The sequence below is a fragment of the Juglans regia genome, chromosome 12, assembly GCF_001411555.2.
Source record: "Juglans regia cultivar Chandler chromosome 12, Walnut 2.0, whole genome shotgun sequence".
Classification (NCBI taxonomy): domain Eukaryota; kingdom Viridiplantae; phylum Streptophyta; class Magnoliopsida; order Fagales; family Juglandaceae; genus Juglans; species Juglans regia.
The window spans coordinates 10312786-10456964 of record NC_049912.1 but is presented as its reverse complement, the minus strand read 5'-3'; the positions used below and the strand labels follow the sequence as shown (position 1 = coordinate 10456964).

The window sequence follows — 144179 nt, the reverse complement described above, 5'->3', positions numbered from 1 at the left end:
CCCCCCCCTAAGAGAAGAGATCTAAACGCTCAAAATTGAGAAAGAGAGAGAGAGAGAGAGAGAGTAGCGAAAAGGCTCCTATCTTCTGTCAGCACTGGCGGCGATGGTTGTGGTTGCGGCGCTCGGTCGAGAGAAAGAGAGAGAGAGAGAGAGACAAGTTAGACACAGAAGAGAAGAGAGAAGGCTTCTTCCCTTTATTAAGAGAAAGAGACTGAAGAGAGAGCTAGGGTTTCGGTTTGAACTTTGGGCAAAAGAAGAGAGATCAAGAGCTAGGGTTTCCATTTGACACTTTGGGCGAGAGAGAGAGAGATGGAGGGCTAGGAAGTCGGACAAGGGCTCCAAGCTGGACTTTGAGCGAGAGAGAGAGAGGAAATCGCAAGGAAGAACGAGGGGTTTTTCCCACAAACAGGAATCTCGACTTGGACCTTGAGAACGGCATTTTTTTTATGTAGTGATTAAAGTAGTGTATTTTTAATGAGGTTTTTAAAAAATATATTAAAGTAGTAAAAAGATACATAAAAAAAAAATTTTTAAAAAAAAAACTTTTTTGCACTTGGCGGGATCCCGACTCGGATTCCCTATATGTGGCTGTAGAGCCACTCTTTTCTCAATCATTCACTTTGGTGATTAGTCCATCGTGGAATGCTTTCAGTGTGACCTTTCTTGGCGATAAGACTACTTGGGAATGTATCCCGAGTAGCAATTTAGGCGACTACCGGTGAATGTATCTTGTGTAGTTCAATTAGGCGACTACCGGGAGATGTATCCTGTAAGACACATAATTTAAGCGATAATATACTGAGAAAAATGCCATTGGTTTATTAAATGTGAAAAATTGTTCCAACAATGAATCATACAATGGAAGTACTAAAGCAAATCAATTGGAAATGAAATAGACTAGGCATAAAATTTCCTCAAATGTTCAGCATGCCATTGGTGAGGTAGCTCGTGTTGTAACAGTCCGCTAGAGATTCATTTGTGGAATTTATATTGACTTTAGAAATCTCGTGAAAACTCCATAAGTTTTTACGACCAATCGCTCAAGTTTTAGTCTATCATCAGAATCAGTGTTATCATTCACTACGGTGCTAGATTTATGAGTTTAATTATTGGAGGTAGTTAGAAGTGTCAGAATATGTTATGGTCTACGCCATTAGACTTAGTGGATTATTTAGGATTTTATGGCACAATAGCCTATTTTCATAATTTCGGACAAAACGTCTGTCGGAAATTGTAAAATTATTTTTAGGGGCACTTCAATATTGAATTTCGTTAAACGATTTTCACTATAGATTAATATGAATATTTAGAATTTTTCAGCACTAAGTTTATTATGTATTTTTTTGGAGTGAATAGTAACCTCGATAAGCGCACTCAGTGCAGTGTTTTCAAAATCACAGTGTGAAATGTCCAAATTAGGTTGGAGAAGTTTTATTTGGACACTTGACAAGATTTTAGCCACACATAGTGAATAGTATTAGACACTTGGCACCATGAGGAACCAATAGCTATATTTGTGAAGGAAGTCAAGGTGTGAGATCATGCCATCTAAGCAAAACTCTGTTTCATCTGATCAACTAAATTGTGCCAGACCAAAGAGGGTTTCTACCCTAGCAAAACCCTAAATGGCTAGGGTTGAAACCCTAAATGGTTAGAATCCAATTGAAACCCCAAAAACTTGTTTGAAACCAAAACTCTAAACGGTTTCCCCAAACCCTAAAGTTGGCCGCCAAACTCTTTTTAATCCGATTTCTAGCATTGTGTTTAATCACTTGATTAAATCACTTCCACATGTTATTAATTAATCAAATCCTTGTTATGACATCATTATCCAACCTTTAAAACCTTGGAATTTGATTGGGCTAAGAAAAATTGGTTTTTGGCTTGATAGCATCTCAAACCCTAACCAAACCCCCTTTAAACCCCAAATTGAAGCCCACTTGGTTGGGGCCCAGCAAGGCCCACGAAATTGGCCATCTTGGCAGACCATCCACTGCCATTGGCTGCACCCAATAGTGTCGTGATGTGAAGGAGAAATGCACTTCATCAACCTCCATCTCTCACAGCTGCTGCAGGCAGTCCATTCCTCTCACTATTCTCCATTTTATGTCACATAGGCAACACCAATCAAGGGTCATTCGAGCCCATAACTTCCTCCTCCAGAAGTCTAAAGTCGTGCAAGACACACTTCTCTCCATTTTATCACTTCTTTTCCCCATTCTTAGAGAGAAACCCAAAAGAGCTCTCTCGGGCAGATTTCTGGGTCTTTTTGCGTGGCCATTTTCAAATCTTTGTATGTATTTTCATGATGATTCCTTTAATAAGTTGTTCGTCTTTGCGTTTAGTTTCCATGGATATTTTATTAGTCTCATTCCATGCTCATTTGATTGGTCAAAAGTATTTTTAACCATGGAAAGGTTATTCTGAGCTTGAAACTGGAGAGTATGATATGTTTTGGAATTTTTGACCAAGCTAATGGGCTTATCTTGGTCCGAAAATTTTATGGAGTGTTGTTAGCATGTGTTTGTGAATGTTAATTGAGGTTTTGTTGCATGAATAAAGCTTTTGATGATAGATTTCCTTAGATTTAGAAACTTGAAAATTGGAAGTGGAAAAACATTTTTTGTTTTGTAAAAGTTTGAATATTTCGTGGTTTAATCTTATTTTAAAGACTTTGATATTTTTATATGATGATCCTAAGCCTCCTATATACATTTTAGGATGTTATTTTGAAGATATTTAGTATTAGTTTTAAAGGTATGATTTTTCTATACAAGAGCTTTTGGGTTAGACGTAAGATTTGATGTTTTTAGGTTAGATCCATGTTTTATTGAGTTTTAGCCATGTGATTTTAAGTTTGATGGTTGGATCTTCTTTAGGACACATTTTTAAACCATGAGATGTTTTAGTTTGAAGATCACATGTGTTTAAGCCATGGATCAAGAGATTGATCAAAGTTAGTGGAGAGAAAAGTTTTTGTTGTGGACTAAGTTTGAAACCAAAAACTCCAAGTGTTGTTTTATGGTTTTTGGTGACTTTTGTTTGATAATTTAAAGCATGGCTGATCTTAGGATAATGTTATGAATATGTTAAAAGTAAGATTTGATTTTTTTGGAATTCTTGGAGATGTTTTTATTATGGTCAAAACTTGTGATTTAAGGGTTTACTTTTTGTTAAAAAGTTTGGGTCTTTTTACAAAAAGTTTGGTGTTGATGATTAGCTTTTCTTAATGCATATTTTAAGTGTATTTTTAAACTTAAGATAGGAAGATCCTTGTTACAAAATTTTGGTTTAATCATGGGCTTTGAAGATGGAAGAAATTGCAACCAAAATCAAGAGAAATGGCCTATGAATGTTTCGGCCATTGTGAGTTTTCCATAGTTGTGATTGATTTTAAATTTTTCTGAGTTGTTATGTGAGTCTAGGATAAAATTTACACTAGGAATGTAAATTTTAGTAATTTTTAGAGTTAGGATGTGAAATCCTTAAGTTAGGGGTAAAATAGTCAGTTTCCCACATATAGAGGGTAAAATGGTAATTTTACTCTAAGTTATCTCTTTTCATATTTCTAATTGTTAGTAATTAATTTCTAAATTTTAGAATAATACCCTCTTATAGTTCCTCATGTTTCGCGCTTTACTCTAGTAGGATGCGACGATCGAGGTAAGTTAGCTCTTAACTTACTATCAGTTTATTGTGTATGTGTGATGAGTAAGAAAACTACAATTTTTGTTTGTATGTTTTTATATATGCCATGTCATCACATGTTTATCTATTACACGAATTATTCTGTCATGAAATATTTATCTGTTACACAATATATTTTGTCTCATATTACTATCTATTGCAAATATGTCACGTTATGTATGCTATCTGTTATATGTATATATTCACTGTCACATGTTATGCAATGTTACAAAATATTGTCTGTTACATGTTATGTAATGTTATGAAATATTGTATGTTACATGTATGTCATGTTATTAAATATTATATGTTACATTTTATGTCATGTCTGTCATCTTACGTTCATGTCACGTTACGCTACATCAGGATTTATGTCATTCACGTCACGTCACGTTACTAGCTGTCATGTATGCTTGTTAAGTTATTCATGTCAATCATGACCCTAAGCGCTAGGATGGGGTAATATCCTAGTGGAACTCTTTTGTTCACGTTGGAGTGTCTAAATAAGTGTGAAATTCTCTAGGTTGATGAAGTACAGTCAACAGGTTGCGAATGGGGCCTAACTAGCTGATCACTGGAGCGCACCAGGCACTAACGCCGATGGAGCCACATATTATGTTACGTGTGTCCACAACAAGTGTGGCACAAACAATTTATGGGGCCATAACAACTGTGGCTCAAGGGGATGAAGTAATTGATAGGGACACATGGCTCAAGGGGACCCGTGTAGTACCCGTATGGTCACTTTATGATTAAGTCTATTGAAAAAGATTCCAAGTTCATATATTTCACGTTCAAGTCATGTTTCACGTCATGTTATGTTCAAGTTTACGTTCATGTCAAGTTTCAAGTTCATATCAATTATGGTAACCCCATGAGATAAGATTACTCAATCATGGTGAGCCCATGAGATAAGAATATGTTTTAAGTTCATGTTTATATCATGTTATGTTCAAGTTCACATTCATGTTATGTCATGTTCATGTTCAAGTTATGTTTCAAGTTCACATTTATGTTATGTCATGCTCAGGTTCATGTTATGTTCAAGTTCATGTTCAAATTATGTATGTTCACATTCATGCTATGTTTCAAGTCCATGTTAAGTTTCAAGTTCACGTTCATGCTATGTTGCTAGTCCATGTTATGTTTTAAGTTCACGTACATGCCATGTCACATCAAGCTAAGTTTCAGTTTCAGTTCAAGTTATTTCATTTATGTCATGCTATATGTCAAGTTATTATATGCTTACTTATAACGTTGATTATACATTCATGCTTTTACTGTCATGCATCCATCATTAACCTGTGTGAAAGTTTCCTGTTAACTTGCTGAGATTTGTAATCAAATCTCACCGTGGTAGTCCGAACTACCATCCCCCAAATGATAGGCGATGTGCCAGGATCAGAGCAAGGAGCAGACACTGGCAGACTGGAGGAAGTTGACTAGATGCCGTAGACGCAACACGGAGCTTGCAGCTTCCATAGTTAGGTCTTTGGATAGTATTCTAGCATCGTTAGTCGAGTTACGCTAGTTACTCAACGAACTAGCCCAATAGTGTATTTTGGTAATGTAATTATAGAGCCAAGTCTCCGTTGTTTTGTGATTACAGTCTTCTGAGACCCATGCTGTAATCATGGATGTTTTAGGTATGCATGGTTTACGTTTTAACTATTTGGGATATTATAAGTTTGGTGCATAGTATTGCTAAAAAACAAATTTATCCGCTGTGAATACTGCATAATGCTAGGTGCATGTTAGGAACATTGCATCTTATATGTCATGAACGGGGGCAAGTAACCTTGTGTTGCATGTTTCGACGCTTTAGATGTCCGTCCAATCCCAAACGGAATCTGGGGGCGTCACACTTGTCCTTCAGCATTCTTTAGGCAAAAAGTTCCCTAGCAACTGCTGCCTATGACAACGTACAGTTCTTCCCACTTTGGGTTTTTAAAAAGCACAACTCCATCTCCAAAAGAATAGGGCAAACTAAATCGATGAGACTATAATAAGATTAAATTGACCAATGAATGTCCTAAGTCACAAAATCCTATTGAAGACTTTACTTATGGAAGAAGAAAATCGAGTAAACAACCGGATACGTGGGAATTACATAAAGTCTAAAATCCAAACCCAACTATCAAAATAAATCTAAACCATATTATGAACAACCCAACTTACCAAAATAAAATTAACAATTCCAAACATAAGGCAAACCCCATCTATCTGTATGAATTAGTCCTCGAAAATGTCCCTGGTCAAAGGTATCACCAAAAAACTCCAATGAGCGCCCATGAGCTCCTTCCTTAGCCAAAAAATTAGTTGTCATATTCTCTTCTCTAAACACATGCTTCACTTGAATGTTTAGAACTTGCAACAGCCCTTGAACTTCATCCCAAAAATCCCATAAGTACCATAAAGTACACCTCCCTTAGCAAAGCCAACCCACTACAACACTCGAGTTTGACTCTAACACAATATTGTGCAAATACAAACGGCGGCATAACAACAAACCATCAAGAAACACCCTACACTCCGCAACAGTATTTGTACTTTGTTGTATGCCCATAGTGATGAGAAAAACTTGCAATGACCTTCCCACTAGAACACCGAATTACCCCTCCTCCACCTGATGGGCCCAGATTTCCAAAAGAACCTCCATCTACATTCAACTTCACCCAGTTACATTCAGGCCAAGTCCAACCAACCAACAACGGGGACTTAGAACTCACTGGAACAACGGGGCAGCAAAGTTCTTGCAATACAAACAAGAGATTGTATAGCATAGCTCAAAACGAGAGTACAAAAAAAATATGTTGCCACGTAAGGTGTGTCTTGTCTTTTTCGTCTCCTCGTTTGCATGAGGCATCTTATCAACACCAATGTTGTCAGCCTCCTTATCAGGGATCTCGGTCTAGTCTTTAAACACTATGTTCCCCTCTCCTTGGTTCTCCTTATGATGACCGAAGATGCTAGCCTTCTTGCTTGGTCTTGATCAAATCATGGCAATGAAGGGTCCCTAGGTTAATGGAGGTTTGGGTGTTTAGTGATAGAATCATGTATGATTGTAACACCTCAATCCCGGAGGTCCGAAGAGTTCACTCTTATTACTTAATATCAACTATAATATCACAACTATAAAATCCAGAAAACTCCACAAAATATTAATTCATTTACTCAACCCAAATATCCACGTTCCTTCATAGGGACAACAAATAAATTCTCAATAACATAAATTAAAAACTCCTCAATGACTCGAAAATATCCTTAACTCATCAAATCAAAATAATTGAAAATAAATCAATTTACTAATTACGACTCTCAAATAAGCATTTGTACCCTCTGGAACTTATTCCACTACAATCGTCACACCTTACTAAAACTTTCTATTCGTGTTCTCTAGCTGAACCATCAAAATTATCTGAAAAATATTTTGAGATAAAAGGTGAGTTATCAACAATTCAGTAAGCAGATAACATATATTAGTGTGTAAACATGAGCATTTACAGAGTTCAGAATGCAGAACAAAATACTTTTGATTTTCAGAATGCAGAATCAGAATATTTGTTTTCAAAATGTAGAGTCAGGACATGTTATCAAAATATCAGAGCGAAAGTTTAAAATATTCATAATTAAAATCTCTTTGGCATAGCATAAATTGAAACATCACATCTTATCTTATCATATCAAACAGAGATCATGTTTAACTCCCGTGGTAGGGTTGTCCAAATCCTAGTGGCCAACCTAGTAAAAACAAAATGAGATTCTTCTCCTTATTATTCTAGGAGTCCCGAGTGTGTACACATGAAAGACCATGCAGAAAACCACTTTGCTTCCAAAGTGGGTGAACCGGAAACAGAAAAGTTGGTACCAATATGAACAGAGGCCACAGTTTTACACCCGTGGTAAGGTTAGAACGGAATAGAAACAGAAACAGAATGTCATGCCAAATGTTTTATAAATAACATCATATCATATCACAGTACAGACCATCTTCAAAACAAAACAGAATCAGATCACAAAAATATAATTTATGCACAAAATTTCATATGTGCTCTCATTTGCACAGTTCATAAACAAAATGCCAAAATAGCTCATGTCTACACAGTCATGCTAGAAAATACTTTATTCTTACACAAAATTTCATGAGTAATGTAGAACAATTAATTAAGGTTATTTCAAATTTCTTTTCATAACAAAGCATGCATTTTTTTTCATAAAATCAACCCCAGATAATTTTATTTTATGCAAGTCTAGCATAGGAACCCCGCTTACTGGACTTCTTAACTTTATGAATTTCTCCACAACAGTGTCGAATGAAAATCAATCGTCACCTATAAGATTGTCACGTAATTCTCATAAACATCCGAAATTAACACATTTTTCAATACTTAAACCTTAAATGCTAACTAACCTATTTCCTAAAAATCTAAATTTCTCGTAACCCTAAAATATCTTCAAACCTGGAATACATCGATTCACTCACTTTTTCTGACCAAGCCAAAAACTCTAAATTCCTAAGACCTTAATACCAACTGCAATTTAAAAAGTTCAATTATTTTCTGTCAAACAAGCTTTTTGGACTATTTTAAAGTAAGTTGAAGCCAACTAAAAATTATCCAATAATTTTCTACAAAAAGACTCAACGTAAAAATAAAAAAAAATAAAAAAATAAAAAATAAAAAAAAACCCATTGAAATATAACTTTAAAAGTCCTCTTGTTTTGGTTTAAAAAATCTGAGGGCAAAGTTGTAATTTTATAAACAAAAGCAAGTCATCCCCTGTAAGAAGCTTTATGTAAAAATTGCAAAAGAGACTTTAGTTTGTAACAAGTTCACTAGCGAAAGAGAGAGCCAAGACCTTGATACGTAGACTCTTCGTGAGGGAAGGAGGTCGCGGTGGGTCTGGGTTGCGGTGCGGTGAAGACATCGTCGAGTTGAGCGGGTGAGCACCAGAGAGAAAGAGAGAGTGATGAGCGAGAGAGAGCTCAGCATGAGAGGGAACGTGTAACACTCGGGCCTAGCGCCAAGCTTTTTTGTTTATATTTTTGGGTTACGTAAATGAAAAGGCCGGTTGAAATTTTTTTGAGTACTATTATATGGGCCCAAATTGGTTTTTAATGATTATCAAAATTTTCTAATGGACTTTTCATTGTAGTTAAATTTTTGAAATGGACTCTACCCGATCTCCGCATGGCAATGCCCCTTTTTCTTAAACTGGGAGATACAACGGAAGTTTGTTTTTTTTGAAAGAAAACTCCCCACCTTTACACGTCTCTTTCCACTTGTCATAAGCATGCACATCACCCTCATCCCTCTAGGGTTTGTTTTGATTTTTCTTTGACTATATATACGTACCTAACGCTTCATGCATGAAGAAAACCCAAGAATAGGATTGTCGTCTCCTTCCCTCATCCTCCACCATACAAAACCTCAGCCATCCCAAACTACCGACGAAACCCAGCCCCACGAAGACCCACGCCATAGCACCTGATGAGTCCACGTCCAGCAATCAATCGTAGCCCATCTTCACCATGGAAACTGCTCAAAGCCACCTCCAGCTCCTCCACTGTGATGTACTGCGGTTGCACCACACTAGAACACGTTTAAACCACCATGAAGCCCTCTAGCAACCATTACACACGCACCACTGTAAGCCTATTCCGGAAGCAACCTTGCCACAGCACCCGAAGCAGCCGTAGCCTTCCTCTCCACCCTTGGAATTAGCCCAAACAGTAGCCACCATCACCAACTTTCGTGGGAAGGGCAAACTGCAGTTGCTCTGTTTTGAAGCCTTCGAGACAGAGCATCCTCGTCCAAACCGAGAGCCACTCCAAGAAAGCCAGCCATACCCCTTTCTCTTTTACTCACCTCAACCATCAGTCGCTTAAATCTCCATCCTTCACCTCCGTGCCCAGCCCACGTGAGACCAACAACCACCTACTTAGAGAACTGAAGACCCCTATTTTTACTCCTCCATATTTTTTCCCTCGGTTGCTCTCTCTTTCTCTCTCATTGCTTAGCTGCCTATCACGCTGTCAAGACCACTCCAGCAGCCACGCCCAGCTGCTTGCTGCTGTGTCTCTCTGCTCCACGCCCAACTCCAATTTCGATAGAGTGCTTAGGTCGCACAGTTTTCTTCTCTCGTAAGCCTATTATCCTCTTATTATTTTCTGTCTTCGGTCCTTCCCAATTGCATGCAAGTTTTCATTTAATTACTAAACTACCCCTAAATCCTATCTAAGTTGTGTAGCCTCGGAAAAACCCTTTCGATTAAATTACAGTTTGTTTTTAAAAGAGCCCAAGCTGCCATTGCAAAATTTCTAAAATACCTTTGGTTTTACTTGACCTTTCTTTGCTATATTTATTGAACTCGAGTTTGTTTTTTTTTTTAATTAAAGAGCATAAATGAAGTTTTAATTGTATTTTGTTACTGTTTAAACTTTAGTTTACTTCGTTTGAATGAAATTTTGACCATCGATATTTTTAATGTATTACTCAGAAAGGTTAAGTGGTCATTGATGAGTTTGGAGAGTAACATTTTAAGACACCAGGTTATGAGAATTTTAGAGTTTTGGAACAAAAAAAAAAAAAGGTTATTTTAGTATCCTAGGCTTAAATATCGAAATACCTGGTTGATTGAAAATTTACAAAAGTACGTGATTATTTTTTATAGGTGACGATTGATTTTTTTTCACTATTGCTGTGGAGAAATTTTGTTAAGCTAAGTTCTGGGAAGTGGGGTCCCTATGCTAGATTTTGCATAAAAATAAAATGAGCTGAGGTTGATTTTTGAAAAATATGCATGTTTGGTTATGAAAAGAAATTTGAACTATCTCAGTTATTTTTTCTGCATTACTCGTGAGATTCTGTTTAAGAATAATGTATTTTCTGGCATGATTGGTGTAAACATGAGCTATTTTAGCATTTTGTTTCTGAACTGTGCAAAAGAGAGCGAATATGAAATTTTGTGCATAAATTATGTTTTTGTGATCTAATTCTGTTCTGTTCTGAAAATGTTATGTACTCTGATATGATATGATGTGATTTTTGAAAACCTCTCGCATAACATTCTATTTCTGTTTTTGTTCCGTTCTGACCTTACCACTGGTGTAAAACTGTGGCCTCTATTCAGGTTGGTACCAACTTTTCTGTTTTCGGTGCACCCACTTTGGAAGCAAAGTGGTTTTCTACATGGTCTTTCCTGTGTGCACACTCGGGGCTCTGAGAATAATAAGGGAAAGATTCACAACTCTACCATGGGGGTTAAATATGGTCTCTATTCTAATATGATAAGATAAGATATGATATTTCAGTTTATGTTATGCCAAAGGGATTTTGATTATGAATATTTTTGAACTTTCGCTCTGATATTTTTTATAATATTCTGATTATGCATTCTAAAAGAAAATATTTTATTCTGTATTCTGAAAGAAAATGTTTTGTTATGCATTCTGAAAGAAAGTATTTTGTTCTACATTCTGAATTCTATAAATGCTCACGTTTACACACTAGTATATGTTCTTTGCTTATTGAGTTGTTGATAACTCACCCCTTATCTCCAAATATTTTTCAGATAATTTTGATGGTTCAACTGAAGAACAAGAGTAGGAAGTTTTAGTAAGGTGTGATGATCGTAGAGGAATAAGTGCCCAATGGTACAAGTACTTATTTGAGAGTCATAGTTAGTAAATTGATTATTTTCGAATATTTTGATGTGTTGGGTTAAGCATATTTTCGAGTTTTTGCAGAGTTTCTAATTTATTTTATTGAGAATTTCTTTGTTGTTTCGGTGAAGGAACATAGATATTTGGGTTGAGCAAATGAGTTAGTATTTTATTGAATTTTCTGGATTTTATAGTTGTGGTATTGTAATTGATATTAAGTATTAAGAGCTAACTCTCCGAACCTTCGGGATCAGGGCATTACAGTTGGTATCTGAGCCAGGTTAGAGATCTTGCATACTATAATAAGGAGTTTAATGGAATTTGAGCTTTTAGGTTCGATTGGCTAATTGTTTTGGGCTATAGGACACGACTTGGATATAATTTAAGGTTTATATTTTGAAGTTGACAAGTTTGACCAAAAACCGAGGTTGTGGTTTTGTAGACTATAACATATAAGGTTTTAGATATCTGTGGGTTTAGGAAGTAACTTCGGACTTGAGGTGTAGAAAGTTTAGGACTAAGAGATGATTATGTGGATAATTAAGGTTTGAGATTCTTCAGATTTTATGGACTGAATATTTGGAGATTTGAGGTTTAGAGATGGTACATACTTTAAAATTGATTTTGAGGAGATTTAAGGTCATAGAATTCTGCGGGCTCCAAGATATGATTTTTGCAAGGTTTTAGCACTTGCAGACCTATGGAATGAGTTCTGCGAAATCTGAGGTTTTAGATTTTGCATATTTTAAGGAAACAATTTTTATGACATTTGTGATTTTAATTTTGGTAGGCGTATTATGTGGACTGTAGGAAATAATTACGACAGAGTTTAAGGTTTAGATTTTAGGTTGACTTCGTGCAACGAATTTTGATTAGGAACTGGAAGTTTAGACTTGTGATATTGATGTATTAGAGGCTACATACATGTTGGGAGATTTTGCGAAATTAAATCTGGTGTTTAAAAGAAAAGGAAAAATGTATGGACTGGTTACATGCAGAGTTTAGTTCTTTTTAGATGTACTTGATTGAGATACAATGTGTTTAGGACTACAAGTTGTTAGAGTGCGCAGCGGAAGCATGGTTTTGGTGATATGATAGTTTGACAATTTATTTCGTTATTTATTGAGGTTTTATGTTAGGTGGAGAATTTGAAATTATTATTTGATCTTTAATTGCATTATTGAGGTTTATATTTAGACTTGAAATGGCAGTGTGCGCGAATGTGCATGGCTAGGGAAAATACTAGAGAATATGATCGACAATATTAGAGGGTTAGAATTTGGAATATTAGGTTCGACAAATCTTGGAATATTAATTTGGTTCGACAATATGATTGACGATTGGGGTAGGCATGTAATCTTTGTAGCAGATAAATATTTAGGCTTTGCGTGTGGTACTAGCAAATTTTGAGGACGAAATTTTTTTAAGGGGGGAAGATTGTAACACCCAGGCCAAGTGCGAAGCCTTTTTTTTATATTTTAGGGTTAAGTATAAGAAAAAGGCCAGTTGAAATTTTTTTGAGTACTATTTTATGAGCCCAAATTGGTTTTTAATGATTATCAAATTTTTCTAATGGATTTGTCATTGTAGTTCAATTTTTGAAATGGACTCTACCCGATCTCTCCATGCCATGCCCCTTTTTCTTAAACTGGGAGATTCGACGGAAGTTTGTTTTTTTGAAAGAAAACTCCCCACCTTTACACATCTATTTCCGTTTGTCATAAGCATGCACGTCAGCCTCATCCCTCTAGGGTTTGTTTTGATTTTTCTTTGACTATATATACGTACCTAACCCTTCATGCATGAAGAAAACCCAAGAATAGGGTTGCCATCTCCTTCACTCATCCTCCATCGTACATAACCTCAACCATCCCAAACTACCGATGCAACCCAGCCCCACGAAGACCCACGCCACAACACTTGATGAGTCCACGTCCAGCAATCAATCGTAGCCCATCATCACCATGGAAACTGCTGAAAGCCACCTTCAGCTCCTCCACTGTGATGTACTGTGGTTGCACCACACTAGAACACGTTTAAACCACCATGAAGCCCTCTAGCAACCATTACACATGCACCACTGTAAGCCTATTCCGGAAGCAACCTTGTCACAGCACCTGAAGCAGCCGTAGCCTTCCTCTCCACCCTCAGAATCAGCCCAAATAGTAGCCACCATCACCAACTTTCGTGGGAAGGGCAAACTGCACTTGCTCTGTTTTGAAGCCTTCGAGAAAAAGCATCCTCATCCAAACCGATAGCCATTCCACGAAAGCCAGCCATACCCCTTTCTCTTTTACTCACCTCAACCATCAGCCGCTTAAATCTCCGTCCTTCACCTCCGTGCCCAGCCCACACTAGACCGGCAACCACCTGCTTAGAGAACCGAAAACCCCTATTTTTACTCCTCCATATTTGTTCCCTCGATTGCTCTCTCATTGCTTAGCTCCCTATCATGTTGCTGAGACCGTTCCAGCCGCCACGCCCAGCCGCTTGCCGCTGCTTCTCTCCCCTCAGTGCCCAACATCAATTTTGACGGAGTGCTCAGGTTGCATGGTTTTTTTCTTCTCTCGTAAGCCTATTATCCTTTTATTATTTTCCGTCTTCGGTCCTTCCCAATTGCATGGAAGTTTTCCTTTAATTACTAAACTACCCTTAAATCCTATCTAAGTTGTGTAGCCTCCGAAAAACCCTTTCGATTAAATTACAGTTTGTTTTTAAAGGAGCCCAAGTTGCCATTGAAATATTTCTAAAATACCTTTGGTTTTACTTGACCGGTCTTTGCTATATATTTTGAACTCGAGTTTGTTTTACATACGAGTTTGTTCGTTTGTTTGTATGTTTTTTTTCTTTCTAAAAAGCATAAATGAAGTTTTAATTGTATTTTGTTATCGTTTAAACTTTAGTTTACTTCGTTTGAATGAAATTTTGACCACCGATATTTTTAATGTATTACTCGAAAAGGTTAAGTGGTCATTGATGAGTTTGGAGAGTAACGTTTTAAGACACCAGGTTATTAGAATTTTAGAGTTTTGGAAAAAACAAAAAGGTTATTTTAGTATCATAGGCTTAAAAATTGAAATACCAGGTTGATTGAAAATTTACGGAAGTATGTGACTATTTGTTTTAGGTGACGATTGATTTTTGTTCAGTACTGTTGTGGAGAGATTCTATTAAGCTAAGTTCATGTAAGCGGGGTTCCTATGCTAGACTTTGCATAAAAATAAAATGAGCTAAGGTTGATTTTTGAAAAATATGCATGTTTGGTTATGAAAAGAAATTTGAATTACCTCAGTTATTTGTTCTGCATTACTCATGAGATTGAGTTTAAGAATAAAGTATTCTCTGGCATGACTGGTGTAGACATGAGCAAACAGTGCAAAAGAGAGTGAATATGAAATTTTGTGCATATATTATGTTTTTGTGATCTAATTTTGTTCTGTTCTGAAAAATATTCTGGACTCTGATATCATATGATGTGATTTCTGAAAACCTCTAGCATAACATTTTGTTTCTATTTTTGTTCCGTTCTGACCTTACCTCGGATGTAAAACTGTGGCCTCTGTTCGGGTTGGTACCAACTTTTCTATTTCAGGTGCACCCACTTTGGAAGCAAAGTGGTTTTCTGTGTGGTGTTTCTTGTGTGCATACTCGGGGCTCTGAGAATAATAAGGGGAAGATTCACATTCTGTTTGTACTCGGTTAGCCGCTGGGGTTTGCACAACCATGTCACGGGGGTTGAACATGGTCTCTGTTCTGATATGATGTGATGTTTCAATTTATGCTATGCCAAAGGGAATTTGATTATGAATATTTTGAACCTTCGTTCTAATATTTTTTATAATATTTTGATTACGCATTCTGAAAGAAAATGTTTTGTTCTGTATTTTGAAAGAAAATATTTTATTCTGCATTTTGAAAGAAAGTATTTTGTTCTGCATTCTGAATTCTGTATATGCTCAAGTTTACTGAGTTGTTAATAACTCACCCCTTATCTCCAAATATTTTTCAGATAATTTTGATGAATCAGCTGAAGAACAAGGGTAGGAAGTTTTAGTAAGGCGTGATGATCGTAAAGGAATAAGTGCCCGAGGGTACAAGTACTTATTTGAGAGTCATAGTTAGTAAATTGATTATTTACAAATATTTTGATGTGTTGGATTAATGATATTTTCGAGTCTTTGAAGAGTTTCTAATTTATTTTATTGAGAATTTCGTTGTTGTTTTGGTGAAGGAACGTAGATATTTAGATTGAGCAAAGAAGTTAATATTTTATTGAGTTTTTAGGATTTTATAGTTGTGGTATTGTAATTGATATTAAGTATTAAAAGCTAACTCTTCGAACCTCCGGGATCGGGGCGTTACAGAACGGAAACTTTCCATGAGACGAAGAGGAGGCGTGCGACGGTTTGGGGTGGCTTGAGGGGCCCGGCGGCCCTTTCCTTGCAGGTGGTGACGACGTGGAGGGGCTCTGTGCAGGAGGGAACTTGATAGCGTTGGGTGGTCTGGACGGAGGTGATTTGAGGGAGGAGCAATGACGTGGTTGGCTTGGCCGTGTGTGGGTGCTGCGCGTTCCTGGACAAGGAGGCGTGGAGGCTTGGGAGATGCAGTGGCTAAACTGTGGCAGTTTACAGTGGCTGCACGTGGTTTCAAGGCTAGGCTACTCTATGTGGTTCTCGGTCTGCAGCTCGAAGTGGAACTACCTTAATGTGGTGCGCGACTAGAAGAGCTAGAAACTGCAGCAATTTCCATGCGACGTGGAGGTTGTGCTTCACTGAGCTTTGTGGCTTGGGTAGTTTCTCTATGTGCTGCAACGATGGCTTTATACGTATATATATATAGATGACTGGGAACCCTAGAGAAAAAGAGAGAAAGAGGCGTGGATGCAGTGGAAACAGAAGTGGAGCTGTGCATTCAGTGAATAAAATGGACGACAAACGTGTAGAACATGGAGTCTGAAATAAGATATCATAGACTTGGGCTTTTTAGCCCATTCCCAAGTATTTTGGGCCACGTCTATTCCTTAAAAGAAAAAAAAAATACTTGTTCCATTAATTCCTTGACTCAGACCAAGATTCCATCCATCCAATAAAAAATTCGATATCTGCCAAAATAAAATCTTAGACCCATACTCTCTTCCAAAAAAAAATTTACTCATAATCCCAAACGGGCTTTTCATACCTATAAATCCAAAAATTTTGTAAAGCGGGCTTGGCTGGGCCCTAGTGTTACAATGACGATGATGAAAAGGGTAATCTAACTGATGAACTCAAGGACTTGAGTAGTGAGGCACGGCTAGGAAGGGTTCTCTTGGAGTTGGTGCCACTTGTGGTGTAATTAGGGTTTGGATGATGAGTAAAGCTAGAGTTTAGATGGAAGAGTGTTTCCCAAATAGTAGGAGGCAATTTAGGAGTGATGGGTTTCGGCTATGACAAGATGGAATGGATTGAAATGAAGAGTGAGTAATTCTAGGATGATTCCTAGAAGTAAGGGATCAACTATGGTAAGTATGACCAATCACTAAATATTAAGGGATATGGATGAGGAAGGCAATTAGGGTTCCTAAAGAAAACCCTATATGGAACGTGGAATTTTGGCTAGGTCAAGTGGGGAATGGAAGAAGGGTATTTTGGGATAATGTTAATTATGGAAAGTAGGGTTGCCAATTTGATAGGTGTGTGAAGTGTTTGGGAGATGAGATTATGCAAGAAAATATATGAACACCAAGGAAAATTGATGAACACGCGCATGAACATTCAAAAACATAATGATGAACAACTCAACACCAATTCAATAATTGCACAAAGATGAAAGGAAACTTCTCATATATTGGATAAACTTGAATCACATCTATTCACGAATTGCAAGGTGATGATCCTCTCCTTGGGGTTCACGGATTGCACCCAAGTAGCCCAAGTGCATAAGCACCGAAAAATGATCTCAATAACAATGTAGCCGTCTTCTAGGGAAATTGTCAAAAGATGTGAAAGAAATAACTAAGGGTCCTTTATATAGAGATTACAAAGTGGAGACCCTCAAAAGATCTCTTGGAAAATACTTAAATAAAAATAAATGAAAGCAATTAAATAGTCTTGCAAGTAGGACTGTTCATCCGGGCCAGGTTTTTTCCCGGCCCGGTCTGGAACCAGGAAAACCGGGTTCTTGGTTTCGGCCCGGATCAAACCCTGGCTGAAACTTGGGTTTGAAAACCCTGACCAACCCGGTCCGGATACGGGTTTGAAACCCGGGTACTGGGTTTAAAACTCGGATCTTTATTTTTTTAATAAAAACCGGTATCAAAACGACACCATTTTGATACCGGTTATATTCATCTCCCCCTGTCTCTCTCGCTGTCTCGTTACGCTGCGAAAACACAGAAACCCTAAGCCCCTTGAGCCGTGACCCCATAACCGTCCACTGCTAATCCTCGATGCATCTCGATCGCTGCATCCCTGTCGCCATCGGCCTTTCCCTTTAGGGCATTGTTCACTTGTTTGGGTACTCTCTCTCTCTCTCTCTCTCTCTCTCTCTCTCTCCCTGTAACTATGATTATGTGCATAAGGAATGGATGGGGTAATCACTTGGTTGAGTAGAGTACTGGACCTCCATTGGATTTCTAGGTTTGGTTTTAATTGTTAGGGGAATACCCAACTTGATTTTATTGGGTTTGCTTGTTCTAACTGGCTTGATGTGTGAATGTAAATTTCACGAGAAAACTTGAAATTGAAATTGCAAAAAGAAACTATATAGATATTGTTAACTTATAGCCAAAACTATATATATATTCCTAGACTTAGTTTTATCTGGCGTTGTAGCTGAACAAAGTGAAGATGCATACCCACAGAAATAATGGAACTAGCTGGGTTTCTAATATATCATTAGATTCTCCTCCTTTACCCATTTTAAGGACCAATTATTTATAGCACATGAGAATGTTCGATCTAAAAATAAATTAATAGGACTTAGATACAGATAGTTCAACTTTTGTGAAAACTACATCTTTTGTCTTTCCAAAGATCATCAGCAAGCTGCCGGTGATCATATAGCTAATTATATATATTTATATGTCGAAGATTTACAAGTTTTGACAACGTAAGTACAACAAGATTAGTGCCTATTTCATGTGTAGAAGTTACATCTATAGTTATATATGTTAATTGAAGTAATTGAAGTTAGTCGAAAAGCCATAGAAATCTTATATATTAGAAATTTTTTGTGAAAACTCACACAAACTCCATTGCCATAAACACATTGATATGTCTTTGTTTTCTTGTGAGCACCACCAACTCAAACAGATCATTTAGTCATGTCCCAGCAACTTGAGCCAACTCATATTTATGTAAAATCAACATCAAGTGAGATGAATGGACCCACTTTCTTGCTTTCATTGATGCAATTTGCAAACAGTAGGCCAGCGTTTCTCCTACTAATTGTGTGTACGCATACGGTATATGACTTCAATAACTTGTACAACTCTTTGCATGAATTAATTAACTATCAAAGTAAAACCAGGTCTTGTACACTGAATATCATGCACAATTTGCTTGACATTGCGTCCTTCAATCTTGCGCGCAACAGTAAATTACACATTGCTGATGATCATGTGGCTTTTTATATTTTGACATCCTAACCACAGAAGATTGGTTATCAGGGCTTATGTCATGATTATGATTTGTCAAATGCTTTGTGCTTCTTTTTCTCTTTTTCTTTTTCCCTTTATCCTTTTGGGTGGTGTTCTCCTTTTCTTTTACCAAAATAACAAAGATTGAAACAACCATTTGCCTGGCTTGCAGATTGTGACCAGCTTATAAAATAATAAACAACCATTTACCTAATTCCATTTATAATATTATAAATAAGAATTTTAGCTTTGCAATAAATAAGAATTATATAATATATAATTCTATCTCTCTCTCTCTGTATTATATTTTATTATATTTGATTATTAGTGTTTGATTATTTATTATATTGTGTTTGGTAGTTTTTATTACTCAATAACAGATGGAAGAAGATTCTATGAGTTGTAATGTCAGTACACCCCAAGGGGTTGGTGGTGACTCATTGTCTATTCCAGTGGATGTAGAGGAGCATGGGAGTATTTCAACCCTTCCATCCACATATATACAACAACCTACCCATTCCATCCCACCTTTACCCAAGCAATAAAAAAAAACACCTAGTAACCAATCAGTGGTTTGTGAACACTTTACTAAAGTGCAACCTATTGACCATAATAACCTAAAAGCTTAGCGCAATAAGACCATAATAACCTAAAAGCTTAGTGCAATTATTGCGCTAAGCTATACAATTGCCACTACAAGAATGGCACTTCATCTATGATACACCACCTCCAAAATGCATGTAAAACTTTCCCTCTTAGATTTAAAGGAGTTGGAAAAAGTCAGTCATCTGGTGTTAAGAGGGATGCAGAGGGAAGAGTGTGTAGCCCACAAAGTTTGGTGAAATATGATGTAGAAAAACTTAGGGTGTCAACTGTTAAGTTTTTTATTAGGTGTGAATTGCCTTTTAGGCTTGTGGAGAACCAAGGGTTTGTTGAGTACGTAGCTGATTTAGAGTCTCGATTTACTTTGCCATCCCGAATCACTTTAAAAATGAATTGTATTAAGCTGTATAATGAAGAGAAGATACAGCTAAAAAAAATTGTTGGATGGTCAAAGAATCTCTCTAACCACCGATACCTAGACATTGGTGCAAAATATGAACTACATGTGCATTACTGCACATTCTATTGATTGCAACTGGAAATTGCATAAAAAAAATAAAATTTTGCCAAATTCCCAACCATAGGGGCGAAACTATTGGGAGGGTGTTAGACTTGGGGTTACTTGATTGAGAGATTAAAAATATCTTGACTATTACAGTTGATAATACCTCCTCTAATGATGTTGTTGTTGATTACATGAGGAGGAGAATAAATGATAGTGATTGTACCATATTGGGTGGTGAGTTTCTTCACATGCGGTGTGATGCCCATATATTGAATTTGATTGTTATGGACGGCTTGAGAGATGTTTATGAGTTTGTAACAAGAATTAGAGATGCCGTTAGATATATGAAGTCTTCACCATCGAGGTTTGCCAAGTTCAAGGCTTGTGCGGTGAAGGAAAATATTAGTGGGAGGATGATTTGCTTGGATGCTCCTACTATATGGAACTCCACATATTTGATGTTGAGTACAACTGAAAAACACAAACAAGCCTTTGCACACTATTATATGTGTGTGGATAGAGAATTCGTGAACCCCACTGTTGATGATTGGAAAAAAACACATATTTTTGTAGAGTTGTTGAAAACATTTTATGATGTTACATTAAACATTTCTGGTTCTTTGTATGTGACGGCTAATGTATACTTCCAATAACTCTGCATAATTGAAGATACATTAAATGATATGTGCAATGGTCATGATATTATCACTAGCACCATGGGTATAAATATGAAAAGTAAGTATGAAAAATATTGGGGTAGCACAAATAGGTTCAACTTGATGATATATGTTGCTTTTGTGCTTGATCCACGATATAAAATGATAGCAATGAAGTTTTGGTTGAATCAGTGCAAAGGGGATGAGTTGGCGGATAGGATAGAGGCCAAGGTTAAACTCTTGTTAAGCCACTTGATTGAGCAGTATAACAAATTTCGTGTGGGTAGTGGGGGGAGTTCTAATGTGGTTCAAGGGAGGCCAAGCACTACTTCTACTTCTACTACTATCTCGACTAAATTTGATATCAGGTTAGTGAAATTTCTTCTGGAGCAAGGGTTTATGGAATTTAGATCAGAACTAGATCGGTATTTTTCGGAGGGGTGTGCACAAAAATCACCCAATTTTGATATTTTGGATTGGTGGAAAGTTAATGCCACCAATTATCCTGTCCTTGCTGAGGTAGCACGTGATGTGTTAGCCACTCTCATTTCCACTGTTGCCTCAGAGTCCGCATTTAGTATTAAAGGATGCATCTTGGATCTTTTTAGGAGTTCATTGTCTCCAGAGACCGTCGAAGCCCTCATTTGCACTCAAAATTGGTTAAGGACCAAACTTGTCAACATCCAGGAGTTGGAAGAATACGTATAGTCGATGGATCTTGAAGGTAAGTTTGAAACTTGAAATATTTTTTTTAATATCTATCCATCTCGGTTTATTATCTATCTAACTCATTTTTAATATTTTTTTAGATGATTATGTAGTTTTATCTTCAACAAAGGCTGTTGTGAGTCTCTCTTCCCATTCATACTGAAAAAAATCTAGAGTAAGTGCTTTTTTCTTGCATAATCTTACTTTCTTAAAGTATTATGTAGTTTCTTAAAGGAATCATCCCAATAAACAATGTAATATGTAGTTTCTGATTTTTTGCAAATAGTTTGTTGTGTATTAGAGTTTAATTAAAGCAATAAACATTGCAAACAATGTAATATGTCGCGGAACTCATTTCATAGGTCCGCAAGTGCTAAAACCTTAGATATCATCAAAAATCATATCTTGGAACTCGCAAAAATCAACGATCTTAAATCTCATCAAAATCACTTTTAAAGTATGTGCAATCTCTAAACCTCAAATCTTCAAAGTCTTGAACTCGACGACGAGTAGACATCCTGAGATCTTAAACTCAGTTAAACGTTCTAGGGAAAGAAAACAAAATATAAATACCAGCTAAAATATTTAAAAACAAGTTAGAAATAAATAAATGAATCAATAAAATCTTGAACTTGTTTTAACCATTCTTAGCCATGTCTTAAACCAAATCATATAGTTCTTCCTACCATCTATAATTGTAAACCCGACATCGCTCTAAACTCCCATACATCTTTAGAATCTAAACCTCAAAAAAAATTCTAAACCTTAAATTAATCTTCTAAAGATTATCTCCTATAGTCCCCCAAAGTAGCTTGTCGGATCTAAAATCCCTAAACCTCAAAATCCCGAAACTCAATCATAAAGTCTGCAAAATCTAAAACCTTAAATCTCCATATAATCATCTCTTATTCTTTTAAATTCTACACCTCAAATTTGAAATTTCTTCCTAAACCCACAGATATCTAAACCACCAAGGTTTATAGTGTAATACCCAGCTCCTTCTTCTTACGTACGCTTCTCTCTTTCTGACGTATGTTTCGTCTTGATGACGTAAGCAAATCATGAAGGCAGAGATTATGTGATCATCTGCCTTTCTCACTAGCGACTGCGAGCCGCGTCATGCGTGCCGAACCATGATGGCGTGTCTCGGAAGATATCGTGTGACTTCTAGGGCATGCCAGTGTTTTAAATACGCTGGAAATATTTATAAGGAGTATTTCCATCATTATTGAATTAAGATTTGATCTTAAATACGACAATCATAATATTATTGAAGAGCTCCAAAAATATTATAATTTCCGGAAATCATTTTAATATTATTATTAAAATGATTTCAATTATTTTAAGATATTATGGGATTTAAATTATGTTGAGAACTTTTATTAATTAAATGGTTAAGTAAGACTTCATCATTCTATTAATGATGAAGAATATTATTTTATAAACTAAAGTTAGTTTAAAATAATATTTACCTTAATTCCTCTAAGTGCTTTTGATTAAGTTAATGTTTTACGCATCTTCAAATCAGTATTTTAATTCCTCGTCGTTAGATCGTTGTGTAGATCCCCAGACGAAAGGACTGGGTTAAATACCCAGACCCCTCTCTTTCTCTCTCATTTCCTCGTAACCCTCTCTCTCCTCCCTCTCTCATTCGGCGTACGCTGTACGCAGACCCACCCCACGCCAAACGACTTAAGGCCTCAACCCGGCCCCGCCGTGCGTCGGCCTTCCTCACCGCCGGCACCAATGGCTTGCTCTCCCTCCGGCGAGCTCAACCATACCAGCCTTTCTCTCCCACGCTCTACCTTTCTCCATTTCGGGATTGCACAGCCCGTATGGGCTTAGTGCGCGTAGCGCCGCCCTCCAACGCCACCAATCCCTCGGCAGCTTCCTCTACCACCGACAACCACTCCCCAGTGAGCTTGGCCTCTATTATGCAGCCACCTCCCCTCCGTCGCACACACGCACGCACAAGGAGACCCACGCACTGCTTCACCGTGTGCGGCCCCTAGCGCCGCTGTGCGCAACACCCACGGCCACCTAGCAACACCATGGCTCCTCCCCGAGCTCCTCCATGTGACCCATGGCCAAAAACCCCCTCCTCTACCTCACGGCTTCTCTCCCTCTCATGCACGGGTTGCACGCCGTGCACCACCATGCACCGCCACCCATGGCTGATGACCGCCATGTCCAGCCTCCTCAGGTCGCCACCAAGCCAACCCGATCTCCATTGGCCCCGATCTGCCACCCACGAGAGCACACTCTCTCTCACTCTCCCACGGCTTCTCCTCCACGGTATGGCCAGATCTGCCATCGTGAGCCACCGTGGCACCACCCCGATGCCACCACAAGATTCACCACACCTCCCTTATCAAAGCCCTAGGTCCAAACCACCACTTTGTATGGTGGGTAACCACTGCACGTGATGGACAGTCACTGCGTGTGATTGACCGCCACTGTACATGGCTAGATCCGCCGTGTTATGCCCCTTGCCATCATCACAAGGCCATCACGAGCCTTTCCAAGACCACACCTAGCTATCCAAACACCTAAACAGTCACTGTACGTGAGTTAGCCGTCACGTACGACTCTTCCGACATCATCGGCTATGACGGTTAACGAGCAACACACGGGTTATCCCGTCGATGGTATGACCCTCTATCCATCGTAATTATGTTAGATATTGATCAGTTGACTAGGTTGTGGACTATGCTGTTAGTATGTGTAGAGTTGTGGCATTGTGATGAAGTGTTGGGCATTCTGTGTAGTGAAGTGTTGGGCTTATCTGTGTTGTATGGAGGTGCATTGTGCCATGTAGTGTACTGTGATGTGTTGGGTGTAGGTGGGAAGTGTTGTGGACTGTGCCATGTAGTGTGATGGGGAATATGTGTTGTAATGGTCGCACGGTATATGTGGAATGGATACAATGCACACTGAGTGTACTTTGTGTGCATGTGGCGTGTTGTATATGTAGGGAGTACATGTGGAATGTACTCTATGTGGTGGAGTGATGCACAATATGGCAGGGATGCCATAATGGTGATGTGCTGTAGTGTGTCTGAAGGGAGTACACGATGAGTGTACTCTATGTGGGGTATGGTATATGTGGGGAGTACAAATACAATGTACTCCATGAGATGGTGAGATGCACCATATAGCGTGCATGCCATAGTGGTGATGTGTCGTGGTATGTATGAAGGGAGTATACGGGGAGTGTACTCCATGTGATATGGTGATACACCATGTGGCGGATATGCCATAATGGTGATGTGGCATGTGGAATGGGAATAGAACACGCTGTGTGTACTTTATGTGTGGCGTAATGTGAGATAAGGAGAGTATAAGTAAAATATACCCTCCTGGCGTATTGTGGAACGGGATGAGTACAAGTGGAGTGTACTCAGTGGCATAGTGCGTGTAAGAGGAGTACATGTGGAATGTACTCTATGTGGTGGACGATGCACCATATCGCGTGTATGCCATGATAGTGATGTGGCGTAATGCATGTGGATGGAGTACACAGGGAGTGTACTCTATGTGATATAGTGACGCACCATATGGCGAATATGCCATAGTGGTGATGTGGCGTGTTGTATATGTGGGGAGTACAAATGGAATGTACTCCATGAGATGGTGAGATACACCATATGGTGTGTATGCCATAGTGGTGATGTGTCGTAGTGTGTATGAAAGGAGTATACGAGGAGTGTACTCCATGTAATATAGTGATGTACCATATGGCATGTATGCCATAGTGGTGATGGAGCGTATGTAAAGGGAGTACGAGTGGAATGTACCCCATGTGATACAGTGATGTACTATATGGCGGGTATGCCATAGTGGTGATGTGGTATATATGAAGGGAGTGTACGTGGAGTGTACTCCACGTAGCAGCGACACTCGTGTGGCGTGTCATAGAGATAATGATGGTTATGTGATTGTTGGGCGTGGAACGTGATGGATAGTGTCGGGAATTGTGGAACAGTATCCCAAAGTAGTTATGGCATAGCCTGTAGTCTGAGGTGATAGGTGTCACTGTGATGGACTTATGGCCAGGAGTATGCGCAAAGTAGCAGAACAAGTATAAGAGTGTGCAGCGGAAGCATGACTGGGGAATGTCACGAAGTAACATAACTATTGACAGTCGTGCTTGTGATGGGTGAAGTAGTGGAATAAGTGTAAGAGTACGCAGCGAAAGCATGACTGGGCAACGTCACGAAGTGACGTGATTATTGGAAGTCATGCTTATGATGGGTGAAGTGTTAAAGTGTAGAAATGGCGTAACGGGAACGTGACGAGATGTCACGATGTGACGGGAGTACGTGAGTACATGAGGAACCGTACTCGTGATGAGTTAGGAGTGATGTAGTAGAATGCTAGGTAACATGACAAGGTCACAGTGTAGCCCTGGAGCAATCTCGGGCTATATAACGTGACATGAAACGTAGTTATGAATGGAGTCTTGTCATGTTAAGTGTTGGGATGAACTGTCAAAAGGGACGGGTAGGGTGAAGAGTCATGCTGGCCGGGTTAAGAGAAGATTGGTATCGGAGTATGGCCCTTGTCCCTACGAGCAGGTAATCAACGTGTTATATACGTTGATCTTAGGTGATAAAGGGGTAAGGTACCTGTGTAACATGGTGAGAGACACGTGCCGAATGGATTCACCATATATAATGGGTGATCTGTCATGAGCATAGTTGCACGGTGCTTAAGCCTCAGAGTTGGCTTAGAGCCATGTGTCTTGTATGGATGGGAATGAGAATTTAGTGTGGCCAAGATGCATGAAGGTAGTGACGGATGCATCGTTAGGATTGAGATGTGTGATTCCATCGGTCGGAATCATGCGTCGAATGTGGTTGTAAGAAGAGTAAGACGAATGTCCTAGTGTCTTAATCCTAAGGTGAATAAGGGGTTCACTTTAGTGGATGAGTACTCGAGACAAGACTTTGAGTTGGAAGTTGTGGTGACCGAAAGTGGTCCTCGAAGGGTTTAACATAGGAAAGGGCACGTAAGTGCACGGGATAGAAGGAGAGTGTTTTAAGTATGGCGTAGTTCTATTTATAGTTTAAGTTACTTATGCATTAGATAGAGAATGATGCTAAGGTTATGTGTATGCATGTAGGTTGCCATCTGACAAGCACGTGAATGGACTGAATGACATGCAAGTAGCATGGAGTCCAGGTAAGTGTTACGTTTATACTCTTCTAGAGTTCTCAAAGATACAAGAAACGCTTCTCCTTTAAAATGCTCACGAAAAGACTAAAAATATTTTAAGAAAGAAAATGCTAAATGTTCAAAAGTATAAGTATGTACGGCCCCTCCTTGGCAGCCCCTTTTTAAGCATCCAAAGTATTAATTGTACACATGTGAATGGATGACTATATCCTGTATCTATTGTATGTATTTTCTAAGAAAAATCCATAAACTGATGAAGATGCATGAAAGGCATAAGAGCTGATGCTTTTGTGAATCCTACGAACCGACGCTCTCATGTGCGCCACGAGGTGACGCTCGTGGATGCCATGATTGACGACGTTCAAGGTGACGCTTATAGGATGCCACGGAAGCTGACGCTTAAGCCCATGTATGTTCTTAAACGAAGTTTTCCACGAACGAACTATTAAAGAGAGGATAGAGCTGAAATGAAATTGAAAAACGAAAAGACCATTTTCCGGCTTACGCCCCAAACGATATTTTCTCACGAAAAGAAATGTTTTCTCATAAAAAAAAGGACTGTTAAATGAAAGAACGAACTGAATGAAAGCTTCAGCTCCTTCGAGCTGACATGAACGAATGAATGAAAAGCAAGAAAGAAAGAAATGAAAGCATGAATGTATAAAGACACGGAACGGTCACATGACATGAATAGAAAAAAGGGTACCGATGAATGGGCAGATTGCAATGCCGGGTAAGTAGTGCTGGAAGTGCACCCAGTGCTGCCCCCTATGAAAAGGGGTTCCCAACTCGTGGCCACGAGCGGAATCCGGGTCCAAAGGAAGACCGCTAACCCCAAACACAAGGGGCGTAATTATGTGTACTGGCCTATGAAAGCGATAAGAAAGAATGGATTTATGCACGCACGCACGCACGAACGAACGCACGAATGCACATGTATGCACAAGAGCACAAGAGCACGAACTCTTTAAGAAATGAAGGCACTAACGGGGGAAACGTTTTACGATGAGAAAGCCTTTTTAAAGTACAACCCCGTACAGCAGCTCTTGAAGAAATGAAGGCACTGGCGGGGGACACGTTTTAAATAAAGAAAAGCCTTTCGAAAGAAAAGCCCCGTCCAGTGACGTTTTCAAACAAACACACACAAGACACGTAGGCACGCACATAATAGTATGTACGAATGATGAATGCATGAATGAAAACCTACGTTGTTATATTTTAACCGTATGAAGTAATGCTTACGAGTCTTTGACTCATTTTAGTTTTTATGCATGTCCCTCCCCCACAGGAACTGCACGATCGGGATGGACACGGCTCATGGGGAAGAGCACAGAAGTCTAGGCGCAAGTTTTAAACGTACGAGATGTCTTTTTATTATAAGATTTATGTTTTCCGCTGTAACCCTTTTTTATTATCAAAGCACATTTTATTTATAAACGTGGAGTCTCGCACCCTGGGGATGCAAGTGAAAAGTTTTAAACAGGACGATAATTCCCGTCGTCCTTTTTATAAAAATATTTTAGAAAAAGTCCCACCACAAGGACGGGCGTTACATATAGTATGCAGAATTCAAACTTGGCTCTGATACCAACTGTAATGCCCCGTTCCCGAAGGTCCGGAGAGTTAGCTCTTAATAGTTAACATCAAACTTCAATAACACAACTATAAAATCCAGAAAACTCCATAAAATGTTAATCCATTTAATCAACCCAAATATCTATGTTCCTTCATGGAGACAACCAAGAAATTCTCAATAACATAAATTAAAAACTCTCCAAAATTCCTAAATATCCTTAACTCATCAAATCAAAATAACCCCAAATAAAATAGTTTTCTAACTACGACTCTCAAATAAACACTTGTACCCTCGGTCACTTATCCCATTACGGACATCACACCTTGCTAAAACCTCATACTTTTGTTCTACAGCTGAACCATCAAAATTATCTAAAAAATAATTAGAGATAAGGGGTGAGTTATCAACAACTAAGTAAGCATATGACATATACCAGTGTGTAAACATGAACATTTACAAAGATCAGAATGCAGAACAAAACATTTTCATTTTCAGAGTGAGGAAGCAGAACATGTTATCAAAATATCAGAGCGAAAATTCAGAAATAAATTCATTCAAAAATATCCTTTGGCATAGCATAAATGATCATCATCATCATCAAAACATCATATTAGAACATAGGCCATGTATAACCCCCCTGGTAGGGTTGTGCATCTGCGGATAGCCAACCAGAACATAAATCACTCTGTCATCAAGGTGTGCACTCAAAACAGAGACCACTAATATAACTCGTGGCAGGGCCGTATCCACTATTATAACCAGTGATTAGGCCGTATCCACTATTCTTACTAGTGGTTGGGCTGTATCCACTATTGTAACCCGTGGTTGGGCCGTATGCCACAATTATCACCCGTGGCAGGGCCGTAACTAACCTAAGCGAAAACATAATCAAATTTAGAATCAGAGAGTCATGCCAAAGATTTTTAGAAATCACGTCTTATACAAACAGAGTATTGAACAAAATCTTCAGAACAGAACAAAATCATATCACAACATAATTTATGCACAAATTTCATATTCGCTCTCTTTTACAAAGTTCAGAAACAAAATGTCAAAAATAAGCTCATGTATACACCAGTCATGACAGAAAATACTTTCTTGTTAAACAGAATCTCATGAATAATGCAGAACAAATAACTGAGGTAGTTCAAATTTCTTTTCATAACCAAATATGTATATTTTCCAAAAGAGTCAACCTCAGCTCATTTTATTTTAATGCAAAGTCTAGCATAGGAACCACGTTTACCTGGACTTCTTAACTTTTTCGAAATTTTCCTAAAAAAATGTCAAACAATAATTAATCGTCACCTATAAAATAATCACGTAATTCTCGTAAATTTTCAATTAATCACGTATTTCAATATTTAATCTTAAGCTTCTAAAATAACTTATTTAATTCCTCAAAACCTAAAATTACAAATCATCACTTTCTAAAATCATCAATATTGATTTAATAACCTGACTAAAACATTTAAAAGTCTGACCTATTTATTAATAAAAACAAACTATAAAGTTTAATACTAGATAATATAATTATCCCAAAATATTTTAAAATAAATCATACCTATTTTTAAGTAGACTAAATCATATCTAAAGTGTAAAAACAACATTACACCAATATTGTTTACTCAAATCTATCTCTAAAAAAAAAGAACTTTAATACCATTAGGTATCATTTAAAAAAAAAATGAGTTGCAGTACATTTAAACAAATAACAAAGAGTTTTATAACTGGAATGGCAAAATGTAAAACACTTAAAAATTGGTTTGAGGTGTTTTACGGAAGCAAAATCGATGACCAAAAGCTAGATGGCATTTTCTTAATTCCAAGGGATGTCATGACCATATAATTTAAACTATCTATACGATAATATTTTCACTCCAAAGCTTCTAGAAACAGGAAAATAGAAGACACAACAAAAAGAAAGAAGGAAAGCGAAAGAGAAGGAGGTATGCAATGGGGGCTCACCGTGACTGAAGGAGGTCGGAACACTGAGAGAGAGAGAGAGAGAGAGAGAGAGAGAGAGAGAGAGAGAGATGAGCAGAGACAGAGAGACGGAGAGACGGAGAGGGAGATTACGCACCATGTGGCGTGCATGGAGGCTTCGGACGGTGGCACTAGACATCACTGGGCAGTGGAGGCTTGATTTCTAGCTAGTGATAGCGCCCGGGGCAGAGTTGGCAACGGCTGCACGCCGCAACCCTCCTAGTGGTTGGGCAACACGTAGAGGAGCCTTACGCAGTGGAGATATTGGCTCTGTTTTGATGATCAAAAACAGGGGAATGACTTCTCGTGATTCTCGGTGGTTTACTGTTTCTCATGGGGTTGGGCAATGGCCAGTGGCTTCCATCGTGCAGGGGGAACTCGCACGGGGTGGCTTTCGTTTTGCTAAGTGCACACGGCGTTGGCTTTTCTGATGCAACAACACCACGGAAAATGATGCCAAATTGCGTCTTGGCTGTCTCGTTTGCGGCAGTGGAGTGGTGGTTGAAGAGGGTAGCAGGGGCCGTATGCTATACTTACTTATGACTTTGATTATGCATTCATGCTTTTACTGCCATGCATGGATCATTAACATGTGTGGAAGTTTCCTGTTAACTTGCTGAGATTTGTAATCAAATATCACTATGGTAGTCCCAACTACCATTCCCCCCGAATGGTAGGCGATGTGTCAGGATCAGAGCAGGGAGCAAACACTGGCAGATTGGAGGAGGTTGATTAGACGCCGTAGATGCAACACGGAGCTTGCAACCTCCATAGTTAGGTCTTTGGATAGTATTCCGGCATCGTTAGTCGAGTTACATGAGTTACTCAACGAACTAGCCAATAGTATATTTTGGCAATATAATTATTGAGCTAGGTCTCCATTGTTTTACGATTACAGTCTTTTATGACTCGTGCTGTAATCGTGGGTGTTTTAAGTATGCATGGTTTATGTTTTAACTATTTGGGATATTATAAGTTTGGTGCATAGTATTGCTAAAAAAAAAAATTATCCGCTACGAATATTGCATAATGCTATATGCATGTTAGGAACATTGCATCTTATATGTCATGAACGAGGGCAGGTAACCTTGTGTTGCATGTCCCAACGCTTCGGATGTCTTTCCGATCCCAAGCGGAATCTGGGGGCGTCACATCTCACGGGGTTGGGCAATGGCCAGTGGCTTCCGTCGTGCAAGGGGAACTCGCACGGGGTGGCTTTTGTTCGGCTGAGTGCACACTGCGTTGGCTTTTCTGATGCAGCAACACCATGGAAAATGACGCCAAATTGCATCTTGGTTGTCTTATTTGCAGCAGTGGAGTGGTGGTTGAAGAGGGTAGCAGGGGCTGGAACATGGTGGAGGGATGGGACTAGGAGAGGCTGATTCATGCGATAGGAAGGTGAGGAAACAAATATGGTTGGCGGCAGTGAACATAATAGAGCAGTTTCTCTAAGCATGGCTAATGAGTGCTTATAAATATGATGCGAAAACCCTAGAGATATGAGGGAGATGTGCGTGCGGATGGAAATTGAGTCATGTGTGTGCATGGAGTGGATAAAAATACACTAGAGACGTGTATGAATGCATGTCGTGGACGAGAGGAAAGACTTAGGGGTGAAAAATAGACGGAAAAAAATAAAACGTGCGGGGAAGTTAACGTGTGAAAAAAAAAATTAATACAAAATAAATAAATAAATAAATAAAATTGAGCTTGATTGGGTCCAGGTGTTACATTTCCCATCAGTGATTTAATCTCACAACAAATAACTATCCATTATCATTTCATGCAGCCAAGAAATCAAAAAGCTCAAATAGAATATTAAAAAAGAGTATAGAAAAAGAGTATAAAAATTGAAGGTTTTATATATAAAGATTGCAGCACCTCAAAATGGTTTTGAAATTAATGACGATACATCAAAATAATGTCAAAAAATGCACCCAAACAGTCCTAGCTAGCTAAAGGGCAGTCATAGAAAATATGCATATCAGATTCAATAACACCGAAAGAGTCCATTGTATGCTTGCAAATGCATGTGCTATTGTTTGGCAATAATGTTTTATAAGTACAATTGATTAGGTGCAGCAATAATGTTTGGCAAGAATCAAACATTTTATACGAGTTGAACTCAATAGTTTTCAATGAATAAAAGTATGTAACCAGATTTAAAAAATAAAAAACTTCAACTAACAAAAGCATAATTCAAGCAAATGCATATAATAATAAAATTTATTCTTTATTTCAACATAGAACTTCTCAAGACTGTAGTTTTTCTTCTTATATTTATTTAATTTTCCAATTTAGAAGGCAATTAATTATGATTATCCACCATTGCTCTTCAATTATGGCTATGAGATCTGACACTGTTTTAAAAGCTTCTACAACTACAATTATACAGTCATAGATCCAAATCATATTCAATCTTGCAATAACAAGACATAGGACCCCTACTATATTTCCATAAATTTTAATTTGATGATACAACTCGCTTTGACATATTTGCTTTGTCCATCTAAATGCAGATTTTGATTATACAGTTTCTTTTATGAACTTCATTGTGAAACCCTATTCAAGAAACAATTGAACCAGTCATTTTGAAAGATTGAATTTGTTTGCCATTTTCTAGTCAACTTGCAGAAACTCTTAGCATATCATTCACAAGAAAAACCGCAGTATCTCAACAAATGCCCACAAATGTGCCCTCAAGTCTTCCTCTTTACAACGAAGTTATCAAAATAGAAAACCCTATTCACCACCAATCACAACTAACAAAATAATAACAACAGAGAATCTAAGCTAAACAAAAATCTAACTAATACCACCACACACCAATGTCCCAAACAATCCATGAGTTATAAAAGCTCAACACAGAGAGAGAGAGAGAGAGAGAGAGAGAGAGAGAGAGAGAGAGAGAGAGAGAGAGAGAGAGAGAGAGAGAGAGAGAGAGAGAGAGAGTGAGTGAGTGAGTGAGTGAGTGAGGGTTTCGAGTAACTGGTAGATCTGGCCAACCAAAACACTACTCACGCACTACCACAACATAACAGAGCATATCTAGCCAAATGGCAGCTCTACTAGTCACCAGAGACGATGGCTAGGGTTTCGGCTTCCCCAACATACTCTAGAAACGAAAGAAACCCCCCCTCTCTAAGAGAAGAGATCTAAACACTCAAAACAGAGAGAGAGAGAGAGAGAGAGAGAGAGAGAGAGAGAGAGAGAGGAACAAACCGAGAGTAGCGAAAAGGCTTCTGTCTTCTGTCAACACCGGCGGCGATGGTTATGGTTGCGGTGCAAGAGAGAGAGAGAGAGAGAGAGAAGTTAAACAGAGAAGAGAAGAGAGAAGGCTTCTTCCCTTTATTACAAGCAAGAGATTGAAGAGAGAGAGCTAGGGTTTCAGTTTGGACTTTGGGCAAGAGAAGAGAGATCGAGAGCTAGGGTTTCATTTGACACTTTGGGCGAGAGAGAGAGAGATGGAGAGCCAAGGAGTCGGACTAGGATTTGGAGCTGGACTTTGAGCGAGAGAGTGTAACAAGTCTGGAGATGAGCCTCCGCAGGTGGTGGAGCAGAGAGGCTGGTGGAAGGAGACAGCGGAAAGGGTTAGGGATGAAACCCTAGCCCACACGTATTGATATTCGAGAAGGTGAACTGCCGAGGAAAGGAGGACGCGTTGCACTTCCGTGTACTCGGCTTCAGACTTATGAGTTCCTAAGTGAAGTGGCATGGGCCGGGCTTAGGCCAACTTGGGCTTATTTGATTTCTTTTTGTTTTATTTATGTTTATGCAGTGTGTTGGACCTCAACGTAATTGGGCCGTTTATTTGTATTCAGTTTATTCGATTTCCGTTAGTTGGGTCTGTATCAAGGCTGAGGCCTTTTATTGAAAACCCTAGTATTTAAGTTACTGTAGCTACGTATGCAGGTATCCAAAATCTGAATGAAAACCTAATTTTTTTATTTCTCTTCTCTGTTTCTCACCCCTTTTCTAGAGGTACTCCCCTCGAAGTGAGTTTTCCTTTCCTTGTGTGTGTGCTTATTTCCGTTTGGGTGTGTTATAGAGAGAGAGAGAGAGAGAGAGAGAGAGGACATCGCACGGAAGAATCCGGGCAGGGAAAGAACAGTCTTATAGTTCAACATCAAACCTTAGTATCAGACTAAAGCATTACTATTCATACAAAAATTTATGTTTTCTCAGTAAACTGAGTTAAAGAGAGAGAAATTCAATCGACTAGTATTGAAAGAAAATAATAAAAGCGTCAATTGTTTTAGACAAAGTAATAAATTTCATTGAAAAACGCAGCACAGTTCAATAGAAGTGATAAAAGCCCGTGTTAAGTTTTACAATATCCAGAACAATAACTGAAAACACATTAGCTTTCTTAAAATAATATCCCAAAAACTATTAAGAAAATCGAAGCGCATATCAATAACTTTTTTTTATAAGTAAGCCCATAACAATAAAATTCCACCATACACAAACAAGAATGCAAGAAAAAAAATATCATCACTACAAAAAAAACTGTACCTTTTTTGGCAGACTTAGACGGTGGGACTATAGTAGGAGCTGCGTCGTCCTACAAAAAAAAAAGTCAAAACCAATTACAGATAAACTAATACGAGCAAAACAAACTCACATACAGACTATAGAAAACGAAAAACAAAAGCAGAGAAACATACCTTGGGGATCGATTTCTTGCTTGACTTGCCTATTTTAGGGATGAAAAGGAAGAGAAAGCTAGTTGCTGCAAGAGAAAGAGATGGAGTGGAGAGAAGAAACCAATATGGCTTTTCCAAAACCTTAGTTGTGGTGGAAGGTGGAGTTAAAGTGAACAAAATGCACTTATATAGGTCGGGGGATTCGGTTCACGGTTGTTTGAGGAGGCCGGGTTAGGGTTTTAGCATGAACGCGTGTGTACACTAGTTTTTCGAGTCGCGGCACTTCCATCCGCACCGTCCACTTGCACGTTCATCGTAGGGTTAGGATATTTTTTTGCGAAGAGACCTAAATTAGCAAAAACTCAAAAGAGATAAGAAGATTGTCTAGCGGACGACATCATTTTTTTTGCGAGAAATGTTATTTATTATTTTCAGATCATATATTAATATATAATTTATATTTTTGTTATTTTATTTAAACACATATTTATATATTAATATGTATATATTTAAATAAAAATATAAAAATAATAAATTAAATGTTTATTGGTTTTTTGAGTTTAATTATTTTTTATTTATTTCTCATTTAGAATTAAGTAATTGCCAATTTGCCAGTACAATTTCTAAGTAAAAAACATAAAATAATAATCAACTTACAACAAAATTAAAAAAAAAATGCAAAAGATAAATATACAATATACTCCTACAAATCTCGATTTTAAATGCAATCAAATTAGGGCTCCATGTTTCATGTACAACAACAGTCAAAGCAACTGATCATTATACATATAGAAAAATGATAACCTTACAACTATCTTATAATTAGTTTACACCTCTACTTAAAAATAAAAGGTAGTTTTATAATATTAAAATTTATTTTTCAAAGAGCAGCATGATTTCATTATTTATTTGAAAATAAATTGTAAAGTAATTATAAAAGAGTTGTAAGTATATTATTACTCATGCATGTATACAGAAAAATTTTAGAATTGCGAGTGTTTCCCCACCCACCCAAATTTTGCTAATTTTGATATTTTCAAACAACTCTTTTAAAATACACAGACTTGGAAAGTAGGTTCACACACTTTTATTAGAAATAGAATTACAGAATATATATAAGTTTGAAAGCAAGATAATTGCTCCTAAACTTAGGGTGCATTTGGATGTTGAATTGAATTGAATTAAATTGAGTTGAAATGATAAAATATTGTTAAAATATTATTATTTATTATTATTATTATTATTATTTTAGAATTTAAAAAAATTAAATTATTTATTATATTTTATGTTGGAATTTGAAAAAGTTGTCATTAGGAGTTGAGATGAATGTAACTTCCAAACGAAATCTTAAGCTACCATATATCACTATTGAGCTGTATAAATCAACAAATAAGGAATGAATTAAATAACAGCTACTGTTTTGGCAGTGCAGGATTTGTGCATAACAGTTACAATCCTAAGGATGATTTTGTGCAAGATTTGTAGCTGTCTCTTTAGGAAAAGTCTAGACATTTCTCTTGTGCCCAAAGATAAGAAAAAGAAACATTATTTGCTCCGTTTTGGAAACAACAAAAACATCCTGGGTGTTTCTTGTTTTATTATTACAATATTTCCTTTTTTTTTTTAGATAATGCAATAAATTTTTTAAATCATAAAATTTTTAATTTTTTATGAAGAAGAATTTACCTGAACAATTAAATAAAATAAAAAATATCTATAGCATAAATAAGATTATTGTAGCACGATCTTGGGTATAGATCACAATCTCCCCAATCAAATTACAACTGAAATTCCATTGAACCATTCAAAGCCCAATTCCAAGTACTATACAACCAATGTGGGGCTTAGCAAATACAGGCATATTGCCTTCTATGTCTAACCACGGGATCTAAATCTACCCACAGGATTTTCTTGAAAATATTACATATAGATAGTTTTTTAGAGATTTTTTTTAATGCAATAGGTCCCTGTATTGGATAGTATGTTTGAATTTACAAATTAAGTTTTTAAAATGTATTTTCAATGGTATTTAAAGTGGTTTTGTAGAATCTGTTTTTTAAGGTAGTTTTTGTTAAGGTTATTTTATCATGGAAAATGGAAACATTTAATCTAACAATGCAATCTCAATATAACACCAAAATACACTTTGCATGCACAAGAACACAAAGAAAACATGAACATATGCACATTTTAGTTTAACATGCATCCGACACATCATAAATAGATGCAAATTTAACTGCAAACAAATTTTATCACTTCACATTACATTTGACACTAGTGGCTATGCAATTGAACCAGTCCATCGAAATGCGCACCATATGAAAGGACACTGTATATTAATACGCATAGGGGCTGAAAGATCAAATTTATGGTGCTTATCCATGAATGGTATATGCAATTGTTTGCAGTTAAATTTGCATCTATTTATGATGTGTCGGATGCATGTTAAACTAAAGATTAATACTACTCATCATCTTAATTTTCATCATTCTTCTATCATCCTATGATGTAGCAGTAGGTAATTGAAAATTATTTATTACATTTCACTTATAAATCTATCATTTAATGCCACATCATAAGATGATAAGAAGATAATAAGAGTTGAGATGTTGAATAGAATTTTTCTTTAATTAAATTATGGATGACCCTCCAAGCTTGAGTGTCTCGAGGGCACATTCTTGGTGTGGGCAATGTCGAAGGATCAGACAATGGGATCTCAATCTCGTCATCGTCAAAGGTCTTATTGGAGTGAGATCTCGCCTTCTCATCATGGTGGTGGTGGTCTTGGTGTACTGAGAAGGTGGAGATTGGCGGCAGCAGGCTATTGGTGGAAGAATTGGAGGCAAACGAGGCCATTGAAATCACCTCAACAACTCCAGCATGGGGTTCTCTTTTGCAAAAGAGATGGCACAACCCTCATCATAGAAATCTTTTACGGCTGTTTCGGGCCATATTACCAAAAATGGAAAAAGAGTTTTTTTCGGAATCAGCAGAAGCAAAGAAAACCACGAATCAGAGCAAAAATGATAGAAAGGCAGAGGATTCCGTCACCATTTGGTGGTTGCGACAAAAACGGGATTCGTTTCTTGTTAATATATATATATATATATATATATATATATATATATATATATATATATATGAATCTATGATTTTTAATTTTTTGCGGTGGGTAACGTGAATCGGAGAATTGATAAGAAATCAAGTACCGCAAGAGATGCATCAAACAAAACAGAGAGCACGAAAAGATAGGAAGAACGATATTTGCAATTTGAGGTAATGAGAGATAATGGCAAATTTGAAATTTCTAGTTAAAACTAATTCAGTACATAAAATATAAAAAAATAAAAGAATAAAATGATGTAAAAAAATATCATCCAATACGGTAGAATGGCTGCAATCGAAAACTGAACTTTATTTTTGAAAGGCTGCAATTTTTTTAATGCTCTCTGATTCACGCTACCAACTGGAAAAAAATTAAAAATCATATATATATGTGATTTTTAAAAATCATATATATATTAAAAATCATAGATTCATATATATATATATATATATATATATATATGTGTGTGTGTATTAACAAAATACGCCGTTTTTGTCGCAACCACCAAATGAACTCTTTTTTCATTTTTGGTAGTATGGCCCGAAACAGCCGTAATAGATTTCTGTTCTGAGGGTTGTGCCATCTCTCTTGCCAAAGTTTCTTCCCCATGCTGGAGTTGTTGAGGTGATTTCAATGGCTTCGAGTGGCTCCAATTCTTCCACCAATAGCCTGCTGCCGCCACTCACCACCGCCTCTATACGCCACCACCATGACGAGGAGGCAGGCCCTCGCTCCAACAAGATCTTTGACGCTGATGACATTGAAATTTCGCCGTCTGATCCTTTCGACATTGCCCACACCAAGAATGCACCCCTCGAGACGCTCAAGCGATGGAGGGTAAGTAATCCATAACTCAATTTAATTAGAAAAAAATCTTTATCACCTCACGCTACATTTGACATTATGAATACATTCATACATAAATACATCATATCTACACACATACACTAGTGGCTATGCAATTGAATCAGTCCATTGAAAAGCGCGTCATATGAATGGACATTGTCTATTAATACGCATAGGGGTTGAAAGATCAAATTTATTGTGTTTATCAATGAATGGTATGTGCAATCGTTTGCAGTTAAATTTGCATCTATTTATGGTGTGTCAGATGCATGTTTACCTAAAATATACGTGTGTTCTTGTGCATGCAAAGTGTATTTTGGTGTTATATTGAGATTGCATTGTTAGATTAAATGTTTCCATCTAATCATTTGCATCGATTTCCATGATTGAATAACTTTAACAAAAACCTTAAAAAACAGATTCTACAAAACCACTTTCATAAATACCATTGAAAATACAAACATACTATCCAATACAGGCCGGACCTATTGCATTAAAAAAAAAATCTATAAAAAACTATCTATATATTATATTTTCAAGAAAATCCTGTGGGTAGATTTAGATCCGGCCGTGGTTAGACATAGAAGGCATGTATTTGCTAAGCCCCACATGCATTGGTTGATAGTACTACGTGGAATTGGGCTTTTTGAATGGTTCAATGGAATTTCATGAGTTGTAATTTGATAGGGGAGATTGTGATACCCTAGTTGTGCTCAGGTGCATGCTTAGTGTACATTAATAGTTATTACTGTGACGTACGTCGGATGGAAAAATGATAGAGGTAAGAGATACAAGTGTATTAAGGTGTATGGAAAAAGTTAACAGAGCACGTGTAACGAAGTCGCAGCGGAAAGAAAAGACAGAAGTCACCAATCCATGGCTTAATTTCCAGTATCATAGGAAATCTATAAACTCCAAATTCGGCATCAAGTGCCATGCATAAGTCACCAAAGTCGGAAATCCACAACTTCGACGTTATTACAACCCGCCCATAATGTTTCAAATAGATTACAAAGGCACCCCTCAGGGGTTAAACCGATACATAAAAAGAAAACTAAAGTAACAGATCATGGCCGATGCAGGGCCAGTCCCTTTTTAATATTCTTCCGGTGGCGCCAGGTCCTCTTGCTCGTACCCACCTTGAACTGCGACATAATCTACCGTTTCAAGTCGTAAAACTATATATATATATATATATATTTGAACCCTCATTTTAGATTTGACTATTATGATCGATGAAAACTAGACGTGGCACAATCTTGGTGATTGAATTGTGATCAAAGGTTCAAATTTCCAAAGGATGGTAGTTGGAGTGCAAAATGTTGTTTCTTAAGTATTATTCTTAACATGGTGCATGGTAAGATCCTGGAAATGAATATCGGATGTTTAAATTAATGTTCAAGTAAATTGCCCTTCACCTAAGCACTGTATTCTAGTAAGTACGAAGTTCTCATTACCAGCAGGCATTGGGCTAGCTCGTGGCTCAGAACCCCGTTCCATTTTAATCGTCCAATCCGTTTTCCTACAGTTTCTTGGTTTACCGTTGTCTTTCTTTTTGCTTATAGTAAGATTTTTTTTTTTTGGTTATGATGCTTGCTCATTCTAGTGGTCTATCTTGAGATTTTGTGTGTACTACATGAAGGCATGAGTAAATCATGAACTCTGCCACTCAAACTCTTAAAATTTCTGATATGTTTTTATAGGTAAGATGAGATGAGTTGTGAGATGAGTTGAGTTGAAGTTATAAAATTAAAAATTAAATAAAATATTGTTAAAATATATTTTTTTAATATTATTTTTGTTTTGAGATTTGAAATAGTTGAATTGTTTATTTTATTTTATGTGTAAATTTGAAAAAACTGTAATAATTAAATAAGATAAAATGAGTTGAGAGGAATTGTGAAAATAAACGAAGCTTATAAGTTTCGACAAACATTATGAGTTTTTGCTCGTTTTCAGTTCCTGTTTTACCCATTCATAGTGTACATATAATTATGTTTTGGTTTATATTTCCCTGCACACTATACCAAAGTTATAGTTTGTTACATGTTTTTCGTTTGTTAAAGTACTCTAGTTTGAGGTGATAAAAAAAAAAAAGTACCGTCTTTTGCTTGGGATCTAACTGAAAGAACTTTTATTCTTAACAGAAAGCAACTCTGGTACTAAATGCTTCCCGTAGATTTCGGTACACTTTGGACTTAGTAAAGGAAGAAGATAAAGAGCAAAGAAGAAGGATGATTAGATCCCATGCACAAGTCATAAGAGTAATGTTCTTAATGCTAACACATGTTTCTGTATGGTGTTTTAGATTGGTTTCTTATTTAAACTAATTAATGATTACTTCTTGTATTAGGCAGCATTACTTTTCAGACTGGCTGGAGAAAGGGAAATTGGTATACTCTCTGAATTGAATTTATATTCTTGTGACCCCCTTCCCGTTAGGAATAGATACTACATATCATTCATATCATAGCTTAAAGAACGAAAAATTCTGTAAACCAAGAGCCTAATGTCTCGTTTGTTTTCATAACTCATCTCAATTCATCTCATTTAATCATTACAATTTTTTCAAATTCTCACATAAAATAAAATTATAAACAATTCAACCTTTTCATATCTAAAATAAAAATAATATTAAAAAAATATATTCTAATAATATTTTATTTAACTTTTAACTTTAATATCAACTTATTTCATCTCATTTGTAAAAACAAACGAGACGTTATACAAGTATATTGATAAACTTCAACAATGATGTTTTTAAAACTCATTGTAAAAACAAAAAGGGTCAAATACCAGTAAATAGATATATCATACTGTAAAAAGAGTTGTGAAAAATAGTAGATTTTTGAAAAACATCAGTAAAATATTTTACACATAATAAAACATTTGAAGGGTGGCAAACCAAGATATTAGTTGCAGTGAAAAAGTAAAAGTATTAGTCGGAAACTAATATTAATAGTACAGGCTAGATTTGTGTATTAGTCGCTCATTAAAAAGTGATATCCATAAGTCACTACCACTTCATCCATAAAGTAATGACGGTCCAATATCTGTTCATCACCCACTCAAATAATATTACACCTCATCTCCCAAATACAATAAAAATCCTAAATTTACAAAGATTATAAATTTAATGGGGACAGACCCCGACTGTAATCCTCGTGCTGCACCAGTCACTCTTCCTTGAAGTAACCCTCTTGAACTATATTTGCATCAAAGTCTATTGTTCTAAGGGGCAAAACCGTAGTGAAACTACCGCGATGATATTTTAATGAAACATCATTCAGTTAAAACTCAAGACGACAACTATCAATGTAAGAAAATGGCATGAATATGAATGCATAAGCTTTATGTAAATAAAAGCTGAAATCACATATATCGTAAGTATACCGAGGAACTAATCCAGCAAATAAAACAACATAATCATGAATCATCGTAAACATTACCGAGCACCCACTCTAATATCCACTCTATCCACTCTAATATGTGTTTGAGAGCAATATAGGTATTTTTTTTTTTATAGTTTTTATAGGTTTTATTGAAAGCTAAAGATGGTATATATTTTGGTTGTAATAAGTTAGTCACAAGCAGGGTACTATGCGTATTTATGAACATTAAATTCCTCTCCAGTTAATGAAATATAAACACATTTTTACATAGTTTACTAAGATCAGAACTTGTGGACTATTTCCATTCATATTCCTTTATTTAGTTTTTCATTAATTTATAGAATGAATTTTGAAATATAAAATTTCTAAGAATTTTCTCAGACAATCATATTAGTTGTCTTGCATATGATGGTTTTTAAAATTTATATTATATTATCTTTTCATATTCTCTTTATTATGGAGCTCTTGGCATTAATCAATGATCAAGTCGTACTTTCTTGTTACACAAATTTGATCTTTATGGTATGTTGTAACAGTATTTTTATCATTTTAATAATGAGATGAGATAATTTTAGATAAATTGAATAAAATATTTTTATAATATTATTATTATTTTGAGATTTGAAAATTTTGAATTGTTTATTATATTTTATGTAAAATTTTATAAAAATTATAATGATAAGATGAGATGAAGTGAGGTGAGACGATTTCGATATTTATTTTTGTTGATCATATATATCATCCAATTAAGTTGCATGCTCGCTCATTGTTTTTGAATTATCTATTGTTAGGTCCCACAGCAACACCCTCAACTCCAGCTGGAAATTATGCAATTGGTCTGGAAGAACTTGCTTCAATGACCAGAGATCATAATATTTCTGCTTTACAACATTATGGAGGGGCAAGTCATCTATGAATTGAATTTTCTTCGATGATATGATTTTCTTATGCATTCTTCTAAGGTTAACTGATCATGGCAATGATCACATTCTCCATCAGGTTAAAGGCTTATCAGAATTACTGAAAACAAATATAGACAAAGGGATTAATGGGGATGAAACTGAGTTGTTAAAACGGAGGAGCTCATTTGGATCAAATACATATCCTCGGAAGAAAGGGCGCAGTTTCCTGGTATGGTATCGTACTGAAGACTGCTTTTCTTTCTTAATTTTGTTTTTCATGATCACTTCATTCCGGTGCTGTTTTCTGCAGAGGTTCCTTTGGGAAGCCTGGCAAGATTTAACCCTTATCATCTTGATCGTAGCTGCAGTGGTTTCATTGGCTCTCGGAATAAAAACAGAGGTGCGCTTGGCCTTTATAGTGGTTTTTTTTTTTTTTTTTTATCATTAGCATATTATTTTTTCTTTTGATTTTGTGGAGTACGCATTTCTCTCCTACATGCAAGGAAGCTCCTAAATTTTGGGTGAATTTGTCAGGCTCTATTTAATGAAAAGTTGATGATACTAGCCATAGTGTATAAAAATTGAGAAGGGAACTAGGAATTTAAGTATGGGGGGAACCACACATTGCAGTAATATCTTGCAGTAATATCATCTGTGCTGAACAAAGAGTACATAGAATCTTGAAGGTGTGAAAGGTCACCAAAGGTGTGTTCACAAGTTTACCTTAATGATATAAGACCTTTCACTAGTGGGCGTGACCACTAATTCGGCTGTGTTTGGAGGTTGAAATAAGTTGAGTTGAATTAAGTTGAGTTGAATTGAATTGTGAATAACAATATTTTGTGGGTCTCATTAAGATGGGTTAACTTTTTAAGTTAAAATGTATGAAGTAGGTTGAGATGATTTTAACTTTTTTTATGAGAAATTGAAAAGGCAGTGGGTCCCATCAATGATTGGTTTGAGATGAGTTGAGATGGGTTGAGTTTGGTACCAGCTTTTCGAGAGTCATAAGGATATTTACAACTATAAGCCAAGCTGCTCAATCTATCATATCTCAAGATACAAGTTATTTGACAACAAAGTAAATAGTTAACAGTTAATACCAGTAGTATAGATATTACTCTCTCAAGAAGCAATAGTTCAATATTACAAAGCATTTCTTCAACATAGTTCAAAAGCATGTACATCAACAAAGCAATTAAAATCATTTAAACATGACACAATTATATCTAGGATTATGTGCACTTTCAACAAGTAAATTTAATATTGTCACACAGTACGTGTTATGTACAAATAACATGGTAACTTTATAAAACTACTTAGCATGAAATAAAATTGTTTGATTAAATACACAAGCATTTTTTGTAAATGCAAGTACAGTACCTTAGCTTTCCTTTTTCAACAACTAGGTCTAAAGCATCCAGGACTTCATCACTTTGAATGAAAAGGATTTCATTTTGGTGGTTATTGAATGGCAAAGGTGATATGAAATCTCAAGAACTCGTGTTACGAAGTTTGGGTTACTCTAAAATGCCAATATATATGTATATGTATATGTATATATGAGAGAGTAAAAATATGATTGATGAAGTGAATGTATCTTTCACTATTTGAAACTTGATGAACAAAAATATTCTTAAGTCTCATTAGAAGAAAGGAGAGAAAAAATGAGACAGATATAAATATAAATATAAATATGATGCAGTTCATGATAATATGCTAAGTATAATGATAGTTAAATACTACATGAAATCGAATTAGTACTGCAACTCAAACACTGTAGCACACGAGTTATTGAGATTTCATATATATCACCTTTGCCATTCCATAACCACCAAAACGAAATCCTTTTCATTCAAAGTGAGGAAGTCTTGGATACCTTAGAACTCTATTGTTTTTGTAGATGAGATGAGATGAGTTGTGATGAAAGTTGAAAATTAAATAAAATATTGTTAGAATATTATTTGTTAATATTATTTTTATTTGGAGATTTGAAAATGTGAGAAAGTTATAATGATTAGTTTGAAAATGTTTATGTTTGAATGATGTTTGGGAAGGAGATGAGATGGGATGAAATGAAAAATGTTTCCAAAGATTCCCTAAGGGTAGCAAGAGTTTATCAAGAGTACTTTCTTGTCATCTAAAATGTATCTCTTTTTTTCGCCTCTCTCTAGAATACCTCTATTGATACTTAGAAATTTTGAATTTAGGGTGAAAATGAAGACTGGGAAAGAGCTTTATTTATTGAAAAATTAAGGAACTAAAAACATTTAGTATCTCACTCCTTGATAGAAGTTGTCAAGCTTAATTGTCCAAAATTACTAAAATCTCATAATCTTCAAATACGCTTCCAAGGAAAATGAGGACTATTTTGAAAAGTCAACGGCTTATAATAAGATCAAACAGTACACCCCATGGACTTCCATAACATCATATTCCCCATCATTACCATCAAGCCTCAAAGAGTATAAAAAGCAACTTCATCAATTTTCCAATTATGAACAACTCTAGTGAAGCAAACAAGTAGATCAGATACAAAAGCATACCAATTAGAAACCAACCGAAAATAGCTAGAAACACCCTTTGAGGGCTCGATCACCACACCAAATGTCAAATAAAAAATGGATCCTACATCCTCTTCAACAACATAACTGACATGGCTAACAAAACTCTCTCAGCCCTTTCTAATGAACTTCCAAAGACCCACACATAAGCCTCCCATACTTCATTAGTGCACCAACCCCCCAAGCACTTTCATATTTCAGATCAATAAACTCCCTCCAAAGCGATTCTTCTTCCTATTAATATCTCCATAACCACTTTCCCAATAAAGCTTTATTAAAGACCCTCTAATTACGAACCCCCAAGCTTCCACCTGAAATAAGAGAACAAACTTTATTTCAACTAACTAGATAATTTAGTTTTCTCTCCCAATATTCCACCCCACAAGAAAGCACGAAACAACTTCTGAATCCGGTTGGCCACCCATGCAGGCAATGGAAACAACGAAGGAAAGTAAGTGTGGAGATTGGAAGGAGTTCTCTTAACTAAAGTAGTTCTACCCCCTTTAGATAAATATAACAACAACTTCCAAACAGTCAACCTTTTTTCAACTTTCTCAACAACCTCATCCCATATAGCATTAGCCTTAAAAGGTGCCCCCAATGGAAAACCTAAATATTTCAAAGGTAATAAAGCAATTTACAACCCAACAAACTTGCCGAAATATTGATGTTACACACCACCCCGACCGGAACCATCTCAGACTTTTCAAGATTCACCTTAAGGCCTGAGACGGCTTCAAAACATAATAACACATCTCTTAAGGCTTGAATTTGACCATGTTCTACATCACAGAAACTAAAAGTGTCATATGCAAAAAGAATATGAGAAAGTGTAATAAATCCATTATTAGCATTACCAACCGAGAAGCCTAAAAGGAAACCCCCTCCAACCGTGGCCTCCACCATTCAAACCAACGTCTCCATAATAATGACAAAAAGGAAAGTGGACAAAGGATCCTCCTATCTCAAATCATGAGAGTTATGAAAAAACCAATAGGGTAATCATTAACAAACACCAAAAAATGGGAGGTAAAAACACAATGGCTAATACGATTAGCAGGTACCTTCAAAATTATCTTGTAAACTCCACTCACAAGACTAATTAGGATTGAGAGCAATAAAGGTAGCATTGAGTGATTTTTCAGACTTTTTAAAGGAAAAGAACTCCTGAAATGCTTGCATCACATCTTCATTCACAATCTCTCAGCAAATTTGGAAAAAGGCCATTGAAAATCCATCCGGACTAGGAGCTTTATCTTTAACCAGCCTACTAACCACCTGAAAACCTCATCTTCATCAAATGATCTCTCCAACCAACTCACACTAAGAGAATCAAAAGCCAAACCGTCAATTTTAGGCCTCCAAGAAGCGGGTTTGATGAGAAGACCTTCATAACAATGCAAAACAAGATCCTGAATCTCAGTAGAGATGAAATTACACAATTATCAGAATGAAGCATCTCAATAGCATTGTTTCTCTGGTGTGTTGTCCATTCTATGAAAACATGTTGTACATTTATTCCCTCCTTTCAACCAAAGAGCCATTGATTTTTGTTGCAATGAAATCTCATCCATTAGCAACACTTTCTCAAGCTCAGCCTCCACTTTTTTTTTTTCTCAAAAAGACCTCATCAGAAAGAATCACATTCTCCTCCCCAACCTTCAAATCATGCAAGTCTCCATAAGAGAGTTTTTCTAACTATTAATATTCCCAAAAGCTTCTACTTTCTACTTCTTTAAGTCTAACTTCAATGCTCTGAGCTTACGAGCAAGAATGAAACTAGGAGTACCCGTGAATTGATAAGAAGACCACCAGATCCTAACCCTATCAACAAAATCATCAACTCCTAACCACATGTTTTCAAACTTAAAATACTTCCTACCCTATTAATACTACCACTATCCAGAAAAATAGGGAAGTGATCCGAATATACCTGAGGCAATCTCTTTTGACACAGCTCTGGATAATGTACCTCCCAAGAAGGAGAAACAAGAAATTGATCCAATCTCGACCAATCCCGACTGTTGGACCAAGTGGATACCCCTCCCCAACAAGACGAAGATCCAAGAGAACCAAATAAAAAATAAACTCAGAAAACTCTTCTATTGCCAAAGAAATACTAGATTCACCTAATCATTTACCCGAGAATCGAGTAATGTTGAAATCCCTGCACATACACCCTAGCACATCCCAGAGAGAATACAACCCCACCAATTACTCCCACAGAAAACTTCTTTCCCTATCTAAATTTGGACCATAAACACCCACAAAGGCCCACTCCCACCCATCCTCCACAGTTTTAAAAGAACAAGCTATAGAGAAATTCCCTGTACTCCATTGACTTCACCACTCTTGTATCCCACATCTAAAGAACACTTCCAGAAGATCCCATAGACGACAAATAAGCCTAACCCACCAAAGAACACCCCCACAAACTATGAATTAACATCTATCAATAAAGCATAACTTTGTTTCTTGAAGACAAACAATATCAACCTAGGATTTGATATGAAGATGCTTGTTTGGTAACTAATTTAACTATAATTAACTAACTTGACCATTCACTCTTAGTATTGATAAAAGAACAATTTATTGAGGCCATTGGATTAATGTCAAACATATCCTGCCAATAAATATTAAATCTTTTAAATATATTTTGACAATTTTTTTTAGAGGTATTTCGAAATTCTAGGGTTCTAGAATATCAAAGAACCTTAAAGGTGATGTTTATGCATAAATTTGAACAATAGACCGAAAGGGAGGAAATAATCATTTCCGGCCCACGATCATGATTTGGGCTTCAATACGGTGTGTTTCACGTTCATTCATGAAAGTAAACAATAAAGAAGAAAATAAAAATAGATAAAGAGAGACAGAGATTTACGTGGTCTGACATAATGCCTACATTCACGGGTTGTTTGATGGTGAAATCCACTATAATGGACGGTTTTAAAATCTCTCATGGTCTCATGTATCTCTCATTACAATGGAGGAATTTAGGGAAGATCCTTTGGAGTCGATATGTGTGGTGGAATTTGCATGTAGGGAGTTTGTCTAGAAAGACTGTCAGACTTGTGGGGATCTCCGCCTTATGTATAGGTCTATTTCCTTAGTGTGATTGAGTTCAACTTGCCTTGGGAATCATTTTCCTTTTAGGAGTTTGAGGGTCTTTCATTTTAGGAGTCTGAGTTTCTTTCCTTGTTTCTCCTTAGTCTTATCTCTTAACTTGACTTTTAGTTTTATCTCGAGGTTAACTTTTAGGCTGCTGATTTGACCCCTACAGATGCCCACGATTCTTAAGGTCGATTTGCTCAACAAGAAGGCATTGAAAATCTTCAAGTTAATAATCTACAGAATAGATTTTGAAAATTGGTCCCTGGTTTTTTGTTTGTTTTGTGCTAAGCGGTGAAGAGCTCAGCTTGGAGAGATAGGTGTGAGATGTACTCGTCCACATTAGGTGCGAGCACGGAACTCTGCTTTGGTGGGAGATGTACTCGAGATCGCATGAGGTCTAAGCATGGAGCTCTGCTTGGGCAAGAGATGTACTCGATTGTGGTAGTAGTGAGCACGGAGCTCTGCTTGGGCGGGAGATGTACTCGACCTCGTGAGGGGCGAGCACAGAGCTCGATTTTGAGTTTTTTTTTATTTGTGTGGATGCTTGCCTGATAGATTTTTTATTGTCGACGAAAAGTGCATATTTCCATGATTCGTTTTTTGTTAATGTTGGTAGTAGTGGATTCTTAGCCCCTTGGTTTAAATTGTTGTTTGATGTTCCCATTTCGGGATTAATGTTAGAGTTTGTTTGTAGTAACCCGTGCTTAAATGGTCATGAAGCCCGTCAACTTCCTGAGTCCACATTAGGCGGTTGCCGAGCCGGTTCCCCAAGGAAACCCGCGCGAGGCAGTTGTGGAGCTCGGTGGCTCATTCCTAAAGGTAACCCGCTGGCGACTGTTGTGGTGGTAAACACTCGGTGTTTACTGGAGAAGATGCTGTGCTTGTATTGTTGCCCAGGTAAAAGAGATCGAGTAGTCCAGAGAGTTGCCCACTTGTAGGTGCCTAGGAGGTTGAGCAGTCATTGAACTTTCCCACCTGTTGGCTCGTCATGAGGGAGGTTGGGCAGTCTGATAACTTGACCCGCCTGTCGACCCTTGGCGAGAGATGAGTGAGGTTGGGCGATCCCTGACCTTTTTCGCCTGTTTTGATGGCAAGGGTCGCAGTTTGTGACTTGCGCGCCCTTTTCACTACGAGTCCTTGGACTTGTCTTTGGTGTTTGGGGGGTCACAGGGTCTTTTGATCTCCGCGCCCGTTTGGTCATCACGAGTCTTGGGGCTCGACTTTGGTGTTTGGGGGGTCGCAAGGTCATTTGATCTACGTGCCCATTTGGTCACCGTGAGTCTTGGGACTCGACTTTGGTATTTGGGGGATCGCGGGGTCTTTTGACCTACACGTTCATTTGGTCACCATGTGTCTTGGACTGTATTTGGTGTTTGGGAGATCGCGGGGTCTTTTGATCTGCGTGCCCCCTTGGTCACCACGAGTCTTGGGACTCGACTTTGATGTTTGGGGGATCACGGAGTCTTTTGACCTGAACACCCATTTGGTCACCGCGAGTCTTTGGACTCAACTTTGGTGGTTCAAGGTCGTGGGGTCTTTTGACCTCCACGCCCATTCCACCACGAGTCTTTGAGCTCAGCTTTGGTATTTGAGGCATGCTCGTTCGCACTGTTGTGGCGGGAGGCTGAAGTTTGACCATCCTGAGAGGTTTTCACCAAAAACCAAATATGTTAATATAATACAAATTACAAGTTTGAGATTTGTGAACCAGAGCCATTTGGCTAAAGCGTGATGAAGGCTTAGGGGTGCCTACGATACTGAGCAATCTATTATAATGAAGACAAATTAAGATGCTCAAGAGGGGCTTTGTATGCAGTATTCCGTTTCGTGCTAGTGATTTCCTGCGAAGTATATTGCTGGGTTGTGTAGCTAGTGGCATTCTTGTGGAATGTTGAGGAATTTTACTGGGAACCTCCAAAAATCAAATTTTTTAGTGGAAAAATGAACTTCAAATAACAAGATTGAGAGGGACAAACTTGATCAATTTTTGCCCCTGCTTTCCATTTTTCCCAATTGGAGTTGTTCACTGATGAATGTCTTTTGTTGTGGGCGCACAAAATACTTTGGGAGAAAAACTCGCAGTGGGTGAGCACATGGGGGCATCGATCTCCCTGTTGTGGGCAAAGTTTTTGTGAGTGGACAATTATCCGCCACTGTGTGGGCTGCTCATTGGTCAAGCAAAGGTGAGTTGTTGCCAACCATGAGGGTGGCGAGATGCTGCTGGGTTGTTTAGCCGTTCAAAGTTGGCAAGATTGCTTCCGGTCGCTAGGGGCGAGCAATTGTGGATGCCTAATGTTTTCTGGAGAAGATCTCGTGAGCCGGAGAATCATCCTCCTACCGTTACCGGAAATAATGAAAAGTCGTATTCCATAGACGGCGTCAACTGTTAATGTGTAAATTTGCATAACAGACTAGAAGGGAGAAAAGAATCATTCCCGGCTCACGATTGTGATTCAAGTTTCGATACGGTGTGCTTCGCGTTCATCTATGAAAGTAAACAATAAAGAAGCATATAAAAATCGATAAAGAGAGGCAGGAATATATATGGTTCAACATAATACCTACGTTCACGAGTTGTTTGAGGGTGAAATCCACTCTAATGGATGATTTTACAATCTTTCATGGTCTTACATATCTCTCATTACAATAGAGAAATTTAGGGAAGATCATTTGGAGTCGATATGTGTTGTGGAGTTTGCATTTAGGGAGCTTGTCTAGAGAGACTGTTAGATTTGTGGGGATCTCCGCCTTATATAGAGGTCTATTTCCTTGGAGTGATGGAATCCAACTTGCCTTGTGAAGTTTTTTCCTTTCAGGAGTCCGAGTCTTTTTCCTTTTAGGAATCTGAGGGTCTTTCCTTTTAAAAGTCGGAGTGTCTTTCCTTATCTCTTATTAACCTTATCTCTTAGCTTGATTCTTGGTTTTATATCTAAACTAAATTATAGGCTGTTGATTTGACCTACAGGTGAAATCAGAAAGATCAAATTCCAAATTTTTCTTTTCCTTCCAAAATTTCCATTGTTTTCTCACCTTTTCTGAACAATTCACTAGAAACTTTCTAGACCTCTAGGTTCAGCAAAAGGTAAGTTTTCTGAGTTATTTATTCATTTATTTTTGTTTGGCTTCCTTCCATCTTTCGTTCACTTTGTAATCACCCATCATTATCTCACTCCTAACCCTTAATTTGGATGAATTTCCTTAACAATGAGTCATTGAAATGGGGGCATTACATGAAGTGATACCTAAAACCCAGCTTGCAAAATAACAAAACATTTTGGTCGTCTTACACTTGAATGAAATGCTTATATATAATATGACTTGCTTTTGTTGCAATTAAAGTATACTTGTTTTTCCTCCTCTCCTCTCTCCTCTCTCCTCTCTCCATTCCCTTGCACTTATGGGGCTTGTTCATCTGGTTATGTTGGCATATTTATACCTCGAACCCTTATTTCTTTACTTTTTACTTGGGTGTTCTTTTTTAAATATATGTCACAGGGTCTGAAAGAAGGATGGTATGATGGGGCAAGCATTGCCTTTGCTGTTTTTCTTGTGATAATAGTCACAGGTATGGAATTTGATCTTGCCATTGTTTCCACACTTAAAGCTGTGCATTGAGCCATTTGGATGGAAGGAAAATAAAAAAATTATTGATTTTGTGGGGTTCTGAGGCTAATAATGATGCATTCCTTATCGTCTTTCTCTTCATGCCTAAAACACAAACTCAAGCTAAGCCTTAATTTGATTTGAATTGGACCACCGATTTAAGTTGTTATTATGTTCTTGGTACGAAGAATGTATGCGTAGATGTTATTATAGATTCTTTACTGGATCTTTATGAGTGTTGCTTAGAGTAACATATTTGTACTAGAGTTGCAAGCTTCGGCTTTTCCTTCAATATCTTTTGTTTCAAGACTACTGATACTCTTTAATTATTTCTATTTTGTATTTATGGTTAACCAGCTGTCAGTGATTATCGACAATCTCTTCAGTTTCAGAATTTAAATCAGGAAAAGCAAAATATACAATTGGAGGTGTGTACAGTTATGGAATGGAAATGTTATTCTTCATGTTGGGGTGCTTAATTCATTGTATGCATTTGAAACTATGTACAGGTCAAGAGAGGTGGTAGAACAGTAAAAATTTCAATATTTGATATTGTTGTTGGTGATGTTGTGCCTATGAAAATAGGCGATCAGGTGAGGACCTTAATGTTAAGTTTCTTCTGCTGGAAAATTAAATTTTATCCTCTCAAGTATTTACTCCTTTGGGGGGGGCTTTCCATAGGTTCCTGCTGATGGCATCTTAATTGCTGGTCATTCTTTGTCCATAGATGAATCAAGCATGACTGGAGAAAGCAAGATTGTGAGTTACTTCTATCTTCTAGTATTTTCACATTAAGGGTGGGTTTGGATAGATAGTTCAAATGAGATGAGATGAGATGTTTTGAGTTAAGATGAGATGAGATAGTTTGTAAAATAGTCTACATTTTGATAGTGAGATGAGATGAGATAGTTTTGACTTAAGAGATGAAATACTGTTTATTTACTGTTCATTTAAGTGAATGTTTTCAAGCCTTAAGAGATGAAATATTATGTTTGGATAGCCAAAACTACTATACGGTATAACTCCAAATGAGATGTTTTCATCTGAACTGGCTATCCAAACCCGCATCTATTTTGTATTATTCTTAAGTATGGCATCTCTTGCAGGTTACCAAAGATCAAAAGGCCCCTTTTTTGATGTCTGGCTGCAAAGTAGCAGATGGTGTTGGTACCATGCTGGTAAAATTATTGTCATTTTCTTTTGCGAAGTGTGGATCTTTAGGCATTTTAATATGTACTGCACAGTGTTTTGGATGCTAGTGTCCCCAAGTTTAGTGAAGACTTCATTCCATTTTTAGCTGTTCATGTATTGAATTACAACTGTAGCATATAAATTTTACATGCAAGGAGTGTACGTCCAGAATCCTTTTGTCATAGTTCTATGATCCATTTAGCTATCTTTCTTTCTGTGAAGCTTCACCATTTTTAGCTATCCGTAGGTGACTGGTGTTGGCATCAATACAGAATGGGGATTGTTGATGGCAAGCATCTCAGAGGATACTGGTGAAGAGACCCCCTTACAGGTTTTTCTTTATCCCCTTAAACTTTGTTGCTTCTCTGTAGCTTGTGGTGTTTCATGTTTTAAAGCTCAACAATTTTTGGGTGACGGTTAAGGTACGCTTGAATGGAGTCGCAACTTTTATTGGCATAGTTGGGCTTTCAGTAGCTGTTTTTGTGCTTGCTGTCCTCTTGGTTAGGTAAACCTCTATCATTAAATAATTAATGTTCTGTAAAAAGAATTTGATGGACCCCATTACCATAATCTAATTTTATATTTTTAGATACTTCACTGGACATACAAAAAATCCAAATGGAAGTGTCCAATTTGTCCGTGGCAAGACTAGCATTAGTGATGCAGTAGACGAAGTTATTAAAATATTTACCATTGCAGTAAGTGCAGTTTCTAAATTCTTTTAATGTAGTTTTTTAATAAAGAGTAATGTTACATGTAGTTGTGAGTGTGCAAATACCGTATAATCATTTTGAAAAAAATGAATAAATACGAGACTCACATGAAAAGAAAATTAATTTTTTAATAGTAGACTCCACTATTTTTCAAAGCGACTGTATGGTGTTTGCGCATTCTACAACTGTATGTAGCATTACTCTATAATTGTACCAATTATATTTGCTTTTATATTATGTCTTTGACTAATTATAAACCCATTATATTAGGTTACCATTGTCGTTGTTGCAGTGCCTGAAGGGCTTCCTTTGGCTGTCACATTGACGTATGTATGAGCAACTACTTTGTTTCAGACTGCAAATATAGTAGAGCTAAGGCTAATCTGTTCATATTCTCAATCTCTATGATTCTTTTCCATTTTGTTTCTGTATGTCCATTCTGTGGCAGCCTAGCTTACTCAATGCAGAAAATGATGAAAGATAAAGCTTTGGCAAGTTTCAGTATCTATTATTCTCCACATATATTGCTTTAGCTTTAACACAATTGATTTTGTTTCAGTTTACTTTTTTTTTTAATCCCTTCTCTAATAATGGAGACTTGCAGGTTCGTAGACTTTCAGCGTGTGAAACTATGGGCTCTGCAACTACAATTTGCAGTGATAAGACGGGAACATTAACCCTGAATCAGGTGTGTTCTCATTAGTAAGCATTGAAATACTCCACGTGTTCTGATGTTATTTGACATTTGGTGCCTTCAGATACTTCTCAAATAAATGCTGTATGTAGTTACGAATACCCACATTTAGAGCATGAGATTACGGTAGGAGTTTTAAAAAATGTTTAAATAGTCTTAAAAATTCTTTAATAAAAAAAATAAAAATAGGTTGTTTTAGTATTACATATTAAAGTACTTTTTAATCTCAAATAAATTAAAATATTTTTTGATACTTTTCTTCAAATGCACTTTTCTAGATAATCCGAAATGTAGTTGAAATTTTAAAAAGATTGTCAATGGGCGAAAATACCTATTCAATTTTCATATAATTACAACTTTCAAACTTTTAAAAATATGGTCATAATCTTTAAGGGCTCGGTTGGATACTTAAACCATCTCATCTCATTATTACAACTTTCTCAAATTTTCACACAAAATATAATAAATAATTCAATTTTTTCAAATCCCAAAACAATAATAATATTAAAAAAAATAATATTATAATAATATTTTTTTCAACTCATTTAAAATCATCTCATCTCATCTTATCTCATCTCACTATCCAAACAAACCCTAAAAGATCAATGATCGTCATTTCTACCTCATAAAGTACTTTTTAAATTTGTTTCCAAACAAATATAATATGTTTGAAAGTACTTTAAACATATGGCTACCAAACTAAAATAGCTTTTTAATAGTAGAACTTATTACTTAGGCTATAAGTTATAAACTATATTTCTCACCACAACCTCAAACATGCACTTAATGTATTAGACCTATCAAAGATTTTTATCAGGATGTGTACGCTGTGTACAATCTAAGAGCACTGACCATGGTTTAGCTATTTTGCATTTAAATGGCTAACAATAGTTTAAAAAAGGTCTCCATCGGATGATGTAAAATAACTGCAAACCTATTTGTGCTGGAGTAATTCATTATATGTGAATAAGCACTGTTCATCTAATAATTTATTTTATTTTTTTTTAAATTCTTTCTTTCCTTTCATTTTTTATATTTATCAACATCACACTATTTCACTCTCACCCCTTTATCTTTCTCACAATTACACTGGTTTCTTTTCAGAAAGGTAGAAACATAACACTTCTATAAAACATGATAAAGGCTACAATATTATGAGAACGTTGTATTTTGATAGAGATAAAAATAATCGTAACTCTACTAAACATTGCAATCACATCAGTATATTTGTTGAAATTGCAAATCTTGGAAGATATTATGGGGATATTGCAAATTTATTTGTAGTTAGAGGAGGTAATCATATTTTTTTAGAAGGCATAAGACCTATCAAAAATTTGTTTTAGAAGGAATAAAGAAAGAATAACTAAATTATATGGAGAAAGAGTAGATAAGGTGATGTAGAGTACATTTCAAAAGTCATTAGCTAAAATAGATAAAGTAGTTTTGGTTATCTATTTCAAATAGGAATTTACACGTCATTGGGAATGCTCTAATGTAAAAGTGACCTATCAAGGCTTGGTGGGACCAGACTATTCTGATAAATCTACTATGAAAGATCTTGTTCCAAATGTGCCAGGTGTACTGATGGATAACAAACTCTATCTTTAGTAAAAATTTTATGTGGAGCCACTTTTGTGTACTTTTTGTTCACTCCACTAATGTGATTGGCTGCATCAGTTTTTTTTTAATATAAAATAACTTTTTTGGTCAATCACATCAATAGAGTGCGCAAGGAGTACGAAAAAGTGACTGTATGTAGAAAAACTCTATAAGAGATTTGTTTTTTATAGTCTATGCTTTTCAAATAGTTATCGCTTGTATAAGAGATCAGAAATATGCCTAAGATGGTTAGAATAATGTTTTTGAGGCTCTCACTATTTTGCATAAAAATGTGTTACATTCTGTATTAGCACTAGTCTGCTAGGCAGATTGTAGTTTGGATTGTTTTATCGATGGAAAAGGGTCATTTTCAACGAATATGTTTTTTCATAAATTTTCTGTAAATGATGTAATTTTGTTGAAGAATCATCTGAAATATTTATATCCTTCAAAAGGAAAGCAACCTCAGAAATTTGGGATCAAATGCTGCTGGGGTTACTATTGAATAAGTTTCTACTAACACGATATCTTCATTGGGGGATTTTATATTTCTTTTTTAAACTTATTACGGACAACTATTTGGATTTTTTTCTCCTAATTTTGTGCTGTTAAAATTTTTTAATTATATATGCATGTTCTAATTTTGTGCATTGCAGATGACTATTGTTGAGGCATATGCTGGGAGAAAGAAGATAAAATCACCAGGTGACTCTTCGCAGTTGCATCCATTGTTATCCTCTTTACTTATTGAGGGAATTGCACAGAATACCACAGGCAATGTTTTTATATCCAAGGTTAGTGCCTCTCTTTTGTTCTACAGTATCTAGCAAGAGCTTAGTTTCTAGGTTGTAATCTTAGTTATTGTTTGTGAGTGGTTTTTAGAAAGCAAAATGAACTGTATGCTTACAATTCTTATTTGCCTCAACCCTCTTGACAAATGATTAGCTATGTGTAATGATCCAAGGAAAACCTAAATCAACTACGAGTTTATAATCCAAAAAGACTGGTCACTGTTAAAATTGGAATTTGATAGAATTATTATTAATTGCAAGAAATCCTTCTTTCTGTATAGTTTGTCTTGTTTGTGGAAGGAAAGAGTAAGATTCCATTATTCCAAAAATAAGGTTACAGGCCCCTCTTTATATAGATGATAATGCTCATCTATTTTAGGGATATTTACAGCTAATCTAGAAAGGAAATCAGAACTACCTAAAACTGAAAGCTATAAAACAGGAAACTTATATCTACAGATTTGGTAACAGACTACCAAATCTCCTAAAATCATGGGATAAGAAAAACTGATCTGTTAGCTGTAGATCTCCTAGATATTAGCCCCTAATATTGCTAACAGATCCTTAAACATAAATCTCTCTATAATTCTACACTCCCCCTCAAGCTGGGCGGTAAATATTAATTAACCCCAGCTTGGAACTCAGATCATCAAACACCTTTCTCGATAGAGCCTTGGTAAGAATGTCTGCTGTCTGAAGACATGTAGGCACGTACAACATCTTGATTATTCCTTCCTCTATCTTCTCCTTTATAAAATGTCGATCAATTTCCACATGTTTTGTTCTATCATGATGAACTGGATTTTTGGCAATGCTGATTGCTGATTGATTATCACAGAACATTTTCATAGGTTCTTCATCTGAAATTTTTAATTCCTTTAGCACCCTTTTTAACCAAATTCCCTCACAAATACCGTGTGTCATTGCCCGGAATTCAGCTTCTGCACTGCTTCTTGACACCACTGACTGCTTCTTACTTCTCCAAGTGACCAAATTTCCCCACACAAAGGTGCAATATCCTGAAGTTGATCTTCGGTCTTGTACTGATCCTGCCCAATCTGCATCGCTGAACACTTCAATATCTCTTCTTTGGTTCTTCTCAAAAAATAATCCTCTACCTGGTGTTAGTTTCAGGTATCTCAGGATTCTATACACAGCTTCCATGTGTTCTTCATTTGGATTGTTCATGAACTGACTTACCATGCTAACAGCAAATCCAATGTCTGGTCGTGTGTGAGATAGGTATATTAGTTTACCTACTAATCTTTGGTATCTTCCTTTGTCCACGGGTGCACAATTTTCCTTAGCTCCTAGTTTGATAGTTGGATCCATAGGAGTATCTACCGGCTTACACCCGAGCATTCCAGTCTCTTTTAAGAGATCTAGGACATATTTTCTCTGTGAGACAGAGATTCCCTTTCTTGACCTTGCAATCTCCATACCTAGGAAATATTTAAGATTCCCAAGGTTCTTGATTTCAAATTCTGCAGCTAGTAAACTTTTGATGGTGCAGATTTCCTCTTCATAGTCTCCTGTTAGGATTATGTCATCCACATACACTATGAGGACAGCAAGTTTTCCTGCAGAAGAGTGTTTAACAAATAGTGTATGGTCCGTCTGACATTGAGAGTAGCCATGCTTCTTCACTACCTTTGTGAATCTTTCAAACCAAGCTCTTGGAGATTGCTTGAGCCCATATAGAGATCTCCTAAGTTTACAAACCTTGTTGCATGTAGTTTGTGTCTCAAATCCGGGGGGAATTTCCATGCACACTTCTTCATTTAGGTCCCCATTTAGAAAGGCATTCTTGACATCTAGTTGGTGGAGAGGCCAGTCAAGGTTTGCAGCCAAAGATAGTAAAACCCGAACTGTGTTTAACTTGGCTACAGGAGCAAATGTCTCCTCATAATCGATTCTATATGATTGGGTGAATCCGTTTGCAACCAGCCGTGCCTTGAACCGATTAACACTCTCATCTTCATTATATTTTACTGTGAAGATCCATTTGCAGCCTACTGGGCGTTTCCCGGTTGGTAAGTCAGAGATTTCCCAAGTTCCATTTTTCTCTAGTGCATGAATTTCTTCATACACTGCTGATTTCCATTCTGGTGAGCCGAGAGCTTATATTATTAGGAACTTGGATGTTGTCAAGGTTGGCAACAAAAGCTTTGAACTTCGGTGACAATCCTTCATATGACACAAATGTGTATATCGGATGTTTTGTGCATGATCTTACCCCTTTTCTCACAGCAATAGGAAGGCCACTGTCATCATTAGTTTCAGGATTAGTGTTACCTGGTGGATCTTCACTTGGTCTAGGACTTGAGTCAGACTCTTGGGTTTGCTCAAGAGATGCTTGTTGTTCCATCTCCTTTTGGTTCTTTCTCCTCCTTGAGTAGGTAATCAATTCATCACTCTTTGTTGATTGAATAGTGTCCAGATTTTGAGGTGTGTCCAGATTTTGAGGTGGATTGTTGGCTTGATCTTGAGTAGGAGGTTCTAGGAAGTAAGAAGACTCAAGTGAGAGATTTTGAGGAGGAAGTGATTCATGATTTAGTGATGGGCAAGTTTGGTCAGAATTATGAGAGACATGAGGTGATTCTTCAATATCCCAAAGCAGATATTCTAGGATAAAATTAGTCTCCCCCTGAATATCAGATTTGGGGAAATAAGGTTGTTGCTCAAAGAATGTGACATCCATGGAGTGAGAATTGTTTAGTGACCGGTGAGTAGCATTTATATCCTTTTTGAGTTGGAGAGTACCCAAGGAAAATACATTTATGAGCTCTAGGATCAAGTTTGTCCCAGTGTTGTTGATGGACATGAACAAAAGCTGAACACCCGAAAACTTTGAATGGGATGGTGGAGATGAGACGAGTAATGGGAAAGGACTGAAGGAGAATTTGACAGGGAGTCTGGAAGTTAAGAATCCGAGATGGCATCCTATTTATGAGGTATGCAGCCGTAAGGATGGCTTCACCCCAGAAATATTTTGGTACATGGGTAGAGAACATAAGAGACCGAGCCACATCAAGAAGATGCCGGTTTTTTCTTTCGGCAATACCATTTTGCTGAGGAGTGTTAACACAGGAACTTTGGTGAACAATACCATGACTCATGAGATAATCATTAAGGCTGGAATTGAAATACTCTTTGGCATTGTCAGTTTTCAGAATTTGAATTTTTGCTTGGAATTGTGTTTGGATCATGGTATTGAAGGTTTTGAAGATCTGGTTTGCCTCAGATTTTTCTTTCATGAGGAATACCCATGTGAGTCTAGTGTGATCATCAATAAATGAAATGAACCAGCGAGAACCAGTAACATTTTTTATCCTAGAAGGGCCCCATATATCACTATGAATCATGGAAAAAGGTTGAGATGCTTTGTAGGATCTGTTAGGATAAGAATTGCGAATATGTTTAGAGAATTGACAGATCTCACATTGAAATTCATTTGGATTTTTACTATGGAATAATGAAGGAAACAACTTCTCAAGATACAAGAAATTTGGATGACCTAACCTATAGTGCCATAACATAATTGCACTATCATTATTAGACTGACTCACAGACAAAGAAACAGGACTACTGGACACTGAACAATCTGATTGATGAATTGCTCCTTGAGGAGGATCATTAACCTCTAGAAGATAGAACCCCGAACACATCTTAGCACTGCCAATCGTCTTCCCCGAGTCCAAGACCTGAAATACACACAGATTTGAGCCAAATTTACTAACACAGTTGAGATCCCGAGTGAGTTTACTAATGGACAGTAAATTGCAATTTAATTTTGGTACAAGTAGAACGGAATCAAGAGTGATGTTCTCTGAAATTTGAACCGAGCCTGTACCAGCCACCTTTGAGAGTGAACCATCAGCTATTCGCACAGTTAAATTTTTATAGCATGGGGTGTAAGTTGAAAATAGCTTCTCATCTCCAGTCATATGATCAGAAGCTCCTGAGTCTATACTCCATGGACTGAGCCTCTCCTTGTTAGCATTTAGAGCACTTAAAAAATTACCTTTTTGTGCCAGGGATCCGGTACCAACTACAATGGGAGCTAGTGCAGGCAAGGATTGGCTGAACATTTTCTGCAAGATCTCTATCTGTTCCTTGCTGAAGGGAGTTGGTTCGGGTGGAGGTTGTTCATCCATGGAAGCAAGGTTGCCTCGTCCTTCTTTGTCATTGGCAAACCGGGAAGGCCTCCAATCTGCTGGTTTGCCATGAATCTTCCAGCAGTTGTCCTTGGTGTGACCAGGACGTCGACAATGATCACACCATGGTCGCCCTTTCTTTGGTCTGTGATCGCTGTTGTTGTTGGATGGATTCCCTCTCACCACAAGTGCTGAACTCTCAGGATTTGTCACAGAATCTTGAGATCCCATCATGATCTTCTTTCGACTTTCCTCTCTCCGAACTTCTGAAAAAGCTTCTCGGATATTTGGTAGTGGTTTGGATCCTAAAATTCTTCCTCGTACTTCATCAAGGTTCTTATTTAATCCAATCAAAAATTTGTATATTCTTTTCCGTTCAATTATTTGTCTATATCTGATTCCATCATTCGGACAGCTCCAATTGTGCTCCTCGAATAAGTCTAGCTGCTGCCAATACCGATTGAGAGTGTTGAAGTATTGAGTCACTGTTAATTCTCCTTGGCGGAAGTCATGAAGAACACTTTCCACCTCGAATAATTCCGATGTATTCTCATTGTTAGAATATATTTCCTTGGCAACATCCCAAATCTCCTTTGCTGTTCCATAGAGAAGAAAGTTTTCTCCAATGTCATTTGTCATGGAATTAATGAGCCATGACATGACCATATTATTCTCGGCATTCCAGACTTTGAACTTTTCATCCGTCTTGTTTGGTTTGGCAGCATCTCCGGTGAGATAATCATCTTTGCCCTTTCTGCATATGAACATCATTACGGAATGGGACCATTGGAGATAGTTGTTCCCATTCAGTTTGTGTCCTGTAATGGGCATGAGGTTACTATCATTGTTAGAAGCCATGGCTTCCTGATTGGAGGTGATTTGGAAAACGGTAGCTCTTGAATCATGTTTCCCGTATTTGGTCATATGAGGGAATTAGGGTTCAGAGATTGCTCTGATACCATCTTGTTTGTGGAAGGAAAGAGTAAGATTCCATTATTCCAAAAATAAGGTTACAGGCCCCTCTTTATATAGATGATAATGCTCATCTATTTTAGGGATATTTACAGCTAATCTAGAAAGGAAATCAGAACTACCTAAAACTGAAAGCTATAAAACAGGAAACTTATATCTACAGATTTGGTAACAGACTACCAAATCTCCTAAAATCATGGGATAAGAAAAACTGATCTGTTAGCTGTAGATCTCCTAGATATTAGCCCCTAATATTGCTAACAGATCCTTAAACATAAATCTCTCTATAATTCTACAGTTTGCAATCCATATATCTTCCCTATAAGTTGAATTTGGCGTGTTAAAATCTCCTACTGTTAAATCCCTAACATTCATTTCAGATCAATCCTAAGCTGGCATGACTCAAGTTCCACAATTTTGGCTGAGATTTTCTTTAATACCACTTGTAATGATTTTAGGAAAGCCTAAGCACATATAAGCTTATCCTCTACATGGACAAGTCAATTTTACAATTCGTCTTGGAATCATTATAAACTGTAAAAGTGTATCCTTTCCAGGCAACGTGGGATCCTATTTGGCACCTTCTACATGAAGTCTTAAGTACATCATGTCTCCACTTGGTATATTATCCTGTACAAATGGTTGTGAATATGCTTGTCTTCTCATTGAACACCGGGTTCGAAGCAATGTGTATAGAGTGGGATCTGAGTAGGTGCTAGAAGGCCTAATTCCTGAAGAAAGTGTTGTAACTATGTCATCTTACTTGCAATATGAGCCATAGATGAGCTACAAATTGAAGGAAAAACGATATATGTGGAAAGTAGATAAAAACTCAAGGATGGGACTAAAATGAGTATTTGGAGCCATGAACTTTGGCAAGGAACCATTGGCTAGTGTAACACTCTGAGGTGATTTGTCAATTTGATCACTAGAGAGATGAATGGACACTAGTCATATGCTCAATGGCACTAGAGTTGATGTTGCGTTGATTGTGAGTAGATAAGAAAAGATAATGGGAGGCACTATCTAACTGAGAAAGAGTGGATGTAGAGAAAAAGGGCCACTTTTCATGAGCAAGGAATTGAGTATTCTTGTCTCGCAGTATAGAGATCCACTTGGTCTCTTGAAATGTAATAAAGAGTGAACGAACCCAAAGCTAGAGTGGGATTGTCCTAAGAGGATGCCTAATTGGCAAATCTAGTGTGTTTGCCATGGATTTCATCTAGTGTATGATTGTTCTGGCCATAGCATGTACTGTAATTCCCAAGAAAGGCTCAGGCCACATTTGGCCCATACTCCAAAAAGACCCGTCAATGGTATAGTTGAAACCTCCTATAATCTTTATAAAGAGAAAGAACTTCTCCCACCTAAGCAATGTGGGATCCTATTCATCACCTATACTCACTCCATCGTAGGTAGCACAGGTCAAGTCCCACACTTTTTGTTGAGCTTGGCTCTGATTCCTTTTGTAATGCCTCAAGGAAGGCCCAAGCCACATGTGCTCTCAAGCACTAGTCAATGGTACAATTAGAGCCCTTTGGAATCATTATAAAATGGAACAACTTTTCCCTTCCAAATTATGTGAGATCCTATTCACTACCTATATTTACCCACTACGAGGATCACTTATACACTTCTTAGTTTCGCGGACACTAGGGTGGCTGTCTCCTCTCAAATCATGTCCACCATCTGCACGCTGACCACCTCAACTAGCATGTCCTCGAGATCTTGCAAAACCACTAAGGCAGTAAGAGCAAGAGTGCTCATTAGGACTGAAGGCCACATCAAAAGGTGTTGAGCACTAAAGACCCCGAGGGGGAATAAACCTCATGGAGATAAGGAAGATTGGAGCCACTTGAGATCTTAGTGCTAACTGACCCATTCTCTAACATAAAACCTCTAAGAAAGCAGAGAAAATCCTTATCTTAACACTGCTCCTCTATACAGGTGAGATAAGTGTTGATTGATACATGTTCACTTCCTTGAGGACACGCATGATTGAGAATAATACTCTGGCAAACTTTGTGTGCATTGCTCAAGATTGAAGTTTTTTCCTGCATGGGTCAAAGCGAGTGGCATTCTTTTCTCTAGAGTAGATGTGTTGTAAGTTCTGTGTTTTTTTTTTTTTTTTATAAGTAAGAAGAATTTATCAATCCACATAATTAGGCATAGCCCAAGTACACAATAAGTATACAAGAGAAGAACACTTAATTACTTATAAAAAAAAAAAAAAGAACACCTAATTACAAGCTAAGAGCTGTGAAAAACAGCATGAAAGTCAATAGCCGAAGCCCAAAATAACAACACATGGACGAAAAAATCTCTAAACCCTCCTATCAAATGTTCTCTATTATCAAAACAATGACCATTCCTCTCATTCCAAGTACACCACTTAAGACATAATGACACCATCTTCCAAACAGTCGCAATTTAACGGTTGCCCTAAATTCCTCTCCAACAAGCCAAAAGATTCACCACTCTCCTAGGCATCACCCAAGCAATGCCAAGCCCATCAAAAATTTCATCCCATAAAACCTTAACCACATCTCAGTGAAGAAGAAGATGGTCCACCAAGAAGCCAACTAGCCAAAGCAAGCAACCTTGATAGGCACTTTGCTTCTCCAAATGCTCTTCCAAGGGAAAATCTATAGGAGGATGGGTCGGCATAACCTTCTATTACAGAATTGGCTGACATCTTGGGTTGTAAGGTCTCTTCTTTGCCCTTTGAAGTATCTTGGTCTTCCATTAGGGTCCCCCTTATAAATCCAAGTCAAAATGGGACGGTGTTATTGAAAAAATCAAGAATAGATTGGTTGGTTGGATAAGGATGTATCTCTCCAAATGGGGTAGAATCACTCTTATTAAAAGAACATTATCCAATCTCCCTACGTACTTCCTTTTTTATTCCTGATTCCTCTTGGAGTGGCTAATAGAATGGAAAAAATCTTCCTTGATTATTTGTGGGGTGGGTTTGGAGATGAGAAAAAGTTTCATTTGATTAAATGGGATAAGAATTGTTCCCCCCTTTCTTGTGGTGGTTTGGGGATAAGAAAGCTGAATGTTTTCAATAAGGCCTTACTTGGGAAATGGCTTTGGCGGTACCATCAAGAATTTGATGCTCTATGGAGGTCCGTGGTTGATGCTAAATTTGTGAGCACTTAAGGCAGCTGGATATCTAATGAAGTGCATGGTTCATATGGTGTGGGTGTCGGGAAAGTTATTAGGAAGGGTTGGGAGGACTTCTCTTGCAATTTAAGATTTTTGGTGGATCGAGGCACTAGGGTCAGATTTTGGCTTGATGTTTGGTGCAGTGAAATTGCTCTCAAGGAGGCTTTTCCTTCTCTTTTCAGAATAGCATTGTACAAGTCAACTTCAGTTGCTAATCATGTGGACATTTTGAATGGCTTGTTGCAGTGGAATGTGCCATTTGTGCGATTTATAACGGCATTACAAGATTAGGAATTGGGAGATATTTTTTATTTATACAACAAGATATACGGATTGACATTGCAACATGGTGTAGAGGACAAACATCTGGGAAACAAGAACTTCTCAGCAAGGTCCTTTTATAATGCTTTGGCTTCTCAATCTTCTATTGTTTTCCCTCGGAAGCGTATTTGGAAAAGCAAAGTGCCTCTAAAAGTTGCATTTTTTGGCTGGTTGGCCTCAAGGAAAAATTATGATAATAGACAAGCTGAGGAAGCACGGTATTTTCTTAATGTATTGGTGTTTTATGTGCAAAAGGAATGGAGAATCAACAAACCATCTTCTTCTCCATTGTGACGTGGCAAAGGCTATTTGGGATGATATATTTGCAAGGCTAGATTTTGCTTGGGTGATGCCTAAAAGGGTGGTGGATCTATTGGCTTATTGGAATGGAGTAAGGGGAAATCGTCAAGTAGCGGAGGTTTGGAAGGTGGTGCCTTTATATCTTATGTGGTGTATATGGAACAAGAGGAATGGTCGTTGCTTTGAAAATAGAGTACGCTCTTGGGAGGGTATCAGAGACTTGTTTTACCAATCCTTTTTACTTTGGGCTAAGGTTATTGATTTGTATGCTTCTTTCTTTCCTAGTAGGCCGTAATTAGGTATATCTCTTGTGTATACTACCTGTGTACTTGGGCTATGCCTAATTCTGAGCATCAATAAATATTTCTTACTTATCCAAAAAAAAAAGAGAATGGAAAGCATTCTTCAAAGCAATATCACCACACTATAATCATGCCAACATTTGATCTAAGATCCCCTACCACCTCAAATTTGAAATTTTTGAAGAACTCCCCATCCATTTCGAATAAATTTCCACACTCCTACACCATAAATTTACTTATTGCGCTGTTAGCATCCTTTTATCTTTCCTTATTTTTTCAAGAGTGGAGATTCATGACGGGTGTTAGGCGTTTGACGGTGGAATCGAAGACTTTTGTGTTTGCAAAGGAGGGCGGAAATTGCATTTGCATTATTGAAAAAAGTAGAAGGGTGGTCAGGCATATCTCCTTAAGTGGGTCGATGGCTTCATGAGTGGCAAAGGTAGAGGAATGTTTAGAAATCTCTCGGTATGAAGGTTTTTTCAAAAAGTTGTGGATGCGTAATGGAGTTTTTACTATTCAACGCCACATTAATTCGATGGGTCTTTTTTGCAGTTGATTATGGGAATGGGAATAAGAGAGGTTTTTTGGTTATTCTTGAATGTTTGAATGGTAATGGCTGGGAAGGATTTGTGTATTACACTCGTATGGTTGCTGGTTTCAAAGCCTCTATTTTGGTAGATGTAAATAGAGCATTGGACTCTCTTCCTAAACACTCTATGGCTCGATGTGGGGAGGGGTTTGGAAGCCTGCCGTCTGTGGAGAGGTTCTTCCCTTCCAAAGGAGCCTCATATGTTTCGGGACTGAGGTCATTGGCATGTTCTCCGACAGGAAGCAATTTGAACGTGGTGGAGGGAGGTTCATGCTCGAAAGAAGGGTAAGGTGATTGGCAGTGATGGTAAAAAGGGCAGGCAGTTTGCTTTGCGTGTCGACAACTGTCATCCAAAGAAGGCTAGTGGAGTTGTCGGGGGTTATGGAGAAGATGAATGGTCTGATGAACCAAGTTGTTTTGGGTTTGGGCCTGATTATGGGCTTGGGTCATGGGTTGCATGGCCCACGTATTTTAAACCCTCCAGTTGAGAATGCTTTTGGACCTGATGAGAATGCAGGTTGTGACGCTAGGCTGGGCTAAAAGAATAATAAGACCTTGTTTAGATAGTTAGATGATATGAGATGAAATGATAAATTTGTGAATAGTAGTGAGATGGTTTGTGAATAGTAGTGAAATATTTTGAACTAAGATTTTTATTAGGTTTTGGGAAAGGAGAAAGAAAAAGTTGAATATAAATATTATAAAATTAAAAGATTGTTAGAATATAGTTTTTTAATATTATTTTTATTTTGAGATTTAAAGAAATTGAGTTGTTTTTTGTGCTTTATATGAAAGTTGGGAAAATAGTAATGATTAGATGAAATAGTATGAAAGAGAAATTGAAAAGTGTTTGTATTTGAGTAGTGTGTGTTTAAGTAGTATTTGGATGTTGAGATGAGACCAACCGCTATCCAAACGAGGCCTAGAGGCCCAAATTCTAGGCCTGGTGGGCCGGGCTGAAGAATAAAAACCTAGAGGGCCAAATTTTAGGCCCACTCCCTCAGAGTGGCGGGTCCAACCCGTATCCAGATCTACTTCAGGTATGAGAGCGACTAGCCTCTGATCTCACCAGCAGGCTCCTCGTCGTTGCAGAAAAGCTCGCCAGAGACCCTTCGACGAGTACCTTGGAACAAGTTCCCGAGGTTTGTGTGGCCAGATGCGGTGAGGTAATGGTTACTTTAGGGGTTGCTCGGAATGAATGTTTTGCTTGTCTTCAAGGCGACGCTAGACCTTCTCTCTCCTCTGTTTGCCATCAATTATCTCCAAATGGTGTTGAAATTGTTAAGGGGAAATTTTCAGATGTCACTGCATTTGCCAATGGTGAGAGGATGCTTTCTTTGGTGAACAAAGATTGAGGACTCTTCCAGAGTTTTGTGTACTTTGAAGGATGATGTTGAGGACCTTTCAGATGATGAGTAGTTCTCAGATGAATAGTCTATGGAGGTGCCTGATTTGTAGTTGGTTTTTGCAAGGAGTTTGGGGCAGGTGCTTCTATAAATGGATTGGAGGATCCTAGTCCTATCTGTTCATTGCCTTCGACTCCTTTATGGGTAGGTTTACACTCGGATTGGATTCTTTAGAAGGTGGATGAAATTCGTGATTGTGTATGGATTTCTTGAGAGGGCTTTGAAGATCAATTTAAAGCTCTTCTTATTGTTATCGAGGTGGGACAACCTTTTCTTATTGTTATCGAGGTGAGACAGGGGGATCCTTTATCTCCCTTACTTTTTGTTATTGTTATGGAGGCACTAAGTAGGATGATCTCAGCTTTAGTGACTAATGGTTTTATTAGTGGTTTCCAGATTAGCTCGCCAAGTAGAGGCATCACTACTATTTCGCATCTACTATTTGCAGATGATACGCTTATTATGTGCGATGCCGATCCAGATCAGTTGAGGGCTGTGAAGGCATTGTTGCTTTGTTTTGAAGCAGTGTCTGGTTTAAAAGTGAATTATGTTAAATCTGAGTTGGTGCCTATTGGAGAAGTTCAGAATATGAGAGAGCTAGCTGGCATTCTGGGTTGTAAGATAGCATCTCTTCCTATGAGTTATTTGGGATTACCACTGGGTATAGCCTCGAGGGCGCCCTCTATTTGGGATACCGTGATTGAGAAAGTAGAAAGGAGATTGGTAGGTTGGAAGAGAATGTACTTGTCAAAAGGGGGCCGGATTACGCTTATTAAAAGTACGCTCTCTAATCTACCCACTTATTTCTTATCCTTATTCTCTATACCGGCAAGTGTGGCAGGTCGTCTTGAGAAGCTACAGAGAGACTTTCTGTGGGGGGGCTTAGGCGAAGAGTTTAAATTCCATTTAGTCAAGTGGGAGATGGTGTGCCGTCCCATCTCCAATGGCGGTTTGGGTATCAGAAATTTGAGGGTGTTTAATTCTGCATTACTTGGCAAATGGTTGTGGCGATATAGTAAGGAACCAAAAGCATTATGGAAGACTGTGATTGAGAACAAATATAGTGGTTTAGGGGAGGGTTGGTGTACTAAAGAAGTTAAAGGGGCAGTTGGAATGGGGCTATGGAAACACATTAGAAGAGGGTGGGAGGTCTTCCATCGACACACAAGACTGCAATTGGGTACGGGTTCCAAGATCAGATTCTGGAAGGATGTTTGGTGTACCAATAGTGCTCTTCAAGACTTGTTTCCTACACTTTTCTTGATTGCAAATGCTAAAGATGCCATGGTGGCGGAGGTTTTGGAAGTAGAAGGAAGGAACATCCACTGGAATATCAATTTCAATCGGGCGGCACAGGATTGGGAGATGGGCATAGATTTTTATAGTCTCTTGTATTCTTGTCGTCCAAATTTCCAGCATATAGATGATCTGTGGTGGTGTTCGGCAAGGAAAGGGGTGTTCACTGTCTACTCTTTCTACAAGGTTCTCACACAAGTTCCTGAGATACAATTTCCCTGGAGAAAGTTTTGGTGCAATAAGGCTTCTCCCAAGGCTTTGTTCTTTGTGTGGACGGTGTCTTTGGGAAAGATTCTCACTACGGATAATCTGAGGAAAAGAAGCATAATCATTACAGACTGGTGTTGTATGTGTAAAAGAGGGGGTGAGTCGGTGAATCATTTACTTTTACATTGCGAAGTAGCAAGGAATATGTGGGATGAGGTGTTTAACAGAATGGACATAGCGTGGGTTATGCAGAGAACCGTGCTGGATGTTTTGGCCTCCTGGACCGCAATTCGAGGTGTACGACAGATCAAAAGCGGTTTGGAAGATTATTCCTATCTGTATTATGTGGTGCTTGTGGCAGGAGTGCAATGAGAGGATTTTTGAAGACAGAGAGATCTATGGTGGAGTTAAAAATGTTATTCTTTAGGACTCTTTGTACTTGAGCCATTGTTGTGGACTTTAATGGCATGGATCTCCATGAGTTTTTAGTTTCTAATGTTCCTACTTAAATAGGGCATATTCTGATTTGTAATTGACAGTTGATTGGATGAATAAAGACTTATTTTACCTATCAAAAAAAAAAAAAAAGAATGCTTTCTTCCTCCTAAGTAATGCAACTTGTTTGGCAATATAATATGACGGTGTCCGTGTTACAATCATCCAAATGATTTACTTAGAATATCCTTGCTTTTTGAAGGAGATTAGCATCATTTTGATCTTTAAGCCTGGCCTTATTTTCTTCTGTCATCAAGTTAATATTTAGTTCCATGAATTTATCTGGTTGCTCTTTCATAGTTAATTTTTCCTATTCATTATACGGTTGTTTCTATAGGATTAAATTCTATCTGTGACTTTTCTATGGCAGGATGGAAATACAGAGGTTACTGGATCTCCTACAGAAAAGGCTATTCTTTCTTGGGCAATCATGGTATCGTTGTTTACTTGATCTAGTGTCCAAGGTTGTTTCTTCTTATACATTGTAGAGTTCATTTTAGCGTTGATTTGTGCTGTAGCTGGGAATGAAATTTGATGTTGTGAGATCAGAGTCAGCTGTTCTCCATGTCTTTCCTTTCAATTCAGAGAAAAAGCGTGGTGGTGTTGCTGTAAAACGGGTAATTGACTTATACCAAGATCTCATTTTTCTTTACTGTGTTCTTCATGTTTGATGAGGAAATTTAACATTAATTCCATATTGGCCCTCGCTCATAGAGGGAGAACTTGGGTCCACACTTGAAGAGGAGTGCTATAAGACTTGTTAAGACATTAAATTTATTTATTTTTCTCTATCAGGTTAAACTTTTGGAACAATTGGTAATTTATCAGTTTTGTCGATCAGTATCATCCCAAGAGTATTTTTGACCCATAATTTGGTACATCTGTGAATGCTATTAATGTGTGATAAAACGTGACAAATGGTTGTCGAAAAAGGTTTTTTCAAGACGGATGCCTTCCAAGCTCAAATTGGACATTAAAGAAATAATCTAATCAGACTTTATAATTGATAACCCCCCCCCCCTTTTAATTATTTAGTACAAACTTTTGAAAATAAGATGGTAATCTAAGCTCAAAATGGATAGAGTAGAAGATGTTCATGTCAAGTTTAATTTATTGTCACTTACATTTAGAGGAATTGTTTACCTCTTAAACCAACTGGTGCCTACATTCCAAATTATCTACTCTGAAACTTTGGCCCAGATTTTGGGTTAAAGGTTTACATGGAAGATTTATGGTATTTTTTTAAACAGTAAATAAGAATTTTATGGACAAGAACTAGGCATAGTCTAGGCACACGGGACATATACAAGAGCAACACCTAGGCATGATTGACTAGGGATAGATGGAATTCATGGATATTCATGATTGACCATTGAACTAGTATCATTGCATGTTAATTTTATATGTTGAGCGTCTCTCTTGTTTGCCTAATTCACCCAATTTAGCAATTGCTCATGAGCTTTCATAAATAACTTTTGTGGCAGAATGAGTCTGAAGTTCATATACACTGGAAGGGAGCAGCTGAGATTGTTCTAGCCTCATGTAAAGAGTATCTTGACTCAAATGGTTGCCTGCAATCTATTGAAGAAGATAAGGTCAGGATGGTGGTTTCTTGCTTACAATACCTCTGAAGGAAGTTTCTGTGGAAGCAATGGCAACAAAAAATGAAAAATGAAAATAAAAGCCCAAAGGAATTAAATAGCAGAAGTGATGTAAATTAAGTGAAAATGTAGATGCAAGAAGTTATGGATGAAGAGTGCATACATTATTTTATATACATGAATCGTGGCTTTTGGTTACGTGAACAGAAGTTGTCCTTTAAGATGGTGGTAATTCAGTGTGTGCAAATACTAGCCATTAGTTGCATAAACACAATCATATCCCGTCACAAAGATGGTGGTAATGCACAATATATAGAAAACAGACATGATTGTCAAGGTAACATGAACTAGAAAAGAAATTATTAGTTTCAGTTCTAACTAAAAAAATGATATTTTAATCTTGCCGGTAAGAAATCTTTATTGGTTTAGCTACGAATTGGAATGTTAAGCTATGCGTTTGTTATGTGACCATTGATGCAACCGTTTGTTATGGTTATACTCCATATATTTTGTGATCATTGAGACAGCTCATATGAGACATAACTTTTACATGTTTGTCTTGGACTATAAGTCTGAACAGAACCTTGTTGATTAATATATGTTACACGAAATGACTTAGCATTAGCGGATTGATATCATTTTGTTTAAGGTGAATGTCGTTTGAAGCATTGAAACTTGTACATAAATTTTGAAACAATGCCTCAAATGGTTTCCCCAGGACTTCTTTAATGCAGCTATTGACAACATGGCTGCAAGCAGTTTGCGATGCGTTGCCATTGCATATAGATCATATAAATTGGACAAAGTTCCTACTGATGAGGATTGTTTAGCTAAATGGGTTTTACCTGAAGATGGCCTTGTTTTGCTCGCTATTGTTGGTATAAAGGTAAACATCAAGAAACAAAATTATTAATTTACCATGCATTATTGTTCTTGCTTTCCTTTATGAGAATTGTTAGTGTATAATCAAGTATATCCAATGAATGTATAACTGTTAGATATAAGAGGGTAGTGTGTATTTTTCCCCAACCCACCATTTTCCTCTATTCCAATTCTTCTTTTATCTAAACCCCATCTCTAAAAAATAAAAATAAAATAAAAAAAAACTACTTGGTATTAGAGCAAGGTTACTAGGACATTTTTTGAATTTACTTAGTCTCTCTCTTCCATTTATTTTCTCTCAAAAAAAGGAGGGCTATCCATGATAGTCAAAATGGGATTGTGGTTCACAGTTTTTGATGGCTATGATGTTATTTGTTCTTTGTTGGTAAGGGTCACCAACCCCGTCTAATGTTGGTGGTGTAGTAGTGCTGATGAATCTGTTGTTGTCGTGTCTGTGGATCAGAGCATTCAACCAAGTCCAAACAATTAATTCTGCTGCATATGATGCTAATATTATTCCTGTGGTGCCTTCTAATTTCATCAAATATTACAAATTCACAATGTACTTGTCCCTTGGATTGTGAGTAGGATCCCTGTCGCCCTGGTGTGAAAGACGCAGTCAAAGTGTGTACAAATGCTGGTATAAAGGTAGTCTCTTGCATCTTTTTGAATAATTGATTCACATTTTTTCTATGTATAGTCATGATGTCTTGATTTGCATTGTGCACTGAAACCATTATCATATGGACATGTACCCTTGTAGAGTATCTAGTGCATCTCCAGTTTCAGGTATTGGTGACAGATTTATATCCTTCTAGGACTAAATTCAATGTTCTATTTTGCTACCTGTTATAGTGTTATTTGCCTGTTCTGCAATCCTCCTTGGTCAAGGAATGGGAGTGATGAGAATTTTTTTTATGAGTGATGCACAAGCTTAGGTTTTTTACTTGAAGCCATATACGAGCGGTAGACTCCACTTCAATGTCTAGGATGGTAATGGTAACTGTATGTCTATCTCTATATGGTGTTCCACGAATTATCTTCTTCTACATTTTAAATCGTCCAATATTTTAATTTATTCAGAAATAGACATGTTTTGCTTTCTCATCAAACTTTTTGTCCGTCTTATAGTAAAATCCTTGATAATTCGATACGATTGCATTACTGGTAAGGACAACAGGAGCAGTGCACACTAGTTGTCATAATCATGGCTGATCTTTATCATGCTGTTCTCATTTATTCTTTGTAAAGCATATAGAACTACATCATCTTAAAGTCTTGAAAGACATTTCATGCTTTGGCATCCATCCTGTGGATAAGACATGAGGCTCATGCCTCGCTGTTACATACAGTTCAAGTATTGTAGGGCTAGACAGCAGCTCTTGGAAAGATTTTGACCTTGGATAATCTAATGAAGAGAAATGTCATAGTTGTGGATTGGTGTTGCATGTGCGAAAGGAGCAGAGAATCTGTTGATCACTTTCTTCTCCATTGTGAATATGATTTTAAGAATTTTTGTGGTAGAATTGGTCATTCCTAGATGGTTCACAGAACTACCAGATTTTTTTTTTGATAAGTAAAAAATTTATTAAACCATGTAATTAGGCATAGCCCAAGTACACAGGAAGTATCCAAGCGAAAAACACCTAATTACAAGCTAAAGCTGGAAAATAGCACAAAAGTCATTAAGACTAATCCCATCCATTACAATAACAGAAGCCCAAAGCAACAAAGTACGAAAAAGGAAGGCTCTAATCCCTTCCACATCTATTGTCGAAACAGTGCCCATTCCTCTCATTCCAAATACACCACATAAGACAAAGAGGTACCATCTTCCAAATGGCTGCTATTTGACAAATTCCTTGAATCCCTCTCCAACAGGCCAAAAGATTCACTACCCTCTTGGGCATCACCAAAACAATGCCAAGCTTAGCAAAATCCTCATCCCCAAAGGCCTTTGACACATCACAATGGAGAAGAAGGTGATCCGCCGATTCTCCACACCTTTTGCACATGAAGCACCAATCCATTGCAACGATATCATGCTTTCTCAGCTTACCAATAGTAAACATTTTCCCATGAGAAGCAAACCACGCGAAGAAAGCCACCTTGAGAGGCACTTTGCATCTCCAAATATTTTTCCAAGGAAAAAAATCAGTAGAAGAATGTGATGCCAAGGCCTTGTACAAAGATCTAACCAAGAATTTCTTATTATCAAGCTGATTCCAGAGTAATCTATCCTCCCCTCCAGATTTTATATTTGAAGCATAGAGCAAGCTATAAAAATCAGTGATGTCTCCCACCTCCCAATGCTGGACATCTCTAATAAAGCTTACCGACCACTGAATACAACCAGCAGTGTTGTCCATATAATCAGCCACGCAAGTGCCTTTATCCAATGCAATTCAAAAGAGAGAAGGGAAAACATTCTTCAAGGCCTCATCCCCACACCATAAGTCATGCAAAAAAGGGATCCGGTTACCTTTACCCACCACAAATCTGAAATTTCTGGAGAACAACCCCCATCCATTACGAATGAATTTCCACATTCCCACACCGTATGCCCCCTCTTACCTTGTTTGAACACAACCTCCCCAAATACTCCCATATTTGGCATCAATAACAATCCTCCAAAGAGCATCGCCTTCTTGATGGTACCACCATAACCATTTCCCTAAGAGTGCCTTATTGAAAGTTTTCAGCTTTCTAATCCCCAAACCTCCCAAAGATAAAGGAGTACAAATCTTGTCCCACTTGAGCAAGTGAAATTTCTTCTCATCCTACAATCCACCCCACAAGAAACCACGAAATATCCTTTCCATTATGTTAGCCACTCCTACAGACAAAGGAAATAGAGATAGAAAATATGTTGGGATATTAGATAAGGTACTCTTGATTAAGGTGATTCTACCACCTTTGGACAAATAGATCCTTTTCCAACATGCCAATCTACATTCAATTTTCTCTATAACCCTGTCCCAAATTGCCTTGGATTTATAAGGTGCCCCCAAAGGAAGATCAAGAAACTTCATATGCAAAGTAGAAACCTTGCAACCCAAATTTTCTTTTGAGAGGTAATCGAGAAGAAACCTTGCAACCCAAAATATCAGCCAAATCCCCTAAATTATTGACCAAACCTAGGGGGACCGTTCTAGACTTTGACAAGTTCACCTTTAAACTGGATACAGCTTCAAAACATAGCAAAAGTGCCCATAAAGAACAGATTTGATCAGATTTTGGCTCGTAGATGATCAAAGTGTCATCTGCAAAGCGTAAATGGGAAACATTAATACTGCCATGAAGAACTGCGCACCGAGAAGCACAAGATGAAACCCCTATCCACAGTCGCCTTCAACATTTTGCTCAACACATCCAGACTTTGATAGGTTCACAGAACTACTAGATTTTGAAGAGGTCAATTGGGAGGATGCTCGGTTTTAGCTACTTGGAGGATGACCATATTGTGTTTAATTGGACAATAAGGAGAGCGCTTTAGCTTTGAAGATCATGAGATTTCAGTGGAAAGGCTGAAGAAATTGGTGGACGAATCACTTTATACATGGGCAGGGGTGTATAATGTCCCTGTTTTCTAATGTTTCTGAATTTATGGATGTTCTTCTTTTACTCATTGAAGGGTTTATCTCTTGCATACATCCTATATAATGGGGTTGTGTCCCTCTGTGCTTTTAATGAAACGAATTGAATTACATATTTATATATGCATGTATACACAAATCCCGTGTTTGAGGCATACTGTCCATAGCATAATGAAAATAAATTGGCTTACCATGCACCTGTAATACTTTTCTGGAACAACACAAAATGCCTTGATAGCATTCTTTCTATGGTTTTTTTTTTTTTTCTTTTTACATCTTGTTCACATATAAGAATTTTAGATAGATGTTTGATAGAATAGGAGATGATCATTTGTAGCATATACTTTTAACTGTCCACTCCTTTCTCTGTTAAGATTGAGACAGCAAGAGGTCAATGTAGTCCTCGTGACGGTGGCCAAAATTTTGGGTTTATTTTTATCAATAGATCTGTTTGGTTTTCCTGCAGCATAAACTAATCAATGACTTGTAACATCGATACTGTTTCTGATGCTTGGCTGCGTTAATGGTGTTCTGCATTAATTGAACCTTTTTGTATCGAGAAGGTTCAAATCACTGAAAGTGACGGGCTTTTTAAAGGTTGGTGGGAAAATCAAAGTTTTGTCCTAGGATAAGATGTGGCTTATATGATGACATTCAGCAACCTGTACATCAAGTCACTTATTCTGGAATCGAGCTTATCACTTTGCTTTGTCATTACAAACATGAGGGGGAAGCTTCGTAGAAAGCTGCGGTGGATTCTAAATTTGGATATGCTTGCCGTGAGAGGTGTTCTAATGAGGTGCATGGACCACAGGTTTTGGGGTTATAGAAATATATCAGAAGAGTGAGGGTTTTTCTAGTCATTCTAGACTTGAGGTAGTTGATGGGTTCGGGACTAGATTTTGGCATGATTCATGGTGTAAAGACAGGGGCCCTCAAGGAAACCTTCCCAAGCGTATATAACCCTGCAGGTGTGTAGGAAGCCTCAATGTCTGATCTATTGGAGTTTTCCAATTTGTCCCCTAAATGGAAAGAGAGCTTCTGTAGAGTGGCCCATGCTTGGGAAGTTGATGCCTTGTGCAGAAGTTCTCAATCTCTTGTATTCTTCTAGAACTTTTTTTGGAGGTCAGATTAGATTCTTTTGGACCCCTTCCAAGAAAAGGAAGTTTATTGTTTGATCATTTTATCAAGTCATTGTGCCTCAGAATGCTAAATCTTCTCCTTCGAGTGGTATTTGACAAACTAAGGTGCCACCAGTAGGGATTTTTTTTTCCTCGCTTGGATGGCCTCCTTGGGCAAGATCCTCATCATGGATAATTTAAGATAACATCGCATCATTGTAATATATTGGTGTTGTATGTGCAGAAAGAACGGAAATCTGTATACCATTGTTTACTTTATTGGGAGATAGATAGAGCCTTGTGGGATTGTATTTGTGGTAGAGTTGGGCTGGCTTGGGTTATGTCAAAGGATAGTAGACCTCTTTTAGTTGGAGAAGTTTATATGGAAGCTTACAAATTTTAGTAGTGTGGAGGATGGCTTCTATCTGCCTAGTGTGGTGCGTTTAGTGGGAAGGATGATAGAATATTTGAGGATCGCAATCAGACGATGGAAGAGTTTAAAACTTTCCCCTTCAATGCTTTGTTTCTTTGGGCAATTGCTATAAATTTTAATATTAGTTTTCATCGTTTCCTTGTATCTTTTTCTATTTCTAATTAGGTGTTTCTCTTGTATAGATCATGTGTACTTGGGCTATTTCTTTTATGTTTTTTGATAAAAAAAATTTATTAATTGTAAACAAAGGGAAAAATAAAAACTCAATTATGTCTCTCTAAGAAAATCGCACTGCATCAACTGAGGAAAATATAATGTAAACACGAGTAAGTTATAGTCTTTTAAAGTACAGCTTACATGACTGAAGAAAGAAGAAGCATCTCATCCATATTTTCCCATAATAATGTCGATTGAAAGGCATAAGTTGATGCAAAGCTGTTGATTAGAAAAAAAATGTGTCCAATGCCTATCCAACTTGGAATTAATCTAAAATCAGGTTTGATTTTATACAAGATTTCCATTATGTGTCTATGAATGTTGTTTATGATTATTTGTTTGTGTATTTCTTTAGATAACTTATAATGAAAAAATATCCCAAAATTACCTGTGGGAACCATATTTGTTATTTATAGGTGAGAATGGTCACGGGAGACAATCTTCAAACAGCGAAAGCAATAGCTTTGGAGTGTGCAATACTTGCTTCAAGTGAGGAAGCTACTGAGCCTAACATTATTGAGGGAAGAAAATTCCGTGCATTATCTGAGAAAGAAAGGGAAGAACTTGCCAAGAAAATTGCGGTATGATTCGAGTAGCGTGGTTTTTCTATATTAATTTACAGGATGTTCATTAGTATAAATTACCCCCTGCCCCCCCGGAGCATGTTCCTGATCGCAAACTCAAAAATATTTCTTAATTACTTTCGTGGAATATAACATGTTGTAATAAATCATTTATGGCTGATGTATAGGTGATGGGTAGGTCTTCTCCTAATGATAAGCTCTTGCTTGTGCAAGCACTTCGTAAGGGGGGAGAAGTTGTAGCTGTAACAGGAGATGGTACCAATGATGCTCCTGCACTTCATGAGGTATGGCTTCTTTATCAAGATATTTATTTAAGTATCTTTGAATTTTTATATCCTTTTTTCTAACCTTAAAGGCATGCGAAAGTGGTTCATAAATAACGGCAAGTTATGAAGATATACATGCTGTCAGAACTCAAATTCAAAGTTGTTTGGATCGAGATGTGTTTCACTAGGAAACTTCTCATTACATGGATATGAAGATATACATGCCCAGTATATGATTTGTAAACGCAATCAGTATCCTATCTGTGCATTAATCCCGCACTTAATGCTACAACTACATATTGTCTGCGTGAATGGGAGAAGCCCAGCATGTATCTTATACCAATTAATATTCCCAGCAATAATAACACATGTCTAGTTGCATCAGAAATCATAGATGTTTATTGAACTTGAGATTTATACAATTCGAAAGTGTAACCATTAGTGTGCGTAAAGCATAGATTCGGATATAATTGAAGCAAGACTTCGACAAAAATGTCCATGATTCTGAACGTATTGGGCTTGTGCTCATGTGCATTTTGCCATTGTGTAAGCAATTTCTTGCTGTGCCTCTTATAGTTCGAAAACTTTTATTTACTACACTTTCCATTATTACATGAATGACTTCCTCATCATGGTTGATCACATTTATACCATTTGGACTATAGGCAGATATTGGTCTTTCTATGGGCATTCAAGGAACTGAAGTAGCAAAGGAAAGTTCGGATATTATTATCTTGGATGATAATTTTGCTTCTGTTGTAAAGGTCAGTGGGCATCTTATCATTTGTACTTTATACAGGGATCATTAGATAGGGGTTAAATCATCTTTACCATCTTTACAGTGAATACCATTATCCTTTTAGCAATAATATACTGAATCATTCTCAATACTTCAATTATCTATTCAATGAATTTGGTGTTGCTTTAAATGTATGTTCATTTCTGGAGATTAAGTTGATATGAATTAGTACATGGATAGTTTTGAGAGGATTTACATCTAGGAAGCAGGGATAACTTAAAGAGAAGTTCAGATCTACAAAGGTATCCTACAAAAGCATACTTACAAATGGATGTGACTCAATGTGAGATGTCAGATCAATAAAAGGAGCTTTATAATCTTGCGCACCACATTTAGCTACATCATTTTGTAAGTTTACTTTTGTGGGATTTCTTTGTAGACTAAGCATTTCTCTACCTCAAAAGGGTCTCGATATCAATGTTGGATACATATCGGAACATATATACAGTTTAGAAAGACAGATTCGTGTATGTGTGTTTTAATTTTGAAATAGATACCTTTGGGACACATCTGAGATCTAAATCTACAGGTTTGCTCGTTTTACCTAAATTTTTAATATTTCACCGTCTCAAACCCCCCCCCCCCCCCTCCTCCTCTCTGTGCAGCTGTTATCTTCAATTTTAACTGTCATAACCTATGTTGCAGCAAAGAAAAAGACAGAATGAAAAACCTCGTTTGACATTTATTCTTTGTGATATACTTGACATGAACTTGAAGTATTGTTCTTTTTACCCTTTTTTTTTAATCAAATTAGCTTCCAGTTAAGGATGGACATGCCTTAGATATTTATGGGCTATTCCCTGACTTATGAAAAATTTATGGCGTTGTCATTGCCTCTCGTCTAATATATCCACATGTATGACTCACACACTTTTTACATATGAAAAGTGGGCTTTATTTCATAGATAGGAACTATAGAGCCATTACTCTTTTAGGAAGGAAGTTTGGTGCAATGTCCGTTGTATTATTTTACATCAGCAAGATCATGCACTTCAAGTAGAAGCCGGTTTGTAAAATGATAGATGATGGTTTGTATGGTTATATAGAATAGGATAGAATAAATAAGAAAATAACAACTAATTGTTATGCCAGTGTTCTCTATCTATAGAAGCCAGAGTAAAACATCAGATTAAACATTCAAAATATATTTCAATGGTATAAAATTATGTAAATTGGTCCATGATTTATTGTACATACAGAACTCTATGCAAAGTTTGTTGTTTAATGTTTGTGCAATTTTGTATTGCGACAGTTTCCATGGGAGATAATATATGTGCATGAATGTATGTTATTATACTCTCCTATGTAGGTCAATTGAATATTGGTTGTAATCCACTTCCATTTATTTACATATACTTTTCCATCACTGACATACAAACATAAGGAGAATAGAAGAAGAGAAGACCAAGGTGCTAAACCAAATTTTGGATATCAATGTGCTAATATTGAGAAACTCTTAAAAGGTTTTATTCATTGTATATTGGCTCAGGATATGATAACTTGACTACACATATTATTGTTTAGTCAATAGTTTGATCTATTAGGGAGCATTACAGCGGCTCTGCAATGAGTTTATTTAGTAAATAGAACAGCTATTTGGAGGGGAGAAAAAAGGGACTGCGTTTGGTTGCAAGACTCAGCTGAGCTCAGTTGACCTCAGTCTAATTTTAAGTTGAGTCTAACATGCAAGCACCCAACTCTCAAATTACTAAACTCATATCAACTCAAAACCTCCTTATACGTGGGACTCAACTTTTTTCAACTTAACACATTTTTATACGTGGGACCCACAACCTTTTTCAACTTCCCATAAAAAGTACTAAACTCATCTTAACATTCAAACACAATTTAAACTAAGTTTAGATGGGCCTCACATAACTACATTCACTACTCAACTCACTATTATTCATAAAGAACTGAGGTCAGCTCTACATCCAAACGCAGCCTAAAACAGTTACATGAAACAAAGCAGATTTTTGCCTTGTTTTGCAACAAATAGGCTCATGGTTTTGATGTGATTTAGGTATCAATTGCATGTTCTAGGGCATGAAATTATGACAAAATATTTAGGGTTTTGAAATGATATAAACCTGGAAAAGGTTCTCTATAGTTCAAATTTTAAAGTAACAAGTTTATAATAGCTAAATTGTTGTAATGCTCATAATGGCCTTGCAGCTTAGTAATCGAATATTTACTCAACTCAATAAGGTGAATCTAGGATAATTATGACACGCTTTGGGGAGACATAAAAGCTAAGATTTTAGGGTGTATTAACACCATTTGATTAATGCACAAGTATGGAGGAAATACCAGTATTAATGAGAATTGCTCTAGTTTGTCATGGGAGTGCCTAGATATGCTTAAAAGGAAGAAATTAATTCTTAAGTGGCTTGATAAAAAAATGTGGAAAACATAAACTAGTGTAAGGGCACGCCAAATTACAGTTTTTTGGATAATAGGTTCTGGTTATGGGGCCATGAAAACCCTTGTATTATATTTCTTGGAAAATCATGTTCTGCCTGCTATTCACCCCCATACATGAAAATCCTCTTCTGCAAGTCGTTTTTCTCTCCTTCCAGCATTAAAAACCCCAATAATAACTTTTTAACATTGAATTATCGTGATCCTGAAAAGTGGTTTTCAATTACCAAAGGATCACTTGCTGAATAACTCAAAGCTCTCACATTCTCCTCCCATCCCTCTTGATGTTGGCTGCTAGATGTGGTGTTATTTGCTTCCCTTACATATGCTACCGAAAGGCTAAAAACTTAATGATATGTTGAAGAATCCTCTCTCAAAATTTTGTGCTCTATGAATCAGGAAATAGATAAGAGAATTTAGGTTTGGCTCGACGGGGATGGCTCAGGTTGGATCTCTTGAAGATATTTTCTGCCTCTTTTCCTCTCACTATGATGGGATGGCATATGATAAAATTGGAGGCTTAAGGTCTTATTTACAGGAGAATAGGTTAGGTTAGGACTTCCTAGCTTAAGTAGGAAAAACTTTCCCACTCCATGCATGGCCTGCTAGGTAACCAGTACATGGTCAATTGGTTTTTCAATTTGTTGTCCCTTTGAAAATACTTTCACATTAAAAATTTCAAGTTTCTATATAAATCATTTGATATTTATTTAAAATCCATGCATGCAAAAATCATCTTTACAATTAAATGTTCTAGGGTTGACCTAAAACCTTAATTAGTAACAAATTCAATTCTTTTCTTGCTTGATTCGTAAAACAACCCTTTTTTGAAATTGATGTATAATATAAAGCCTTACCCTGCACTTAGTTTCCTATTCCAGTACTCTCCCCTTTCTAGAAAATCATTCATAATCCAAATGTTTCTTAACAGGCATCTAAACCCTAACCATTATTTTTGTGGCGTGCATGCATTTATTATGTTAAAACATGCTTAGATTGAGAGTGTTATAACCAGACCTGTTAATCTGTTATTGGTTCAATCAGCTTGGAAGTAATTGTTATTTTGAAATTCTCCTATCAGTTCATTTGTGTAAGGGATCCACGTTAAGATGGTTTCAAAATTCACTGTCAATCTTTTTATAATTATTGTTGGGGAGAGGGACTGGTTGTGCTACAATTTAACAGCCTAAGCTTCTGGATGGGGACTTTGTTGAGTTTACTGATTATATATTATCCCATCAAGGAATAAGTAGCTGCCTCTTTCACGTGGGGTTTACCACTATGGTCTCAGGTAAGTCAGTGCAAATACCTTGTAGATTTATATATGATCCGATGAGTTCAGTGCAAATACCTTGTGATTTATGTTGACTAATAATAAGTTATGGTGCACATATTTTCTTTCTAATTTTTCCTCTCCTTTATGTGATTGAATATGGTAGAAAAGTTATAGGAATCCCCAATATCTCATATTTGTAATGTGTATGGATTTTCTTTATTTACTCTGGCTAGGTTGTCCGCTGGGGACGTTCTGTATACGCAAATATTCAGAAATTTATTCAATTCCAGCTCACCGTTAACGTCGCAGCTCTTTCGATTAATGTCGTGGCGGCAGTATCCTCTGGTGATGTTCCTTTAAATGCAGTGCAGGTTCCTCTCTCTCTCTCTCTCTCTCTCTCTCTACCCCTCAGATAGTGGGTACTGTAATAATTGGTTATGAACTTGCTTTGAGCACTCTCAAATATGACATGTGGACCGGATGAAGAATCTGGGAATAGGTCCAAAATATATGCATTTTATCACTACTTTTGGCATGAGCATTCTCGGAAAATTTGAGTTTCTGATGAATATACTGACAAATCCTTCTTTTTTTCATACCATTGCTTTATTCCTAATATAGACTGTTGGGCCCCACACTCTATCAGTTCCTTCACATAAATGCGTTTTGTCAATCTTAAGATGATTACATGATCTCAGTGCATAAAAAATTTGGTATACACAAAGAGCTGGCAAAGATAACAATTGGAATTTAAGTTTATCTTTCTATATGCATATATATATATATATATGTATGTATGTATGTATGTATGGTTGGAAATATTTTCAAAATAAGTATATATTATATTTATTATTTTGGGTTGATTTTGGAAGTTGTGAATTATTTTGGAAAGAGAGATCAAGGAAAGTTTATAAGCAATAGCTTATGGTTATAATATGTAGAATTATAGAGAGATTTATGTTTAAGGATCTGTTAGTAATATTAGGGGCTAATATCTAGGAGATCTACAGCTAACAGATCAGTTTTTCTTATCCCATGATTTTAGGAGATTTGGTAGTCTGTTACCAAATCTGTAGATATAAGTTTCCTGTTTTATAGCTTTCAGTTTTAGGTAGTTCTGATTTCCTTTCTAGATTAGCTGTAAATATCCCTAAAATAGATGAGCATTATCATCTATATAAAGAGGGGCCTGTAACCTTATTTTCAATATAGTGGAATCTTACTCTTTCCTTCCACAAACAAGATGGTATCAGAGCAATCTCTGAACCCTAATTCCCTCATATGACCAAATACGGGAAACGTGATTCAAGAGCTACCGTTTCCCAAATCACCTCCAATCAGGAAGCCATGGCTTCCAACAATGATAGTAACCTCATGACCATTACAGGACACAAACTGAATGGGAACAACTATCTCCAATGGTCCCATTCCGTAATGATGTTCATATGCGGAAAGGGCAAAGATGATTATCTCACCGGAGATGCTGCCAAACCAAACAAGACGGATGAAAAATTCAAAGTCTGGAATGCCGAGAATAATATGGTCATGTCATGGCTCATTAATTCCATGACAAATGACATTGGAGAAAACTTTCTTCTCTATGGAACAGCAAAGGAGATTTGGGATGCTGCCAAGGAAATATATTCTAACAATGAGAATACATCGGAATTATTCGAGGTGGAAAGTGTTCTTCATGACTTCCGCCAAGGAGAATTAACAGTGACTCAATACTTCAACACTCTCAATCGGTATTGGCAGCAGCTAGACTTATTCGAGGAGCACAATTGGAGCTGTCCGAATGATGGAATCAGGTATAGACAAATAATTGAACGGAAAAGAATATACAAATTTTTGATTGGATTAAATAAGAACCTTGATGAAGTACGAGGAAGAATTTTAGGATCCAAACCACTACCAAATATCCGAGAAGCTTTTTCAGAAGTTCGGAGAGAGGAAAGTCGAAAGAAGATCATGATGGGATCTCAAGATTTTGTGACAAATCCTGAGAGTTCAGCACTTGTGGTGAGAGGGAATCCATCCAACAACAACAACGATCACAGACCAAAGAAAGGGCGACCATGGTGTGATCATTGTCGACGTCCTGGTCACACCAAGGACAACTGCTGGAAGATTCATGGCAAACCAGCAGATTGGAGGCCTTCCCGGTTTGCCAATGACAAAGAAGGACGAGGCAACCTTGCTTCCATGGATGAACAACCTCCACCCGAACCAACTCCCTTCAGCAAGGAACAGATAGAGATCTTGCAGAAAATGTTCAGCCAATCCTTGCCTGCACCAGCTCCCACTGTAGTTGGTACCGGATCCCTGGCACAAAAAGGTAATTTTTTAAGTGCTCTAAATGCTAACAAGGAGAGGCTCAGTCCATGGATTATAGACTCAGGAGCTTCTGATCATATGACTGGAGATGAGAAGCTGTTTTCAACTTACACCCCATGCTATAAAAATTTAACTGTGCGAATAGCTGATGGTTCACTCTCAAAGGTGGCTGGTACAGGCTCGGTTCAAATTTCAGAGAACATCACTCTTGATTCCGTTCTACTTGTACCAAAATTAAATTGCAATTTACTGTCCATTAGTAAACTCACTCGGGATCTCAACTGTGTTACTAAATTTGGCTCAAATCTGTGTGTATTTCAGGTCTTGGACTCGGGGAAGACGATTGGCAGTGCTAAGATGTGTTCGGGGCTCTATCTTCTAGAGGTTAATGATCCTCCTCAAGGAGCAATTCATCAATTAGATTGTTCAGTGTCCAGTAGTCCTGTTTCTTTGTCTGTGAGTCAGTCTAATAATGATAGTGCAATTATGTTATGGCACTATAGGTTAGGTCATCCAAATTTCTTGTATCTTGAGAAGTTGTTTCCTTCATTATTCCATAGTAAAAATCCAAACGAATTTCAATGTGAGATCTGTCAATTCTCTAAACATATTCGCAATTCTTATCCTAACAGATCCTACAAAGCATCTCAACCTTTTTCCATGATTCATAGTGATATATGGGGCCCTTCTAGGATAAAAAATGTTACTGGTTCTCGTTGGTTCATTTCATTTATTGATGATCACACTAGACTCACATGGGTATTCCTCATGAAAGAAAAATCTGAGGCAAACCAGATCTTCAAAACCTTCAATACCATGATCCAAACTCAATTCCAAGCAAAAATTCAAATTTTGAAAACTGACAATGCCAAAGAGTATTTCAATTCCAGTCTTAATGATTATCTCATGAGTCATGGTATTGTTCACCAAAGTTCCTGTGTTAACACTCCTCAGCAAAATGGTATTGCCGAAAGAAAAAACCGGCATCTTCTTGATGTGGCTCGGTCTCTTATGTTCTCTACCCATGTACCAAAATATTTCTGGGGTGAAGCCATCCTTACGGCTGCATACCTCATAAATAGGATGCCATCTCGGATTCTTAACTTCCAGACTCCCTGTCAAATTCTCCTTCAGTCCTTTCCCACTACTCGTCTCATCTCCACCATCCCATTCAAAGTTTTCGGGTGTTCAGCTTTTGTCCATGTCCATCAACAACATCGGGACAAACTTGATCCTAGAGCTCATAAATGTATTTTCCTTGGGTACTCTCCAACTCAAAAAGGATATAAATGCTACTCACCGGTCACTAAACAATTCTATCACTCCATGGATGTCACCTTCTTTGAGCAACAACCTTATTTCCCCAAATCTGATATTCAGGGGGAGACTAATTTTATCCTAGAATATCAGCTTTGGGATATTGAAGAATCACCTCATGTCTCTCATAATTCTGACCAAACTTGCCCATCACTAAATCATGAATCACTTCCTCCTCAAAATCTCTCCCTTGAGTCTTCTTACTTCCTAGAACCTCCTACTCAAGATCAAGCCAACAATCCACCTCAAAATCTGGACACACCTCAAAATCTGGACACTATTCAATCAACAAAGAGTGATGAATTGATTACCTACTCAAGGAGGAGAAAGAACCAAAAGGAGATGGAACAACAAGCATCTCTTGAGCAAACCCAAGAGTCTGACTCAAGTCCTAGACCAAGTGAAGATCCACCAGGTAACACTAATCCTGAAACTAATGATGACAGTGGCCTTCCTATTGCTGTGAGAAAAGGGGTAAGATCATGCACAAAACATCCGATATACACATTTGTGTCATATGAAGGATTGTCACCGAAGTTCAAAGCTTTTGTTGCCAACCTCGACAACATCCAAGTTCCCAATAATATACAAGAAGCTCTCGGCTCACCAGAATGGAAATCAGCAGTGTATGAAGAAATTCATGCACTAGAGAAAAATGGAACTTGGGAAATCTCTGACTTACCAACTGGGAAACGCCCAGTAGGCTGCAAATGGATCTTCACAGTAAAATATAATGAAGATGGGAGTGTTAATCGGTTCAAGGCACGGCTGGTTGCAAAGGGATTCACCCAATCATATGGAATCGATTATGAGGAGACATTTGCTCCTGTAGCCAAGTTAAACACAGTTCGGGTTTTATTATCTTTGGCTGCAAACCTTGACTGGCCTCTCCACCAACTAGATGTCAAGAATGCCTTTCTAAATGGGGACCTAACTGAAGAAGTGTACATGGAAATTCCCCCCGGATTTGAGACACAAACTACATGCAACAAGGTTTGTAAACTTAGGAGATCTCTATATGGGCTCAAGCAATCTCCAAGAGCTTGGTTTGAAAGATTCACAAAGGTAGTGAAGAAGCATGGCTACTCTCAATGTCAGACGGACCATACACTATTTGTTAAACACTCTTCTGCAGGAAAACTTGCTGTCCTCATAGTGTATGTGGATGACATAATCCTAACAGGAGACTATGAAGAGGAAATCTGCACCATCAAAAGTTTACTAGCTGCAGAATTTGAAATCAAGAACCTTGGGAATCTTAAATATTTCCTAGGTATGGAGATTGCAAGGTCAAGAAAGGGAATCTCTGTCTCACAGAGAAAATATGTCCTAGATCTCTTAAAAGAGACTGGAATGCTCGGGTGTAAGCCGGTAGATACTCCTATGGATCCAACTATCAAACTAGGAGCTAAGGAAAATTGTGCACCCGTGGACAAAGGAAGATACCAAAGATTAGTAGGTAAACTAATATACCTATCTCACACACGACCAGACATTGGATTTGCTGTTAGCATGGTAAGTCAGTTCATGAACAATCCAAATGAAGAACACATGGAAGCTGTGTATAGAATCCTGAGATACCTGAAACTAACACCAGGTAGAGGATTATTTTTTGAGAAGAACCAAAGAAGAGATATTGAAGTGTTCAGCGATGCAGATTGGGCAGGATCAGTACAAGACCGAAGATCAACTTCAGGATATTGCACCTTTGTGTGGGGAAATTTGGTCACTTGGAGAAGTAAGAAGCAGTCAGTGGTGTCAAGAAGCAGTGCAGAAGCTGAATTCCGGGCAATGGCACACGGTATTTGTGAGGGAATTTGGTTAAAAAGGGTGCTAAAGGAATTAAAAATTTCAGATGAAGAACCTATGAAAATGTTCTGTGATAATCAATCAGCAATCAGCATTGCCAAAAATCCAGTTCATCATGATAGAACAAAACATGTGGAAATTGATCGACATTTTATAAAGGAGAAGATAGAGGAAGGAATAATCAAGATGTTGTACGTGCCTACATGTCTTCAGACAGCAGACATCCTTACCAAGGCTCTATCGAGAAAGGTGTTTGATGATCTGAGTTCCAAGCTGGGGTTAATTAATATTTACCGCCCAGCTTGAGGGGGAGTGTAGAATTATAGAGAGATTTATGTTTAAGGATCTGTTAGCAATATTAGGGGCTAATATCTAGGAGATCTACAGCTAACAGATCAGTTTTTCTTATCCCATGATTTTAGGAGATTTGGTAGTCTGTTACCAAATCTGCAGATATAAGTTTCCTGTTTTATAGCTTTCAGTTTTAGGTAGTTCTGATTTCCTTTCTAGATTAGCTGTAAATATCCCTAAAATAGATGAGCATTATCATCTATATAAAGAGGGGCCTGTAACCTTATTTTCAATATAGTGGAATCTTACTCTTTCCTTCCACAAACAAGATGGTTTATATTGGGCCTATAAGAATGGCACAAGCCATTCACTGGTTGAGTGGTATTTGTCCTTGGATTACCTAGAGGGCTGGAGTTCCAGTCACCTCCACGGCAAGATGGGTTTTTAAGTTATTATTTATGAAGAGGCTGCTCCAAGAGGCATGCGGCCAGAACTTAGGCACTCAAGCTGTGCAATGCTTGGGGCTCAAGGGGCGTGTTGCTTGAAGCCAACGCATGAGGCATAAGGCAGCAATGCATCTGAAGCACAATCAGCAAAGTGCTGCAATGCTTGGGGAAAATAAAAACTCACAAAGCGCGCCCGAACTGGTGCCAACCGGTTGGAGAAGAAACAAGGTGACCATTGGACTAGATCCAACCTTTGTGTCACTTGGCAAAAGGCACAATATATGTACCTGTTCTGAACAGTTATCAGCAAAATGAAAAGTCATAACTTTTCGTTCACAATTTTTGGTCACCTATAAATAAGATCCATTGGCCTGCCATTTGAGCATCCAGAATAGAATTTCAAATTCTCTCTCTCTCTCCTAAGTTTTTCACTTCTTCATATTGTTAGAACTTGTTAGAATCTGTTTGTTCTCAAGAGAACAGATTTCTAATTGAAAAAATATTCGCATAAGCCCCTATTTAACTACAGCCGGAGCACACCTTACGTGTCGGCAAGGATTTTTTTTCCCTCCTCTCTCATTTCCGGATGCGACAAGTTGACAACGCCCCTCAACTTCATCTGCCCCTCTCTCGTCGAATGAACTTCATCTAGAAAGTTCCGAACTTCAACCAAATGACTTGGTGGAGGTCCAGCCGAAGAAAAAGAAGAAATTTTTCTTCTTTTCTTTACAATTTGCGAGTTTTCCTTCGTCTTGCATCTATAGGAGGTCCAATTTTATTGCTACCTGCTAGTTTCCCTTGTTTCATTTTTGGGTTTTCCTTTATCTTCTCATTCTCATCCATTTCAGCCTCCAAATTTAGCACTATCTCTCTCCCGTCATAAATTATCCTTAATTGGCTGACTCTTTGGATGAGAACACCAGTAATATTGCTACAATAGTTCGGATTCGGCATTTGATTAAAAAAAAAAAAAGCAAGTGTTTCTTCACCTTCAAGGACAAATCCAAGATGACTGGCAGCCAAATGAAAAATAGTGGAAGAAGTTGAAGATAAGGCTCTAAATCGCTGAAGAAGACCCCCAAAAAAGCCTCTCCATTTCTACTCATTTTGTATGCTACGGTTTTCTTGTTTTTATTTTTTTCGTTTTTGTTTGTGGGCTTACAATCTGGCTTACTCAACAAAACTTGATTTTTTATTTTTTATTTTTCCTCTCCATTGTTTCGTCTGAAGGTCGTATTTGCATCAATTGGGTCATTTCGGAGTAGTTATTTGATATATATCCCTACGCGTTAAGAGATTGTGATTTCTCATCGATTTGGTGAAAGTTCATCGCATCGTTTCTCTATTTTTCTTAGTTTGATATTTTTTGTTGGGAGTTTTCCTTAACTAAAATGAAATGCTTGGAGAGTGAAACTTTCGGAGTGCTAGTTTTGAATTTTGGAGTGGTGTGGAATTGAGAGGGCGCCATTCATACCGGGTTTTGATTAAAAAAAAAAACTGACACGTAAGGCGTGCTACATATCAGCCGTGAACAGTGGCTGATCTGTAGCATTTCTCTTTCTAATTTCTTGGTTAAATAGCAAAATCTGAGGATATTCGAGGTCTAATTTTGTGTGTGCATAACGCAGTTAGACAAACAAACTTGTTCTGGACTTCATTGTATCTTGAAGGCAAATTCGCTTGTAACTCGTGTGCATATCGTTATTGGTGGGGGCGAATATTGTCATGAGGAAAGCGACATTCGTAACGCGCTTTGAAGCAAACTTTTCTCTCACTATTTTCTGTTTTGCTGCCCCTTTGCACCAACATGTATGTGTGTATGTATGTGTATGTCTGTTTCCTAATCTTTCGATATCACAATGAACTATAAATACTTTATTTATTCATTTTTCTCTGGGGAAGTTTTCAGGTACACAACATCTGGCACTTAATCTTTCACCATAATTTAGTGCTCAGGGTTTTATTGGTTGTCTATGCCATCAAGAAGTTGGATTGCTTGCAGTTGGCCAATTTTTTATGTTATCACTCAATTGTCCCTTCAAGTTACCAAGAATGAAATTGCCATGTGTCTCTTTGATGCAGCTTCTATGGGTTAATCTAATAATGGATACTCTTGGAGCACTTGCTTTGGCTACAGAACTACCAACTGACCACCTTATGCATAGATCACCAGTTGGCCGAAGGTTTGTGTTAATGTTCGTTACTGATTATGTAGTTATATAGTTATAGATTCAGTGCTTTTCAAATTCTATGTAGTTTGGTTTCATGATATTGTATATGTTATTGCCATTATATCTGTTTTCTAAATTTTAGTTCATATTGTTGTCACTTTAGGGCATATTTGGATACTCGAAGTATCTCATAATTTTGTGAATAGTAGCAAATGGTTTGAGTGAAAATTTTTTATTGGGTTTTGGGAAATGAGAGAGAAAAAGTTTAATATTATAAAGTTAAAATATTGTTTGAATATTATTTTTGAATATTATTTTTGTTTTCAAGTTTGTAAGGCTTCGTTTGTTTTCGCAGAGGAGATGAGATGAAATGAGATGAATTGAGATTAAAGTTAAAAGTTGAATAAAATATTGTTAGAATATATTTTTTTAATATTATTTTTGTTTTAGAATTTGAAAACGTTGAATTGTTTATTTTATTTTGTACGAAAATTTGAAAAAATTGTGATGATAAGATGAGATGAGAGTATGAGAGTAGTTGTAAAAACAAACGAGGCCTAAAAGTTGTTTTGATTTTTCTGTTTGAATAATGATTAGATAATGATTAGATAAAAAAGTTGAAAATTTGAAATTGAAAAGTGTTTTGTGTTTGAGTGACATTCGGAAATGAAATTATGATAAGTTTTGAGAATTTTGAGAATTTTCATAATGTCCAAACATTCCCCTAGTGTAGGTTTTGCTTTTACTTGTTAAATACTCAGCCGATTACCCTTATAAAATTTCAAGACAAATGGCTTAGTACATACTGTTCATTATCACAATGATTTCTGTTATTTCAGTAGTGTCAAATATCTTGAGGAAGCAGGATCCATGTTATGGTTAAATTTATTTCCAAATGTTTGATGCCACAATCTGCAGGTCTACTGATTTGGCTTGGCTTTTCTGAATTATTATGAATAATGCTGAATTTTCATCATTCTCGGTCGAGTGCATTATTAAGCTGATTGTTTTTTCTGTTAGGAGAGGATGGAAAGGAGGTGTAGAGTCATAGCCCACTCTGTCTTAATTTCTTTTCCTCTCTTTACCCTCCCTTAATTCACGCTTGTTTTAGAACCATGGGGTTTAGGATCTTTTTAGTAAATTAAAATTGGAGAAGCTTTATGTGGATATTTGAATGCTTTTTCTATATTTGTATGATCATATTGTCTACTTGAGCCACTATTTAAATCATATGATTTGGAGTGATGAGATATCTCGTGTCTGTTTTCCTAGGGAACCTCTAATAACTAATGTCATGTGGAGGAACCTACTCATCCAGGTATCTGTTCTCTATGAGCTTTATTTCATTGGAAGATAGCACCACAGAAAATGTGTAATATATTTCTGTTCTGTTCTACTTATATACTTGACATTGCAGGCCTCGTATCAAGTTAGTGTTCTCCTTGTTCTCAACTTCTGGGGCACGAGTATTCTTCATCTTGACAATGTAGAAAATCCAACTCGAGTGAAGAACACTGTGATATTCAATGCATTTGTCCTTTGCCAAGTAAGTAATTCATTCCTGCGCCCATGGGGGGATAGAGAGAGTGTGTGACTATCGGAGGAAAAGAACCCATAATTGGGTTCTCATTCCTATAACCTGTTATTTGTGCTAGAGTAAGATAGGTACAATATAGTCGTGTGAAAGGCGCTAATAGATTCTTCCGTTTTCAAAGTATATTCTAAGTTGTGACAAAGATATTTCGCTTGCAATCACGTTGTCAGGCCAGTTGTGTGCAATGTTAATTGCCGCCCTATTTTCATAGTACCATCTTACAGTATCATTAGAGTCATACCCTTCTCCCTTCAACAATATGTTCAACTATAATAACTCAAACTACCTGTGCCATGGCTTTGAACAATGCTTTTTTTTTTTTGAGTGAACAACCTTTCTTCATTCAATTAAACAAATGTTGGATACAAGGAGGGACTCCCTCCATTGAAATGCTCTCCTCAGAGAGTTTTAGTGCATCCTTAGCTAGACAATGAACAATACAATTGGACAACCTAGAGATGAAGTGCACAAAACCGAGAGACAAACTTTTTAATTCTTCTTTTATATCTTGTATGATCAAACCTGTTGAGCTCCAATCCATAGACTCGCTGTTGACGTCCTTCACCACACTCAATGCATCCCCTTCAAGAAGTAACCTTGTGATTCCAAGATTTTTACAGAACATAACTGCTCTGAGGGCTGCCACTGACTCAGCTAGTTTGGGATCGGGGAATAACTTCCTTGGAGCTCTCAGTGTTGCTATTACTCTCCCCTCCCAGTTTCTGACCACCACACCTATCCCCACTCTACTGCTAAGACGATCAACAGATGCATTCCAGTTGGCCTTGTAGGCATTCATAGGGGGGGTCTCCAGGTTTCTATGTCTAGTGGTCTGCCATGTTCTCCCAACAACTTGCTATGATTTGCCTCCTTAAACTCCTTAGAAAGATGTGAAGCGGACAGAACCACCCTCAAGGGGTCCTCAAATTTCTCTTCAAACACCAACGTATTCCTTCTCCTCCACACCTTATATGCTGTGCATGCAAGCTCTTCTGCTTCTTCTTCATTGAAGTTTGTAAAGGTATGCTCCACTACCTCTTTAAAAGATGCAAAACTGACCTTCATTTTCTGCAAACTCCTCGAGCAAGCTGCCCAAACATCCTGCACTGATGGGAACGACCACACGGCATGCAGAACAGATTCTGCCTCCAAATTGCATACTGGGCAAACCGAGCTAAATTCGATTTTCCTCTTACAGAGGTTGAGATTAGTAGGTAAAGATTCATGGGAAGCCCTCCATAAGAATGTTCTGACAGCACTCGGGACCTGTAACTTCCAGATTTTTTGCCATATCTCCTTTTGGTTTGAATGTGCAGAGGATTGACCCACTAAGTTTTGTGACATTGTACCCAATAAGTGATAAGCACTCTTAACTGAGAAAAAACCATCTTTATTACACCTCCAAATAAGCTTGTCTGGTCTGCCACTGATACTGATTGGGATTTTGCAAATGTTATTGATGTCTTCCTCGGTGAATATGCTATTCAGAGCTTCCAACTTCCAGGATTTTGTTTGATCATCAATCAATTTACTGACCTGCCAGTGAGCAATACTCTGATTCAGAGGAGTCTGCACTTTGAAAGTATTTGGTTGTGGAACCCACTTGTCTCTCCATATGTTGACTGCATCCCCATTCCCAATCCTCCAAATCAAACCTGCCTCCAAAACATTCCTTGCTTCCATGAAACTTCTCCAAAGAAACGAGGCATTGCTACCTATTTTAGCATGTAGATAGTCTGATCTAACGTGGTACTTGACCTTCAACACCTTTGCCACTAGGGATTGGGGCTGTTGAATTAACCTCCAACCCTGCTTTGCCAGTAGTGCTAGATTGAAATGTTCAAACTCTCTGTACCCTAACCCTCCTTCTGCCTTGCTATTTCCCAATTGTTTCCAAGGAAGCCATTGAGTCTTGGTCTTATTGCCCTTGCTACCCCACCAAAACTGTTGCATAAGTTTGTTGATTGCATTGAGGATAGTTCTAGGGAGCTTGAAAATACTCATGCAGTACGTGGGAATGGCTTGAACAGCTGATTTTAATAGAACTTCTTTTCTTGCATTTGAGATGAACTTAACCTTCCAATTCTGTATCCGGTTTCTTATGGACTCCAAAATAGGTCTAAAGGAGGCTAGCTTATTCCTTCCCACATATGAGGGTAAACCAAGGTACTTTTCAAAAACTTTTGCTTCTGCCATCTTAGAGGTCGAGAGAATAACCTGTCTTGCCTCAGTTGGTGTGTTCTTGCTGAAAAAAATAGCTGACTTCTTGAGGTTCAGTCTTTGGCTTGAGGCTTCCTCAAAAGACTTTAGGATACTGAAAAGTCTGCTCCACTCGAGAGCATTAGCTTTGCAAAATAGTAGGTTGTCGTCTGCAAAAAAGAGGTGATTAACCAACAAAGAAAGAGCCTCTTGCAAAAGGAAAACCTGAGATATGGCCCTTCCTCTCAGCTGTATCCAACAAAACACCAAGAGCTTCAGTGCACAAAATGAAGAGGTAAGGGGAAAGAGGATCCCCTTGCCTTAAACCCCTAGCTGGAAGAATCGACTGTTGAGGGACCCCATTGAATAAAATAGAGTATTTAACAGATGAGACACATTGCATTACCAAGTCTGTCCAGCCCTTCTCAAAACCCATCTTGAGCAGCACAGCTTCCAAAAATGGCCATTCTAGTCTATCGTAAGCTTTACTCATATCCAGCTTCATCGCCATGTAACCCTCCTTCTTGTTCCTCATTCTATGTCTCAGTGAGTGCATTGCTTCGTAAGCAACTATGATGTTGTCCGAGATTAGCCTCCCAGGGACAAACGCACTTTGTGAAGGGGATATCAATTTTGAGAGATAAGGCTTGATTCTATTAGCTAAAACCTTGGAGAAAACTTTATACACCACATTGCAGAGACTTATTGGTCTGTAATCAGTCACTAATGAGGGCCTTTTCTTCTTTGGTATTAGGACAATAAAAGTGTTATTGATCTCCTTAAGACCTTTTTTGGAAATAAATAGCTCCTTAATAGCCTCCACCACACCTGTTCCTACTAGCTCCTAGTGATCCTGGTAAAAACCCGCAGAGAAACCATCGGGACCTGGGGAACTCTGAGGATCCATTTCAAATAGAGCACCTTTTACTTCTTCTTCAGTACAAGCCTTTTTTAATTGTGAGTTCATCTCAGGAGTGACTACAGGGTCTAAACCAACCAAAGCTTCCATGATACCCCTCGGGTTTGAGGATTCAAACAGCTGCTGGTAGTATCTTTGGAAAGCATCACTAACTTCTGCAATGTTGCTAATAGTCTCACCTCTTCCATTAGAAATCTGTTTGATGCTATTACCCCTTCTTCCTTTGAGTAGCACATTTGTGGAAATAGCTAGTATTTTTGTCTCCCTCCTTGAGCCATAACTGTTTCGCTCTCTGTCTCCACTTAACTTCCTCATCAGCTAGCACTTGGTTAACTTCCAATTTTCCTAAATAGTATACCTCACCCTGGGCTTTCTTCTGGTATCTCGAATAATAAGGATGGAAATGTCCCAATGTGAATCTTGGAACGTCTTAGAACTGACTCACCACACTAACTGCATATGAGATATCTGATAGTGTGATGGTGAGATAATTGAGTTTCCCAACTAGTTGATTGTTTCTACTGAGATCCAAGAACAAGTCTCCTCCATCTATCCAAGATTCCAGCTTCCTCGAGCATGTACATACTTCCTCTGAGATAAGTTGATGCCTATCTTTGACCTTGCAACCTCAATTCCAAGGAAGTATGCAAGTTTACCCAAATCTTTGATGTGAAAAGCACTGCTGTAAAAAATTGTTTCAGCCTGATAACTCCGCCACTTGCTATATTCACAATGTCATCAACATAAAATCATCTTACCTTCCTAAAAAACTGAATTCAATTTCAAGCCGAGCTCAAGCTCGCCTTGTTTTACTTTGTTTGATTTGAGCTCTTGTTGAGTTTGAGCTTAGTTAGTATTATATGAACCAAGTTTGAATAAGGATCCCCATGTTTTATTGAATGTCAAGACATAAATTAATCGAGTATTCACTATTCAGCTCAAATTGTTGATGATATGAGTTTCTAACATTCAGTGACAACATGGCTTGTAAAACTTTGTTTTCATCAATACTAGCTTTGTTTCAAAATTCTAACATGCCACTTCAAAACTATGTTAAAAAATCATACATCATAAAACCAAGCAACATTGCCATAATCATGTTGTTTACGGAACTTATTATTGGCAGATTGTGTAGACAGCAGAGCAGCACACTGGATGCATCTTTCTCCATTTTTATTTTATTCTTAAGTCTTGACTTAACATCAACACAATCAAACAACAAACTGGAGAGGAATGGATTTCTGATAAAAAAAATTAAAAGAAAAAACAGTGAAATAACCATGAGTAGCCAAAATGGTTGTCATGACAATCACACTAGTTTTTGTGAAAGATCGATTCTTGCACTGGTGTTGTCAAAACCATTCAAGAAGATAAAAGAATCCATTGGGATGGCCATTCAAGAACTACATGTGAATCTTGAAGGAAAAACTTAAGACAACATAAAGAAAACTCATCTAAATCACCAAAGACGAGTCGGAAACTAGGGTTTGAACACATATTGAATTCTGAAATCTTGTGGAAATTATATTTTAATTGAATAGCTGATCTTTGTGTTTTAGAACCTAATGAAACTAATCTAAAGCTTAGAATATCAGGGTAGAAAAGTAGAAACTAATGTTTGGGCCAGTCTAGTCAAATAACTAGTTAACTAATCATTGACAAGAGTGCCTTGTGAATTCAGTCTTGGGTCCTAATTCAACATTTTGAACCAATTAAATCCAATTTGAAAAGGTTTTAAATTAATCAGATATCATAGATGGATTTCAATGAAATAAAGATAACTGACCTTTTACCTAATTGTGTACTTTTAACTTACTTTTACTTTCCTATCTATATATGTTGCAACATTTAGTTTGCCAATGTTTCAAATACAGATATTCAACGAGTTCAATGCTCGGAAACCAGATGAAATAAACGTCTTCAGTGGAGTCACCAGAAACCACCTCTTCATGGGTATAGTTGGAATGACTTTAGTACTTCAGGTAACCAGCCACTATAATGTTTTAACAAACTCTCAGTATTTCATAAGTGCAATCACTTACTATTAATAATGCTTGTTTTAACAATTTTGTAGATAATTATCATTGAATTCCTTGGAAAATTTACATCAACAGTAAAACTCAATGGGATGCAATGGCTTATAACCATTGGTATTGGTCTTGTCAGGTTAGTTCAGTCATTTGTCAGTAGCTATTGATAAAATACTTCCAAGTCTGGATATAAAAATAATTGGAGTCTTGTTTCATCGAATTTCTGAAACCTCTGCAATGCATCCTATATTGTGTCAGTGTGGTATCACATTTACATTCAACACCATTTAATTAGTCTAAACTGTAGGAAACCATTTTTATGTCGAAAAAAGGAAATATTATTCAATGTTATACCAAGCTTTGTGATATTTTCCAAAGAACTGCCAGCCAGAGGGATCTTTAAACTGTATAGTCTATCCTTTCTTGCAGCAAAAAAAGGAAAATGGGAAATAACTGCAAATGAGGGGTCACATGATCTAAAACTATCCGAACATTGTTTTGACAGCCAACTAATTCCTAATTAGACCTCCGAACTAGTTCTCATATTACATTTGTTACTTTAGGTGAACAAAATAAAGTATGTAAAAATGATTTTACTCCAGTTGCTATGGGCCTGAACTTTTTCCCTTGTAATTCTGACAGCTGGCCTCTGGCTATGGTTGGGAAGCTCATCCCAGTTCCCAGAACTCCTTTCGCGAAGTACTTCCGCTTGCCAATCCAGCGATGCAGAAACGGTCGTAATGCTTGAATTACAACTAATTATGGCGAGATGTTAAAAGCAATGCCACATTAAGCACTTGAACAGTAAGAAATAATGATATACTTGTTTACATCTGGAATATGTCAATTATTACTACTGACCATGCAGCTTGTGTCCCTCCTTTTGTAAAGAAATTGAATATGCAATAAACAATCCATATGTGATAATCGTACCATTTTGTTGGGTATGACATTTTGTTGGGTATGAAAAATGTCTCATAAAAAAATCTTCTTGTCAAAAGAAAAGTGTCTTGTTGACTGTGGTAAGCTTGACGGGCAGGGTTTCTAATGAGATGTATATACCTATGCATTGATAAATGTTGGCAGTGAAAGATGTCGATCACAAAGTGGCAATCACGCATTAGTTGTCGCTGGAAGTGGCAGCAATGGTGTTTTAGCCAATGAGTTTTCTTTGAGAAAAGGCTCAAATTCTTTCATAAAAGTTTAGTTCTGAAAAATTACTACCTACTCTAAGTAGTCGAGGCCAGAGAGCTGCTATAAGGGCATGAAATAGCCTTCGTGTGCTAAGTTTGGGCTTCGATTTCACTCGATCCATGACTGAGACTTGAGAGAGCGCACTTAGTTTTTCAACTGCTTCGTTTGTTTTTATAATTTATTTTAATTCATTTTATTTAATTATTATAATTTTTTTAAATTTTTATATAAAATAAAATAAATAATTTAATTTTTTTAAATTTTAAAATAAATATAATATTAAAAAAATATATTTTAATAATATTTTATTTAACTTTTAACTTTAATATCAACTCATCTCATTTATAAAAACAAACGTCTGAATGCATGATTAGATGTGTTTGAATGTTGAAGTGAGTTGAATTAAATTGAGTTGATATGATAAAATATTGTAAAAATATTATTTTTTTAATATTATTATTATTTTAGAATTTGAGAAAGTTATAATGATGAATTGAGATGAGTTGAGATAAATTTAAGATCCAATCTCACCTGATTTATAAAAAATTATGTCAATAATTTTGCATTTTGATCAGTCTGATTTATGACTTTTGCATTTTGATCAGTAATGGTCCTTTTGATCATCTCCCCTGAATAATCGTAATCGTCATGTCAAATCCAATTGAAGTTTGACACATATTTTAGACATCAGCTCTATTGATCAAACGGTTATGAAAATAACATCAAAAAAATCAAACGACAATTTAAAAACACCGAACCTGGAATAAAAAATCAAATTAAAACAAAAATTTTGGAAAACAATATATAATTATTTTGAGGACCAAAGCTAAGAAGTAATTAAATTTTTTAAAAAATTTACAGATTAAATATTAAAAAAAACGTGGTACCGGCTTTTTTTTTTAATGTTTTTATTTCCTCTTGATTTTTAAATCTTATTTTATTTTTTTTGGTGTTAGTAGTCAGCTTGTAAAGAAAAAATCTATTCATCATCTATTTTCTCATAATCTATTTTCTCATCATCTCATAATGTGACATTATATTATCTGTTCACAAGTGAAATATAATAAATAGTCTTCAATAATTTAATGTCACATCATTCATAAAATGATGAGAAGATAATAAAAATTGAGATGATAAGTAACATTACTTGCTTGTAAAATATTACACAACTTTCAAATGGTACGTGTTAGTAGGCCTAGAAATACTCAGTTAAGAAACATTTAAGTGGGAAATAGCCTTCCCACACTAATTACACACACGCGTATATAGTGCTACATGCAAGGCATATATGCCTAGCATTCGGTCGAGGGAATAAAAAAGTCCAAGAGGAATAAAATCTCTCAACAGAAATGCACAGTAGTAGCAATTCATTAAGTAAACTCTTCGAAATAGAAGAATAATGTTGATGTCGTGTTTCACGGGCCTGGATAACTCTACGTAGATAGTGCTCGAATCATCACCTGCACAGTGGAGAAGGGGGACCTTGGGGTTCGTTGTACTTTTGATGCTTAAGTCAGTTTTGGTGTAGGAGATGAAGAGAGAATAATAATGAAGATAAGTGTAAAAATTAACCTTCATGTTGGTTGTAGGTGGTGTCTACTTATACTTGCCGACCTGGTCTCCATGGTATTGGGGTGTTGCTTTGTAGGAGATCCTATACTTATGCTGCCTACTCGCTGAGCTTTAAAGCATTTAGGTTCGCCGGGTGTAGTTTGAGCTCTGGGTTGCATTGAATGGGGTATGTTTTTTGCTCTGAGTTCCTCCTATCTCATTAATATTGCGTGTCTTCCTCTTCAAGCTCTACCCTCTGCATTTGAATGTGGCAACCCTTCTTCCCTAAGTTTCTACTATCTCATTAATACTCGGTGTGAATTGCCCTGAATATTCCTAGGTTGCATTGAATGCGACATTCTTTCGTCCTTAAGCCTTTTCATGTATCTTCTGACTGGGTTCCTAACGTGAACATGGCCTGACCTAGATATCATACCCAGGTTCCAACCCAAGTCTTCCCAATATGTTCGGCCCTACCCAAACCACATATCTGGGCTCTGACTTGGGCCTTACTTCTATAGCCCGACCCAAGGGATTTACTCCATTCACAAATACATTATCATTTTATAACAGGTATAAAAACTTGGAGATTAATGAAAATTAAGTTGGGAACGTTGAATTGATGACAAAAACCAAGATGAAAGCTCTTCAAATACAGATTCTAAACAACACCCAATTAAAAACACCATTCTTTACATAAAGAAAAATGCTAGAGTCATCGAAATTTAGGTCTCGATAAAAACTTTTTTTTTTTTTTTTACTTAGTGATTAAGGAAATGTTTTTTAGTGATGTTGTATTTAAAAAAAAAACTATTTAAGAATATAAAAAAAATGAATGAGAAAAAAAAACAAAAAAACAAAAAACAAATTATGTTCTTCTTGGGACTGGTCTCGTGCTACATCCTCGGTGGATGTAGCACTGCTCTTACATAAATGGGCTAACATACAAAATCACCATTCAATTGGCAAGCTCTTGTTGGTGAGAGTTGCACATCGAAAATTATCAAGTTTATAAACCCCATTCTTTACATAAATATTATCAGGTTTGTATAAACTGCAATGCCTTTACAACCTGTGCAAATCAGGCATCAGAAATGACATAATAATAGTACAAGAAAATTCATATTTAAGATGTTCGGATTAGTTGAAGAGTATGGAGCACCAAGTTCAGAAAAATTAAAAGAAAAGATTGTGCACTTTATCTTTTTCTTTTTTTTTTCTTTTTTTTTAAGCATTGTATCATGTATTCATATGAAGAACAAATCTGAAAACCAAATTACAAACAGGATAACCCTCAAAATCTAGAATTCTTTACAAAGTTCACTGATAATGCTTATTTCCATGCTAACCATGGGTGCCTTCCAATATTTCATTTAACATTAGAATATTCAAAGAAATATTATATATAGAAGCTACTGTTTATAGCAGCCAGTTTTGCACACATTATGTGTCAAAATCTACACTACACGTTTGTTAAATTTAAAATTAGAGATGGATGGGAGAGATGATGAGAGAGAGCGGAAACGAGAGAGAGAGAGAGAGAGAGCAGAGAGTAGAGAGGAGAGAGAGAGAGAGGAGAGAGAGAGCAGAGAGAGAGAGCGGAGATGAGAGAGAGAGAGAGTAGAGATGAGAGAGAGAGAGCGAGAGCAGAGATAAGAGAGAGAGAGAGTGGAGATGAGAGAGAGAGCAGAGAGAGAGCGAGAGCAGAGATGAGAGAGAGAGCGAGAGCAGAGATGAGAGAGAGAGAGCGGAGATGAGAGAGAGCGAGACGAGAGAGAGAGAGATAGAGAGAGAGATTAGAGAGAGAGCGGAGATGATGAGAGAGAGCTGATGAGAGAGAGAAATGGGAGATGAGAGAAGCCGCTGCATTTGAAGGAAGGAAAAAAAAACAAGTGGATGAGAGGCATCCACGTAGTGTGTGCATTGTATGCACCACTACAGTGGATGCTCTCTAGCACTTCTCATATTCAAATATGTCTATCAGTGATTGAAATGCACAGCACACAGGAAATAAGTAGCTTATAGGTATAATATTCGCATCCAAAACAAATGGATATTTAAAAAAAAAAAAAAAGTATAAGGCCCGGTTTGGTTTGCTAGATGAGATGAAACTTGGTTTGTACAGATGAGATAGTTTTGTCTATCCAAACAGTTAATTTCACATCTCTATTTCATCTCTAGTTTTTCAAACTCATCTCATTACTTTCTGACATAAATAGTAAAAAGAATCTCACACAGTAAAAAATTCCCTTTGTGATTAAAATAGAATAATCAATAAGTCATTAATAGAATAATATATTTTCACAAAGAAATTGATAAATTTGTGAGTATTGAATAGAAGTGCATCTTGGGGTTTTATTAAAAAATTTGAAATTAAAAAATTATTTAAAACAAATCTACAACATAATTCATATACTTATTTATTACAATAATCAAAATTATTTTATTTATAAGTAGAATAAAAAATGATGAATTTCTAATATATAGAAAAGTAAATAGATAAAAATATCTTTTAAAAATGAGAAATTATAAATTTCGGCCAACAACTTCCCAATATATTTTGGGATTTAAATCATTTTTTAGAATAATAATATCTTTAAGAATAATATCTTTTAAAAATGAGAAATTATTTTTAAGAATTATAGAATAATTTCGGCCAACAACTTCCCAATATATTTTGAGATTTAAATTTATTTATGATAAATTTTTTAATTACTCATAAATATTATTTTTTATTAATATATTTACAAATATTACTCAATCATTGGTAGGACCCACCCCTTTACTAAAGAATACTTCTACACCCACACATGGGGATCTCGACTGGGATCCCACTCAGTGTGTATGCCAACCTTACAGTTGAAAATATATTATGGCCAAATAACATGTTGCACATGTAGTACATGAAGTCATAACTTTTTTTTTTAAATAAACTTCTTCCTAGTATCATTCTTAAAATGTAATCAAGAATACAAAAGGGAATATTGCCTACATCAATAGAGGATGCAGAAGACAAAAGAGCATTCTTGGCAAACACATGAGCTGCCTTATTACCCTCTGAGTGAGTGACCATGATTCATAAAAAGATAATTGACCCTTAATATCATAAATTATCATACCAGTTGCAGAACAGTTCTCTATTTGCCATTAATAGCTTGAGTAACTAGGAGTGAATCACCATCTAGTATTATCCTTTTAAGTCCCAGGTGAGAACCAAAACAGGCAGCTTCCATAGTCCCAACAGATTTAGCAAGAAAAGGATCAGGATAGAGTGACCTGAATTGTCTTGATATTGCCAACACCAACCCATTCCAATCTCTAACAATAAGACCAATACCAACTTTGCATATGGACTTGTCAATTGCTGCATCCCTATTAATTTTGAAAACCTGAAAAGGTTGGGTAGCCAAGTTGAAAGCATCTGTTGTTGTTGTCGAGACTTAACCGAATCATGTGAGTTTAGATCCATCAACTCCTTTAGTATAGACTTGGCATGCTCAGCTACTGAATTAGGGCCCTTAAATTCTTTTTGGAAAACATAAGCATTCCTTCTCAACCATATGCGCTTGCTAACCACTGCTAACTCTTCCACTATCTCCTAGCCCCCAACTAAATCCAGTTCAAGAAACAGATCTCTAAGGGTATTAAAACTAGATGGACTTTTTTGAATCTGTCTTGAACATTGATGTCAGGCATCTTCTGCAGCAGGGCATGTCCATAAGGCTTGTATGACTGTTTCTTCTTCTTGTAAGCAGGTAGGGCAACAAGACTTCTCTAGGATTTTCTTCTTGTGCATATTGAAGTTGATTGATAAAGCCTCATTGCAGGCCCTCCATAGAAAACTTTTATCTGCAGGAGGAACTCTCAATTTCCACAACTTTGACCATAACTGATTGTGTTGAGAGCTACTTGAAGCCTATCCATTATCCATATCTTTTAACTCCTTATGCAAATGGTATGCACTTTTGACTGAAAAAGTGACTTGAGAAGTCTCATTCCAAATCAGCTTATCTACACAATTAGAATAACTTATGGGGATTTTTTTAATAAGCTCTACCTCCTCCTGAGAGAACAACTCCTCCACCACTTGAGTCTTCCATTGCCTTGTATTTTGGCCAATAAGTTCATTGACTATAGCCTCAGGATTCACCCCTCTCACGGCACCTTGAATTCTGAAAGAATATGGCCGAGGAACCCATCTGTCCTGCAGAAGATTGATGTTAGAGCCATTCCCCACCCTCCATCTAGAGCCTTTCTCCACTAGTTGTCTGGCTGCCATTATACTCCTCCATATGTATGAAGGTTTACTCCCCACCTTAGCCTTGAAGAAATGACCATTTGGAAAATATTTAGCCTTTAAAACCTTAGAAGCAAGTGCTTAAGGGTAGTGTAGCAGCATCCACCCTTGCTTTGTTAACATAGCAAGGTTGAAGCTATGTAAGTCTCGAAAGCCAAGACCCCTAATCATCTTTGCCTTTCCCATGGAACTCCAAGAGATCCAGTGGATCTTTTTATCCTTCTCAATCTGACTCCACCAGTAATTCTTCAACAACTTATTAATTTCTTTCAAAAGGGCCCAAGGAAGTTTGAAAACTGCCATACTGTAAGTAGGCATTGACTGGACAATTGATTTGATAAAGATCTCCTTCCCTGCTTGAGAAAGCATCTTGACTTTATTACTGCTCAATTTTTACCTGATTTTGTCCCAAATGAGATTGAATGACTGAGTTCTTGACTCCTTATTAGAGCTAGAAGGCCTAAGTATTACTCATATGGCTGACTGGACCTGACACCTGCTATGCTCATAATTAAATCCTTGTTCTCATGAGACGTGTTCCTACTAAAATCAATTGAATTTTTCTCTTTATTGTGGTGTTGACCAGAAGCATTTCCATATAAAAAGAGCACAAACATCAACCTACTCCACTCAAGGGAATTTGCTTTGCAAAATAGGAGGCTATCATCTGCAAACAGCAGATGGTTGATGTGAACCCATCCCCTAGCAATTGGAACACCTGAAATGGCCCTTGAATTTTTAGCATGATTGAGTAAGGAGCTAAGTACTTCTGCACAGAGAATAAAAAGGTAGGGAGACTAATTACGCCCAAAGAATAATGCAGTAGTTGTAGCACAACTTTGGTGGGTTTGTGTCGATTCCACAGAGATACAAATTAAAAGAATAGTAGAAGGAACAAAGAAACTAAAGAAAAATGTTAAATGATTAATGGAGAACAAAGATTATTTTAAATGCAATTAAAGTGAAGCAAAGTGACTAATAGAAAAAATATTCAAATTTGACAAACAGTAAAACGTCGGGAATCTCTTGCACAAATATGATATTTTAATTATTCTTAATTCATTGAATAACTCAATTGTGAACTTAATTCTCAAAATTCGCAATCGGAAGGTATAGATTTATAAATCAAGATTAAACCAAATGTAACCCTTTGAAAAATCATCCACCACTTTTAAAATATGTAAATTATTATCACTATTGAGAAAATCCAATGACGACAATAATTCAGAAAGTGATATTGCAGCAAAGAATTAAATCAATATAGAAAAATAATTGATCCAAACATAATCAAAGAGTCAATCCATTCAATAGAAAAAGTATGATTGAATCTATAAACAGAATAAATTCTATGATTATTCAGAGAAGAAAACATCAACAATGAATTGAGAATGATAAAACAAAAGAGTTTTAGTAATTGAAAGAAACCCTAATGTGAAGTTCCCGCATAAAAAATCATGTAAATTTTAAGACTCAACTTGGCAGGCACGTACGTACTTCAAGAGTTTGAATTTGGAAATTATTATTAGAGACAACTTTGTATCCCTTTAAGATAGCTTTCCAACGCATCAAAAATCGTATCAATCCAATATTTGAACGGAAAGTTATGATTAAAATACTAAAGTATCTCTATTCTATCTCCTAGCGGCATTTTGGACTCTGATCTGAATTACTCTCAAACCCCATCATTATCCTTATTTGAAGAGTCATACACTCGTTGAAAGTTCTTAGGTTGTTCCAACTTCTTGCCCACTTGAAAATCCATCAAATTTGAATGGGTTTGGACTTGCTCTTTTATAGACTCTGAAATTAAACATAAAAATCTGATCAGGAGTATCCCAAAGTAAATAGAAACTCAATTCAAGAATACACATTAATTCCAATGATTTCTATTAACATTTTAGCATTTTAGTCCAATAATAGGGTATTTAGAGTGCACTTTCGTACACTCATCACACCCTCCAACTTGCTTATTGCTAGTCTCTAGCAATTTTTATGCTAAAGAAATGAAAGAGATGAGAATTACTAAAATAGGCCATCAATTCACATTTTCCAGATTCACATATAAAAAACAAACTAAGGAATCTAATAACACATCAAGATCAAACCCCTTATAGCAATTCACATAGTGTGTGTGTGTTCTCCAAGCTATAACCATCTTATCACTAACCTTGACACATGCAACATCAAAAACGTCTCAAGCAAAATGTTCAACTCCATAACTCACGGTATAATAGTGTTTCGTGTAAAGGCTCTCTCTTCGTTCTCTCATGATAAATTTAATTTTTGGTCAAATGTATTGCACTCTGACTATTACAGAATACTGAAATCCCATCTTGTTGTAGTCCCAAGTCACTGATCAAGCTTTTCAACCAAATGACCTCTTTAACAGCCTCTGCTGCTGCCATGTACTCTGTCTCTGTAGTTGATAAAGCATCAGTAGATTGCAGTGTTGCTTTCCAACTAATAGCAGACCCACACAAAGTTAAACATAACCTGTCAATGATCGTCTTTTATCTATGTCCCCAGCATAATCAGAATCAACATGACCAGTAACTCTGGAACTGAAATCGACATCTCTATCAAATATTAAGCCAAAGTCCCTCTCAAATACCTAAGTATCCATTTCATAGCCTGCTAATGAGTCTTACCTGGATTAGCCATATACCAGCTGACAACGTTAACTGCCTGTGAAATGTCTAGACGAGTGCAAACCATTACATACATTATACTTTCCCTGGGATAAGTTCAACTTTCCAGCTTTCCTATCTCTGTGGATCTCCATCCCCAAAATCTTCTTTACAGCACCTTAGTCTTTCATTTCAAACTCATTTTTGAGTTGGGTTTTTAACAAGCCAATGTCAGATATGCCTTTAGCAGCAATAAACATATCATCAACATAAAGTAGCAAATAAATGAAAGACCCATCAGATAACTCCCTGTGATAAGCACAACTATCATATAGTTACTCCTCAAATAATCATGATCGATCATAAAGGAATCAAAACGTTTATGCCATTGCCTTGGAGACTACTTCAAACCATACAATGATTTCTTCAATCTGCATACATAATCTTCTTTACGTTCAACAATGAACACCTCTGGCTGATACATGTAAATGGTCTCATCAACCTCACCATGTAGGAACATTGTTTTAATATCAAGTTATTGTAGCTCTAGGTCATACAATGCTACTATAGCACGTAACACTCTGATCAAACTATGTTTCACAACTGGAGAGAAAACTTTATCGAAGTTGATGCCTTCTCTCTGACTGAAGCCCTTAGCAACTAAGCGTGCATTGTATCTTGCATTTGTGTCACCCTAGATTCCCTCTTTTCTTTTGAAGACCCATTTGCAGCCAACAATCTTCATCTTCTTCAGCAACATAACCAAATCCCCAAATCCCATATTTGGTTTTTGTGAAGAGACTCAATCTCTTTAATGATAGTTGCACACCACTTTGCAAATTCCTTACTCTTGTCTGATAATTGGAAGGCTCCTGACCAACAATGTCCTCTGCAGTAGTAAGAGCATACATCACCATATATGCATGAGCATATCTCTGAGGTGGTCTAATCTGCCTCCTCTGTCAACCAGTAGCTATATTGTAGTCTTGCTCACCCTGTGCATCGCTATCATAATCAGAATCATGCTCATTTACAATAGCATGATCTTGGGTGCCACCTAGTAGCCCCTGTGGTGCTTTCACCTGAAACACAACCTTCTTGCCAATATCTTATTCTTTACCTGTAGACACAGTAAACTCTTTTCTCGGATTAAGCATAGTTTTTCATCAAATACAATATCCCTACTGATTACAAACCTAGGTGATTTAGGATCAGTACACCACAACCAAAATCCCTTTGCCCCACTGGCATATCCAATGAATATGACTTTCTTTGCCATTGGCTCAAGTTTTCCATTATTAACATGAAAATATGCAGGACAACAAAAAAATTTCAAATTTGAATAATCAACAGGAGTGTCAAACCATACCTCATTTGGAGTTTTCAAACCAATAGTTGTGGCTGGAGAACGATTGACCAGGAAGCAAGTTATGTTGATTGCTTCAGCCTAAAAATCCTTAGACAAGCCTCCATTAGAAAGCATACTATGGGCTCTCTCCAAGAGAGTCCTGTTCATCCATTCAGCTACCCTATTTTACTGTGGAGAATGTCTAACTGTGCAGTGCCTTGCAATACCTTCATTTTCGCAAAATTCATCAAACTCACCTTTGCAAAATTCCATACCATTGTCAGTTCAAAGTCACTTTATTTTCTTGCCTGTCTGATTTTTAATCAAGGCCTTCCACTATTTAAAGTTAACAAATACATCATTTTTCTGCTTCAAAAAATAAACCCAAACTTTTCATGAGAAATTATCAATAAATGTAAGCAAATACTGAGCTCCACCTTTTGATGGAACAGAAGATGGACCCCAAAGATCAGAATGAATATAGTCCACAGTATTTTTAGTTCTATGAACTCCTGTAGAAAACTAAACCCTGCACTGTTTTCCAAATACACAATGTTCACAAAAATCAAGTTTCTCTATGTTCTGGTCACATAACAAACCTTGCTTACTCAGAATAGACATCCCATTTTCACTCATATGACCCAAATGAATGTGTCACAAACGGGTGACATCTGAGTCTAGATCATTTGAAACAGACAATGTAGCTACACGTGTCACTATAATGCCCTGAAGGAAATAAAGACAATTTGTCTTATCTCCTTTCATCACAACCATGGAGCCCTTACTTACTCTAATAGCTCCACCTTCACCAGTGTACTTAAAATCTAAAGAATCAAGAGTGCTCAAAGAATTAAGATTCTTCTTCAAATCTGGGATGTGTCGGACATTAGACAATGTCCTGACAATCCCATCAAACATCTTTATCCTGACTGAACCAATCCCAGCAATTTTACAAGTCATATCATTCTCTAACAGAACGGAACCACCGTTGACTGGTTCATAATTAGTGAACCAGTCCCTCTTGGGACACATATGAAATGTACAAGCTAAGTCCATGACCCACTTGTCACTGAAGCGACTACTGGAGTCGCTAATTGCTAAGACAATATATGAGTCGTTAGATTTTTCATCAGCAACGCTAACGACATTAGAGGATCTAGTGCCTTCCTATTTGTTTTTCAGTTTAGGATACTCATTTTTGTAATGACCAAATTTATGACAATAGTGACATTTAACATTTTTCTTGTTAAACTTCAATTGTGAACTGCCTCTGAATTTATCCATGTACTTCTATGAACCCCTGTCACTGGATCTACCCCTGATAGAGGAACCCTTAACAAATAAACTACTGACTTGTTCATCAGTGCCCTTCACACTCAATTTATTCCTCAATTCTTTAGAATTCAATGCAAATTTCACATCTGCCAAGGAAATTGTATCTCTACCATAAAACATGGAATTCACAAAATTTTCAAATGACATGGGCAATGAATACAAAACAATTAATGCTTGATCCTCTTCGTCAAGCTTAATGTCAATATTCCTCAGATCCATAATAATTTTATTAAATTCATCTAGGTGTTCAGAGATAGGAGTACATTCTTTCATTTTGAAAGTTTATACCCATTGCTTCAAATACAAACAGTTGGTTAGAGATTTCTTCATATACAGGCTCTCAAGTGCAAACCAAAGACCACTAGCAGTCTCTTCACCATCAGCCTCCCTTAAAACTCCATCTGATAATGACAAAAGAATAGTACTATGTACCTTTTCTTCTTCTTCTTTTGAAGGTGCCAAAGAATCATCAGACACCTTCTCTTCTAATACTTTTGACAAACTCTGTTATCGCAGTAAAGCCTTCATCTCGATGCACCATAAACTGAAACTGTTATGACTGTCAAATTTCTCCACTTAAAACTTAGCCATAGCTATCCCTCCAGATCTCGCACAGAGTCACACTCTGATACCAGTTTGTTGGAATAAACTGGATATCAAAGACTAATTTGAAGTATTGCAACAGAAATAAACAAAAGAAACAATCACACACAGAACACCAAGATTTTAGTTTTCATCTCAATGTGAGCTTACGTCCACTGGTGGGATCGGTATCAGTGCTTTCATTATAAACAAAGATGGAGTACAGGAGTTAACTCGTAATATCATTGTACCACTCAAAACTCAAAGTGACTGAAGTGTTAATAAACTAAAGACATGCGCCGTTTCCTATTTATAAAAAATGGTGCAGACCCTAGTTTGAGAACATTGGCTTGAGCGAGTAGTCGAGCGGCGCTCGAGCGAATGTCAAGCGGTGTTGAGCGAAATCTCTGAATTGCATTCCGCTCGAGCTGAATGTCGAGCAGTATCGAGCGAAGTCACTGACGTGCATTCCGCTCGAGCTGAAGACCCACCGCTCGAGCGGACACACTGTAAAGGCTCTATTTCAACTAGATTCAAGCCACCTCTTAACAATTTTCATATGTGAAATGCATACCAGCATGAACACACCATGATCTTCCAGTGCCAGGCTAATTATCCAGGAAAGGGACGCCCAATATCAAGTTATGATATTGGTTATCATTGTTTAAATCTATCACTTTAGTTAACAGAGCAGATGAACTAAACAAGGAGTACCCCAAGACAGGATTTAAGTTTATCCATTTTGGAAATTGCTCATGCAATTCCAAATAACAGGAAATTGTTCAGGCTAAGAACTTCATGTTGTGCGTGGTACATGTAAAGGCACTTGAGCTATCTAACATCAACATGGTAAGATAACTGGAGGTGACTATTTCTTTAGTTTGACCAATGTTCTTTTAGTCCTAGAATGATTCAATGGGTAAGAGTATCCTACATGAGAATTAAACCATTTTTTAACATCCATGTAAAAATCAATAAAGATGGAGAAAGTGCCTTAGATAATTTTTTTTATGCTAAAAATTGTTTCACTTCCTATTACTCAATTGGAATGGAAAGCAACAATTTCAACTCTTTCTAGTGCTCAACAAGCATTTAAAGTATGTGAGTGCATTTTGAATGGCCATAACAACATCGATGATGCGCAAGTGAGGTTTTACATGCAATGAAATGCCCAATAACATCGCTAACAGACTCATGTATTCGAGAGAACCCAACTGTAAAGCAAATATCCATTACAATCTATTATCTATCTCTAGACAGTCAATAACATACCTGCTTTACATAATGGGAAACCTATCAACATTCAACCATATAAATAAAATCATCATGTTACCAATTTCACCCCATAGCACAGAGATGAAATCATAATATTCACATACGTTTTTTTACAGGGTATGGAGTACCTGAGACCGTCGACACAAAGGAGTCTGTAGCTGTCGCGCAAAGAGGAGACCGTTGCTGTCCCGTCGTCGTCACACGCAGAGGAGCTGCCTGCCTGTGTTGAGGAAGAAATTTGGGGGGAGACGAATGGTGTTGAGGAAGAGATTTGGGGGAGATGAATGCGTTGAGGATCAAGAAATTTGGGGGAGATGAAAATGTGGGCTACGTCGTTTTGCCTCCAAAAATGTTCTTTGTATTCTCCTCTCCGTTGTTTCTTTCGTTTTTTTTTCCTTTTTTCTTTTATAATCTCTGACAGAACTCGCCACGTAAGAAGTCGGTATGTAATCGATAAGCACCACCGCTTGCACCCAGAAGAATTGAATATGATATAACTACTGACATCAACGAAGTGCGCCAATTCGCCTATACGTAGAAGAATTGTATCCGACAACTTAGATCAACATTTTAGCTATTATTAACAAAAAAACAAAAAATCAACTTTTTAGCTAGTATGACTAGCCCTATAATAAATGAATGAGTTCTTTTCTAACTATGTCTCTCTTATTGGGATCAAGATTTTCTTTAATTTTTTTTTCTAAATATGTTTTAGACAAATATAATCTGTGAATTTCTTAACATTAAAACACTACATCTCATATACTTCAATATTAAATATAGTAAGTTCACATGTTAAGTCAATATCTCTTCAAATTATAGAAACTATTTGGGTTAAGAATAGTAAGAAAAAAATCTTTATCCCTTTAATTTTCATGTGTTATTTGAATATGTTCAAGAGGAAGAGATTTTGTTTTATTAGAGTTTCTTTAGATATCCAACGCCGTTAATTTTATTAAAAATTACTTGGTTTGTAAATTTAGTATCCCATTTCCCATTATATGTTTCATAAGATTTCAAGTCAACTACACAAACAATTCTTAAGTCTCGTTTGGTTACACAGATGGGATGAGATAAGATGAAAAATCTGTAAATAGTAATGAGATAGTTTATAAATAATAGTAAAATTATTTGATTTAAGATATTTTTTAGGATTTTGAAAAAAGAGAGAGAAAAAGTTGAATAAAAATATTATAAAGTTCAAATATTATTAGAATATAAATTTTTAATATAATTTTTGTTTTGAAATTTGATAAAGTTGAATTGCTTTTTATGTTTTGTTTGTAAGTTTGAAAAATTATAAGGATTAGGTAAAGATTATATAAAAAAGTTAAAAATTTGAAAATTTGAAATTACAAAGTGTTTCTGTTTGAATGTAGTTTGGATGTTGCGATGAAATGTGATAAGATGATTTTTCAAACCAAACATTTCCCCATTACTGATCACTACCTTGGCTTCATTTTTTCTCAATTTATTCTCTCAGTATATGAATATTTTTGCAATTAAATTATTATGTTCATTTTCCTTCAATTCATCAAAGTGGTTACCACGTATTAAAATTTGACAATTTCACGTGAACACCCTTAATAAAACAAAAATAAGATTAAAGTCTAAAAATAATTTAAAAATGGATAAAGAAATTTGAAAATAAAAATAAAAATAAAAAATAATTATGTGGACACTCTTTTTTCCTCACTTGTCCTCCCTAAGCTTTATGTGGACTCTCTCTTTCTGGCCACAGACATGTAGCAGGAAACAAATTCTCAAAACTATGATGAAGAAATATTATTTGAATGACAGTTGATCAATGTTTTTCGGTTCGGAGGAGTCAATGAAGAGCTTATGCCGTTTTCTTGTTTTGCAAGAGCTCTTCACCGATTCGAACACGCAGAAATTTACACTAACAATAGTGAAATCATAAAAAGTGAAATCTATACTGTTTCAGAAGAAAAAAATAACTTAAAAATCTAGGTGAACTTTGAACCGTGGGATGTGATCATGTGATTACTTCCCCCACCTAAACATCCAGCAGAAAACGGCATATGATCACGTTACAAGGGAAAGGAATTCACTGGAATATGACGATGTGAGCAAATTTTTTTTTTTTTTGGCTATTTTAGAAAAAAACATATCGCATCCATTAATAACAGACATTACAAACTTGACCTGAAACATACATACAAGCCAACTACAACATTGATAGTTCCCTAGTACACAGCCATGACTGACATGGTCTAGTCTTAACTGTAAACCTCTACAGACCTAAAGTCTGAGAGACATCACAACTCTGTCCAAGACAGAGTTAACCAAACCTCACACTCCGTCTAAGACGGAGTAGAGGACACACTCTACAGACGAAAGTCCTGGAGACTGTGTTTTTTTATTTTTATTTTTCTAAAACAAAAGATAATACAGAAATTAAAAATATATGAAAAAATAACATATTATATCTTGGAAAGATATAGATCCACATTTTCAATCTTGGAGGAAAATAAATTGTAAAAATAGCGACTGTGATGGCACATGAGAACCACGCGCCACCCTGGGAGGTATGGCGGTCGGTCAGGTCTGAAATAACCGGTGGTCTTGAACCTAGAAAAGCCGCGCATGGTGGCAGAAGAACACCCTTTACGGTGGCACATAGGTTTCACACGCCTCCTTTAGACCGCGCGTGTGGTTCACACGCCGTAATGATGTGAGCAAATTAACTTATTTGTACCTTGCGAGAGGGATGTATTAACATTTATCGATGTATATTATAAGAGAAATACTATAATCGTAAAGAGATTTTATAAAAATAAACTTATAAATTGATATATTTTAATATAAATTTATAAATTTATTTTTGTGACTAAAACATTTTTTGCATTATAAGTCTTCACTTAGTGCACTTAATAATTAATTAATTAATTGTAACTTTGCACTCAAGTTTACCCAAAAAGAAATCCCCACTTAAACATCACATCGATTACGACTCTCAAGTGTTTCATCCACTTTTATAATGATAATAATACATAAATACATACCGCACATTTATTTCACTCGTTTTTTTTTTTTTTTGATGTGATATTATTTGTCAGTCATTAAGTTTACTTTTAGAAAAGAAAAACTGGTCTAAAATGGTTAATTTGTTAGCATACTCTCTCCTTCAACAACCAAAGAACAAAGGAAAGGTCATTTCTCTCTCTCTCACACACACACACATCCTGGCCTGTATGCAGCCTCTCCTCTTGAACCCCAACCACAAACGAAAATAAAAGACATTTGAGCAAATGAGCTGATAGTAATACAACAGTTGTCTGGAGATGCTTTCCAACATCTTGGACAGGTGACCCATTTTTGAATGGAAAATGCTTTGGAGACCGATAAACTAGCCCCTAAATAGACCAATACATGTTTTTTTTTATTAATGGTTAAGGAATTAGTTATTAATGAATTTGTATAGTTATTTTAAAGATATTTAAAAATATGTGAAAGAAAAAAAAAAACCAAATTGCAGTGATCGGTCCAAACTATCGGTACCTTTTATTGGTACTGGTAGCTTTCATGCAAGACTCCAATTATTTGAAAGAGCGCCCCACCACCCTTATAACAAATTCTTTAGAACTTGTTTGTTTGCACAAAATATCTCATCAAATCATTATAATTTTTTAAATTTTTAAACAAAACACAAATTCTCATACAACTTTTTGAAATTTTAAAATAAAAATTATATTAAAAAATTATATTCTATCAATTTTTTAATTTTATAATATTTTTATTTAACTTTCTTCTTATCTCATGTGTGTAGCCAAATGGGACTTAAGTTAAGGCACCTCAATTCCAATAAAAATAAAGACAAAGTAAAAAAAAAAAAATATCCGTGATACAATAAAAACTAAAAAGGACAAAAACCAAAAGCCCGTCTTATGCAATTTCCTTCATTTTCATCATGGAAAGCATGCAACCGTCGCAGGACTATTCTTCCGGAATGAACAACCAGGTAGGCTATGGCAAGTCATTCATCATGACTTGCAGACATGAACTGACCTACACTTGATTTGGACTTAATTGGATCAATAAATCAGAAAGTACTCTCCAACAAGTATGTTCAAATCCCATATAGCATTGTTAATATCAAAACCACACCAACCGAAATAGGAGAATCGAAGAGTTTCATAACTTAGTATACGATTTCCTTTCCCTTTATATTTTTTTTAAACTTGGGGGTTTTGTAGGAGTGAGCAAGTTCAGAGGGAGGGTGTAATGGACCCTTAGAATGACTTGCTTTGAGATAGTCAGGACTCCAAGAATTAGAGAGAGAGAGAGAGAGAGAGAGAGAGAGAGCTCATTAGGACGTAAAAACCTCTCATTTCTTTATTACCTTTGATCCTTTGCAGCAGCTATTCTATTACAAGGAATGAAACAACACCATTTATTTTATTACAAGAATCAAAATGGCACTGTCACTGCCTTACAAAGAATCAGGGATCTATCCTTCCCCCTTTCCCAACTACTTCAATCTCAACTTTCCCTATATTCAAGCTTCACTTCCCCGATACATGACATACTACCTCCCTATAAAAAAAGTGCCCTCAAGGTGAGGATACTTTTCATGGAGCTACGAATACGATTCCCAGGTAGTACCCTGCCACGGGACTAAAACCTCAACCAATGCCTGATTGTTTACTTCTCAACTGCGATGCTAAAGGATCTGTATTGGATTAGATGAGAGCTCACCTTGAGGATCCATTGGTGTAAGTGTAGAAAGAGGAGATACATGCTGACCCAACTTCTACTTGAAGCAAGAATTATGAAAAATGAGGTGATGCTGGGTAGATGGAGATAAATCAAGCTTGTAGTCCACCTTTCCAATCTTGTGAGTGATTTGAAATGGGTCAAAAAATTGTGAAGATAGCTTCAAATTGCGTCGAACTGCCAAAGAATGTTGTCGATAGGGTTGGAGCCTGAAGTAAACCCAGTTACCAACTGCAAACTCCCTCTCAATTCTATGTCGATCATACTAAAGCTTCATCCTTTCTTGTGCAACTACCAAGTTAGTCTTTAATATTGAAATTATTTGCTCTCGAGTCTATAATATATTATCTACTACTTGGTTAGGAGTCAATTTTGGTATATAAATTGTAATTTGGTAGGAGGTAACCCATAAACAGCTTCATAAGGGGTAATTTTTGTGGAAGAACGAAAAATTGTGTTATACCATCATTCAACCAAGACAAACCAATCAAACAATAAACAATATTTATCCCCCGAGAAACACCTCAAGAAATGCTCCAAATATTTGTTCATAGCTTCAGTTTGCCCATCACTTTGGGGATGATAAGCAGAACTATAGGACAAATTAACCCATTGTAATTTAAACAGCTTCCGCCAAAAAGAGCTAGTGAAGGTGGAACCTATATCCGATACAATACTCTTAGGGTAGGTTTGGGGGGTGAGATGAGAATTTTGTATTTTGTTTTAGTGTTTAAAATATTATGTTTTAATATTATTATTGTTTTGGGATTTGAAAAATGTGTATTGGGATTTGAAAAAGTTGAATTATTTATTATATTTTGTATGGAGATTTGAAAAAGGTATAATGATGAGATGAGATGAGATGAGAATTTTATGTTTTGTTTGTGCCCCAAACCTGCCCTTAGACATGCCATGGAGTTTGAAAACAATAGACAAAAATAGGATAAATGTTGTAAAGGAATGTTTGAGAGTCATGAAATGTGCATATTTCGATAACCTGTCCATAACTACCATAATGACATAATAACCTCTAGACATAGCCAATCCCTTCAGAAAATCAAGATAGACATCAGTCTAAATTTGTTGAGGAATTGGCAGGGGTTGTAAAACTCCATCTAAATGAATATTTTTCACTTTGTTCTTTTGACACACCTCACACTCACAAATGAATTGATTCACATCAACCTTCAATCCAAGCCAATAAAAGTCAACCCTGGCACGTTGCAATTACTTATGAAATCCAAAATACCCTACAAGAGGACTAGCATGGACAAAATGTAAAGATTTTGCCTTCAAGTCAGCACAATTAGGGATATAAATCCTACCCTTTTAAAATAAAACACCAAGTTTGAGAGTAAAAGAGGGGTTGAAGGAAGGACCCTCTTGAGAAAGGTTGAATTGTTGTTGTACTACCGAGTCCCCCAAATACGCAGCTTTCAACACCTTAAGCCAAGTAGGTGTTGGAAATGTGATAGCTACCAAAAAGATAGATTCTTCATTCTTCTCATTTTTAGATAAAGCATAAGCAACCTCATTCTCAACCCCCATTTTGTACTCAATATGAAAATCATATCTAAGCAATTTGGATATCCATTTTTGTTGAGCAAGTGTTCCAACCTTCTATTCAAGCAAAAATTTTAAGTTGTGATGATGTGTATGCACTATAAAGGAATTACCAAGCAGATAGGATCTCCATTTTTTTTATCTCCATTTTTTTTACTGCTATCACCAGTGCAAGAAACTCTTTCTTAATATGTAAACAACTGTAATGTTCTACCCTTTAAGGCCAAATTGAGGAAGGCTAAAGGTTGTTGTTCTTGCATTAAAACTGTCCCCACTCCATTCCTACAAGCATCATATTCAATAACAAAGACTTTATCAAAATTTGGTAGAGCCAATATTGGTGGACTTGTGGCTACAAGCTTGAGCAGATGGAAGGCATAATTGGCTATAATAGTCCACTACAGATATAGGTTATTTATCTTTAGCAATGGCCTAATTCAATACCCTATGATCAATGCACATTTTCCATGTGCTATCAACATTCTTGACTAGCAATACAAGCAAAGAAAATGGGGACTAATTAGGTCTAATCACCTTAAATTTTAATAACTCCTAGACAATTTTTTCAATCTCAACTTTTTGGTAGTAGGGTTAATGTTAAGGTCTAACACTAACTGGCAGTGTCTCCTCCTTTAAAAGGATTTGATGGTCATGTATTCGCTATGGAGGTAAACCCTTAGGTTCCTCAAAAGCTTTCATAAATTGTCCCAACAACTCAGAAACACTATCACAGTCTTTGATAATAGACTCCTAAGACTCACTTGTAACCAACTGATGCTCAATCTCAGAGGTTCTACAAAATTCTTTGTCATCAATTAATCCACTACAAGTGGAAGTGGGCTCTTTTAAACAAGTCAGGCTTCCATTATAAGTAAACTCCATCCTTAACTCAATGAAATCCTAAAGAATAGGCCCCAATGACAACAACCACTAAACCCTAATACAACATCGCAACCTCCTAATGATAGGGTAAAGAAATCAGTAATAAATGTTGTACTTTGAATATGGATACTGACTAATACACATTTGCCTTTACTGCAAACATCTCCATTGGCCACCTTCACCTAGATTGCATGTAACTTTTAAAAAGATAAGTAACACTTAGGAGTTACTAAAGTATCCACAAAATTATGAATACTTCTAGTATCAACTAAGATAACTACTCATTTCTTCTTCAATTGACCCACCCCACGCATAGTTATAGGGCTTGGTATACACACCATAGCATGAAGTGATATAGAAGCAATCTCTACACAATCATCAATTGCCCCTTGCACAAGTGCTGCATCTTCCTCACGTTCCACCTTTGACTCGGTCACAATCTGATCAGGTAACTACATTCCTTCTAACAAATACAATCTTAGCTTAGTACATTTATGACCTTGATGCTATTTTTCTTCACAAAAATAGCAAAGACCTTTCCTTCTATGTTCTTGCATATGTGCATTAGTGATTTTTTGATATGACAACTATGCTATAGGTTGTGATTTAGGAATTCCCAAAATGGAACTAGATTAGCTAGGCTTGTAAATATTCATCATTGATCCTTGTTAATGGTTGTCAAGAACCCTATTTGTCCATGGCCTCTTACTACTCAACACATATTGCTCCTGAATTTTGACTAATCCAAATGCGTCATTTAGGTTAGTAGGATTCAACATCCTAGCAGGTAATCTAATTTCATCCCGCAAGCCACAAAAAAAGAAAACTAAGTTTTTTCTTTTTTAAAATGCCTCTAATTCTATTAGAAAACGCTTTAGCTGCAGCCTTACTAGTCGCTTTAATCTTGTAAGAGCTTTCATAGGATCTTATCATAAGGAGATGAACCAAATCTAATTTGAATTGCCCATACAGATTCCTCCCAAGTACAAAAGACCCATGCCTCACTAGCATCCTAAAACGACACTAATGCTTCTCATCCATGTGAAAAGAAGCTATGAAAATTCTCTGACTAGGTGGAATCTAATGATACAAGAAATATTAATTAGCTCTATACAACTAGGCTGAAGAGTTCTTATCACCAAATCTTGAAAATTCAAGCTTAATTTCTTTCGTAAAACTTCTATCCCATATGTCGCGATGACATACTTCACCCATAACTCTATTGACATCCCCATTTGGACCAAAGGTATGATTATTGTGGCAATTTCTTCCCGCTGCTTCATTACCAAACGAGCTATTAATTGATGTTCTAGAAATTTGTTACAAGACTTAATTGAATCGTTTGTCCTCGTTCTCTCTGTCTACACAAGCTGTTTCTTGTTGCTGAAACAAAATGGCGACGGTCTCTTCAATTTGCTTCTGCTGCCACTCTTGCTATTGTCTGAAGTGATTCAATGAGTCTGCTAGTTGAGAGTAGGATCATGTACCTTCCGCCATGACTAACTTATACAAACTGTAATGACACAGTTTATAGCAGCTATTCTATTACAAGGAATGAAATGACGCCGTTTATTTTATTACAAGAATCCAAACGACACCATTTCTCTCTTACAAAAAATCAGGGATCCATCCTTCCCCCTTTCCCAATTACTTCAATCTCAACTTCCCCTGTATTCAAGCTTCACTTCCCCGATACATCACACAAGGGCACAACATAATAACAAAGTCACAATACAATACTTCAATATTCAAAGGAACCCTTGATGCCCTCAAGGCTCTCCCCCAATGATAGCCTGCAATAAATGAAGATCAAATAAATTGGTATCTAAATAGAAGATTAGGTACACTAGTTGGCATACTAAAAAAATGATGGACAAACAACACAATCCATCAAGAAATTATAGGACCAACAAATGTTTTGCATGAAAAAATTACAAGGTCAACCTTTACTCAGATGTTCTAACTCAGTTTTGTTCATTTTTAATAGAAAAGAAGCATAGAAGACATAAAACACAAATAATTGATTCCACATATATTTTTCATAAATCCATTTGTTGCTCTAATTCTTAAATCGTAACAAATGCAAGTACGCCATTCACTGCACAATAAAGACCAGATTCCACAACGAGATGGACTCAGTTTCCTTTGCTGACAACTAGTTCAAGCCCAGAAGAGTTCACCTCAGTTTCAAGCGATAAGCCAAGAAAATCCAAAAAAAGCAGCATTAGTGAACAAGAAAATCTGCCTTGACAACTACAACAAGAATCAGTTAAACTTTGATACCATGATGCATGGACGGACTCCTCTGCTGCCAAGTTCCAAAAACCAAGAGCCCCCCCATCTTTTTCCTCAAGTCAAATCCCTAGAACACACCCAACACCTTGCTTGGTAGGGGGGAACGGGATGGAAAGAAAATCCATGAAATTAGGGCACGTTAGGAAACCCCACTCTTCCACCCACTCCACACCAGATCGGCATAAGGGTTCTTCTTCCTAACCAACCCAAGAAGGGTAGCATTGCGTAAAGAACACTAATTTTTTAGGTGTTTGTTATCCCCAAACAATGCACTCACCAATGAAAGTCAACTATTAAAACATATGTTGCAAAAAATTACTTCTTTCTCACATATCACTGGCTTAAAATTACCCATTTATTTGAGATTCCTTAAAAAGTAATGCTACTACAATTGCATAGAAAGACCACAAGCAAAACCAAGTTGAGCACAATGTAGCCAGATACTATGAAAATTATATCGTTTCTTTCCAACCAAAGAACAAACAGTGGAAGAGGCAAAGAAAAAGGTAGAGAGAATACTTCACAATAGGGCAAAACAAGGCCGCTGGTCTAGCAAAAGTTTTACTTTATTTGCAACATATATGTGTCACTGAGTTAGAGTTTGTTTTAGATAACAGGGGGGGTTCTATGGCATGAAAGAAATATTCAGCTCAAGATGACCCCTCGTGGATTCAACAGCAAAACAGATGAGTATTCTTCTCAAAGGTTGGACCTTAAAATTGAAGGCTTCATCATTATTCCTTTCCGAATGCAAGCCACTGCTTACAGGAAGACTCTCATGACTTACATGCTACAACATGTAATCTTAGTGAAATTGAAGGTTATGACATATTTAATTAGTTTATTCAGACAGAGAACAGAGAATACGTTATAGGTGACAGCTTTTTTGGGGAAGGGAAAGGAGGGGGGGAGAAGAAACAAAACTTAAAAGGAACCATAGTAGGTCAAACCCTTCTAGGATATATGGAAGCTGTTTGTCTGTGTTCAAGAAATAGTTTTAACCAGGTTTTAGATAAGAAAAGGAAAATTCACAAGTGCGATATTTTCAATCATTTGTTTTTTGCACCTAGAAAATGGGAATCTGTCATGAGAGCCGCCATTATGTTCTCATAAAACAGCCAACTTTAGGAACAGTTTTCAAAAAGCTAAAAATATATAACACCCACCCAAAATGAAATCTTCCGACCATATCTATGCTTATGAAAAAAAATGTTCAGAGCACAGTTCCGAACAAGCCAATAGCTTCACAGATAACCCAGCAAGAGATTACCCAAGAGATGGAGAGAAAGGAGTATTTCTCTGAGTGGTGGGCACTATGTATATATCTTAATTAGGCCTTAATCCCAACTCAACTGGGGTCACTGATATAACAACATGCACCTTTAGAAATAAAATTTAAGGTTCCTACAAATCTCTAACTTACTTGTGCATGCAGTACTTGAACTCTTGGCTCCGAACCAGATCTTTCTCACCTTCCTCAAGCTACATTACAAAACCAAAATTAACAGTTTTAAGAAAATACTGAACGAAGGTCATAGAATCCTATTCTCTTTAAAAAAGGAATGAGTCAACCCATATAGTCAATCTCACCGGATCGCTTGCATAAATGAGTTCGTAACAAGGCGGAGCAAGGCAATGCAGAGCACAATTCTCCTTGGCTATCATTGAAGACTTGCATTTCCATCCCCACAATCCCCTAATCCCATAGTAAAAGCACAAGCGCAAAGAAATTCACTTAGTCAACCGATTACTGTCTTTGAAGTGATAAATTCTAAACACTAGATCTCTAATTAATTTTTTAGCAGTCTATTGAAGTGTGTATCTTATCCCCAGGATCAGTGATCCTGCATGTGGAATATCAAGAAGCGTATAAACCCAGTAACCAAACACAGATTCAGAAAGAAAAAGAAAAGAAAATAAAAATATTATATTACAAAAAAGGGTACCTCTCAATATCAGCATAGCACTCGTTCTTCTTCTGCCTAACCTCAGTGTCCTGTGTATTCCCAATAAGAAAACTACTAAAATTAGTATAAGCAAAAGAGGAGGAGAGGTTAAACTGAGCGAAGCAAAAAGGGGAAAAAAGGAGAAGGGATTGGGCATACGGAGATGGGGTGATGAGGCTTGGCGATGACTGCATGAGACAACAGCAGATTGCAAATTAAAAAAACCACAAAAGAAGAAGAAGACGAAGACGATGATGAAGATGAATTCAGAAGAAGATGCTTCTTAGTGGCCATTTTGAGATCGGATTTTTTAATCACGGATTTTACTATGTATGTCTCTCTTCAGAACCAGGGTTTCTGGACCTTTCGAGGATTCGGAGCATAGTTTTGAATTCCGCACATAATTTTTAGGTGTGGTACCAGATATACAATATATCTTTATTTAGTTTTATTTCAAAATTATTTTTTTTCTAGGCAATTTTTATTTGAGAAATACTTTGGATCTGAATGAAATTTTTTTTTTAAATTTAATGATTAAAAAAATATTTTTTAATGACGTTGTTAATTTTTTTATTTTTTAAAAAATATTTATAATGATTAAAAAAATATATAAAAAAATAAAAATAAAAATAAAAAAGTGAAATGTGCAGTTTGGGACAACTATTCGGGACCTTTTTTCGGGAAGTGTAGTGCTGCTCTTTTTATTTCAAATTCTCTCCATTTCGGCTAATTCCGACTCATTTCGGTCAAATTACATTCTCGTTCAGATTATTTTAGTTAGACTCATTTGTTTATATAAATGAGATGTGATAAAATAAAATTTAAAAATTGAAAAAAAATTATTAAAAAATTATTTTTAATATTATTTTTATTTTGAAATTTGAAAAAGTTGAATTGTTTATTATATATTGTATTATAATTTAAGAAAATTGTAATGATTATATAAGATGAAATGAATCTTATCTTCCAAACCAAACAAGGCCTTAGTGATAATTTTGTAATTTTTTTTTTTTTTTTGTATTTAGATGGTATTTTTTTATAAATTTTAAATTTAGACATAATTCATGTAATATTAAATTTTCAAAATAATTTATATAATTTAAATTTTTTTAAATTCTCTCTAATTATTTAATCATAATTTGTAAATATAGATTAGTATAATTGTTTTGCTCATAGATTAGTAGCCCAGGTAATACGTATAGTAATTTATATCTATACTATATATAATAAGTGGGGATAGTTGTGAATAGTGAATTTGTCGTTCTCTGTGTGTAGTATGCATTTGGTGTATTGTGTCCTTTCTATCATCAAGTTTTGTTCTTTTGTGTCCGTTTAAATGAGGCATTTTGATCTTTTAGTGCAAGTGCGTCAGAGGGTTGGCTGATGGTTAGCTTTATCTTTTTTTTTTTTTTCTCTTTCAGTCTCTTCTTGGGTCAGATGTAGGGTCAGCCGAATTTAGTCTTTTCTTTTTTACCTTTCCGTCTTCTCTTTCATTTTTCTGCATATTCTCTTTCATCTTCTCTCTCCAAAACTAAACTCCTTTCATTTTTTGTATCTTCATCTTCTCTCTTCTCTTCATCTTATTATCTGCAACTTTAGATTTGTTTTCTGAAACATTATTTTTTGTTTCATCTTGTTCAAGCTAGTTTGAGGATTGTAGTTTTTTTTTTTTCATATTTTTTATTTTCCTTTCAATGATCCGATTTCTTTGTTTGTGAAAAAAATAGATAGGTTTCTTTTTGGTTTGTATGCCGTGATATATGGGTTCTGCTAGGGTTTCTCTAAATTTTCCATTTTTACTTTAGGTCCAGATCCATCTCTCATTTTTCATGCTAATGATATGTATGCATGTATGCGTCTTTGCCACCTCCGCCGACTCTACGGGTGGTGCTTTCAAAACGATGCGTGTTACTGAAATCCAAACCACCAAAGCCTTGAGACCCAACCCCAACACCTCTCTCTCCCTCTGTTTCCATCATCTCGACCACAACCTCTGTGATTTCCAGCGCCACCACCAATCACACCCCCTTCGTGTTGTAGTAACGGCTCCAATGTACCAAGCCACGTCAAGCCAGCCAGATATGCCGTTTCTCTTCTTGATCTTCTCCACTGAGTCTTAGAAACTATGGTTTCGGTAGTTCTCTCTCTCTCTCTCTCTCTCTCTCTCTCTCTCCACCGTCCATGGCTAGAGATGTAACAGCCGACTAGAAATTCAATGGTAGAATTTCTATAGGTTTTAAGACTCTCGTGAAAACACCTTAAGTTTTCACGATTTGACCAATCGCCTGGGTTTTAGTCTATCAGCATAACCAAAATGATGACTCACTATGGTGCTAGAAGTGTGATTTTATTTATTTGATGTAGTTAGAAGTGTCAAATTGAGATATGGTCTGCGTCATTAGACTCAGTTGATTATTTCTGATTTTATTACGCAATAATCTCATTTTCATTTTTTGGACAAAACGCTTATTTGAAAACGTGTTTTCCTTATTTCGAAGCACTTCGGGATTGAATTTCAATAAACGAATTGCACAGTAAGGTTTGTGTGAATATCTAGGATTTGACAATACAAAGTTTACGTTTCATTTTCCCGAAGTGAATAGTAATCCCTATAGTAGCATCTAGTGCAGTATTTTCAAATTCACAGTGTAGAATGTCCAAATTAGGTCAGAGAAGTTTTATTTGGACACTTGGTGAATATAATTGGACACTTGGCACAAAAAGGAACCATGAGATGGATTGTGAATGAATCAAAGTGTAAGATCATGCCACCTAAGTGAAACTCTATTCTTTTTTCATCTGATCAACCATTTTGTGCCAGACAAAATAGAATTTCAACCCTAGTGAAACCCTAAAAGGTTGGAATCCAATTAAAATCCCAAAAACTTGGTTGAAAACCGAAACCCTAAACGGTTTCCCCAAACCTTAAAATTGGCCTCCAAACCTTATTTGATCAAATTTCTATCATTGTGTTTAATCACTTGATTAAATCACTTCCACATGCTATTAATTCCTCAAATTCATGTTATGACATCATTATCCAACCCTTCAAACCTTGAAATTTTGATTGGGTCAAGAAAAATTGGATTTGGCCTTGATAGTATCTCAAACCCCAACCAAACCCTCTTTAAACCCCAAATGAAGCCCACTTGTATTTGGCCCATTAAGGCTCACGAATTTTGGCCACCTTGGCAAAGTTTCTTGAGGAAGTTTCCACCCACCCATGGCTGACCATCCACTGCTCATGACACCCCAAAGTCGTGCATGATGTGAGGGGAAAAGGCCACTTCATCACACCCCTTCTAGAAGGCACCAGCAGCAACCCACTCCAGTTCACTATTTGTGCCTCTTTATAACCTAAGCACCATCCTTCAAGGATCGTTCAAGCCCATACCTCACCCTCCAGAAGTCTAGAGACGTGCAAGGCACCAATCCTTTCATTGCATCGCGTTTTATCCCCATTATTAGAGAGAAACACTTAGTAGCTCTCTCTGGAAGTTTTCTAAGTCATTTGGCGTGGCCGTTTGTGACCCTTTTTATGTACTTAATCGTGATTAATTCTTTATGAAAGTTGTTCATATTTGAGTCTAGTTTCAATGAATATCTTATTTGTTTCATTTAGTGGTGATTTGGTCAGTCAAAAGTTATTTTAACCATGGAATGGTCATTCTGAGCATTAAACTAGGGAGTGTGTTATATTTAGGAGCTTTTAACCAAGCTAATGAACATATCTTGGTTCGAAAATTTTATGAAGTGTTGTTAACATGTGTTTATGAATGTTAATTAAAGATTTGTTGCATGACTAAAGATTTTGATGAAAGATTTTAGATATAGAAACTTAGAAATTAGAAGTAGAAAAACAATTTATGTTTTGAGAAAGTTTGAATATTTCGTTGTTTAATCTTACTCCAATGGTTTTGATATTTTTATTTGATGATCCTAAGTCTCTTATATGCATGTTAGAATGTTGGTTTGAAGATATTTAGTATTAGTTTCAAAGATATGACTTTCCTATGCAAGAAGATTTTGGTTAGACCTAGGATTTGATGTTTTTGGGTTAATTCCATGTTTTATTGATTTTCTAGCCATGTGATTTTAAGTTTGATGGTTAGATCTTCTTTCGCACACATTTTTAAACCATGTGATGTTTTATTTTGAAGATCTCATCTTTTTAAGCAATGGATCAAGATTGATCCAAGCTAGTTAAGGAAAAGTTTATGTTTTTGGACTAAATGTAGAACCGAAAACTCCAAGTGTTGTTTTGTGGTTTTTGATAACTTTTGTTTGATAATTTAAAGTATGATTAATCTTAGAATAATATTATGAATATTTTAGCTGTAAGATTTGATTTTTTGGGATTATTGGAGATGTTTTGATTAAGGTCAAAACTTGTACTTCAATGGTTTGCCTTTTTGTTAAAAAGTTTGGGTCTTTTTACAAAAAATTTGGTGTTGATGATTAGTTTTTTTCTTAATGGATTTTTAAGTATGTTTTTAAACTTAGGATAGGAAGATCTTTGTTGCAAAATTTTGGTTTAATCATGAGTTTTGAATTTGAAAGAATTACAACAAAAATCAAGAGAAATAGCCTATGTAAGTTTCGGCCCTATAGGGTTTTCATGGTTTTGTTTAATTTCAAATTTTTCATGGTTTTATATGAGGTATGTAAGTTTTGGTAATTTTTAAAGTTAAGATGCAAAATCCTTAAATTATGGGTAAAACGGTCATTTCCCACATGTAGAGAGTAAAATGATAAGTTTGCTCTAAGTTAGTATTTTTTCATATTTCTAATTGTTAGTGATTAAGTTCTAACTTTTAGAAATCACTACTTTTATTTCCTCGTGATAGAGCTTGAGTTTTTGCTTAGAAACTCGAAGACCGAGATAAATTAGCTTTTAACTTACTATCGGTTTAATGTGTATAGGTGATAAGTAAAGGAAATACAGTGTATGTATGTATGCTATCTTATGTGTCATGCCAAGTCATTACATATTCATCTGTCACACATAATTTATTATATCATGAATTGTTCATCATTTTACTATACATTGCAAGTACATCTTGTTAAGTATGTCATTTGTTACATGCATGTCATGTCATGTAATATTCACTGTTGCAAGTATGTCATGTTAATTATGTTGTCTATTACTGTAATGTCCGTCCTTATGGTATGACTTTTTATAAAATGATTTTAGAAAGGACGACGGGAATTCCCGTTCGTTTTGAAACTTTTTACTTCCAAAACCAGGGTGCAAGACTCTATGTTATAAAATAAAATGTGCTTTTAGAATAAAAGAGGTTTGTAGTGGAAAACATCAATCTTAAAATAAAAAGGCCTCTCATACAATTAAAACTCTCATGACTAAACTTTTGTACTGTTCCCCTTGGGTCGTGTCCGTCCTGATGAGTACTACTCATTTAGTTCCTGTGAGGGGAGGGGCACACATAAAAACTAAAATGAGTCGAATACTCAGTAAGCATTACTTCATACAGTTAAAATATAATAACATAGGCTTTCATTCATGCATTCATCACTCCATGCATACTATACGTACATGAGACATGCATTCTTTAGAAAACATCACCAGGCGGGGTTTTTCTTTAAAAATGATTTTCTTTTCATAAAATGTATCTCCCATCAGTGCCTTCATTTCTTCAAGAGTTCAATGCATTCATACATTCTTTTTTATCATTTTCTTTGGCCGGTACACACTGTTACGCCCCATGTGTTAGGGTTAGCGGTCTTCCTTTGGACCCAAACTCCGCCCGTGGTCACAGGTTGGGAATCTATTTCAATTAAGGGGAAGCACTGGGTGCACTACCAGTACTACTTACCCGGCATTGCAATCTGCCCAGTCCTTTGGTACCATCATTCATTCAGTCATGGCCGTTATGTATTTTCATACATTAAACGTTCTGTCCTTTCTTTCAGTTTAGTCATTTCAGTACTTTCCTTTTTAGTCCTTTCATTTAACAGTTCATTTATGGAAAAACGTCATTTAAAAGAATGAGCTTAAACAACAGCTGTCATGACATCCATAAAGTATCAGTTCATAGGGACATTTTAATATCGGTTCATAAGGACGTTTTAAAACACTTTCTTCGCATCGTTTAAAGCATCTCGAAAAGCACGAAGCATAAGCCTCGCATCTCATTTCGTGAAAATACATATAATAAATATTGTGTATACTCATCCACTCACATGCATACAATTAATACTTTGATTATATAAAAAGGGGCTGCCAAGAAGGGTCATACATGCGTATACCTTTGAACACTTAGCATGATTTTCATAAAATCTCGTTTCATTTCGTTTCGTAAAGCATCGTAAAGAAAGCATTTGATTTTACATTTTCATATCATTCAGAAAACTCTAGAAGAATATGAACGTAATACTTACCTGGACTCCATGCTATACTCATTTCATGCAGTCCATTCATGTGCATGTCAGATGACAACCTAAATGCATACACATAACCTTAGCGTTATTCTCTATCTAGTGCATAAGCAACTAAACTAGAAGTAGAACTACACTTCAGTTGGAAATACTCTCCTTCTATTCCGTGCTTTACGTGTCCTTTACTATGCTAAAACCTTCAGGTTCTACTTATGGTCACTACCTCTTCCAACTCGACGTTCTACTTCGAGTTTCTTTCTACTAGAGTGAACCCATAATTCACCTTAGGATTAAGACACTAAGACATTCGTCTTACTTTTCATTTTGACTCATGACTCAAACCAACTAAGTCACGCATCACAATCCTAGACAATACGCCCATCACTACCTTCATGTATCTTAGCTCACTCTAAATCTTCATGCCCATCCATACATGCCACATGACTCTAAGCCAACTCTGAGGCTTAAGTACCGTGTAACCATGCTTAGGACAGATTACCCATTACATATGGTGAATCTGTTCGGCACAAGTGTCTAACCAGATTACACATGTACCTTACCCCTTTATCACCTAAGACCAACATATAATTTGTTGATCACTTGCTTATATGGACAAGTGCCATACTCCGATACCAACTTTATCTTAACCGACTAGCATGACTCTTCATGCTACCCGTCCCTCTTGATAGTTTATCCCAACACTTAACACGACAAGACTCCATTCATAGCTACACCTTACGTCACGTCATATAGCTCGAGACTACTCAAAAGCTACATCGTGACCTTGTTTCGTCACCTGACATTCTGCTACATCATTTCTTACACTAACTCATCCATCACAAGTACGACTTCTTGTTTAACCATTATTTTTTCTGGTAAATAAGGTCCACTAAGAGCTAATAAATGAATTATGGATCTTGAAATCACCTACGAGATCTGTGGATGTACTGAGGACCAAAAGGTTCTATACGCTGGATACTTATCCCAAGAAGAAGTTGGAATATGGTGGGACACACGTAGGCAGCTTCTAGTTAGGGAATTAGGAAGTCCGGCTGCATTGTCATGGAAGGGACTCAAGGAAGAGTTCGACAACAGATTATTCCTAGATTCAGTCAAACAACTGAAGGCACAAGAGTTCACAACTTTAACTAAAGACAGTTTGACCGTAGAACAGTACGCCGCCAAGTTTATGACGTTAGGAAGGTTTGCACCACACTTAATTTCTACTCAAAGGATGCAGACGCAGAAGTTTCAAGTAGGACTTCAACCAATGATCCATAATCAAGTACCTTGCCTTAGAATAGAGAATTACCAAGAGTTGGTTAATGTAGCAGATATTGCTGAAACAGAGTATAGGGGCTTAACTGCCCACGTTAATTCGGAGAAGAAGAGAGCTTATCCATTCTCTGTTAGTGGAAGCTCAAGTGATAAGAGGGTGATGATCGGAGAAGACAAAGGAAAGGACGTCATGATTGGAGGATAAATGCCCATTCCACTACCCGCCTGTAGAAAGTGTGGTAGGAAACATGGAGTCGAATGTAGACTCACTTCGAGGGCCTATTTCAATTGTGGTCAGCTAGGCCATATGATGAGAGACTATCCCAATGAGGCTCAGGAAAGTAGAATTTCCCCCAACTTTGACAGCAAGCCAAAGCCAAGACATCATGTACCTATTAGAGTGTATGATGTCACTCAAGGAGATGCAAATGCTAGCGCCCCAGGAACTAAAGGAGCTGGTGTCATCACTTGTATTTTTCTAAGACCTTTGTATTATTTAGCTTAATTAAGATTGATTAGATTGCAATTGATGGTATTATAGCATTATTGATATTTTGGGTAATGTTTGTTTCCGAGTCTGGTTTTAATTTTCGGTCAAGATTCTTCTATGATTTTTTGTTTCCCAGTCTGGTTTCAATTCTTGATTTTTCTTGAATATGGTGTTGGAGGCCCTGATGGCGACCACAACAGGTGGCTGTCATGGCTAAAGCCTCTGCCCAATGAGAATTTCTTTGTTCATTGCAAAGTTACATGTCGATTCCCACAAGAGTGAATGTAATATGTACTGGTTATTTAATTTTCATTTTTTTTCCTAGTTGTTTGATTTTCGATTTTGATTTTTTACAATTGGGTTGGATTGGGTCTCGCATATTTCTAGCCTCTCATCTGCTTCCTGGCATGTTTTAGATTTTAGTGTAAAATAGATTGTTTTTGTTGTGTTCCTCTGTTTTTGTTTTTGGTGGTGGTAGTGGTGGTGGTGATAGTGTCATTGATTTTGTAGTTGTGGTATTGCTCTCTCTTGCTATTTATACACACACACACACATATTCAATTTCTATTTGGTTGAATAGTCCAACGATGTAGTGCATGTAAATGTTCCCTTCTACATTACATATTTACAACAAAACTTGCCCAACTCATTATTCTTATTCAATTAACAATATAATTTTCTCTTAATCACCTAGATTTATTGTTAAGAAATGTGAAAGAATGGGCCTGATCAAATGATAAACTATATAAAAAAGTGCATTGGCTTTTTTTTTTTTTTTTAAATTGGCATCATTGTGATGAAAATAAAACTTTGTTCTTGTATTTAATGTGATTTGTCTCTGGGTGCCAATTGTCTATTTGAATGTAAAAAAAAATCTAGATTGGTTTTTCTTGCTTGAGCATGTTACAATATTAACAATTTTCTCTTTGTTTATTTAATTTAATTCATGTGGAGAAAAAAGATGGAGCGAAAAGAGAGTGTATTTTTAACTAAAATAATTAATTCAGGGTGTCTCTTTTAATCTTTATTAAGTTTATTTTTGCTTAAGAAGGTTGTTCCCATGCTGATATGCATGTGTATGATGACTGGGCACATTTGCCTCCCATATTCAGAGGCAATAGGGTTCAATAGATTCAGTTATAATCATTGGTAGTGGTATATCGGGTGTAGCTACTGCACATATCCTCAACGATGCATTATTTAAGGTGATCATATGTAATGCAGTATATCTTTTTTATCTTTACTAGAAGCTTTAGGTATGCAAGAATTTGTCTCGTTTTCTGCAATTTCTTAATATTGTCAATTTCTTTTTTCAGGCGATCTTGCTAGAATCAAGGGATAGATTTGGCAGTCATATTCATACAGACTACTCATTTGGTTGTCCAGTAGAAATGGGAGCATCATGGTAAGTTCACTTGTTATTTTTTATGGATCCCTTCCCAAACTCTGATGTTGTAAATACAAATGGATTCTTTGGTTATGCAATGAAATTTAAACGGTCAATTTGTATTTTCACCTTTTTTTAACAGATACTTCATAAGATCCTTGAAATATCAAAGACAACACAGTTACAGAGATGCTTCTACAATACTTTGTTGCTTAACCACATCTGGAAATTAATACCACTATAAATGTTTCATGTCAATTCATGGTTGTTAGATGAATTAATATTTATTTGTTGCTTCTGTTTTTTGTATCTTCTACATTGCTTTGTTGTTTAAAGCTCCTTGAACAGCAGCTTCCATAGGGCTGATAACTCTAGCTAGGTGAATAGCTGTATTTCTTCTATACCATTCACAATTTTTTAAGTTACATTAATAATGATTAAGTTATATTTTAAATTTGATTTATTTACTTATTTCTTTCTATTGCATAAAACTCATTTTCAATAATATTTCAGTTGTTGCCAAGATCCTTTGGATCAATTGGCAACACTTTAATTTCTCAAGAGAACCGAGGATCAAATCCCCCCTCCCCCATTTATATATATATATATATATATATATATATATATTATTCCAGTTTTTATGCCACTTGCTCTCCTCTAATTTGATGAATTTGGGCTTTGTAATAGGTTGCAAGGATCAATGGTGAAGAGTGAAAAAACATGATAGAAGAGCAGAAAATACCTTATGAAGATGTTAACAGTTAAATTCATGTTTAGCTTGAGTCTCACTATTCCCTATATTTGAAACTTATAGATGGCAAAAAAGAATAAGAAAAAGTATTTGCAAGAAACGGAAGCTTTCAAGTGTAAGAAAGATGAAGAAGTTGTCAACCTCATAAAGGAAGAGGAAGAGCAGATGGAACTTCAGAAGCATGAGGCCTTTCAGCTTACGAAGAAGAAGGAGAAAACTGAGAATATAATCAAGGTACGTTACCAAACAATCGTAAAATTCCTTTTATATCTTTACATGTGAAGACATTTACTGTTGTTGATATAGTTCTCCAATGTGCATAAAATGAAAGAAAATTGGCAGAAAAATAAGTAAAAGCAGAAGGAAGACAATAAGTCTAACACTTGAATCTATTTAATGAGATTTTCTCCAATGTTTTGTAGCTTTTAGGATTGATCCAAAGCACTTGTCTCTTTTATTTGGTGAATTTATGTAACGCCCCGATCCCAAAGGTCCAGAAAGTTAGCTCATAATACTTAAAACTAACTTAAATAACACAACTATAAAATCTAGAAAATCCCATAAAATATTAATCAATTTAATCAATCCAAAAATCTAAGTTCCTCCATGGTGACAATAAAGAAATTCTCAATAACATAAATTAGAAATTCTCCAAAAACTCGAAAACATCATTAACTCATCAAATCAAATACCCGAAAATAAATTAGTTTACTAACTACAACTCTCAAATAAGCATTTGTACCCTCAAGCACTTATTCCACTACGATCATCACACATTGCTAAACTTTCTATTCTTGTTCTTCAGCTGAACCATCAAAATTATCTGAAAAATAATTGGAGATAAGGGTGAGTTATCAACAACTCAGTAAGCAGAGGACATATACTATTGTGTAAACATAAGCATTTACAGAATTTAGAATGCAGAAACAAAATATTTTCTTTTAGAATGTAGAATCAGAATAACATTTTCATAATGCAGTGTCAGAACATGTTATCAAAATATTAGAGCGAAAGTTTAAAAATATTAATAATCAAAATCCATTTGGCATAGCATAAACAGAAACATCACATCTTATCATATCATATCAGAACATATACCATGTTTAACTCCCGTGATAGGGTTGTGCAAACCCCGATAGCTAACCGAGCAGAAACAAAATGTGAATATTCCCATTATTTATTCTTGGAGCTCCGAGTGTGCACATAGGAAAGACCACGCAGAAAACCACTTTGTTTCCAAAGTGGGTGCACTAGAAACAGAAAAGTTGGTACCAACCCAAACAGAGGCCACAGTTTTACTCCCGTAGTAAGGTCAGAACAGAACAGAAACAGAAATAGAATGTTATGCCAGAGATTTTCAGAAATCACATCAAATCATATCAGAGTATAGAAAATCTTCAAAACAAAACAAAATCATATCACAACATAATTTACACACAAATATTCATATTCGCTCTCTTTTCAAAGTTTAGAAACAGAATGTCAAAAATAAGTTCCTGTCTACACCAATCATGACAGAAAATAATTTATTCTTAAACAAAATCTCATGAGTAATGCAGAACAAATAACTGAGGTAGTTCAAATTTCTTTTCAAATTCAAATATGTATATTTTCCAAAAATAACCTCAGCTCATTTTATTTTAATGCAAAGTCTAGCATAGGAACCCCGCTTAGCTGGGCTTCTTAGCTTTTCAGAATTTTCTTCAAAATGTCGAACAATTAACAATCGTCACCTATAAAATAATCAAGTATTTCCCGTAAATTTCCAATCAACCATTTATTTCAATATTTAATCCTAAACTTCTAAAATAACCTATTTAATTCCTCAAAAACTAAAATTCTCATAATTTCCAAAATACCCTCATTTTCCAAAAACCATCCACATCCACTTAAACGAATTCGTACCGAATAAGAATTTAATCAAGCAAGTATTAAAATAAATATCAAACTCAATAAAAATTAATATTCAAAATATTTAAAATACCAGCAACATTTTATAAATAAAAAGAATACATTGGTTACAAAAATTTCCATAAAATAAGTCATGAAAAACTCATCTCTTAAAAAAATAGGTTTACTTCCTTTAATTAAAAATATTATTAAAATACAAATATAATATTTATTGAAACTTAAAGCAAAACTCATTTAAAGAAAGCAATGCACGGTGGTGAGGTCTGAACAGTTGGTTATGCGTGGTGGACAACCCAGGTTGCATCCGCTGATGGTGAAGTCGCACGGAAGTTGGTTTTTAAGGAAGCAATGCATGGAAAATGACTCCAAGTTGTGTCTCGACTGTCTTGTTTGCGGCAGTGGAGTGGTGGCTGAAGACAGTAGTAGTGGCTGGAACTTGGTGCAGTGTTCAACGGAGGTTGAGTCGTAGTGTAAGCATGCTGGGAACGTACGTGCGTGGTGGAGACGTTGGGCTGATTTTTGAACGGTGGGAAGAAACTGAGGGTGTTGCAGCTTGGTGTTTTGCAGAAAGTATATATATATATATATAAAGGTGATTGAACGTAAAAAGAAACCCTAGAGCTATAGGAGACGTGTGTGCAGACAGAAAAAGAGTCGTGCGTGTGCATGGAAGCGGATAAAAATACACTAGAGACGTGTGTGATCATGCATGCCGTGGGCGACAGGAAACTTAGGTGTAAAAAAAAATATAGACGGAAAGAGAAGAAAACAAAATAAAACATACGGGGAAAAAAAATAAACATTTGAAGAATAATAAAATAAAATAGAATAAACTAAAACAAAATAAATAAATAAAATTGAGCTTGATTGGGTCCAGTTGTTACATTCTCCCCCTCTTAAAAAAAATTTCATCTTCAAAATTTGCTAGTTCTACAATCACGGCCTAAATATTTATCCGCTACAACGATTCCATGCCTACCCCATTCGTTAATCATAATGTCGAACCTAATTAATATTCCAAAATTGTCAAACCCAATATTCCAACTTCTAACCCTCCAATATTGTCGATCATATTCTCCCATATTTTCCCTAGCCATTCACGATCTCGCACACTACCATTTCAAGTCTAAAATATTACCCTCAATAATGCAATTAACGACCAATTATTAAATTTCAAATTCTCCACCTAATATAAAAACCTCGATTATATAATTAAAAACCTAAAATAATTTTTAACTCTCCACATAAATCCATGAATCTCATACAAATAATGAAATAAACTCTCAAGCTATAATATCACCAACACCATGCTTCCGCTGTACACTCTAACAACTTATAGTCCTAAAAACATTGAATCTCATACATCGGAAAAGAATTAACCTCCACATTGAACCAGTCCGCACACATTTTTTTTTCCGTCACAACTAACTAATAGAGAAACTCCTAAAACAATATCGTATAATCAATAGTTCCAAGCTTAAGTCCTGAATAACCTCGATTCACAATTTTCAAATCCTTAGAAAATCTACTCTCAACCAAACTTTAATATTCTAAGCTATACGATTAAAACAATTCCATGCAAGCGTGATTTACCTCGACTCAAATAAAAAAAGGTTTCAAGGAGAAATAGAGTGAGGTACCTGTGATCTCATTGTTGTCATTCTCAGCATCTTCAGATGTCAGTGCAAACACTCGGGCCGGTCCCATTCTAGGTTGATTATTTCCCCAATTCGCTTGTTGGGAACCTGGATGTGGGTAAGGCTTCTTGTTGTTTGTCAGTAGCAAAGGGCATTCCCTGATAAGATGTCCGGTCTTACTGCATCGAAAACATGCCCCCATTTCCCTTCTGCACTCTCCAGTATGTGCCCTATTTAGGGGTGTGCAAAATTCTGAAAATTCTGACTCCGTCCGACTTCCGCTCCGACTCCGACTCCGACTCCGACTTCGTCGGAGTCATCGGAATTCGGAGTCGGAATTCGGAGTAGCTCCGAATATCTATTCGGAGTCGGAGCTCCAAGAAGCTCTGATTCCGACTCCGAAATTTTTTTTTACTGAACACTTGCGCTCGAGCGAGGTGTCGAGCGCAAGTCGAGCACACGTTGTATTGAACATTGGCTCGAGCGACATGTCGAGCGGAAGTCAAGCGAACCTCTCTGGAAGAGTTCTACTCGAGCGACAGGTCGAGCGGAAGTCGAGCGAACCTCTCTGAAAGAGTTCCGCTCGAGCGCCACGTCGAGCGCACGTCGAGCTCCGATCTTATGTCGGAGCTCCTATAGGAGGTCGGAGCTCCGATAGGATGTCGGAGCTCCGACCTCCGATCGGAGTCGGAGCTCCAATTTGGCTCCGACTCTTGTCGGAGTCGGAGGTCGGAAATGAACACTCCGACTCCGTCGGAGTCGGAGCCCAGCCCTAGCCCGATTACAAAACTTACAGAGGCTATTCGATTGATTTCCATGCATTTGCTTTTGCCCCGAGCTGCTCCCATCATTTCTCTTTTTCCATGGCCCTTGATCCATCGCAGGTTGAGACCCCTGTGGCGCAGTCCTCTTCCTCTGTTCCAATAGTGTTGCGCTTCTTTGAAGGCTCTGCTCAAATTCTGTGGCCTTATTCACCAATTCTGAGAAGTTTTGGATTTGAAAGCCCACAATTCTTTCATAAATCTTTTTATTCAGCCCCTGTTCAAACTTACGAACCTTCTTCTCTTCATCAAGGATCAAATATGCAGCAAAACATGATAACTAGATAAATCTAGCTGCGTACTGGTGTATTGTCATAGCTCCATGTACCAAATTAGCGAACTCCATAGCCTTGTCGTCTAGGACTGAGGTTGGGAAAAAGCATTCCAGAAAGATATGCTTGAAGTGCAGCCAACAGACTATTTCTATCCCTTCCGCTTCTCTGATGGTTCTTTCAGAAATCCACCACCTTTTTGCTTCTCCCGTTAGTTTGAAAGCAGAGTATAGAACCTTTTGATCATCCATGCAGTTTATAACGTGGAGTATCTCCTCAATATCTTGGATCTAGTCTTTTGCTAAGGTTGCGTCACCCCGACCATCGAAGGTGGGAGGATGCATTCGATTAAACTGTTCTATGGCGCATCCCCATTCATCATTTGTCGCATTCATACCCGATACACTTCTTTCCTGACGACGCCACCTGACAACTTGGATTATTAAAAAAATATTACAAGAATTAAAGGGTTTGTACAAAATAAGCAAATGGTGATAATAGTAAAACAAACATAAGTACATACAAAAAATTGCACAAGTAACAATAGTAACTCTATATAACTCCAGGCTCTAAACCTTCCATCCTGTCAAAAGCCTTATATGCGGTCTACAAAACCGAACCGAACCTCAATCAACATGGACATCTTAGAATATCTATAAAAATTCCAGCCCTTCCAATTCCATAAAATATCTTGTCTAACGCCTGAGACTTCTAATACCCTAAACACCAATAAAAATCACCTCCTATAGCCCACAAATGTCTACACCACAACTTTGAAATATATTTCCTCAATGTCATGATCCAACGCCTACAAGAATTCTAAAACCTTAACTCTCAACAAACTCCTTATTATAGTATGCAGAATCTCAAACCTGACTCTGATAACAACTGTAACGCCACGATCCCGAAGGTTCGAAGAATTAGCTCTTAATACTTAAAATTAACTTAAATAACACAACTATAAAATCCAGAAAATCTCATAAAATATTAATCCATTTAAACAATCCAAAAATCTAAGTTCCTCCATGGCGACAATAAAGAAAAAAAACTCGAAAACATCCTCAACTCATCAAATCAAATACCTAAAAATAAATCAGTTTACTAACTACGACTCTCAAATAAGCATTTATATCCTCAGGCACTTATTCCACTACGATCATCACACCTTGCTAAACTTTCTATTATTGTTCTCTAGCTGAACCATCAAAATTATCTGAAAAATAATTGGAGATAAGGGGTGAGTTATCAACAACTCAGTAAGCAAAGGACATATACTAGTGTGTAAACATGAGCATTTACAGAATTTAGAATGCAGAAACAAAATAGTTTCTTTCAGAATGCAGTGTCAGAACATGTTATCAAAATATCAGAGTAAAAGTTTAAAAATATTCATAATCAAAATCCATTTGGCATAGCATAAACTGAAACATCACATCTTATCATATCATATTAGAACATATACCATGTTTAACCCCTGTGGTAGGGTTGTGCAAACCCCGATAGCTAACCACACAGAAACAGAATGTGAATCTTCCCCTTATTCATTCTCGGAGCCCCGAGTATGCACATAGGAAAGACCACGTAGAAAACCACTTTGTTTTCAAAGTGGGTGCACTAGAAACAGAAAAGTTGGTACCAACCCGAACAAAAGTCACAATTTTACACTCGTGATAAGGTCAGAACGGAACAGAAACAGAAACAGAATGTCATACCAGAGGTTTTCAGGAATCACATCAAATCATATCAGAGTACAGAAAATCTTTAAAACAAAACAAAATCATATCACAACATAATGTACGCACAAAATTTCATATTTGCTCTATTTTCAAAGTTCAGAAACAAAATGTCAAAAATAAGTTCATGTCTACACTAGTCATGACAGAAAATAATTTATTCTTAAACAAAATCTCATGAGTAATGCAGAACAAATAACTGAGGTAGTTCAAATTTATTTTCAAATTCAAATATGTATATTTTTCAAAAATAACCTCAGCTCATTTTATTTTAATGCAAAGTCTAGCATAGGAACCCCGCTTACCTGAACTTCTTAGCTTTTCAGAATTTTCCTTAAAATGTCAAACAATTAACAATCGTCACCTATAAAATAATCAAGTATTTCCCGTAAATTTCCAATCAACCACTTATTTCGATATTTAATCCTAAACTTCTAAAATAACCTATTTAATTCCTCAAAACCTAAAATTCTCATAATTTCCAAAATACCCTCATTTTTCAAAAACCATCCATATCCACTTAAACGAATTCGTACCGAATAAGAATTTAATCAAGCAAGTATTAAAATAAATATAAAACTCAATAAAAATTAATATTCAAAATATTTAAAATACTAGCAACATTTTATAAATAAAAAGAATACATTGGTTACAAAAATTTCCATAAAATAAGTCATGAAAAACTCATCTCTTAAAAAAATAGGTTTACTTCCTTTAATTAAAAATATTATTAAAATACAAATATAATATTTATTGAAACTTAAAGCAAAACTCATTTAAACATAAATCCCAAAAATAAAACTTCTCACCCGAAAACATTAGGTTAAACCTACCTTCCATATATATATATTAGGTCAAAACTAGTAAGTACCCAACCTAGGTTAAAACTTTCCATATATATAATCTATATATAAAGTACGTATATATAACTTATAAGCATAAACCAAACAAACAAACACACGGGATTAACACATGCGGCAGCAGGAAGTTACCAAGGGAAACCGAGGCACGCGTCGAGGGTGAGGTGCGATGGGTTGGCTGGAGGGACTACGGTGGCGTGGCAGAAGAGCAGGAGCACGGCGGAGCTTCCGTCGAGCAGCGCTGGGCAAGAGACAAAGAGAGGGAGAGGTGAGCGAGAGAGGGCGGAGAGAAAGGTGGGAGTAACCAAGGGAGGTACTCACCGTGAGGGGTGCTACGGCTTGGAGTGGCTGGTGCGGTGCGGTGCAGTGCAGTGGTCCAGTGGGTGGACCTCTGTTTCGGGTGGCTAAAAACAGGGGAATAAACGGCTGGGTTTTCCGTGAGAGGGGTGGCTCGCGATAGAGTTAACCGTGGTGGTTTTCGTGAGGTGGGGTCACAACGTGGTGGAGCTCTAGGTGGAGGGTATTGCAGTGATTTATGGTGGTTGAAAGCGGCTCTGTTTTCGGATACAAAAACAGAGGAAACCGAAGCTTGCAGTAGAGGCTATGGGATGCTAGGCGACAGCTTCTTATGGCTGGGCAATGGGCACGGTGGTGAGGTCTGAACAGTTGGTTATGCGTGGTGGACAACCCAGGTTGCATCTGCTGATGGTGAAGTCGCACGGAAGTTGGTTTTTAAGGAAGCAATGCACGAAAAATGACTCCAAGTTGTGTCTCGGCTGTCTCGTTTGCGGCAGTGGAGTGGTGGCTAAAGACAATAGCAGCGGCTGGAACTTGGTGGAGTGTTCGACGAAGGCTGAGCCATAGTGTAAGCATGCTGCGAACGTACGTGCGTGGTGGAGACGTTGGGCTGATTTTTGAACGGTGGGAAGAAACTGAGGGTGTTGCGGCTTGGTGTTGAGGGTTTTGTAGAAAGTATATATATATATATATATATATATATATATATATATATAAAGGTGATTGAACGTAAAAAGAAACCCTAAAGCCATAGGAGACGTGTGTGCAGACAAAAAAAGAGTCGTGCGTGTGCATGGAAGTGGATAAAAATACACTAGAGACGTGTGTGATCATGCATGCCACGGGCGACAGGAAACTTAGGTGTAAAAAACAAATATAGACGGAAAGAGAAGAAAACAAAATAAAACATGCGGGGAAAAAAAAATAAACGAGTGAAGAATAATAAAATAAAATAGAATAAACTAAAACAAAATAAATAATAAATAAATAAAATTGAGCTTGATTGGGTCCGAGTGTTACAATTTAGGCACCTGCTCTGCTCTCACTTGAGTCTTTTAGGTTGCTCCTGATGTTAAAAAAATGCAAACTTTTATTTTTTGTCTCAATCTTATATTTTATTGTCACAATATTTTATTTATCTCTTTCATTTTAATTTTTTTGTCAGTCTTTTATTGGAATGCTTGGATGCACTTTGAAACAAAATGTATGCTTTTGTTTTGCATTCCATTATGAAAAATAGTCGAATTTGTCTGTCTAAGTCATCACGTGTGTTGTTTATATTGTATTTGCAACCATTTTTCTCATAAGATCAAAATATAATTTGGGATAGGCTGCACGTGGTTCCTCTATTTGAAATTGTGAAGGACTTAAGAGAAGCTGAAACCGTTATCAGAAGACTATTATCAATTGATTGGTATCGAGAACACGTAATAAAGAACCATAATGGCCACCGAGAGGTATTCTTTCCACATTGCTATTTTAGGATTAATTTGGGAAAACTTCCAATGAATATTTTAGGAGAATAGGAAGTTATTATGTAATACCCAAATCCTACTACGTCATTTGTTAATTTATTAAGTTAAATATTTTGAGACAAATATTTTTATTATTTTATTTTATTTTAAGATGGGTGTGCTTTTCTTTTCATGTAGGTTATTAAATAATTCAAGGGCATGATTTTTAAGACCTTACAATATTTTCTTTCAAGCCCTCCAAATTTTTATTTATTCAAGAAATGACCCAAGCTCTCTCTACCATTGGATGGGTAGGTAAAGGAAATACTTCTCACATTTAATCTCCACCATTCATTTCCCTAGCTTATGGGATAAGTTTTGACTAAACCCATTGACCT

At 36.7% G+C, this 144179-nt stretch overlaps 3 protein-coding genes across 3 annotated transcripts; 2 read left to right on the top strand and 1 right to left on the bottom strand.

Annotated features, from left to right (window-relative positions):
• The first annotated feature begins 38479 nt into the window (after positions 1 to 38479).
• On the top strand, positions 38480 to 99842 carry LOC109021209 (calcium-transporting ATPase 9, plasma membrane-type-like). Its single transcript, XM_019003808.2, has 33 exons — positions 38480 to 38769; positions 40926 to 41042; positions 41132 to 41171; positions 42962 to 43071; positions 43170 to 43301; positions 43383 to 43472; positions 52246 to 52315; positions 52711 to 52781; positions 52863 to 52946; positions 53035 to 53112; positions 53460 to 53531; positions 53792 to 53875; positions 53967 to 54049; positions 54134 to 54242; positions 54528 to 54583; positions 54706 to 54748; positions 54862 to 54945; positions 57207 to 57344; positions 70925 to 70987; positions 71073 to 71171; positions 72039 to 72149; positions 72874 to 73041; positions 73626 to 73685; positions 78820 to 78984; positions 79155 to 79271; positions 79919 to 80017; positions 83983 to 84120; positions 92032 to 92132; positions 93393 to 93438; positions 93538 to 93666; positions 98707 to 98814; positions 98907 to 98998; positions 99505 to 99842. Exons 1-33 carry the CDS (start codon positions 38566 to 38568, stop codon positions 99608 to 99610), a joined length of 3267 nt encoding a protein of 1088 aa, XP_018859353.1. The 5' UTR covers positions 38480 to 38565; the 3' UTR covers positions 99611 to 99842.
• A 21508-nt stretch (positions 99843 to 121350) lies between these two features.
• Positions 121351 to 124897, bottom strand: LOC109021200. The gene is made up of 5 exons (XM_019003797.2): positions 124654 to 124897; positions 124495 to 124544; positions 124139 to 124244; positions 123972 to 124030; positions 121351 to 122046 (listed from the first exon to the last, which is right to left on the bottom strand). Exons 1-5 carry the CDS (start codon positions 124786 to 124788, stop codon positions 121995 to 121997), a joined length of 402 nt encoding a protein of 133 aa, XP_018859342.1. The 5' UTR covers positions 124789 to 124897; the 3' UTR covers positions 121351 to 121994.
• A 6903-nt stretch (positions 124898 to 131800) lies between these two features.
• Positions 131801 to 132373, top strand: LOC109020883. Its single transcript, XM_019003411.1, has one exon. It carries the CDS (start codon positions 131801 to 131803, stop codon positions 132371 to 132373), a length of 573 nt encoding a protein of 190 aa, XP_018858956.1.
• The last annotated feature ends 11806 nt before the right edge of the window (positions 132374 to 144179 follow it).

Excerpts from the sequence above, each read along its gene's own strand:
- LOC109021209 (XM_019003808.2), top strand. The coding sequence starts at position 38,566 with ATGGCTTCGAGTGGCTCCAATTCTTCCACCAATAGCCTGCTGCCGCCA. Across the intron at positions 84,121-92,031 it reads TTCCTTTAAATGCAGTGCAG|CTTCTATGGGTTAATCTAAT; the intron begins GTTCCTCTCTCT and ends TCTTTGATGCAG. Across the intron at positions 93,439-93,537 it reads GGAGGAACCTACTCATCCAG|GCCTCGTATCAAGTTAGTGT; the intron begins GTATCTGTTCTC and ends TTGACATTGCAG.
- LOC109021200 (XM_019003797.2), bottom strand. The coding sequence starts at position 124,788 with ATGGCCACTAAGAAGCATCTTCTTCTGAATTCATCTTCATCATCGTCT. Across the intron at positions 124,545-124,653 it reads AGCCTCATCACCCCATCTCC|GACACTGAGGTTAGGCAGAA; the intron begins GTATGCCCAATC and ends GGGAATACACAG. Across the intron at positions 124,245-124,494 it reads TGCTATGCTGATATTGAGAG|GGGATTGTGGGGATGGAAAT; the intron begins GTACCCTTTTTT and ends CTATGGGATTAG.
- LOC109020883 (XM_019003411.1), top strand. The coding sequence starts at position 131,801 with ATGGATCTTGAAATCACCTACGAGATCTGTGGATGTACTGAGGACCAA.